This window comes from Pongo pygmaeus, chromosome 22, assembly GCF_028885625.2.
Source record: "Pongo pygmaeus isolate AG05252 chromosome 22, NHGRI_mPonPyg2-v2.0_pri, whole genome shotgun sequence".
Lineage (NCBI taxonomy): Eukaryota > Metazoa > Chordata > Mammalia > Primates > Hominidae > Pongo > Pongo pygmaeus.
The window spans coordinates 864168-998845 of record NC_072395.2 but is presented as its reverse complement, the minus strand read 5'-3'; the positions used below and the strand labels follow the sequence as shown (position 1 = coordinate 998845).

At 41.8% G+C, this 134678-nt stretch overlaps 1 long non-coding RNA gene and 1 pseudogene across 1 annotated transcript; one reads left to right on the top strand and one right to left on the bottom strand.

Moving 5' to 3' along the window:
- Window positions 1-30728: 30728 nt before the first annotated feature.
- On the top strand, window positions 30729-44001 carry LOC134738981 (uncharacterized). The gene is made up of 3 exons (XR_010125311.1): window positions 30729-30771; window positions 34537-34654; window positions 43739-44001. It is a non-coding gene; the product is annotated as an uncharacterized LOC134738981 (long non-coding RNA).
- Window positions 44002-47183: 3182 nt separating this feature from the next.
- LOC134737559 (zinc finger protein 285-like) lies at window positions 47184-78672 on the bottom strand (annotated as a pseudogene).
- Window positions 78673-134678: the final 56006 nt, after the last annotated feature.

The window sequence follows — 134678 nt, the reverse complement described above, 5'->3', positions numbered from 1 at the left end:
TCTGGATGATGTCAAAAGTCCACGTTGTGTGTTGGCCTAGCCTGAAAGACCCTATCTAGTTCTAGCCTTTAAATTCCTTCTGTCACCAAATTTAGAGTTACATGGCATCTGTACAAGCTAGGTAGCTGAGGCATGGGATCAGCCCTATAAAGGAGCTTTTGGAGCTTTTGTTGTAGGTCTAGCTTCAACTTGGCACTCCAGTTCCAATAGCTGGACTTTCTCTCATCGTGTGTTCTGATCCTTGGCTTGGGAACAAAGTAACCACTCTGATCCCACAAAGCAGAGGTTCCGGTTCCCAACTGGTGACTATTTTGCCTCCCAGGGGACACTTTTTGTTTTCACAACTGGAATACGGTGTTAGAGGGTAGAGGCTAGGGATGCTGCAAAGCATGTGGCATAATCCTGTTCCTCCCAGAATGCTAACAGTGCCAAGGTTATGGAGCCTTCCCACCCAAGGGCTTGGTCTATTCCTTGCTTCTATCAGCTCCCTAACCCTTAGGCACAACAGTTCAAATATATATGCATAAGCATCTCCTAGGGACCTGCACGTTTCCAATATCGACTACTGAGATCCATCCGTAGAGATGCAGGCTTAGGAGGTCTAGGATTGGGCTCAAAATTTGCATTTTAACAAGTACTCCAGGTCATTCTGAAGCAAGTGATACAAAGCACACAATGAGGAACACTGCATTCAAGAGACTGAATCTTGCTTCCCAACACTAGCTTGGTATCTGAGACCATCTGCCTGCTGACTGGCTTTCCTGTCACAAACATTCTGCATGTAGGCACAGTGTGTTCCTAGAGGCCATGTTAACTCGTTCACCCTCATGTTCCCTTGGTTCCTGTCCCCAGTCCAGCGAGCAGAACTGATTACAGATCTTGACAACAGGAGATACAGATTTAAAATAACTTGCCTGTTCCCGTGGACTTTATCCACTAGTGAAGGAGGACAAGTGGACCAGGGGAGAGGGTAGGTGGGGACTCCTTCGCTATTCCTCCCATTCCACTTTATACAAACCCCAGCTAGACCACTGGGAGAGCAACGGAAGTTAAGAATGACTGCATCTAAATATTGTCATCTGGTCCACTATTCTTCCATCTTGTACACAAGGATATGAGTTTTGTTTAAAGCACTACTGAAACCAAGATAAACTCTGGCTTAGCAAGCCCCTGACGGATCAGTCTAGTAATCTTATCAAAACCAAGATTACCTAAAAGCACTAACCAAAGGAAAATCTCCCTCACCCCAACCTATGACTACTCACATTTTTCAGATTGAATCATTTCAATTGTATTTTAAGGTTCATTGACCCTTTACCACCTCCAAGCTGCTCCTCAACACAACTGATTATTATTTTTTAATTTTGTAAACTTTCTCACTTCTAGAAATTCCACCTGAGCCTTTGTTATTATTGTAGTTTCTTCTACTCTGCTGTGATTTCCTATCCATTTATTTTAAGGGTTTTTGGGGTTTTGATTTTAATAAGAATTACAATAACTACTTTAAAAATCCACACTAATTCCAACATCTAGGTCATCTCGAGGTCAGTCGCTATTGATTGCCTTTTCTTTGAATATGTTTCTTTATATGTTTGATATAATGGGATTGAATTCTGAAGATTGTAAAACTAGATTTTGTTTTGTTCCTGTGAAAATTTTGATAATTTTTTGTTGTGTTTGTTGTATTTTGTTTGATTTTTTTCTATTGTATACTTTACAATATATTTTCCTCCAATGATTTTGACATTTCTATTTCTCAAAATATTTGTGTTTATGTTAACAATTATACAAAGTAGCTTGGTGCAGTGCCTCCCATCTGTAATTCCAGAATTTTAGAGGCCAAGGCAGGAGGGTCACTGGAGCCCAGGAGTTGGAAACCAGCCTAGACAACAGCACAAGACACTGTCTCCACAAAAAATTATTAGGGTGGTGCAAAAAGTAATTGCAGGTTTTGCCATTACTTTCAATGGCAAAACTCAAAATTACTCTTGCACCAACCTGATAAAAAATAAGCTGGGAATGGTGGTGGCGTGTGCCTGTGGTCTCCGCTATTTGGGAAGTGAAGGCAGAGGTGGGAGGATTGCTTGAGCCCAGGAGTTCCAGACCAGCCTGAGACACTGTCACTATGAGAAAAAAAAAATTAGCTGGGCCCACGTACCTGTGGTACTAGCTACTTCGGAGGCAAAGGCAGAGGTGCCAGAATCACTGGAGAACAGAAGCTCAAGGCTACAGGGCACTGTGATTGTGCCACTGCACTCCAGCCTGGGTGATGGAGCACGACCCTGACTCTGAATAATAATAATAATTACAAAAAGGAAAGACTTAGAACACCAGGTTAGGGTTAAGTATTATAAAATTTAGCTGACTTACTCTGTTCTCTATAAAACAGGTTGCCACAGAAAATATATCATGCCCAGTTAATTTTAAATTTCAGATAAACAAATACTTTTTTCAGTGTAAGTATATCCCATGCAGTATTTGGGACATGCTTATACTAAAATATTATTCTCTGTTATCTGAAATTGAAATTTAACTGGGTATTACATAATTATAGCAGCCTGACTATAAAAGGTATGTATGCTGAGCAAAATTCTACTTTAAACAACTTCAAGCTTTATAATAAATGCATTATTAATCAAGAATTATTATTTACTGAGACCTGTGTAGATCCCCATATTTATCTTTTTAAATGTGGAACTAGGAAAGCTACATGAAGAACATTTATAGAAATAAATGACTGTTCTATAGAGCTGAAAAGAAAACTCTAGCTTTTATTTGTCTCCCCAAACTTAAGCTTTATTCTACATTTGAATAAACAATAAAATTACAGCTCAACTTTGGAAGCACAGATCATAATATAAAAATAAAATAAAGATCCCAGAAACATTTAACAGGCAGCAAATCTTTCATATCATCTTACTATAGCAACTAAACATATAATAACTTAGAATGATCCATTAATTATAAGTAAAGAATAAATCTGTTACAAAGCATAACTATTCATATTATTGACCATCATAAGAGTAAATATTTTAAGTAAAACGCCATGAAAACTTTACAGAAAGGAGTGAGTTGCAGACACAGTCATTGTTGGATTTCTTTCAACACCAGGCTTTCTTCCCTTTTGACCTGAACTGGGAGTTGAATATTTCCTCTCTTTGCCCTCTGACCCTCTAGTCTCTGAAGCATCTTTTGTACTAGGGGTGTGTGCAAAGACTTCCTGGAAATTTGGTTTTGTAAATTGTCCTGTTGTATCTTCTAGGCACTGCAGTGATACAGATGTAGAGCTGTTGCTCTTGCTTGTATAAGTGTAACATTTTGATTCAAAAAAGGAAGTAAAAAGAAGAGAGTTGATTACATTTGGCTACTGACATTAATAATAATAAATAATAATTGTACTTGTAATATAAACATATGAATGTTTTAGTTCTAAGAATGGCTGTCCACATAAGAAAAGTATGTAAAAATAATTAATGTCTATTATAATTACTTTAACCAAAGAAAAAGTATAATTTAAAGATGGCTGTTTAAGGATCAAATTGCAGCAACTGGTGAAAGTAGATATTAGTCATATTTATTAAGTGACACACAGTGATACTGAAGGCACTTATTTCTCAAGAAACATCATTTTTTTCCCAACAAGAACATACTACATCCTAGACATGAAATGAAAATAAGCTTTAATTTTCACCACAGGAGGGTGACACTCAGAGAACTGAGGTGGTACAGATCTATTAGAGGACCATATCCATGAGTCTATCAGTCTGTACTCTAGCACAGGGCAAGAATTTTTAAAGAAACTCGGTGAACTTTCCTTTTCAAAGAAATACAAAGACTAAAGCCTTTGAAACGTAAATTATTTTTCCAGTTATTACATTGAGGACAAAGTTACAGTTGCAAAGTTAAGATTTTTATAACTATCCCTAAAACTGATTCTCAGTGACTCCCTTGATCTACATATGTTAAGGAAAAAGGCAAGATGAAGATGTGTTAAGTATTTTCCACTTTTTAAAAATCAGTTTTAATAAAAGGTATACCCAAATAATGGTTAATTAAATGACCATGAAAGTATGTTATAGCAGATGGCCACTCATCAACATGCCTTGAAATTAAAGGTTTATAAGATGTATAAGGGCAAAGATTTTGATGTTGCCATTACATTCACAAAAGTATCTGAGGCACGTACAGCAAGAAGTTCACTAAGTGCTTGCAACATAACCAGCACAAAATTTTGTTGAATAAATAAATAAATACTTTTGTATAGCATCTGTTCAAAATCTCTGATGTAAAAATGAAAATAATTTGAAAATATGCAAAACTGAAATTTCCCTCATATGGCTGCCAATTCGTACAAACAACAAGATGAATTTCAAAACGAAAACATGACAATAAAATCAAAGTTTCAAAATGGCTGGCCTTTTTTAGCAAAACCCATGTTCAAATAAAGGAATAAGACATCAAATGTTTTGAGAACCAAATTTTACTGCTGCTTTTCTAACACCCTGTTGTTAACCTGAGCCCCCATCCTCTTACTGTCAATAACAGATTTTCATTATAAAATACAAGAAACAGGCCAGGTGCCTGTCAATAACAGATTTTCATCATCAAATACAAGAAAGAGGCAGGGCACAGTGGCTCACAACTGTAATCCCAGCATTTTGGGAGGCTGAGGCGGGTGGATCACTTGAGGTCAGGAGTTTGAGACAAGCCTGGCCAACATGGTGAAACCTCATCTCTACTAAAAATACAAAAATTAGCTGGGTGTGGGAGCAGGCGCCTGTAATTCCAGCTAATCCGGAGGCTGAGGCAGGAGAATCACTTGAACCAGGGAGGTGGAGGTTGCAGTGAACTGAGATCGAGCCACTGTACTCAAGCCTGGGCAACAGAGCAAGACTCTGCCTTAAAAAAAATAAATACACAACATAACAGAATCTCTCGGACACATTCAAAGCAGTGTGTAGAGGGAAATTTATAGCATTAAATGCCTACAAGAAAAAGCAAGAAAGATCCAAAATTGACACCCTAACATCACAATAAAAAGAACTAGAAAAGCAAGAGCAAACACATTCAAAAGCCAGCAGAAGGCAAAAAATAACTAAAATCAGAGCAGAACTGAAGGAAATAGAGACACAAAAAACCATTCAAAAAATTAATGAATCCTGGAGGTGGTTTTTTGAAAGGATCAACAAAATTGATAGACTGCTAGCAAGACTAAAAAAGAAGAAAACAGAGAAGAATCAAATAGACGCAATAAAAAATGATAAAGGGGATATCACCACCAATCCCACAGAAATACAAACTACCAACAGAGAATAATACAAACAGCTCTATGCAAATAAACTAGAAAATCTAGAAAAAGTGGATAAATTCCTCGACACATACACTCTGCCAAGACAAAACCAGGAAGAAGTTGTATCTCTGAATAGACCAATAACAGGCTTTGGAATTGTGGCAATAATCAATTCCTTACCAATGAAAAAGAGTACAGGACCAGATGGATTCAGAGCAGAATTCTACCAGAGGTACAAGGAGGAACTGGTACCCTTCCTTGTGAAATTATTCCAATCAATAGAAAAAGAGTGAATCCTCTCTAATTCATTTTATGAGGCCAGCATCATCCTGATACCAAAGCCAGACAGAGACACAACCAAAAAAGAGAATTTTAGACTAATATCTTTGATGAACATTGATGCAAAAATCCTCAATAAAATACTGGCAAACCAAATCCAGCAGCACATCAAAAAGCTTATCCACCAGGATCAAGTACGCTTCATTCCTGGGATGCAAGGATGGTTCAATATACGCAAATCAATAAATGTAATACAGCATAAAAACAGAACCAAACACAAAAACCACATGATTATTTCAACTGATGCAGAAAAGACCTTTGACAAAATTCAACAATGCTTCATGCTAAAATTCTCAATAAGTTAGGTATTGATGGGACGTATCTCAAATTAATAAGAGCTATCTATGCCAAACCCACAGCCAATATCATACTGAATGGGCAAAAACTGGAAGCATTCCCTTTGAAAACTGGCACAAGACAGGGATGCCCTCTCTCACCACTCCTATTCAACATAGCATTGGAAATTCTGGCCAGGGCAATGAGGCAGGAGAAGGAAATAAAGGGTATTCAACTAGGAAAAGAGGAAGTCAAATTGTCCCTGTTTGCAGAGGACATGATTGTATATCTAGAAAAACCACGGTCTCAGCCCAAAATCTCCTTAATCTGATAAGCAACTTCAGCAAGGTCTCAGGATACAAAATCAGTGTACAAAAATCACAAGTATTCTTATACACCAATATCAGACAAACAGAGAGCCAAATCATGAGTGAACTCCCATTCACAATTGCTTCAAAGAGTATAAAATACCTAGGAATCCAACTTACAAGGGATGTGAAGGACCTCTTCAAGAAGAACTATAAACCACTGTTCAATGAAATAAAAGAGGATACAAAGAAATAGAAGAACATTCCATGCTCGTGGGTAGGAAGAATCAGTATCATGAAAATGGCCATACTGCCCAAGGTAATTTAGAGATTCAATGCCTTCCCCATCAAGCTACGAATGACTTTCTTCACAGAATTGGAAAAAACTACTTTCAAGTTCATATGGAACCAAAAAAGAGCCTGCATTGCCAAGTCAATCCTAAGCCAAAAGAGCAAAACTGGAGGCATCACGCTACCTGACTTCAAACTATACTACAAGGCTACAGTAACCAAAACAGCGTGGTACTGGTACCAAAACAGAGATATAGATCAATGGAACAGAACAGAGCCCTCAGAAATAATGCCACATATCTACAACTATTTGATCTTTGACAAACCTGAGAAAAACAAGCAATGGGGAAAGGATTCCCTATTCAATAAATGGTGCTGGGAACACCTACTAGCCATATGTAGAAAGCTGAAACTGGATCCCTTCCTTACACCTTATACAAAAATTAATTCAAGATGGATTAAAGACCTAAACGTTAGACCTAAAACCATAAAAACCCTAGAAGAAAACCTAGGCATTACCATTCAGGACATAGGCATGGGCAAGGACTTCATGTCTAAAACACAAAAAGCAATGACAACAAAAGCCAAAATTGACAAATGGGATCTCATTAAACTAAAGAGCTTCTGCACAGCAAAAGAAAGTACCATCAGAGTGAACAGGCAACCTACAAAATGGGAGAAAATTTTCGCAACCTACTCATCTGACAAAGGGCCAATATCAAGAATCTACAATGAACTCCAACAAATTTACAAGAAAAAAACAAACAACCCCATCAAAAAGTGAGCAAAGGACATGAACAGACACTTCTCAAAAGAAGACATTTATGTAGCCAAAAAAACATGTAAAAATGCTCATCATCACTGGCCATCAGAGAAATGAAAATCAAAACCACAATGAGATATCATCTCACACCAGTTAGAATGGTGATCATTAAAATATCTGGAAACAACAGGTGCTGGAGAGGATGTGGAGAAATAGGAACACTTTTACACTGTTGGTGGGACTGTAAACTAGTTCAACCATTGTGAAAGTCAGTGTGGCGATTCCTCAGGGATCTAGAACTAGAAACACCATTTGACCCAGCTGTCCCATTACTGGGTATATACCCAAAGGACTATAAATCATGCTGCTATAAAGACACATGCACACGTATATTTATTGTGGCACTATCCACAATAGCAAAGACTTGGAACCAACCCAAATGTCCAACAATGATAGACTGGATTAAGAAAATGTGACACATATATGCCATGGAATACTATGTGATGAGTTCATGTCTTTTATAGGGACATGGGTGAAGTTGGAAATCATCATTCTCAGTAAACTATCGCAAGATCAAAAAACCAAACACCGTATATTCTCATTTATAGGTGGGAATTGAAAAAAGAACACATGGACACAGGAAGGGGAACATCACACTCTGTGGCCTGCTGTGGGGTGGGGATAGGCGGGAGTTTTAGCTTTAGGAGATATACCTAATGCTAAATGGCACATGTACAGATATGTAACTATCCTGCACAATGTGCACATGTACCCTAAAACTTAAAGTATAATAATAATAAAATTTAAAAAGACCTGTGTATGTTGATTATTTATCAGTGTGTATGTTACTATGCAAAATTATATTATTTTTAGTAACTTAGATTATGTAAATATGTATTATATTTTAGGCAGTAGCAAATATTAACACATTTTTTAATGTACAGCTTAGATAATAGTTGATGATTACAATTAATTAATATTAGCTACTTACAACACTTATGCAAACAGAAATTCTAAAACTAAACTTGTATTAACTTTGAAAATTTTAAACTATTTTCTACAAAGTTTTTAAATTACAAACAATAAAATAGAAAGTTTATAAAAAAAGAAATGCTATGAGAAATAGTTATATTTTGATTCCTTAATTTTCCTGAATATTTGTACTTGGAGCTTCACCGTTAGTAATTCCAATAGGCTACACAAATTTTCTCTTCAGTAAAATGTCCAAACAGAAGGCATTCAATTTTTAAATATATGATGCAATTTTATTACCTTTTTTTCTGTATAAATGACACAAAATTTAGACCAATAAAAACAGAATTTCTTCCTTGAAATTTCAAGAGTTGAGCTGAGCTGGGAAGAGCTAAACTGCTTGATTTCAGAGTTGGAAATTAAAGCAAGTGGCCCACATCAAAGTAATAGTTAAGCCTTTTTGACTTCCATTCTGTGATTGTGGTAAGCAACAGGCAAAATCAGATGAAGCACCGACTCCTCATTGTTCCATTTTTTCCTCATGGAAAAGCACCAGGAAAGGGTCAGATGGATCAGCACAAACATGGCACTGTCTCACGGCCGAGGTGGCCCCCTCTTTAAAAACAGGCCTGCAATTTTGTACAAAAGGGGGCAGGAGAGCGTAGAGGAGAATGTATGATATGAGCAAGAGTAAAAAGCATGGAGTATTAATAAGAATGTATAAAATTCATTATCAAAGCTCCATTTCTTCTCCAGAAACAGGGATCTGAACAAAAGTTTCTGAAGAAGGCCTCGACCAAAAGCCCCTCAGCAAGGTGCCCCTGAATCTAGATGCCTGGACTGGCAATGAAAAGCTACATGCGAGCCTCAGTGGCCAATATGGCCGGTATTGTTTATTTCAACCCCTCAGAGACTGCAAAGCACTGACATTTATATAGTTCTCCTAAATGCACATGTCAGCAGGAGTGTGACAACCAATGATTTCAAAGATATAATGTGGGTATCAGAATTTCTGGCAAAAAAATAGATAATCTTATCTTTTCAAACTCAAATAACCATATATGCAGAGAAACTTCAAAGGCAGGTACCTCCACAAATAATTTTTCAGAAAAGAATAAAGAAGCACAGCTGAAAAAAAAAAATTAGACTAGAAGTTGATGCTACCTTTCGGAATTGCTAATAATGGAAGCACAGGTTGTTAGAATGGAACATGTCTGATTGGTGAATATAATGTCACAGCAGCATAGATGCAGGAGTATTTGGATCTGACTATGCTATCTAAAGGTAGAATCATTACATTTTCAAAAGTTTAGAAAAAATAGGTTAGAGTAGTTAGTGGAGGTGGTATTTCTCCTCTTTGGTTGATTTGGGAATTAACACCAATCCTCATATTAGTTTCTGGTTCATATGTACACCCTGTGTTTTAATCAGGACAATTTACATAAATACATTGACTCAATCATTTCAGGTGTCTGCAAAGGGAATATTGTTCACATTACAGATATCTTTTCACTGGAATAAAATACCTCGACCAAGAGTCTTCAATGACCCCATCACTTGAGGTCAGTCATTTATAATAAAATGAAATCTACTATTCTTTTTAAAATATACCAAGTAAAAGTCATCAGGACCAAAGTTATTCAGAAACAAAATACTAATCAAAACACGGCTCTACAATTAGCTCTTAATAAATCCCCAAACTGCGTATATAGTGTAGAAATAATATAAGTAGTTATAATGATTAAATATAGTAGAGGAAAAGTTTAAAAGTAAGAAAAAAATAAAGTATATTATGAAAATAATTAGGTAAAAATGTTAGATGTAAAAAAATTTTCAATGTAAAGGATAGAATAAATAGAAAAATTGCATGAATGAAAAAAGGAATTATGAATTAGAATGTAGGGTGAAGTGAATATTTAGAAGTCTGAATAGGGTTAAAACAAATAAACAATATGAAAAATTGAAATATATAAAAATCTAGAATAAGTCATGTAGTTTAAGTCCCAGTTTAAATAAATAAAATGGAGTGAATGTCAAATAGGGAATAAAAATATATAATTATTAAAATAATTAATTATAAAAGCTTAAAGGCATAACTATTAAAAGAAATACAATAGTTAAAAGCATAATACCAAAATAGAGAAAATTACATAAATCCATCTAAGATAAAATTCGAATTAATTATAAAGCAATGAAAACAAACCTATTTCTCAATATGTGAATAAGATCAAGAATCCAGTAGATTATGGTCTTCAAAATTCTGAGGGAAAGACATGTAAATTTAAAATTACATATATTTCAAAAGTTATTTTCAGGATTGAGGAAAAATGTTTCTTAATACAAAAAAGCAATGTAAACTGAGTATATTTACCTCAGTAAAATGCATTTAAAATTTGCTGAAAATTTAGATTATGAAGAAAAAAATACTCTTCCTGAGAAAAAATATTGAGATAAAATAAGTGTACAGACATCCAAATAGATCGAAACTATATTAACACTGTGTCAAACTATACACAATGTGTGATATATCCATATGAAGCACATTTATGGAAGAATAAAAGAAAATGTTATCCCAAGTGTTACGTTAAATAAAAGAGTAAATTTGGTAATAAATGAGTAAATAAGAAACATAATTCTTGCCCAGGTTACATTAGATTTAGCTTTAGTGGGGTAGAGCCAGTCACTACTAATACAGAAGTTGAGAATCCATGAGAGGAAGACAACACATAGTGTATAACTAAAATGAGTGATTTTGAAATTCACCAACCAGTACATTCTGGGATTAATGGCAATGGCTTGTAGTATGCTCAAAGAGCAGGTGGTGCATGGGAAGAAGCTGCTCATTATCATGTTAAGATAGACAGTAGGCTTCTATTTGAGGCCACTCTAGAGACCATCTTGCCAATCTATGTCTGTAGAGAACAAGTTTGTCATGGTAGGAGCATCACTATGTAGATGAAGGCCTAGTTACTGATGCTCTGGTCACAGGACCTGGGCCTGCAACCCAAAAAGCAGGCAAAAATCCAGAAGACAGGAAGGAACATGACAGAGATTCCAATTCTATGGAATAAAAAGCACTTTTATGGCACTATTATTTGAAGATGTGTCCTTTATCAGATAAGTAAATGCATATCTGGAAAAACAAACAGGACAACAAAGTCTCTTCTTAGAAAATCTCTGTGATTATGTCAACCAAGACCACCACTCTTCTCATTGCCGACCATCATGGTTACCTCAATCAAAAAGTCCTGAGTCATCCCTAGCAACCCCATGTGAACCATCCTCCTAGCCTGCCCTTTCCGTCACTTCCCATAAACATCAAATATGCAATGATGCCGCTGAAGCCCCCTCCTTTTGTGCTTTTATTATCTTCACATTTCCTGAACAGTTATAAGTGCCATGTGTCCTGGAAGTTTTTAGTTTATTTTTATATCTTCTGTTAAATTACACAAGATCATGGACAATGACATATGAACATTTGTATCTGCACACTTGTTACAGTGTTAGGTTAAGTTTTATAAAAAGGTGAATGACTGGAGATAAGTAGACAATCCATGGGTCATTTTTTTTTCACTCTATGAATTAATATGAGGTGGAGAGAATTTGTAATGTGTAATTGACCAAAGTTTCTTCATCAAGCGTTTTAATAAGAGCAGTAATCTATTTATGAGGATAGAGCACTCCTGACCTAAACACATCCCAAAAGACCACACCTCCCAATACTGCTGCTTTGGGGATTAATTTTAAACATAAAGTTTTAAGGGAAACAAAAACATGAAAACCATGCCTCATGTCCCCAATTCATTTTTAATTCCACACAAAATACAATCATTCCATCTACTAGACTCTATAATTCTAAACTCACTCCAGAATCAACTTTAAAATCTAACTTCAAAGTTTTGTCCAAACCTCATATGGGTGAAAGTCAAGGTATAATTCATTCTAATGCAAGATTTTCTTTAGCTGTGGATCTATGAAATCTAACACGTTATGTGTTTTTGAAATACAAAGGTGGGAAAGGCAAAGGACAGACATTGCTGTTTCAAAAGGGAGAAAGAGGCAAGAAGAAATAAATAACAAGTCCAAGTGTGTTATTAAAAAAAAAAAAAGACAGGCCATGCACCGTATCTCATACCTGTAATCCCAGCAGTTTGGGAGGCCAAGGCAGGTGGATCACTTGAGGTCAAGAGTTCAAATCCACCAGGCAATATAGTGAAACCCCGTCTCTACTAAAAAAAATACAAAAATACAAAAATTAGCCAAGCCTGGTAGCATTCACTTTTGGTCCCAGCTACTTGTGAGGCTGAGGCAAGAGAATCACTCTAGCCTGGGTGGCAGAGGTTGCAATGAGCTGAGAACACACCACTGAACTCTAGTCTGGGCAACAGACTGAGAATCCATCTCAAAATAAATAAATAAACAAAATTAACGGACAAAAACTGCTCAAATTTGAAAAAAGAAATGGACAAACACACTCAAGAACTTTAGTGGACTTTGACCAGCATAAATTTAAAGAAAACCAAAGTGAGACACAGTATAAAACTGTTAAATATCTCATAGAAAAAACTTCAAAAATTTCAAGAGAAAAAATATTAAACACATACAATTTAGGCCTGCTAATACTATCAACAGATGTATTTAAAGATATTTTGCAGTTCAGAGTGTGGGATGACATATTCAAGTTCAAAAAAAAAGAGAAAAATTACCAACCAAGAACATTATATATGGGAAAACTCTCATTGAAACATGAAGGTGAAATTAAGATGTTTTCAGATAAACAAAAGCCGGAGGAGTTTATGACCACTAGGATTGTTCTTCAAGAAATGCCAGAAAGTCCTTTGAAATTAAAGAATGAGAATACCAAAAAGCCATACAATAGTATAAAACTCTACTGTAAAACAAATATATAGAGAAATATAGCATGCTGTATTATTGTGATGTTGGTAAGTAATTTTAATTCCCTTATGGAATTTGACGCAAAATACACAAAAATATTTTATATGTATGTTAAAGAATACATCATATAAAAAGGCCTAATTTGTGACATCAAGAACAATGTGTGTGTTGGGAAAGACAGTCATGTGAAAGACTGGAGTTTTTATATGCTACTGGAGATAACATCAGATTAAACTAGATTGTTATAACTTTGAGACGTTTCATGTAATCTGTATAGTAATCACAAAGATAATACCTGTAGAATGTATACAAAAGAAAAATAAATAAAAACATATTAGTACAAAAATTAATTAGACAAAAAGGAAGACAGCAAGAAATAAAATAAATAAATAAAAGAACTACAAAAGAAACACAATACAATTAACAAAATGGCGGTAGTAACTCCTTAACTGCAAATAATAACCTTATAGGTAACAATGTTAAATTCTTCAATAACAGACACAAGGTCACTGAAAAAATAAAAATATAAAATCAAATAAATTCTGTTTATAAACTGTTTGTAAAACTAAAAATATGAAATCAAATAAATTCTGTTTAGTTAAACATAAACATGGATTGGTTTGAAAATGCAGGGATGGAAAATTATATTCTATATGGTAACCAAATCATCCTAAATAGCAACCAAAGTATAAAAAAGTTGGTCACACTTACATTAGACGATTAGACTTTAAGCAAAAAACTGTCATAAAGACAAACAAGGACATTATATAATAAAAATAAATCTCCAAGAAGATATCATAATTAAAATGTGCACATGTATCAGCAACTATTCCATACACATAACACAAATAATTACAGAATTAAAAGGAGAAATAGCCTGAGTACAGTGGATCACGCATGCTTGTAATCCCTGCCTCTTGGCGGGGGCTGAGGCAGGAGGATGGCTTGAGCCCAGGAGTTGAGACTAACCTGGACAAGATAGCAACACTTCGTCTGTGTAAAAAACAAAATTATAAATAAAAATAAAGGGAGGAATAGAGACCACCATCAAAATGATAGGAGATTTTAATAACGGAGAGGACAACCTGGTAGACCAAATGAAGACAGAGGATTGAGCAGGGAGTGATTCAACCAAATCTAGCAGACATTTAGAAAGGGTCTTCTCAACAACAGAATGAACGTGCTTCTGCTGCGCACATGGAACATTCTTGAGACTATATCACAAATCGGACCACAAAGAAATCAATTCAAGAAAATTAAAATCATACAAAATATCATTTACAACTAAAATGGAATTGAACTAGAAGTGAATACCAGAAGAAAAATTTAAAAATTTGCAAATACATAAAAATCAAGTAACATGCTCCTAAACAACATTATGGGTTAAAGAAGAAATCACAGTGAAAATTTCAACGTAACTGGAGACAAAGCATAACACAATTATTGAATGCATCTAAAGCTTGTATTCAATTGTAGTAGTAAATGTGCACATTAAAAAAATCTATCTAAATCAACCAGTAAATGTAACCAAACATAAGTAAAGAATAAAAATTTCAGCAGTTATAAATAAATAACAATTAAAAGCCATAGAAAAATCAATTAAAGTTTGGTTTTATTGAAAAGATTAAGAAAACTGACAAACAGTTAGATTAAAAGAAAAAAGAAGATATCTCAAACAATTAAATTCAGAAATAAAAGAGGAGCTATTACTACTGATGCCACAAAAGTAGGAAAAGAAGAGATTATAACAGTTTAATTCCAAGTATACGCCAAAAAAATGTGATAAGCTAAGAGATATAGACAAATGTCTAGAAATATAGATTATACTAAAAATAAACCATAAAAAGATCTGAATAGGCATATAAGTAGTAACAACAACCTCCCCTCAAAAAGCCCAGGCACGGATCACTTCATTAAATTATTTTTTTCAAAATGTTAAAGCAGGGTTAACACCAACCCTTCTTAAACTACTTCAGAAAAATGAAAAAGAGAAAACAATTTCCAACTTATTTTATGAGCCCAACATTAACACAACACCGAAACCCACAAAGACACTAAGGAAAAAAAAATACAACTACAAATCAATTTTCCTTTTGACTATTGATGTAAAAATTCTCCTCAGAACATTAGAACACCAAATTCAATAACATATTGTAAGGATTATACACCGTAACGAAGAAGGAGTTATCTCTCCAATGTAAGTATTGTTCAACACATGTAAATCAATCTAATTGTTTTTTATTTTTTTATTATACTTTAAGTTCTAGGGTACACGTGGACAACGTGCGCGTTTGTTACATAGGTTTACATGTGCCATGTTGTTTTGCTGCACCCATCCACTCATCATTTATATTAGATATTTCTCCTACTGCTATCTCTCCTCTAGCCCTTCCAGCCCCTGACAGGCCCCGTTGTGTGATGTTACCTGCCTTGTGTCCAAGTGTTCTCATTGGTAAATTCCCACCTATGAGTGAGAACATGTGGTGTTTGGTTATCTGTCCTTGTGATAGTTTGCTGAAAATGATGGTTTCCGGCTTCATCCAAGTCCCCGCAAAGGACAAAAACTCATCCGTTTTTATGGCTGTGTACTATTCCATGGTAGATACTTGCTGAATTTTCTTAATCAGTTCTATCATTGATGGACATTTGGGTTGGTTCCAAGTCTTTGCTATTGTGAATAGTGCTGCAATAAACATACGTGTGCATGTCTTTATAGTGGCATGATTTATAATCCTTTGGGTATATACCCAGTGATGAGATCGCTGGGTCAGATGGTATTTCTAGTTCTAGATCCTGGAGGAATGGCCACACTGTCTTCCACAATGGTGGAACGAATTTAAAATCCCACCAACAGTGTAAAAGCCTTAATATTTTTCCACATCCTCTCCAGCATCTGTTGTTTCCTGACTTTCAAATAATCGCCATTCTAACTGGCATGAGATTGTATCTCATTGTGGTTTTGATTTGCATTTCTCTGATGACCAATGATGATGAGCATTTTCTCATGTGTCTGTTGGCTGCATAGATGTCTTCTTTTGAGAATTGTCTGTCCATATCCTTTGCCCACTTTTTGATGGTGTTTTTTCTTGTAAATTTGTTTAAGTTTTTTGAAGATTCTGGATATTAGCCTTTTGTCAGATGGATAGATTGCCAACAATTTTCTCCCATTCTGTAGGTTGTCTGTTCACGCTGTTGGTAGTTTCTCTTGCTGTGCAGAAGCACTTTAGTTTAATTAGATCTGATTTGTCTATTCTGCCTTTGTTGCCTTTGCTTTTGGTGTTTTAGTCATGAAACCTTTGCCCATGCCTATATCCTGAATGGTGTAGCTTAGAATTTCTTCTAGGGTTTTTATGGTTTTAGGCCTAACATTTAAGTCTTTAATCCCTGTTGAATTAATTTGTGTATAAGGTGTAAGGAAGGAATCCAGTTTCAGCTTTCTACATATGGCTAGCCAGTTTTCCCAGCACCATTTATTAAATAGGGAATCCTTTCTCCATTGTTTGTTTTTGTCAGGTTTGTCAAAGATCAGATGGTTGTAGATGTGTGGTGTTATTTCTGAGGCCTCTGTTCTGTTCCATTGGTCTATAGATCTGTTTTGATATCAGTACCATGCTATTTGGTTACTGTAGCCTTGAAGTGTAGATTGAAGTCAGGTAGTATGATGCCTCCAGCTTTGTTCTTTTTGCTTAGATTGTCTTGGCGATATGGGCTCTTTTTTGGTTCCATATGAACTTTAAAGTAGTATTTTCCAATTCTGTGAAGAAAGTCATTGGTAGCTTGATGGGGATGGCATTGAATCTGTAAATTACCTAGGGCAGTATGACCATTTTCACAATATTGATTCTTTCTATCCATGAGCATGGAATGTTCTTCCGTTTGTTTGTGTCCTCTTTTATTTCGTTGAGCAGTGATTTGTAGCTTTCCTTGAAGAGGTCCTTCACATCCCTTGTAAGATATATTCCAAGGTATTTTATTCTCTTTGTAGCAATCGTGAATGGGAGTTGACTCATGATTTGCCTCTCTGTTTGTCTGTTATTGGTGTATAGAAACGCTTGTGATTTTTGCATATTGATTTCTTATCTTGAGACTTTGCTAAAGTTGCTTATCAGCTTAAGGAGATTTTGGGCTGAGACGATGAGGTTTTCTAAATATACAATCATGTCATCTGCAAACGAGATAATTTGACTTCCTAATTGAATACCTCTGTTTCTTTCTCTTGCCTGATTGCCCTGGCCAGAATTTGCAACACTATTTTGAATAGGAGAGATGAAAGAAATCATTCTTTTCTTGTGTCATTTTTGAAAGAGAATGGTTCCAGTGTTACTGATTTAGTATGATATTGGCTGTGGGTTTGTCATAAATAGCTCTTATTATTTTGAGATACGTTTCATCAATATGTAGTTTCTTGAGAGTTTTCAGCAGGAAAGATGGTTGAATTTTGTCAAAGGCCTTTTCTATATCTATAGAGATAGTCATGTGGTTTTTGTCATTGATTCTGTCTGTGTGATGGATTAAATTTATTAATTTGTGTATGTTGCACCAGCTTTGCATTCCAGGGATGAAGACTACTTGATCATGGTGGATAAGCTTTTAGATGTGGTGCTGGATTCCATTTGCCAGTATTTTTTTGAGGATTTTTACATTGATGTTCATCAAGGATATTGGTCTAAAATTCTCTTTTTTTTTTGTTTTGTCTCTGCCAGGGTTTGGTATCAGGATGATACTGGTCCCATAAAATGAATTAGGGAGGATTTCCTCTTTTTCTAATGATTGGAATAGTTTCAGAAGGAATGGTATGGTACCAGCTCCTTTTTGTACCTCTGGTAGGATTCAGCTGTGAATCCATCTGGTCCTGGATATTTTTTTGTTGGTATGCTATTAATTATTGCCTCAATTTCAGAGCCTGTTATTGGTCTATTCAGAGATTCAACTTCTTCCTGGTTTAATCTTGGGAGGGTGTATGTGTCCAGGAATTTATCCATTTCTTCTAGATTTTCTAGTTTGTGTAGAGGAGTTTATAGTATTCTCTGATGGTAGTTTGTATTTCTGTGGGATCAGTGATGATATACCATTTATCTTTTTTTATTGTGTCTATTTGATTCTTGTCTTTTTTCCTCTTTATTAGTCTTGCTAGTGGTCTATCAATTTTGTTGATAGTTTCAAAAAATCATCTCCTAAATTCATTGATTTTTTTAAGGGTTTTTTGTGTCTCTGTCTCCTTTAGTTCTGCTCTGATCTTTCTTGCCTTTTGCTTACTTTTGAGTGTGTTTGCTCTTGTTTCTCTAGTTCTTTTAATTGTGATGTGGGGCTGTCGATTTTAGATCTTTCCTCCTTTCTCTTGTGGGCATTTAGTGCTATAAATTTCCCTCTACACACTGCTTTAGATGTGTCCCAGAGATTCTGGTGTTTTTCTCTTTGTTCTCACTGGTTTCAAAGAACATCTTTATTTTTGCCTTCATTTCCTTATTTCCCCAGTAGCCATTCAGGAGCAGGTTGTTCTGTTTCCATGTGTTTGTGCTGTTTTGAGTGAGTTTCTTAATCCTAAGTTCTAATTTCATTGCACTGTGATCTGAGAGACAGTTTGTTGTGACATCTATTATTTTACATTTGATGAGGAGTGCTTACTTCCAATTATGTGAACAATTTTAGAATAAGTGCGATGTGGTGCTGAAAAGAATGTTTATTCTGTTGATATGGGGTGGAGAGTTCTGTAGATTTCTATTAGGTCGGCTTGTTGCAGAGCTGAGTTCAAGTCCTGGATATCCTTGTTATCCTTCTGTCTTATTGATCTATCTAATATTGACAGTGGAGTGTTAAATCTCCCATTATTATTGTGTGGGAGTCTAAGTCTGTTTGTAGGTATCTGAGGATTTACTTTATGAATCTGGGTGCTCCTATACTGGGTGCATATATATTTAGGGTAGTTAGCTCTTCTTGCTGAATTGATCCTTTTACCATTATGTGATGGCCTTCTTTGCGTCTTTTGATCTTTATTGGTTTAAATTCTGTTTTATCAGAGACTAGGATTGCAATCCCTGCTTTTTTAAAGTTTTTAATTTGTTTTGCTTTCCATTTGCTTGGTCGATCTTCCTTCATCCCTTTATTTTGAGCCTATGTGTGTCTCTGCATGTGAGATTGGTCTCCTGAATACAGCACTCTGATGGGTCTTGACTCTTTATCCAATTTGACAGTCTATGTCTTTTTATTGAGGCATTTAGACCATTTACATTTAAGGTCAATAATGTTATGTGTGAATTTGATCCTGTCATTGTTATGTTAACTCACTGTTTTTCCCGTTAATTGATGCAGCTTCTTCATAGTATCGATGGTCTTTACAATTTGGCATATTTTTTGCAGTGGCTGGTACCAGTAGTTCCTTTCCATGCTTAGTGCTTCCTTCAGGAGCGCTCTTAAGGCAGGCCAGGTGATGTCAAAATTTCTCAGAACTTGCTTGTCTGTAAAGGATTTTATTTCTCCTTCAATTATGAAGCTTAGTTTAGCTGGATATGAAATTCTGGGCTGAAAATTCTTTTCTTTAAGAATGTTGAATATTGGTCCCCACTCTCTTCTGGCTTCTAGGGTTTCTGCTGAGAGATCTGCTGTTAGTCTGATGGGTTTCCACTTGTGGGTAACCCGACCTTTCTCTCTGGCTGCCCTTAACATTTTTTCCTTCATTTCAACCCTGGTGAATCTATCAATTAATATCTTGGGGTTGCTCTTATCCAGAAGTATCTTTGTGGTGTTCTCTGTATTTCCTGAATTTGAAGGTTGGCCTGCCTTGCTACGTTCGGAAAATTCTCCTGAATAATATCCTAAGGAATGCTTTGCAACTTGGTTCCATTCTCTCTGTCACATTTAGGTACACCAAGCAAACTTATATTTGGTGTTTTCACATAGTCCCATTTTTCCTGGAGGCTTTGTTCATTTCTTTTCACTCTTTTTACTCTAAACTTTTCCTCTCACTTTATTTTATTAATTTGATCTTCAATCACTGATATCCTTTCTTCCACTGGATTGAATCAGCTATTGAAGATTGTGCATGTGTCACACAGATCTTGTGCCATGGTTATCAGCTCCATAAAGTCATTTAAGGTATTCTCTACACTGCTTATTCTAGTCAGCCATTCTCTGACCTTTTTTCAAGGTGTTTAGCTTCCTTACGATGTGTTCGAACATGCTCCTTTAGCTCGGAGAAGTTTGTTATTACCAGCCTTCTGAAGCCTCCTTCTGTCAACTCGTCAAAGTCATTCTCCCTCCAGCTTTGTTCCATTGCTGGTGAGGAGCTGCAATCCTTTGGAGGAAAAGAAGTGCTCTGGTTTTTAGGATTTTCCGCTTTTCTGCTCTGGTTTCTTCCCATCTTTGTGGTTTTATCTACCTTTGGTCTTTGATGTTGGTAACCTACAGATGGGGTTGTGATGTGGAAGTCCTTTTTGTTTATGCTGATGCTATTCCTTTCTGTTTGTTAGTTTTCCTCCTAACAGTCAGGTCCCTCAGCTGCAGATCTGTTGGTGTTTGCTGGAGGTCCACTCCAGACACTGTTTGCCTGGGTGTCAACAGAGGAGGCTGCAGAACAGCAAATATTGCTGCTTGATCCTTCCCTGGAAGTTTCGTTGAAGAGGGTCTCCCACCTGTATGAGGTGTCTGTTGGCCCTTACTAGAAGGTGTCTCCAAATTAGGCTACATGGGGTTCAGGGACCCACTTGAGTAGGCAGTTTGTCCATTCTCAGAGCTCAAACACCATGCCAGGAGAACCACTGCTCTCTTCAGTGCTGTCAGATGGGATGTTTAAGTCTGCAGAAGTTTCTGCTGCCTTTTATTCAGCTATGCCCCGCCCACAGAGGTGGAGTTTATAAAAGCAGTAGGCTTTGCTGAGCTGTGAGTGGCTCTACCCTGTTCAAGCTTCCTGGCCACTTTGTTTACCTACTGAAACCTCAAAAATTGTGGATTCATCTCCACATGCTCAGCTGCAGCATGAAGGTTAATCTCAGACTGCTGCACTAGCAGTGAGCAAGGCTCTATGGGTGTGGGACCCAATGAACCAGGCACAGGAGAGAATCTGCTGGTCTGCCAGGTGCTAACACTGTGTGAAAAATGCTGTATTTGGGTGAGAGTGTCCTGTTTTTCCAGGTACTGTCTGTCATGCCTTCCCTTGGCTAGGAAAGGAAAATCCCCCAAACCCCTTGCACTTCCTGGGTGAGTTGATGCCCTCCCCTGCTTCAGCTCACCCTCCATGGGATGAACTCACTGTCCAACCAGTCCCAATGAGATGAATCAGGTACCTCAGTTGGAAATGCAGAAATCACCCATCTTCCATTGATCACACTGGGAGCTGCAGACCAGACCTCTTCTTATTTGGCCATATTGGAATGAGAGTTTAAATCAATCAATTTAATATATCATATTAACAGAGTCAAAGATATAAACCACACAATCATCTCAAATAATGCATAAAAGTCAATTGACAATATTAATCATCTTTTCAAGATAAAAAAACACCCAATAAACTAGAAATAAAAGGAAACTAACATAACAAAAGATATGTAAATAACTCATCACCAACTGAGTTCAACAGCTCATGCCTATAGTCCCAACAGTTTGGGTGGCTGAGGTGGGTGGATGATTTTAGGTCAGGAGTTCCAGACCAGCCTGACCAACATGGTGAATCCCTGTCTCTACAAAAAATGTTAACATTAGCTGGACGTTGTGGTGTATGCCTGCAGTCCCAGCTATCAGGGAGGCTGAGGCATGAGAACAGCTTGAACTTGGGAGGTGGAGGTTGCAGTGAGCCCAGATCATGCCACTGCACTCCAGCCTGGATGAGAGAGCAAGATCCTATCTCAAAAAAACAAAAACAACAACAACAACAAAAAAACCAAAAACAATCATCACTAATATTATACTGAATTCTGAAGTGTGGAAATTTTATCCTCTAAGATTAATAATAAGGCAAGATATTCACTGTTGCCACATCTATTCAAAACTAGCAGTGAAGGTTCTGGCAAAACAACTAGGCAACGAAAGAAAGAAAAGATCCACATTATAAAGGAAGAAGTAAAATTACCTTTTACTTATGATATGATGTTAGATACAAAAAATCCTATATGCTGAAAACAGTACCTGTTAGAACTAATAGTTGCATTTAGCAAAATTGCAGAATACAAAATTAAGTGTGTTTCTCTTCATTACAATGTACAATCCAAGTTTTTAAAATTCCATTGAAAACAGCATTAAGAAGAATATACTTTGGAATAAACAAGCAAAGAGATGTAAGACTTAAGTATACTAAGTCTTAAGTATACTAGAAGTTGCAAGATGTTGCTGAAGAAAAGTCACAAACAATGGGGAAGATATTCTATATTTATAGATTAGACAATTGAAAAGATATCCCATATTCATAAATTAGAAACCAATTTTCTTTAGTCTATACTAATGAAATCAACAGATTAAATGCAATAACTATATAAATCATAACAATATTTACTTGCAGAAATACAAAATTCTAAAACCTGTGAAATTTCAAGACTGAAAATAGCCAATTAAACTTGTAAAAGAATGTCAAGTGGGGAGCCCTCACAATTTTTAAATCAAAAACTAATTGTAGTGCTGTTGAACTCTTTTCAAATGTGGCATTTTGAGGCCAGGTTCTATGGCTTATACATGTAACCTCAGCACTTTGTGAGGTTGAGGTAGGAGGATTCCTTGAACCCAGGAGTTCAAACCACACTGGGTATCATAGTGAGAACACACATCGCTACAAAAAAAATGAAAATTAAAATTAACCTGGCAATGTGACATGAAACTGTAGTCTCAGCTATTCCAGAGGGTGAGGTGAGAGGATTGTTTAAGACTGGGAGAGCAAGGCTGCAGTGAGCTATGGTCGCACCAGTGCACCCCAGCCTGGATGACAGAGAACCTGTCTCAAAAAGTAAAAAGGAGAAAATGTAAAAGGAAATGTATTAAATCAAGACATGTGGACATAGTAAATAATAGAGACACCCGTCTCCATATAAGCCTTGTATGTATAGTCAAAATGATCTTCAACAAGGGTGCAAAGGCCAACCTATGGAGAGGGAATAGCCCCCTTTAACAAAAAACGGTATGAAGACCTGCTAACAACATGTGAAATATAGAAGTCAGAATTGTACTTTATACTATATTTTTTTAAAAACTCAAAATGTATAAGTCTGAAAGCCTTACACAAAAATTTAAGGGAAAAATATCCAAAATTATGCCATGGAATTTGGCATTGGGTTCTTGGCTGGCAGCAGCCCCACATCCCTGGAGCATCCATCCGCTCACCGCTGCCTGGTGCTGGGTCCTTCCACACCTGTCACACTGCTTTGTGAGGGGCTCTGAGGGGCACGAGCCAGGACAGCACGCCGAGCACAGGGCACAGGCCGGGCGTTCTTGGGCTATTCGAGGGCAGGCTGTCCCCATGACCGCCTCAGGCGTCAGAGGGAGGACAGCTTGATCCGAGTCTGCGGAAGGAGGAAGAAGCTCGTTTCCTCAGCCAGCAGGGACACAGAGGCAGATGCGGGACACAGGGACACAGGGGTGGTTGCCATAAAAATATACGGCATATATTTTGAAGCATGGCCGCAATTTGAATAATTAGAATATCTAAAAACTCCAAAGATTGTTATGCTGAAACTGCACCAAAATTCATCATTCCAGTGACTACAGGGAATTTTTAATAGTTGTTATTTTTATAATAAAATTAAACTTTAATGAAATAACTGACTTTCAAACTTCAGCAAGAGGACAAATATTCAGCCAGAGGTATCAGTTCCCGGTTTTTGCTCTGGGTCCTCTCTGCTCTTCCACAGCCCCTCCTGCATCACCCAGGTCTAAGGGGCCACCTGGCCTGGCCTGCGTCCCCTCATCCCTCCCCTTCCCCACCCAGCTCCTGCAGCGCCCTCCTGAGGCAGAGGCGGTGAACCGTCCAGAGCGGGAGGCTCCCTCACCCAGGGCAGCACACCTCCGCCCCTCTCCGCACCTGCCCAGCCCCTGGCAAAGGAATCGCCTGGTCCTGGCCCGCTGCCCGCCCCCCAATGCCTGCCCTGTGCCTGCAACGGCGACGCTGCCAACAAGAGGTGCCAGAGGCTGCGGCGCAACCCGCCCAGAGCGCAGGGTCCCACTCACCTGGGAGCGAGGGCACGTCCCTCCCGGTAGGCGATGGAAATAAGATTGTTTCCTTATTTATTTTACTTAAAACTGGTAGAATGTTACTATTATATGAAGAACCCTTGACTCTGTCAGTAAATTTGAGCAAACGTTTATTAGTTTTTGTCAGTTTAACTAGTTCTTTTGTTTCTATTATTAACGTGAAATTTAACTTTATCTGAAATCAGTAAGATACAGAGAGATTTTAATGACAAGTGAATATTTTTTTTCTCAGGGGGAACTGAATTTTGAATTGAATGGATGAATTGTGAATTAAATGAATGAATTCATTACCAAGGTAGAGAGGACACTAACCAATCGACAGTTTTAATCAGTCTATATTCCCTCCCTCCTCCCTCTTTGTTTTTTGTTTCTTTGTTGGTTTCTTTGTTGGTTTTTGAGACAGAGTTTTGCTCCGTCTCCCAGGCTGGAGTGATGTGGCGCGATCTTGGTTCACTACAACCTCCGTCCCCCGGGTTCAAGCGACTCTCCGCCTCAGACCCCCGAGTAGCTGGGATTACAGGCGCCAGCCACCATGCCCAGTTAATTTTTGTGTTTTCATCAGAGGCGGGGTTTCACCACATTGGTCAAGCTGGTCTCAAACTCCTGACCTCGGGTGATCCACTCACCTTGGCCTCCCAAAGTGTTGGGATTACAGGCGTGAGCCACCAGTCCCGGCCCCTCCTGCCAATCTGTATTATGACCATCTGTACCCAGCATTTAGCTCCCACTTATGAGAGAGAACATGCGGTATTTTGTTTTTGCTTTTGCATTAGCTTGCTGGAAACAATGCATCCATGTTGCTTCAAATGGCATAATTTTTTTTATGGCTGTATAGTATTCCATGAGTCTTTATCCAGATCACCACAGCTGGACGCCTGGGTTAAGTCTATGTCTTTGTGATTGTGAATACTGCTGTGATAAAAATACGGCTACATGTGTCTTTTTGGTAGATATTTATTTTCTTTCGGATATATACCCAGTAATGGGGTTACTGGGTTGAATGGTAGTTCAACTCTCAGTTCTTTAAGAAATTCCAAACTTGCTTTCCACAGTGGCTGAACTAATTTACAGTCCTTCAGAAAGTGTATAAGTGTTCTCTATTCTCTAAATCTTCACCGATATGTCTTTTTCTTTTGACTTTTCAAAAAAAGCCATTCTGACTTGTGTGAAATGGTATTTCATTTCGGTTTTGATTTGCATTTATTTAATAAATAATGATGATGAGCACTTTTACATATGTTTGTTGGGTGCTTGTGTGTACGTCTTCTTTTGAGAAGTGTCTGTTCATGTCCTGTTGCCTACTTTTTAATGTAGTTACTTGCTGCTTGCTTGTTGATTTGTTAAGTTCCTTATAGGTTTTGAATAATAGACCTCTGTTAGATGCGTAGTTTGTGAATATTTTCTTTCATTCTGTGGGTTATCTCTTTACTACCTTGATAGTTTCTCTTGTTGTGGAAAAGTTTTTCAGTTTAATTAAATCCCACTTGTAATTTTTGTTTTAGTTGCAATTGCCTTTGAGGACTTAGCCATAAATTATTTGCCAAGGCCATTATCAAGAAAAGTATTTCCTAGGAGTCTTATAGCTTGAGATTTTACATTTAACTCTTTAATCCATCTTAAGTTAATTTTTGTATTTGGTGAAATATGGGGGTCTAGTTTTATTCTTCTGCATATGGCTAGCCAGTTATCCCCGCATTATTTATTAAATAAAACGTCTTTTTCCCGTTGCTTGCTTTTATCAACTTTGTTAAACATGTGATGGTGGCAGGCATGTGGACTTAGTTTCTAGTACTCTAGTCTGTTCCATTGGTCTATGTGTCTGTTTTTCTACCAGTACCATGTTGTTTTGATTACTATAGTCTTCTAGGATAATTTGAAGTCATGTAATATGATGTCTCTAGCCTTAGTATCGCTTTGGCTTGGCTATTCAGACTCCTTTTAGGTTCTATATAAATTTTAGATGTTTTCTATTTTGTGAAAAATGACATTAGTAGTTGGATAGGAAAAGCATTGAATCTGTAAATCGCTTTGAGCAGTATACTCATCTACACGCAGATGATACTCCAGTATATGTTCTGTGGTTGATGAGTGAAGTGTATTGTAATTCCAAATGGTCAAGCATTGAATTTAAATGCAGAATTTCTTTATTTGTTTTGTGCATCAATGATCAGTCTAACACTGTCATTGGGGTGTGTTCCAATCTGTGTGCTCCAATGTTGGCTGCATTTCTATTTAGAATATATATATATTGCATATATATTTAGAATATATTAAAATATATTTTACTTACTGGTACTTCACTCACTTTTATTAGTTGGATGCCATCATGGGGGCAGTTTGCCTCCATTCTCCTTCCCGCGATCTGGTGTCTCCTTCATGATTCTGGTGGATTCCTATTCTTCTCCTTAAATTAAAGCTCAGAGAGTTGACATTTAGGCACTATTGTGCTATGTCCATGTGGCTGAAGCATGCTTAAAGTCTCTAATCCATCACCTTGAAAAAAAAATTTAATCTAAATTTGAGTTTAGAAAAGGAAAATTGTATATTTTATTAAGTGGTTGTTATTCTCGAGCTAAAAGATTAATCTCATAAATACACATATTTATCTTCAGTGCCAGAACAAAATAATTAATAGGTGCCACCAACATGTATCAGCACAGTCATATTGTTTGTGTTTTACTATCATTTTGGATACAAGAATAGTAAGAAAAAAATTGACTTTAAGACACAATGGTATCCACATTATAAGAATTGTAGTAGTTGGCTCAAAAACTGGTGTCTTTCTCCAATGGATCCCTGGAGGTATTTGGAGCTAATCTTGGACAGAAGAACACCATGGTTCCCATGGACTGGAGTTGAGAGATAACAAAAGATACAGTTAAATTTGAACTTCAGATAAATAATAGATAAAATTTAGTGTATTTACATTTAAAGTATTGCACACACATATTGCATGCAAGTATGCAGATATCATAATACAAAATTATTACTTTTTTCACAATCTTGAACTTAAGTATATTCTATATGATTATTTGCTGAATCTTGTAGCTCCACCATGAAAATAATCATGGGTTTTGGAAAATAAGATATGTACCTGGAGAAGTCATATAGAATTAAAATTTATAGAATTCATATAATTTGGTCAGAGTGTAAAAGAGTGTAATCAGCTCTTAATAAATACATTCGAAATGTAAAATCTGAATACAAACCTCAGCAGTCACTGTAAGAAGTGACAATTAAGCTAAAGTGAATCCCCTGACCACTCTCAGAAGACACAAAATGCATTCGAGACCAGCCTGGCCAACATGCAAAACCACGTCTCTACTAAAAATATAAAAATTAGCCAGGTATGGTGGTGTGCACCTGCAATCCCAGGTGCTTGATAGGCTGAGGCAGGAGAATCACTTTAACACCAGAGGCAGAGGTTACAGTGAGCTGAGATCACACCATTGCACTCCAGCCTGGGCAACAAGAGCAAGACTCCGTCTCAAAAAAAAAAAAAAAAAAAGGAGAGAACAGATAATGCATATCAGTGTGATCATTATTATGACTTCACTTTAGGCTATTCTCCATAGAATAATTTCCAAAGTATGTGATCATCATGGATAATGGTGGAGAAGATGACATAATTAATGAATCTTTATGTTATAGGTTATCTCTTAGGTATTAAATCTATGTTGGATAAAGAACATCTGAAGTGAGATTGCTATTATTTTGAAGATAATATGAAATTATTTTCTGCAAGTTGCATTTGGTCACTGTGAGACAACTTACTGATGCGTGGAAAAATGCCAACCACCATGATTTACATATAATTTACATTACAAAATTTTAGAAGAGAAACCAAACTCTTTGAGGGATTTTAAAGAGGATCATTTTGAGCTTATATGAATGACTGTGGCCCAGGGAATCGCAGGTTTAAGGAGTCCTGAGAAACTGCATGCAAAGCAGTGGAATTACAGTTGATTTTCCATTTTATAGAGGGAGAAATTATAGGGGAATACATAAATGAATACACAGAAGGTATACATTCATTTGTCCCAAAAAAGATTCTTTGAAAGATCAAGCCTTTCACTATATTGACTGAGCAAAATATGGAAGACTAATTATTAAAATAATAAATGAAAGCTGAGCCATTACTACCAACTTTACAGAAATACAAAAGGATTACAGGAGTATACTGTGAACAACTGTCTAACAACAAATTAGGTGCCCTGGATGAAATGGAAGAATGGCTAGAAAGACACAAACTACCAAAGTGGCTCAAGAAGAAAGAGAAAATCTGAATAGACCTATAACCTAGGAGATTGAATTCGTACTTGGAAGCGATTAACAAAGAAACATTTATCACCAAATAGCCGCATTAACTACTGAGTCAACCTAACATTTAAAGAAGAATTAATACCATTTCTTCTCAAACTCCTCTGACAAAATATATGAAGAAGGAATACTTGCTAATTCATTTTTTGATAAAAGCATTATCCTTATACCAAAGCCAAAGAGAGCACAAAAGAGAGAACTACAGCACTATATCCCTTATGAATATATAAGCAAAAATCTCAGCAAAATACTAGCAATACTAGCAAAATACTAGCACCAATATTGTATAATGAAAGGATTGTAAACTATCACCCTGTGAGATTTATCCCCAAAATGCAAGGGTGGCTCAACATATAAAAAATCAATCAGTGTAATACACTGTCACAGTAAAATGAATAAGCGCGTGATTATTTCAATTGATGTAGAGAAAATGTTGATGAAATATAACACCTTTCTATAATGAAAATACTAAATAAACTAGGCATAGAAGGGAACTTCTGCAACATGACAATGGGATGTATAAAAAACCAACACTTAATATCATGATCAATGATGAAACACTGAAAGCTGTTTTCCTAACATCTAGAACAAGACAAGGATGGTGTATTTGCCACTTGTATTCAACGTAACACTGGCAGTTCTAGCCAGAGCAATTAGGCAAGACAAAGAAATAAAAAGCATCTAAATTAGAAATAAAAAATAGGAGTAAAATTATATCTACACATGATCATATGTGTATAAAGCTCCAAACAAAACACCAAACCATTTGTAACTAATAAAAGAGGCAGGATCCAAAACAAACATACGCAAATGAGCTATATTTCTATATAGTTGTAAAGAACTATGAAAACATTTTAAAAATTCCATTTATAATAGCATCAAAGAATAAGTTATTCAGGCAGAAATCTAACCATGATGGTATACACAAAACTTTGCTGAAAAAAACTAAAGAGAGTGGAAATAACTGGAAAGACATTCTGCGTTCACGGGTTGTAAGACAATATTGTTAAGATGACAATACCATCTAAAGTAATCTACAGATTCAATGCAATACCACAAAAATTCCAAAGGCATTTTTGCAGAAACATAGAAACTTATTCTAAAATCATGCAAAAACTCAAAGGATCTGACAGACAAAACAGTCTTGAAAAAGAATATTGGAAAACTCACATTTTTCAGTTTCACAGCCTACTACAAATCTACAGTAGTTAAGAGAGTGTGGTACTGGCATAAGACCAATAGACTTTTAGACCAATAGAATAGAACAGATTTGAGATCCTACAAATTAGTGTTCACATATACGGTCAATGACTGTTCAACAAGGTGGCCAAGTCTAGTCAAGGGAGGAAAGAACAGTCTCTTCAACAGCTGGATGTCAGTGCACAAGAGAGAAGTTAGACCCCTACCTTGCAGTATACACAAAAATTAATTTTAAATTAATAAAAGACTTAAATGTAAGGACTAAAAATATGTAACTCTTAGAAGAAACCACAAGGTAAACCTTTATGACCTTTGAGTTTTAAGTGTATTTTGAAATATGACAGAAAAGCACAGATAACAAAATAAAATACACGTAAATTAGATTTAATCAAAATCTAATTTTGATCGAAAGCGCGCCCAGCCTGAGGGCCCCCACGCCGTGCCTCCCGCCCACTCCTCCACCTGAGGGAGATCGGGGCCGCTGGCACGGGCACCGCGCAGTCACCCCATGCGGAGTTGAGCGGCGGGTTCTCAGTTCTCGCTCCTGTGCAGTTGCTGCCGCCGGGCAGAATGCCTGGTTTGGCCACAGCCACTGGGACACCTGGCCCTGGTTCTGCAATGCTGGGAGCGCGAGGGGGCTCGGGGGTTGTCAGGCAGCTGCTGCCTGCACACAGAGAGCGACTGCAGCTTGGGCGCCCAGGTGGCGGGGAATGGTCTGGGTGGCCTCTGGAATGAGTACGCGCCAGGCCTGAGGACCCCCCTGGTGGTGCCACCTGCCCCGCTGCTGGGCGCCTCCCTGCGCCTGCGCCGGCGCTGGGCCTTTGCGAGGGCGGAGCTGCGTTCTCCTCAGCACAGACCTGAAGAGCATCGTGAGGGCGGAGCTGAGTTCTGCTCAGCACAGACTTTGGGGGCACTGCCTCGCTTTGGGACAACTCGGGGCCGCATCGACGGTGAATAAAATCCTTCCTGTTTGTAGCCCTGAATAATCAGGGTCAGAGACCAGTTAGAAGGGTTCAGTATGGAAAACGGGAAACCAAAAGCCCCTCTGAATCCTGCCCACCGAGGTTCTCCCCAGCCAAGGCGAGGCGGCCGCAGTGCGAGATCCACACCACGGCCTCGGAAGACAAATGCAGCATTCCTAATGCAGACATGACACCCAAAATATGACACCCCCATTGCTCATGTAACAAGCACCTGTAAAGCTAATGCACTGCCTCAATACAAAAATATTAACATAAGATCCGCAATCCCCTCGCTGCCGTGCAGTCCTAAGACAGCAGTCATAATAATCAACATTGACATAGTCAATACAAACGTAGTAACGAACCTAGGGTTAAGGTTGGTGTTAGGGTTAGGGGTTAGGGGTTAAGTTTAGGGTTGGGGTTGGAGATAGGGGTTGGGGTCAGAGTTAGGGGTTAGGAGTCAACGTTTAGAGTTAGGGGTTAAGAGAGGTTAGGGGTTAGGGATTAGGAGTTAGGGTTGGGTTAGGGTGAGGGTAAGGGTTGTGGTTAGGGGTTAGGGTTAAGGGTTAGGGTTGGGGTAACGGTTAGTGTCAGGGATTAGGGGTCATGGTTAGGGGTCAGGGGTCAGGGCTCAGGGCTCAGGGTCAGGGTCAGGGGTCCCACTCTGTGGGTTGGCTGTTTACTCTGCTGACTGTTCCCTTTGCCATGCAAGAGCTCTTTAGTTTTATTAAGTCCCAGCTATTTATCTTTGTTTTTATTACATTTGCATTTGGGTTCTTGGTCTTGAAATCCTTGCCTATGCCAATGTCTAGAAGGGTTTATCCCGTGTTATCTTCTAGAATTTTTATAGTTCAGGAATTGGGTTTAAGTTCTTAATCTACCTGGAGTAGATTTTTGTATAAGGTGAGAGATGAGAATGCAGTTTTATGCCCCTACATGTGGCTCGCCAATTATCCCGACATCATGTGTTGAAAAGGGTGTCCTTTCCCCACTTTACGTTTTTGTTTACTTTGTCGAAGATCAGTTGGCTGATTATACTTAGGCATATGTCTAAACAAGACATGTATAAATCTGTATGCAGAAAATCATGAAACACTATTGCAGGAAAATACAGAACACTTAAATGAAGGGACTTGTTATATTAATGAACTGGAAAACTCAATGAGATAAAGACAGATCTACTGATTTAACATAATGTCAATGAAAATGCCAGCTGAATTTTTGGTAGATATAAATAAGCCGATTCTAAAATGCATATGGAAAGGCAAAGGAACCAGAATAGCTAAAAACAATTTTGGAAAAAAAGAATAAATTTGGAGGAATCAAACTATCCTGTCTTAAGATTTACTATCAAGCTACAGTAAAAATGTTATCTTGGTACTGGTGAAGAGAGACACACATAGATCAATTTAGCAGAACTTGGTGCAAAAATAAACCCAAATAAGTAGTGTTGGGATGGTTGGTCATTCATATGTAAAGAAATAAACCCCAACTTAGCCATCGCATATTGTTAAAATGTTAACTCACAATGGATCACAGATTTAAGTGTAAAACCATAAAACTTCTAGAACAAGAGAAAATCTTCATGACCTGGGGCTAGGCAGACTTCTTAGATATGACATCAAAAGCACAATTCAAAAAAGATAACATTGATAAATCAGATGTCACTAAAATTAGAAATTTTGTTCTGCAAAAGACACTATTAAGAGAATGAAAAGAAAAGCTGCAGGCTGAGAAGAAACATTTGCAAATCACTCATCCAACAAAGGACTTATAGTCAGAATATATAAATAGCTCTCAAAAATCAACAATAGGAAAAATATTACCCATTGTAAAACTGGGCAAAGCATGCATACAGACACTTCCGCAAAGAAGATATAAGGATGGCAAAGAAACAACAACAAAAAAGTAATATCTGCTGACCACCATTAGCCACTAGGGAAATGTAAATTAAACTCACAAAGCTTAGAATGGCTAAAATAAAAAAATAAGGAAAATACTAAGTGCTGATGAAGATGTAAATAAACTGGAACTTTCTACATCATTGGTGAGAATGCAAAATGGTACAGTTACTACAGTTTGGCAGTTTCTTATAAAGTTAAACATGCATTTCCCATATGACCCAGTAACCCTACTCCTGGCTTCGTATCCTACAGAAATAAGCACAAAAAAACTTACATGAATGTTTATATCAGCTGTATTCAGAAATGCCAAAAAGTGGGGGAAAATGTCGATCAACCAGTGAATAGATGAACTATGATATATCCATAAACTGGATACTTCTGTTAACCGGAAGTAAACAGAAATGAAGTATTGATACGTATAACAACTTGGATGAATGTCAAGAGCAATTTGCTATGTAAAAGAATCCGGTCTCAATCTTACATATAGCGTCAGTCCATTTATATGACATTCTCGAAAAGACAAAGCTATAGAGTTTTAGTGCTTATGGTAGTTGCCAGTGGTTACAGGTATGGTGAGGGGTAATTATGAGGGAAGACATGAGCAGAGTTTTTGGGGTAATGGAAATGTTCTTTTTCTGACTATGATAGTCGTTACACAAACTATGCCTGTGTTGTAAAGAATTGTACCCCCAAAATAACAAAATAGTCAATTTTACTGTGGAAACAATTTTTAAAAACCTGTTTTAAAAACCTGGAATCACAATCTCAGTTATAAGGCATGGTCTATCAATGTTGCTATCATTTCTAACAACTTGTTTCTTAGGAATTTTTTTAGATTATCAAAACATAACCAATCATTGCTCTTCAACTCTTCAATACTCTGAAATAGTTGGTGGATTATATAACCTACCAATATTAAGTGAGATTAAGGAATCTATCCAGGGGTTATTTCTATTCTATTTTGATACCTAGTTCCAATTCTACACTGCAAATCCTTGATGCCAGCTGTCTGTTGAGTAGCTACTCTAACCATAAACACTTATCAACTTTGTACGATGTGCTGGACACATAGAGAAAAATATGACATGGTCCCAGAAATAGAAGAACTTTCAGAGTATGGATTTAGATAAAGAGAAATAAGAAACAAGGAGCTATAAAACTTAAGCAAGGCAAACTCTACACTGGAACAAAAAATTCATCACCATCCTTCTCCAAGGTACAACTCTCTTGCGTCCCCTAGCGTCCTCAAGTAAGGACCATTCTGTAAGCTGCAACGAATGAAAACCTTAGAGTAGCTGTTGGCATTTCCCTTTCACGGTCTTGGATACAAGCAATTTATGATCATCAATGTTTGACAATTATGACAATCAATCAAACAATATTATTCTAAGTCAATGTTAGAGATTTGGTTTAAAATACTGAAACAAAAAAAGGGGCAGGGAGTTGATCAGAGACTGGCAAATATTAACAAAGCTTGAAGCTGGGAGATGCTTCCACAGAATTATTTTAGTCGTATTACATTTGGCTATGCTTATACATTTCCATAGTAAAAACTTAAGGGAAAAATAAAAGCTATGAAGCCTATTTGGTTAAACACGGGTAAAAATCCAAAAAGAAGTCTACTGGAAGAGGAAAACATTGAATTAATATTGTTATTGTTATATCTTGTGGTTAGCATAATTAAATTTTTTCTTTTAATCTTTCTATACTTTCTTAATCTTTTACAATATGCAATCATTTATATAATCAGAATATGAACTGTAAATATTTCAAATAAAATTAAATTACAGATAACTACAAAAAAATAAAAAATTCAAAGCTCATTAACCTCGCTTTTACTGTCCTCTAGAAAAATCCAAACATGTCTTCTGAAGCTGACACTAAACACATCAAGAACTAAGGCAATGGATGGAAACTATCTGAATTCAAATCCCAGCTCAGGCTCTTACCACCTGGGTGACCTAAAGGTAAACCACCTATGCTGTGTGACTGTTTGATTATCTTTTTTTTTTTCTTTTTTTTCTTTTATTGTAATTATTATTATTATTATTATTATTATTATACTTTAGGTTTTATGGTACATGTGCCCAATGTGCAGGTAAGTTACATATGTATACATGTGCCATGCTGGTGCACTGCACCCACCAACTCGTCATCTAGCATTAGGTATATCTCCCAATGTTATCCCTCCCCCCTCCCCCCAACCCACAACAGTCCCTGAAGTGTGATGTTCCCCTTCCTGTGTCCATGTGTTCTCATTGTTCAATTCCCACCTATGAGTGAGAATATGCGGTGTTTGGTTTTTTGTTCTTGCGATAGTTTACTGAGAATGATGATTTCCAATTTCATCCATGTCCCTACAAAGGACATGAACTCATCATTTCTTATGGCTGCATAGTATTCCATGGTGTAGATGTGCCACATTTTCTTTTGATTATCTTTAAGATGGGAATGGTGGCACCCAACCCAGCCTCAAAAGGCTCTTGTGAGGATTAAATATGTTAATTAATATCAAACACTTAGAATGAACAGCACTCAATGTTTAAATACTATCTTTATTACTCATGCCCAAGTACTCCCTCATCCATTTCTGCATTTATTGAACAAATATCAGGGTATGTTCGAGCAGAATTTGCTAATGAATGAAGGAAATATCGTCTCCCCTGGGAAGAAAGGATGTTAAGTACTACTCAAGTGAGACTCCACTGCCAAGTGCCAAAGGGTCATTCCCTCCTTCTCCCTGCAGCCTTTTACAAGAAGTCAAGGCTAAAGAAGGAAAGGAGGATGGAAGAAATCAGAACTCCTGCATGAATTACAGTGGACTGCCCAGACAGCCCGGAGTGATCCTCTCCTAAAGAAAAATCTCTCAGTGATCAGAAAAGGGCCAGGGATACTCTCCAGCTGGAGCTCTGACCCCATCCTGGGTTCACAGAAGCTTTCAGGGAACTGAGTCCTTCTCAGAAAATTAAAAAGTGCTAAAAACAAGAGGTCCATCTTCTACCACCTGTCAGGCTCTGTTCCAAATCTTTTCATTTAACTCTCAAAAGAACTCCATTAGATAGATACTAGCACCATTTTAAAGAAAAAGAAACATAGGCAGAGAGATTAAGATACTCGCTTTTTATTATACTGCTAGGAACTCGCAGAGCTGGCTGATGGTCGGGGGAAAGGGTTGGGGGTGTACAGAACCCAGGAGATCCCCAGTCCCTGCGATGTAGGATCCTGGAACCCTGGCTCTAAGTGGTGATGGGCCAGCTGCCCCACACTGCAGAAGGCTCATTCAAAGAAAACAAATCCCACCCTTCGCCGCAAGTGGATTCTCCTCCCCTAGAGCTACTGCCCAGTTGCTACTGGCCCCCAGCAAAACGAATATCAGTATGGACGGAAGGAGCAGGACGCAGAGCGGGGAGGGTCACCTTTGTGGGAGGAAAGAAGGCCGTGGCCTAGCGTATCTTGGGTGGAAGTGGCTCTGCCTACAGAGACCTCCTGGACTACGCTTCCCAGAATTCCCGACGGGATCAGGGAGACGGCCTCAGCCTCCTAGAGCGGAAGTTACCCGACTACATGGGGCTCCCAAACTACACTTCCCAGAATTCCTAGGAAAACTCTCCACTTCTCTGCCTGCCTAGGACGCAAGTTCCTGGTGCCAAGCTGAGAGCCTGGATCATATTTCACACGTGCCGGTCCCAAAGGAATTCCTTAACTCCCCCTTCCTGGAACCGAAATGCTTCCAAAGACAGAGAGCCCCTATATATATTTCTCTGTTTTCCCCAGAGGATCGTTCATGAAATGCGCCTTTCCTGGCGCGTGTGTCTCTGACCCTCTAGATCTTCTGGACAATTCCCGGAATTTCTTGCAGGGCAGCACTTCCCCTTAAGTCGTCTCTTTCTCGTTTGGATAGTCAGTATTTGTATAGTCACTATTCTCTTTTGGTTAGCCCTCTAATTTTATACTGCTAGTCCAGCTCTACTACCTTCTCCCTAGAGTTTGAATTTATTTTTCTTCAAACGCTACACAAACCCAAATAAACTCAACCAAAGCGGACTTTACCTAACTTCCTACCTACCTACCAAGAAAATATCCCATAAAGGAGAGAACGGAGAAGCTTGCAATACAGGAAGAAAAAAAAAAAAGAATTACAGAACGGAAGCGATGTGTGTGCTAAAAATGCAGGCACTTAAAGGAAATTGGGCTGATTTGTACTGGACACCGAATTTGAGGAATACAGGACCTCAACCTTTCTTTGACTGGATTGCTTTTTTATTCCATTTTGGTGTGGACGCGTCTGAAACTGATAGTGCTGCTGCTACCTACCATAATGTGTGTGTTGCAAGATCCACAAGAACGTGGATGCCAAGAATCCACAAAAAAACAGATGCAACCATTGATGAGACCATAAGCAGAAACAGCAAGTGTTTCCCACGTTTTCTCTGCTTTAATAAGGCAAATAGTAGGGCAGTACTGATATAGACAAAATGTTATTATTATGGGAAGTGATAAGTCCCTTGTAAAACCTTGAATTTTTTTTCTTCTTTGAGAAAAATCTATCACCTATCTTCACCCTGCTCTTGATATAGCAAATATTGTACGTTGTCTTATGGAGGATGATTCAGGGAGGACGGTGAACGGGTTGACTCAATCCAGAAAAGGAAGAGGAAAATAAAAAGACATAACGACCAATCTGTGAAAATGCTCAGTGGCTTAAGGCAGTATTAAGAGATGACACTATTTGATTCTTTATTTAACTCCTTTCCAAGGAAATGTTTTTGAAAATCCATACGGTTTACATATTAAAGAGGATCAATCTGATAATAGGTGATTTTTTTGATAAAATGAAAGGAAAATTGGAAAATAAAAGTGACAGAATAATACTTTGTATACTTCCACTTCCAGTAATAATAAAATGAGTGATTTGGAACAAACATCTAGCAGAGGAAAGGTGAGCAAACTTTTTAAATGTCAAAAGTCATCAAAAGACAAGATAATGGAGAAATGGTGGGCCAAAATTCAGAAAAGGTTGAAAGAGTCATGCATTTGGGGCTACTTTTCTCCTGGGGATGATGGTCTAGTCTAGGATCTGAAAAGCCTAGAAGTTCTGCAGCGCTTTTGACACCTATATGAAGCTGGGGGAACAAAAGATTCTAGCAAAAACTAAAATGAACATCTTTTCAAGCGCACATAAGATTTGTACAAATGAGTAAAATGATATGGGATTTCAAAATACTGAAATACTATGTTTTTGAATACAGTGAAATTTGGCTAGAAATCAATAAAAATACAACTAAATGATTCATGTGTGCATTTAATAAATATTATCTCATCTCCAAACCCACCATTCTTCACTCTGCTTCATGGGGCTGGAATGGGGGAATCTGCAGCCAATCTTTCCCGACCTCCACACCCCCAATCTGGTTCTGTGTTCGGCAACTATTAGCTGAAGAATATAGGGGTGGTGGGGGCAGGGAGATATACTATATCCTGTGCCTGCCAGCCAGCAGTACTTTTTCTTGTAGCAACTGCCTAATTTTCAGTTTTTCTAACACTTAAATACCTATTTCATCATGGCCCTTTATAAACATTTTTAAACAACTTCCCAAAGACTGACCCTTAGATGTCTAAGTCCTAAAACTACAGGGCCCTGTTTCTGAGCTCAGAGACAGCTGAACCAGCTGAACACTGGCCTCTCCTTAGAGATCTGAGCTTCAGGTGAGCATGACCTTCCTCCAAGCTTCTAAGTTTTAGTAATTCCTGTCTCTTCACTTTGTTTCCTCAGACCTCAGGTGGTTGCTGCTTGCTGCAGTTGCTACTTCCTGCAGTTGTTACTTCCATCATATATTAGAGATTTTTTTTTTTTTTTTGACAGGGGGTCGCTCAGTTCCCCAGGCTGAAGTGCAGTGGTGCCTTCTCGGCTCACTGCAACCCCTGCATCTCAGCTCCAAGCAATTCTCCTGCCTCAGCCTCCCAAGTAGCTGGGATTACAGACATGCACATCCACGCCCAACTAATTTTTGTATTATCAGTAGAGATGAGGTTTCACCATGTTGGCCAGGCTGCTCTTGAACTCCTGACCTCGTGATCCACCTACCTCAGCCTCCGAAAGTGCTGGGATTACAGGTGTGAGCCACTGCATCTGGACTAGAGTTCTTTTTCTGCTCTTTCAGAAATCTAGCTACCAACTCTACAATATGCTAATTTTTCTTTTCAAATAATTGGTAAGGTTTCAGTGGATCCTAAATTATAAACGTGTTTGGAAATTAATCAAACCACTTTTAAGTAATCCATAGATAAAAAGTATGGCATTGAAATCTGGTGTCATCAGTGAATTCTACCAAATATTTAAAGAAGAAATCATGTTAGTCTCAAAATTATTCCTGAGAATAACAAAGTAGGAAGCACTTTCCAACTAACTTCATGAGGCCACTATAATAACACTGACAAAATTTGTGAGAGGCTTCATTAGAATAGAAAATGACAGGTCTGGCTGGGCATGGTGGCTCATGCCTGTAATCCCAGCACTTTGGGGAGCTAAGGCGAGCAGATCATGAGATCAGGAGATCCAGACCATTCTGGCTAACACAGTGAAACCCCGTTTCTACTAAAAATACAAAAAAAAAAAAAAAAAGCCAGGTGTGGAGGCACGCGCCTGTATTCCCAGCTACTTGGGAGGCTGAGGCAGGAGAATCGCTTGAACCTGTGAGATGGAGATTGCAGTGAGCTGAGATCGTGCCTCTGCTCTCCAGCCTGGGTGACAGAGTGCGACTCCATCTCAAGAAAATAAAAGAAAAGAAAAAAGAAAGGAAAAGAAAATGACAGGTCTATCTCATCATAAATATACTTTCAAAAATCCTAAACAAAATGTTGCCAATGATATATAAAAGGGCAACACATCATGATCTAGGTATCAGAAACAGAAAAAGAAAGTTTACTTAATCACCCATTTGTCATAAGAAAATTTAGGCAACTAAGCAATAGTAAAGATCTACAAAAATGGCAACAAATATCAAAAGGAATAGTGAAATATTGAAAACATTTCCTCTACGATGGGTAACAAAATAATGATGTCCACTCCAACCATTTCTACTAAACACCACATTTGCTCCTTTATCCTGCAATCTTGCCAACTAATCTAATTAATTTTTATATTTTATGTGTAGATCTTTTGAATTTTATATGCATGCTCATGTTGACTTCAGATCTGCAACAAATGTGGCACTGCAGCACCATGGGAACAGGGAAAATATTCAATACATGTTGCTGTTAAATTGAGTATTGTGAAATAAAACTGAAATTGACCTATACCTCCCACTATATGCAACAATCTAAGGCTGGTGGATTGTAGAGCCCAATTTGAAAAGCATTTCTTATGACACTTAAATCTACTCAGTGTATAAACCCATAAGAAATGTGTACGAAAATACACATATAAGAATGTTCATAGCAGGATCATTCATCACAATGACATGCTGAGAATACTCCAGATGTCTATCGATGATAGTATGGATAAATATTTTTTGTTATTTACACAAGGTAAGGGCAAGGACATTGAACAAACTTTAGCTGTACATGCAATACCATGATGACTCCCATAAATATGTTGAGCAAAATAACTAGACAAACCCAGTAGATGCAGTGTGATTCCACTTGTGCGAAGTTCACTAGACATGCAAAATTCATCAGTAGCATGATTTTGGACACTTAAATAGTAAAAATATAAAGAAAAGCAAGGGAACCTTAAGACTTAGGGTAGTGGTTTCTTTTCATGGGGAAGAAAGCATCATGATGCTGTGAGAGTGGGGTGTGTGCAATTCTACCATGCTCCATTTTTGGTTGTGGGTGGTGATTATACAGCTGTTCATTTTATGTTCATACTTTCACATGTATATTTATGATTTGGACACTTTTCTGAATGTAAGTGATATTTCAATCTGTAAAAATCAATGATATATGAACAACAAACTGTGGTACATCAATACAATAGAGTATTATTCAGCCATAAAAAGAAATGAGATATGAAGTTATGAAAACACATAGAATAACCTTAAATTCATATTGTTAATGGAAAGAAGCCAGTCTGTCAAAGCTACATACTGTAATTCAACTATATGATAATCTGGAAAAGGCAAAACTAAAGGTCAGTAAAGTGATCAGTGGTTGTTAGAGGTTCAGGGAGATTAATTGGTAGAGCACAGGGTATTTTTAAGCAGTGACACTATTCTGTATGATATGGTATGGTGGATAAAGGACGTTATGCTTTGTCAAAACCCATGGAATGTACAACACAAAGAGTAAGCCCTAATGTCAACCACAGACTTTAGTTAATAATAATGTATCGATATTGGTTCATTAGTTGTAACAAATATGCCACACACATGCAAGATGCAAACAATAGGAGAAACTGGGCCGGGGAAAGGAGAGTATACAGGAAATATTAATAGTTTGTCTGCAATTTTTTCTGTAACCCTAAAACAGCTCTTAAAATAAAGTCTATTTTAAAAAATCAATGATATATTTCAAAGGAAACTGAATATATGGCATAGAACTTTATTCAGAACTTAGAGGGAAGGGCTAAAAATAATAAGGAACTCTAAAATGAATATGAACATATTGATCAGGTGTATCTTATAAGCTAATGAGAAAAAATAAGGATTAGCGAAAGAAGCAGATTGTAATAAATAAATCATTAAGAGAGAATAAACAATTTATCCAAATGGGCAAAATCGCATATTGGAAGGAGGAGAAGAAGATGGAGGAGACGTGGGTGGAAGGCCAGGGTGTGTAGGAGGAGAAGTAGGAGGAGGAAGAGTAAGAGAAAAAGGAGGAAGAGACTCCTAGAGATGCACTTGTAGACATTGAGAAATTTTTTTAATGGTAAGGCCGAAGACTAAAGAATTGAGTCAATTTCAAAGGAATGAAAAAATAAGCTTTTCATTTTAATTATTGTCTGCAACATCAAAAGCAGTAATAAAATATAAAAATAATCTATAGGATTTTGAGATGAAAAGATTGATCCTTCTATGGTCAGAGAATATTTTGTTCATGTCTACTATTCTTGGCATACAAGATTCAGTTGCAAATCACTTCTAAATTCTTTCTAGAAAATATTCTTCAAGACATATTACAGGCCTTTGGCAACAACACAGATAAAGCTTCCACAGACCATCTTCCTAGTTTATTTACATAGAAATACTGAATAAAATGTGAATATAAAAATATTTATTTGAATAGGGGAATGTTTGAGGGCATACATATTAATAAGAAAAAAACAAATTTATTATTTATTTGTTCCATTATATCCCCCACTACCCACTCTCATTTTCTCTCCTGTAGAATCAGTAGCCAGGTCGATCTGTTTAATGTGTGCCTGTTGTTGGTATGTCTTTTTAGCAAAATGTGTGGAATTTGGAATATTTATAACACATATGTCTTGTGTTATAAAACTGTTAAATTTGTCACTCAAAACAATGTTTTTCTCAATATTTTACGAAAAAATATTTTTCTGAAACAGGGTCTTACCTTGTCACCTAGGCTAGAGTGCAATGTCATGACCACAGTTCACTGCAGCCTTGACCACCTGGGCTCAAGCCATCTTCCCACCTCAGCCTCCAAAGTAGCTGGGACTATTGGTGTGCCCAACCACACCTGGCTATTTTTTTTTTTGCTAAGATGGGGTCCCACTATGTTGCCCACGCTGGTCTCAAACTCCGGCCTCAAGTGATCCTCCCACCTTGGCCTCCAAATGTGCTGGCATTATAGGCAGGAGCCACTGTACTTAGCTCTGAAATTTTATGACATAAAGAAGAGTTGGAAGAATTATACAGTAGTCACCCATATATTCTCAGCTTAGATGCTAAAATTAGCAACATTTATGTCTTAGTCATCCATCTAGCTATCTTACTTATTACTTATCCATCAGAACATTAGCATTACCCAACAGATTCCCTCATGACACTTACCAGTCAGTCTCTAACCCCTTCCCCCAGTGGTAACCACTGTTCCACTTTTTCACCATAAATTTTACTAATTTTAGAATATGAAATATATGGAACCATATGGTAAGAACTCTTCTGCATTACAATTCTTTGAATATAGTGTTTTTCTGATCCATCCATGTTGATGCACATATCAGTCATTTGATCCTTTTTATTACTGAGTGATGTTCTATTGCATGAATATATGTCTTTGGAAACTTGCTTACATTTTAATTGTCTAAATATTTTTATGAATAAAGATCCTGCAGCATACTTATAAAAGTCTTTTTGTGGGCATATGCTTTCTTTTCTCTGGAATAAATATCTATGATTTGAATTGCTTCGTGTGTTTAACTGCTTAATAAAACACCAGATAATCTCCCAAAAGATTAATTTTACACTGTCTTCCAAAATATATGCAATTTCTGATTGTTTTGAATCCTAATAAGCATTTGCTATTATTAGTATTTCTTTTATGAGACGGAGTTTCACTCTTGTCATGCAGGCTGGAGGGCAGTGGCGTGATCTTGACTCACTGCAACCTCTGCCTCCTGGGTTCAAACGATCCTCCTGCCTCAGCCTCCTGAGTAGCTGGGATTACAGGCACCTGACACCATGCCTGGCTAATTTTTGTATTTTTAGTAGAGATAGGGTTTCTCCATGTTGGCCAGGCTGGTCTCAAAGTCCTGATCTTGGATAATCCGCCCACCTCGGCCTCCCAAAATACTGGGATTATAACTGTCAGCCACGGCGCCTGGCCTATTACCAGTATTCTTAATATCTGCCATTCTGGTGGTTGTGTAGTTGTGTCTGTCTGCAGTTTTCATTTGCTTTTTCCTGATGAGCAATAATGTGACACTTCTTCACGGGCTATATTAACAATTTGTATGTCTTCCTTTGTAAAGTAACTGTTCAAGTTTTGCCCATTATAATTGAGATGCTGGGCTCTTTAATATTGTATTGTACAAGTCTTTATATAATCCGGGTGTCAGTCAGTCTGAAATTTGGGCAGAGTTTAATGTAGAATAAGGGGCAATTCTTTGCTTGACATATTTTCCTAGGATTTCTTCCCTCACTTTCCAGGTCCTGTGGTCACCTCAATCTCTGTCATCTAGATCTTCATGCCAGTGGATACTACAGAAGCATCCACAGATTCAATGAAACAGGGATCAAAAATATTCAGAAAAAAATACAAATTAGCAACACAACAATAAAAATAACACAAATAAAAATGCAATACATTATGACAACTATATGAAAAGGTTACATGAGAATATTAAGGCCATTTTACATAACAGACTTGAGCTTCCACAGATTTTGATTTCCATAAGGGTCCCTGAATCAATTCCCCGCCAATACCAAGGGACTACTGTATTCAGGATTTTTTCACCTAGTTCATAAAGGATATTAATCGGTAGTTTTCTTTCCTAATAATTTCTTTGTCTTGTTTGGTATTATTAGATTAATGCTGGCCTCATGAGACAAGCTGGGGGTGGGTGGGTGTTCCCTTCTCTTTTTGCTTCTGGGTTTATTTAAAATTCACATCTTTACTCTTTAAATGTTGGAATCCACCAATGAAGTAATCTCAATATTGGTTTTTTTATTGCTGTTGTTGGAAGGCTTTATCTATTAAATAAGTTTTGAAATATATATCAGGCCAGACAGGTGCAGTGTCTCTAGCCTGTAATCCCAGCACTTTGGGAGGCCAAGGTGGGCAGAGCACTTGAGCCCAAGAGTTCAAGAACAGCCCAGGCAACATGGTAAAAGCCCATCTCTACAAAAGAGAAAAAATTAACTGCGCATATATATATATGTGTGTGTGTAAAAATTGTATGTACACACACACATACATACATGCAACTATCTAGGTTATCCGTTCTTTCTGAGTGAACTTTGGTAATTTGTGCCTTTCAAGTAATATTCCATGTCATGTAAATTGATGAATTTATGGACAAAGAGTTGTTTGTAATGTTCCCTTATAATCCTTTTAATATCTGCAAAATCTGTAATAATGTTCCCTCCCTCCTGATTTTTGTTTTCTTTTTTTTCCCTGTGGGTGAGTCAGTTGAAAGGTTTATAACCTATATTGAACTTCTCAAAGAATAAGGTTATGATTGTGTTGATTTTTAAAGGTTTTTTTTCTGTTTCCAATTTCATTGACTTATGTAGCTGCCACAAAACTTCACTCTATCCTCTCCAGGACCCAGTACCCAGCTGGGCTCAAGAATTAAATTAACATAACACAGATTAACAGGAGAACAGGAGGCAAATTTATTTAATACAAGATTTACATATGACCAGAGCCTTCATTACAAAATGAAGCTCCAAAGAAACCGTCAGTTATGTATACATTGTAGTGAACAAAGAATAGTAAGTGGTTAAGAAGCAATTAGGCCGGGCCTGGTGGCTCACACTTGTAATCCCAGCACTTTGGGAGACAGAGGCAGGAGGATAGCCTGTAGCCAGGAGTTTGAGACCATCCTGGGCAACACAGTAAGACTGCAACTCTACAAAATAAAAATAAATTAATTTTTTTTAAAGAAGCAACTAAATCATGTGGAAAGGCTTGAAAGATGTTATTTTAAGGTTGTCTGTACAGAATTCTTTTGGGCTTGACTTCTCATTTTGAGGAAAAGTATATTGCTCCTTTTTTCTAGTATAAGGAGTGGATCTTCTTTCCTCCTTCCCACCCTCCCTCCTTCCTTCCTACCTTTTCCCACAAATGTGGCAGCAGAATGTGCTAATTAGTAAATATCTTCTGCCCTGAGAAGAGAGATGACACGGCAAGAAGAAGGATGCTAAGTCATACTCAGTTAAGGTTCTGCTGCTAGGAGCTGAAGAGTCCTTCTTTCCTCATTCATGTGACCATCTGCAAGAAATCAGAACTGTGTCTCCCTCCTGCATGAATCACAGAGGACATCCCCATACAATAGCCTGGAGTGATTCCCGCCCCACCCCCGCACCCCCATCCCCACCACCACTTTTTTTAAAAAGGGAATCCAGGAATCATCCTGCTTCCTGTACGGATCAGAAAAAAGGGGCAAAATAGCACTGCAGGTGGAATTGTGATCCCTTCCCAGGCTCACAGAAGCTTTCAGGTAACTGAGGCTTCTTGGGAAATTAAAAAAAATTAATAAAATGAACCACACTTACCACCTTTTACTTGTGACTGTCTCATTTAATTCTCCACTGAACTGCATTGGTTTGATAATTTTATTCCCCTCATGTTACATAAAAGGAATGCTAGGCACATACAGTTTGAATTACTTCCCAATTTCACACCCCTAGAAGATGGCAGAACTTCCTGGTCAGTCCTGGAGTAGGAAGAGAGCGCACAAAATACAAGAGATCCTCAACCCACCAAGACCAAATGCTGCAAACTCGACAAAGGCTCACTCACCTGGGGCCCAACCCCATCTTCCACTGCTAGCCGCAGACGCTCTTCTTGAAGACAAGGAGGGCCACCGCCAGGCTAAACAAAACATTGCTGTCTCAGGCCTCACTCAACTTCCTGAAAGAAATGATGACATCACTTTCATGGAGCAGAAGTGACTGTAGTTACCCACAATTCCTTGATTATAACCTCAGAATTCCCAATGAGATAATCGTCACAGCCACGCCCTCCTGTAGAGGAAGCCCGGCCGCCTTCACAGAGCTCGAAGGTTACTGCTCCCAGAATCCTCGCAAAGAATTGGCAATGTCGTTGCCTTTCTCTGGCGGAAGGCTGGCTACTACCCTTTGAATTTGGAATGTATGTCATACAATTCTAGAGCAGAATGCAAAGTCAGCACTGTCCTCTTTGAACCAAAATGTCTCCAAAAACAGGATTCTAATTTTTACATAATATTTCCCCCAGAAGCCCAACCATTAAAGCTACTTTTCCTGGAACAAAAGTGTTTTTGACGCCGTGAATCCTTTGGACCAGTTTCCAGAATCCTCTTCAGGTAGAGCTTCTCACCAGCGTTTCCGTTTTTATTTTGGATAACCGGGTTCAGTCCGAATCATTCTATCTCACTGGTCAAGCTCAGCATTCTTTTCCCTTATTCTCATTTTTATTCTTTCACATGTGACAAAACAAATGTATTTGAATGCCCCTCCCACCCTGTCCCCCACCCATTTCCCTTTAGTAGAGAATGCAGTTTGAAATGAAAAGGAGGCATAAATTATAAAAGGGAAGATATGTGTGAGCTAGAAATGCAGAAGTTAGAAACTGGGCACGAATGTAAGGAACACAAGATCTCAAACCTACTTTGACTGGATTTTCTACTTTAATCCATGCGTGTTGGATGCATCTAGAACTCTTGGCGGTGTTATCTGATATCAGCCATTCATTCCATGATACAAGAACCCACAAGAAGGTCATGCAAAGTTTTTTAAAGTATAAAGCAGAGGCAGCAAAAGCTTTTGGGTGTTCCCTGAGTTTAATTGTTCATTGTAAAAAGTGGCTCATGAGGCGAATGAAACGAGGTGTGTTCATGTGGAGGAATTATTATAATATGAAAAGAGATAAATATATAAAAATTTAAAATTTCTTTTTGTTCAAGTTCAAATATCACATCACCCACTTCCACCCTATTCTTATTATCATAAATACAATAATAACTGTATTTCATTCAAGTGAGTCGATTGAGAGTTGGACGCAAATCCAGAAAATCCAACAAATAAAAATACCCGAAGGTTCTGCTTACCACTTTTCTTCTGGACCAGAACTAAACATTTTCATACCTTTATATTATGAAAAATTTCAAACATTGATAGAAGTAAAGAGTGAAGTATTCCATCACCTCGTCACCCAGATTCAGCAATTTTCAACATCTGCCACACTTCCTTTATCTATCAATATTGTCTTTCTGCCCTTTTTGCTATTGTAATTTTAAAACAAAATCATGACACTGTATTATTTTCCCCCTAAACACTCCCATGCATACTTCAAAGAATTACATTTTCTAATATAACAAAAATACAACTATCACACTGAAGAAAGTTTATAATTCCTTAATATTATTTTATACCGTACAAAACAAAACTTCAAAATTTCCATTCATCTCAAAAATACCCATTCTTTGCATGTGGTTGTTTTCTCTCTTGAGTCTCTTTCAATCTGGAAGAGTATCCCCCCTTTGATCCTCTTTAAATTCATGCTTTTGGCCTATAGAAGACATCAGGTCAGTTGTCAAGTAAGATGTCCCACATTCTGGATTTTTAAAAATGTTTCATTATGCTGCCAGTTAACATGTTCTTGAATATCTCCTGTGGCTCTGGTAAACTACAATTTAGATTTAGAGAGAAGAAGAGATTAAGGTTCATCGTTTTCAGCAAGAATACTTCCCCATAGGTAGGTTTATTCTGGCCTTGTTCAGTAGCATCACCTTCTCCTTAGTGCAGATCACAGCACATTCTTCAATATTACTGTTTCCTACAGCACCTAAGATACTACACCTCAATCATGCACACAAATGTCCATTACAAGAAGAACAAGGTTCAAAGACTTTGAGAGAAAAGGTGAAGATTTTAAGAATCAAAATTTTTTCTCTTCCAATTGCTAATCTCATCCTATTAAGCATCCATAGTCTTGCAAAGTATGAAAGAAAAATAAATCTCAGAACCCCCAAGTCACTAAGCCAGAGGGAAAAGTCAAGCTGGGAACTGTGTCAGGAAAACCTCCCATTTTATTACTTAATAAGAAAGCTATAAAGAAGAAAAAGCTACATACCTCCTTCACGATTTGTCGACAAGGAAATTCCTTGTGGGCCTGAACATCTTTATCCAAAAGTATTTCTGTTGAATTTCACCCTGGTAATGTAAATTGATAGCTTATATTCACAGGTGTGGGACAAAGGACAGACAGAACTCAAAGTCATTCCTCTGTTCACCTGAAACAAATGCATATCTGATTGCTTCCTCTTCCCTGTTGTTTCTGTAATAATGCATATTCACTAAGCAAAATTAAGACCTAAGTCACTATTCGTCTACCCTCCTCTCACGTGTGAGTTTTGTATTCAGTAAAAGGCTAATCAGAGCCTCAAAATAATGCCACTGTTTGTCTCTTATCTACCTATGATGTAGAAGCTCCCACTCCCATTCCAGATTGTCCTGCCTTTCTAGACTTAAGCAATGTATAACTTGCACATACTGTTTGATGCCTGATTTCTCCTAAAATATATAAAATCAAGCTGTGCCCTGACCACTTTTGGCACATGTCGTCAGGACCTCCTAAGGCTGTGTCACAGGTGCGTACTTAAACTTGGCAAACTAAATGTTCTAAATTGATTGAGACCTGTCTCACATACTTTAGAGTTCACAAAAGTATGCTTTAGTGAACACTCACATCCATTTGTTCTTGATCTTTAAATGAGTGTTACCATAATATAAATTCCTTGAATGGGGACCCTTGAATCTAAGAGTGTGCATAGTGCATAGAGTCATATTACCAACCTTATCCCCAAACAAGTGATCTGATTGACTGAGCCAATAGTATTTGGGAATCTTTTCCCCAAAAATAGATGGTATGAATTGAAATATTCCCTTGCATGGCATGTTTAAAATACTTCTACCGTTACACATACCGACTTATCAAAATTATCTGATCTCTGTACCTATAAAGCAATGCTTCCCAGCCAAGTTCACATACACTGAGAAAGTGTCTCACAAATAACTTTTAAGTAATAACTGATACGAAATCTGATGTTATTTAAAAACAAAAACAGAGGAAAGTCAATATTCCTCACATAATAGCATCACTGGTGCCTGAACTGAAGTTTGCTGTCTAGAGTAGGAGACCAAAAGATGATTTTAAAGCCGCTGGGCCAGGTAATATATTTAATCTGTAGCCTTTGGGACATATTCTATTGACTGGCAAACAGAGCATCCATTCATAATCCCTTTGACCCTGCATGTCTCTTCTATAAAATCATGGGGGAAAATCAAAATACTTTCTTAATGTTCCTTAAGTCTACGGTTGTCATGGGACAATATTTTGAACAATTAGATGTAAGTGTAAGACTTCTGTTTATACTAGAAAGAAGAGAAAAGATTTGGTTGGTATTGAGGATATGAGATGAATAAGGGATATTGAAAATGCAATAGGATCAATGAATTGTAGAAATTGATGACGTCAATATCACAGTAAACCATAGGAAGATCTGGCAAGAGAATATGTAGAGCAGAGTGTAATGCCTTAAATGGAGACTATGGAGGGATTGCAGCTATTGCTAATTTAAGGCCTATATTATGACCATGGAAATGAGTACCCAAAGTAGGATAGACAAAAAAGATGACCAGAGGCATGGAAGTCAGCATATATCTCTTAAATTGTAAAACATTTCATATATACTTAAAACTATGAGAATAATTTTTGAACACATCCCAGATGCCCAGGTTTAACAAGTGCACATTCACTCAATAGAATACAACACAATCATTAAAGATGAATTTTATGAAGAATGTGGGGAACAGCAAAATTAACTTATGGTATATTACTAACTGAAATACTAATTTAAAATTTACACATTATTTAATAAAAAGCAAATACCTACATAAGTATAAAATAAACCAAAATGAAAATGTTTACATGAGGGTGGTGCTAGTAGGATTATAGTAAGTCCTAACTTAGTTCTGAACTTACTTGTAATGAGGTCCTGCCACTTAAAAAAATAAAGTTCCAGACACTTTTAAAAAGTCACATTTATTGTAGTGCAATGTACATACATTATAGTCTACTACTGTTAAGTATATAGTTCAATGACTTTTAACAAATATGTACAGACAGGTAACTAACAACACAATCAAGTTACAGAATATTTCCAACGTCTCAAAAACTTCCCTAGGAAGCGGCAATGATGGTTAGTGTGTCCAACACAAGGGCTACGGGAGTACAGGACCCAAGAAACTATCAAACCCAATGATGAAAACCCTGCCTCATTCCCCAACCCGGGACTCAGGAAACTCCCCTAACACTAGAAAGCTCTACTTAGTTGAGGGAAACACAAACACTTTCAATCCTAATCCTCCGCCGGATGCCACCTTTCCTCCTCAAGACAGAGGGCCTTGACCATCTTTGGTCCCTCACCCAGGGTGAGGAGGCGCAGAAGCCTTGCTGGGGCTCAAGTCTCGCATGCAGCATGATGGCTGCAACTTTCCCTGGAGCGCAAGTTCCTGCGACTCACGTCCCAGAGTCCGGAGTCACACGACAGGGCCACACCCTGTACTCCCGAAGAGGAAGTGTTGTGGACTCTATGAAACGTCTGACCCACACTTCCCAGAATGTTTAAGCGGAACGACGACAAGGACTCCACCAGCCTGGGCGAAAATACTTCCGACTACAGTTCCCAGAACACCCAGCACGCTAGTGCTTCTGCCTTCCTACAGCTCATTCTGTTGGTTAAGTGCGTTCAAACTGAAGGTCACTTCTGTATCGCGATTAGCGCTTGGGCTTTTTATTTTTGTAATTTTTTTTCCTCAAGAAAAAACGAATATGTGAAAATATAAAGAAAATATAACTATTTGGGGATAAAAGTGAAGGTTTTAGTATGAAAAGAAACACACTTTAGCGGAAAAGTGATGAGTATGAGAAAAAAACAAGATTCTAAAATGGAGTTGGGCTGTCCACTGGACATAACCTTAAGGAATACGGAATCTCAGACGTGTTTTACCTCTCTTACCTCTTTATATGTGCCTGTAGTCATCTAGACCTCTGCTTATGCTATCTGGCATGGACAATTTATTTCAAGATGCCAAGAATCCACAATAAATTCCGAGGACAAATCAGTCATGAAATCAAGCACAGAAAGAGCAAGTTGTATCTGAAAAATGAAGGAAGCTGTACTGGCAGGAAATTTAGAAAATATGATATGGAAAATGGCTCCTGTCTTGAAATTTTTCGCGTTCAAATCAGGCTTGGAATTGGCTGTTCCTCTGTTGCCAGTTGACCTCATATATTTAACATGAACGTATCTTTTCTACAAATCTGTTTAAGCCATGTGAATTTATTGTTATTCAGGAAGAGGTGGGTAGGTTGAGATGGGAGACGGACTCCAGATAACTATAACAAGTCAACCTACAGGAAGTATGTACTTACCACTTTCCTTCTGGGCAGGAAAAAAATTTTTTTAACGAAACTTTCGATATTAACACAAAAAGGCAGAGCTTGCAGTGAACTGAGATTGCGCCACTGCACTTCAGCCTGGGTGACAGAGGAGACTCCATCTCAAAAACAAAAAGAAAAAGAAAAAAAAGAAAATGATAACATGAAACACCAAATGCTCCTACCCTAATTTCAACACTTCCCAATATTTTGCCATACAGGCAATATCTATGACTATTGAATTTCGTTACTGAAATATTTTAAAGCAGATCCCTGGCCTTGTCCCTTCCCAATACTACCTGTATCACTTAAAAATAATGATGTTTTAACATAACCATGAAATCGTTACCTTATGAAATAAAATTAGCAATTCTTAGTATTATCTAATATGCATCCCAATTTGAATCCTGTTTTTTTGGGGAAGAAATACTTTTACAGCTGGTTTATTCCAGTCATTATCCGAATATTTTGATTCATTGTATTTGATTTTTATCTCACCAGGAATTCATTTACTCTAAAATTATGCCTCCACCCCAACCCTCCCACACACAGCACCATCACCACCATTTTTTGTTTCCTTGAACTGTTGGGGAAACAAAAATGTCAAATTAGGTGTCTAAATTCTGGATTTGTCTAAAGGCATCCCCATATTTTTTCCTCTGCTCTTTTAAATGTTCTATAAAGTAGAAATTTGATGTAAAGTCTACATTAAATACAAGTTATTGGTTTTTGCAATACTTCATAGAAGGGACTGGAAATATTTGAAACAGAAATCATATTCTCTTCCACTAAAGTCAATGAAAATCCTCAGCAAGTTTCCCTCTGAAGAGAAAGACAAAAATAAATAACAACAAATATGCAAAAAGAGACAGATTAGAATATGGAAACCATCATAACAAATCAGATTCTAGACTGAGTACAATTTCTCATACCCATAATCTCCAGCACTTTGGGAGGCTGAGGTGGGAGGATTGCTTGAGCCAAGGAGTTTGAGATCAGCCTGGGCAATACTGTGAGACCTTGTCTCTGCAAAAAATCCATTAAGGTAAGCTAGGTATTTGAGACTACTTTTATCTCAAAACAAGTTTGAGGTGAAATTTGCCAATTCCTTAAGGTAGAAACCTGAGAAGCTGATAGTTGGATTCTAGGAGCTGCCAAAGATGGGGTGGATAACTATGGTTTAAAAAATCACTTGGGGCACGGTGGCTCATGCCTGTAATCCCAGAACTTTGGGAGGCCAAGTTGGGCAGATCACGAGGTCAGAAGATTGAGACAATGCTGGCTAACACGGTGAAACCCTGTCTCTACTAAAAATACAAAAATTAGCCGATTGTGTTGGCACACACCTGTATTCCCAGTAACTCAGGAGGCTGAGGCAGGAGAATCACTTGAACCCGGGAAGCAGAGGTTGCAGTGAGCTGAGATCGTACTACTGCACTCCAGACTGGGCTACAGAGGGAGACTCCGTCTCAAAAAAAAAAAAAAAAAATCACTTGGGTTTTGTGTATAGAACACCGAAGGGCTGCATCCTAGGAGTAAAGTTGAATGGGAAGTAGGTCCAACCTGGCAGGTATTCAAATCCAAATCCAAGTCAACTCCATCCCTGACCCTGTATTGCTTGTAAATCTGGCATAAATAAATAAAATCCTCTATAGAGATCCTAGCCATCCAATTATTTTTTTAACTTTTTATTTTAAAATAATCACAGATTCATATGAAATTGAAAAGATAGTAAAAAGAGGTCCCACGTACCTTTCACCCAGTTTCACCCAATGATTATACTGTCCCTAATTAAAATACAACATCAAAACCAGGGAATTATTTTGATACCATGAATATGTGTAGTTGTATGTTATCACTTGTAGACTGATATAGCTACTACCACAATCAAGATAAATAACTATTCCATCACTGCAAAGCCCTCCTTCTTGCTACATCTTGATAGTCACACCCATTCTCCACCCTTCCACCATTCCTGATATCTAGAATCAACTAATCTGCTTTCTATCTCTATAATTTGGTCATTTCAAGAGAGTTGTACAACTAGAACCATAAAATAGAATCACATTTTTCACTTAGCATAATTATCTTAAGATCCCTCTAAGTTGTGTGTGTATCAATAGTCCATTCCTTTTTATTGCTGAGTAGTATTCCACGATATGGATGTACCACGATTTGTTTAACATTTACATAGTAAGGAACATTTTGGTTGTTTCCAGTTTTTTGCCATTATGAATAAAGCTACTATGAACTTTCATGTGCAGGTTTGTGTACATTTGTTTGTGTATGTAAGTTTTCATTTCTCTGGAGTACATGTCCAGGATTGAAGTTATGGGGTGGTATGGTAAGAATATGTTTAATTTTTTAAGGAACTCTGAACTGTTTTCTGGAGTGACTCTACTACTTTACATTCCCAACAGAAACTTATGAGACTTCCAGTCTCTTTACGTCCTTGCCAGAGTTTGACATTGTTGCTATTTTTAATTTTAGCTGTTCTAATAGATGTGTAGTGATATTTCATTGTGGTCTTGATTTATATTTCCCTAATGACTAATGATGTTGATTACCTTTGCATGTGCCCCTTTGTCATACGTATATCTTTTTCAGTGAAGTGTTTGTTTAAATCTTTTAGCTTAAAAAATTGGATTGTTTTCTTATTGAGTTTTGAGAGTTCTTTATATGTTCTCTATACAAGACTTTTACACATATATGATTTGCAAATAGTCTATCACTCCCTAGGTGGTCTTTTCATACCTGTATAAGAGTTATGATTTTATTTTTTGAAAATTATTTTGTTAACAGTTTTGGGGGTCCCACAGAGATGCCAAATAGATTGATGTAACAAATCCAGGTGATGTTTGTCACCAGAAAAATACACCTCAGTGATGGTCTTAAGCCCAGTTGCATTGTCTCTTGGCTCTCAGAGGTAAAAACAAAGTGGCAATAGAAATTTGTTGATCCTCTGTTTTTCTCATTTTAATTTTCTTCTAATTTTGTCTTTCATTTTTGTTTTGTTTTGTGTTCACTTATGGCTGATAAATTTTCACCACTGGCAATAATAATTGGGAATTTTTTATGATCTTCTTTTTAAAGTGACTATCAGTGTTGCTCCCAATGTTCTCAACTTTTTCAGAAATTATCCTTGTCAAAAGGCTTATAGTCTTAGACAAATTTATATGCTACATTTATTCAGCTGCTGCAAAATATGATTCAACTAACTCATCATCAGTAAATAACTTTTCTTGCTTAACAGATTAGCCACTCTAAAATTTACTTTGGTTATAGCCTCATTTTCATTTGTTATTTTATAAAAGTAATTCTGCTTTCATAAGATATTCCATTTTAAATTTTTTATTTTTGGTCATAATTATCTGTGATTTGGAAATATTGGGATAAAGTTTTAATCTGGCAGTAATAATGTTATAATTTTTCTTCTTGTGCAGCTGTCACTGCATAACAAACACAATAGTCAGCTGTCTGATTCTATAACAAAATAATCTACACTTTACTATACCTTAAAAGCATAACATTCAAAATTTGATTTTCTCTTCTTGTTTTGACATGATGGATATGCAAAATAAATAAAATATCATAGTAGAGTGATACATATGGCACTCAAAAATCTGTTAACTTGTAATAACTGTGTGACTGTGATTTATGATACACTGAGTAGCAGTAGGAAGTGATGAGAGCATTATATATTGTCTCTATCATAAGTACACAACTGTACCAGTATAATATGAAAATAGCCACAGACAATATGTAAACAAATAAGCATGACTGTTTCAACCAAAATTTATGAATGCTGAAATTTGAATTTTATATACTTATCATATGTCATAAAATATTCTTCTTTTGATTTTTTTGACTATTTAAAAATGTAGGCTGGGTGTGGTAGCTCACACCTGTAATCCCAGCACTTTGGCAGGCCGAGGAGGGCAGAATGCTTGAGCTCAGGAGTTTGAGACCAGCCTAAGCAACATGGTAAAACCCCATCGCTACAAAAATGCAAAAAATTAGCTGGACATGGTGGTGCATGCTTATAGTCCCAGCTACTCAGGAAGTTAAGATAAGAGGATTTTTTGATCCCGGGAAGTTGATGCTGCAGTGAGCCAAGATCATGCCACTGCACTCCAGCCTGGGCGATGGAGTGAGACTCTGTCTCAATAAAAAATGCAAAAGCCATTATTACTTCATGGGGGTATACAAAAACAGTCAGTACACCATATTTAGCCATTAGGCCAGAATTTTCCAGCCACTGGCTTACCCCATCTTACCCAGAACCAGAATTCAAAACTGATCTATAAAGTCAACACAATGTTTATCAAATTTACAGCAGATTTTTGCAGAAACTAATAATAAGATTTACATTGAAATGCAAAAAACAGCCAACTAAAAAAACTAGAATAGTCAAAATTGTTTTGAAAAGGAAGAACATCATTAGAGGAATAACAGTATCAGATTTCAAAACTTATTCTAAAACTCCAGTAGTCAAAACATAGTAATAGCTTAATAATATTTATATAAATCAGTGGAACAGAAGTGATTCCAGAAAATAGAGCCAAGTACATATGATCAGTTTATTTTCGGTGCAGCCACAAAAATAATACGATGGACGAAAGTTGTTTCAACCAATAGCACAGAACATCTGGATATCTATTCGAAAATTATGAACGTCAACACTTACCTCACATCATACACAAAAAGAACTCACAATAGGTAACAGACCTAAATGAAAAGCTAAAACTACAAATGTTATACAAGAAAATATAAGAGAAAATTTTCAAAACCTTGGGATAGGCAAAAAAAGATTTCATAGGTAGGTAAAAAAAAGCACAAAATCTAATTTAAAAAGATAAACCAGAACTTCATCAAATTGACTTCCCCTCTTAAAGACATAATTAACAAAATGAAGAGGCAACCCAAGACTAGGAAAAATATTCATAATGTATTTTTCTGAGAAAGAATTGGTATCTAGGCTATATTAAGAAATCTTACAACCCAACAATAAGGAAACAAACCAACAAAAAACAAGCAAAACTTTCAAAAGTTCTTTTCCAAAGAAGATATAAAATGACCAATCAGCACATGATAAAATGACTGATAACCACATCATTACTTATCAGAGAAATGCTAATTAAACCACAGTGAGATAACACTACAAATAATCCCAATGACTAAAAATCCCAAGTGTTGGTTAGCATGTAGAACAAGTGACCTTGCATTGATTGCTAATGGAAGTATAAAGTGGTATAGTCATTTTTAGAAATGGTAAAGTTAAACAGACACTTAGCATATTCACTGTTACTTGCCTTGTACCAAAAGTATAATTCTTAAAGATGTGAGATAGTGGTTTGAGTACAAACAAAAATGGGCTGGGTATGGTGGCTCATGCCTGTAATCCCAGCACTTTGGGATGCCGAGGTGGGTGGATCATGAGGTCAGGAGAACATCTTGGCCAACATGATGAAACCTCCTCTCTACTAAAAATACAAAAATTAGCTGGGCATGGTGGCGGGCGCCTGTAATGCCAGCTACTCAGGAGGCTGAGGCAGGAGAATCACTTGAACCCAGGAAGCGGAAGTTGCAGTGAGCCAAGATCATGCCACTGCATTCCATCCTGGTGACAGAGCAAGACTCTATCTCAAAAAAAAAAAAAAAAAAAAAGGTCAGAGATTTCAGTAATAAACATGGAAGATAGGAGAATCTGGGAATGGATATACCTAGTGTAGTATAAATGTGACCTTTAAGATCAGTAAATAAAAAAGGGACTTCTCAATAAATGTTGAAAGCCATGACTATCCAATTGGAAAAAATTAAAATTAGACTTGTGCCTGACGCCATTTAAAACATATTCTTCATGTTTTGAAAATAATTAGTGCCTGGGAGTATGGGAAAGTTTTCTTTTACAAAATCATTATACAAAAATTTCATAAACATATTGAAATTTTAACCACATAAATTTTTTTAGCTAAGTTGCCCAGGCTAGAGTGCAGTGGCTATTCACAGGTATGATTGTAGCACCCAATAGCCTCAAACTCCTGCTCTCAAGTCATCCTTCTGCCTCCCCAGTAGTTGAGACTACAGGTATGTTACAGGTATATGCCAGCCCACACAGCCCAACCACATAAAGAATTTAAGTGAACAGTAAAGTACCTCATTCTTTAAGTTAATAGACAAGGACCGGCAATTCTTCATAAAAATAACATACACTTAGCCTATGACAGCAATTCAACTCTTAGGTATTTATCCAAGAGAAATCAAAGCATATGTCTGCAAAAACGCAAATACAAGTATATTCTTAGTAGCTTAATTCAAAATTTCCAAAACCTGGAAACAAATGTTCACCAACGTGAGAATGGGCAAACTGGTAATTTCCTGATTACTCTGAACGTAAAAAGAAGATGACAAGCATAATAATATAAATGAAGTTAAAATCATTATGTTAAATGGTGGCAGCTTCTATCGAAAACAGAATGGCAGATCCTGAAAAAATTGAAAATACATTTATCATATGATCCAGTAATTCCACTTCGGGGTATGTGTTCAAAAGAATTGAAAGCAAGGTCCTGAAGAGATATTTGTACTCCTATGTTCATAACAGCATTATTCACAGTACCCAAAAAGTGGAAGAAACCCAAGTGTACAAAGGAAGAAAATTCTGACATATTCTACAACACAAATAAACCTTAAGGACATTATGGTAAGTTAAATAAGCCAGTAACAAAAAGGCAAATACTGGGCCGGGTGTGGTGTCTCACGCCTGTAAAATCCCAGCACTTTTGGGGGCCGAGGTGGGTGGATCACAAGGTCAGGAGATCGAGACCATCCTGACAAACATGGGGAAACCCCATCTTTACTAGAAATACAAAAAATTAGCCGAGCGTGGCGGAATGTGCCTGTAGTCCCAGATACTCAGGAGGCTGAGGCAGGAAGATGGCATGCGTGAACCCTGTAGGCGGAGCTTGCAGTGAGCCAAGATGGAACCACTGCACTCCAGCCTGGGCGACAGAGCGAGACTCCATTTCAAAAGAAAAAAAAAAATGTCAAATACTGTATGATTCCATTTATGTGACTCAGAGAAGTCAAATGCATAGAGACACAAAGTATAGTGGTTGCCAGTGGCTGGGAGCAGGGGAAAATTGAGGGTTGCTCTTGAATGGGATAGAGTTTTAGTTTTGCAAGATAAAATGAGTTTTGGAGACTGGTCTTACAACAATGTAAATGTACTTAACATTACTAAGCTATACACTTAAAAATGGTGAAGATGGTAAATTTCATGTTATGTATATTTCACCAGTAAAAAATTGTAAAAAGCTGAAAGCATTCCAGGTAGCTCTAGTTTGCATCTAAGATTAAGAGACATTTATTTCCATCAAAAACCAAGGATCTGAAAGTAACCAATTTATGAGCTCAAAAGTTAGCCTGACAGTCTCACAGATGCTGGCACAAGACAAGAGACTCCTGGCTCTGAGACAAAGGACTTTATTAGTCACAACCACAGCAGTAGCCAGAGTGTCATTCTTTGCAATGATTTTTGGCATTCTAATCCCGTAGAGTGACTTGGAAGGCCAGGTGCTGCAGGCCTAGCAGGCTGCGTTGTAAGAATAGAACCCTAAGCTTAGGAAACCTGAATCTTTTATCATAGCCCATGGGAACAAAACCACTGCCCTTCGCCCTAGAGGGAGACACTGTCTTCACTAGAGTGGGCCATAAACAAATCTACTGCTCTAGAGGGAAACACTATATTTTTGTTTCCTAAAATGCACCTTTGAAAAGACAGTGGGGAACAAAGGTGACCAGTGTCTCCACTCAAAGACATGCAGAAAAAGAAAAGTAGATACTTAAGTAACCATAGTGTCTGCAGAAAAATAAAAGAAAAAAATAAGGGAAGTAGATACAGAGAATGAGTGGGGAATGAGGAATAATAACTAATGCTACATTCTAATTCAAAGCCAGTTGACTTCAGAAGAAAAAGGCCAATTCTGGGGTTACATCTCCTCTGTTGGTGGTATGCTAATAAATGTTTAATAAATGGCTCTCCAGAAAGAAAAGTATGTACATTATAGAAGTTTACTATAAATTTTACTAACATAGAATGTTTTTAGAACAGAATTTATAAACAATAATAAAAAATGCAATACGCTTTATTATAAATTACTAATTTAGAAAACCATGTTGAATGAAAAAAAAGCCAAATACAAGAGTATATTACAGTATGACTTAATTTATATAAAGTTCAAGAATAGGCAAAACCAACATATGGTGATAGAAACCAAAACAGTGATTATATCCTTTTTTGGAAAGAAATGAAGGGAAAGGGGCACAAGGGAACTTTTTGGGGTAAAGAAAATGTTTAAACTGTTGAATGGGCATTATTCACAAGGATATGTACATTTTTAAAACAAATGTTGTTAAAATCTGCACTTTATGTAAATTATACCTGAACAAAATGAGTTAAAAAAATGACAAGACAGATCAGACACCTTTGGTAGCTGTTACTATGTGCTTCTGTGGGCAGTCTAGTGGAGGCGCAGCCACTGATCCCAGTCTTCCAGGTGCATGTTATTTGTATTTATTACCTGCAGTTTTATGAAGAACTAGTGTTAAGTAGCCAGTGAATCCAGCATCAGTTATTAAAATGACTATTATTTCTCCAACATATTTCAAGGCTGATAAACTGACTCACTGTATACATGTGGATCTCTTTTTGGACTCCCTATTCTTTTCCATTGATCTATTTTTTCTCTCCTGAGCTAAAACTACACTGTATTAATTATAGAAAATTTATAATAAATGCTGATCTCTGGTAGTGTAAGTCCACAAATGTTGCTCTTCATCAAATTTTATCATCACACATAAGGGACTTTTTTTTTTTTGAGACAGAGTCTCTCACTGTCGCCTGGGCTGGAGTGGAGTAGTGCGATCTCGGCTCATTGCAACCGCCACCTCCTGGGTTCAAGCCTCAGCCTCCTGAGTAGCTGGGATTACAGGTGCCTGCCACTATGCCCAGCTAATTTTTTGTATTTTTAGTAGAGACGGGGTTTCACTATGTTGGCCAGGCTGGTCTCAACCTCCTGATCTCGTGATTCACCCACCTCGGCCTCCCAAAGTGCTGGGATTAGGATGAGGTTTTATAGGGAAAACACATAAGCTAGGGGTCTGGAAGAGAACGCACAGGACCACAATTTCTCTCACCACTTGAAGAATCACCAAGGCCTGGGTGAAGCAGGGGATAGACCACACCTCACCCCTATGCTTTTATCCTTCTTAAAGAGCAATTGTGAAGGCATCCATGTTGGTGGGGGAACAAATTGACTATGAAGGTAATCTGGACTACTAAATTAAGGCAGAAAATCTGGCTTTAGTTGTCAGATCAAATGACTAACTGATCCGACAGATTGACTAAAACAGACAATCTGGCTTTAGTTGTCAGAGCTTCACAGAAGTTGCATGAGATAGCCAGGTTCTAACACCTCCCATCAGAAAGAGAAAGCCGCTGGGAAGTTGAGCTCATGTAAAGCCCTTCCCACTGAAGAATGTGGGAGTCTGAGGCTCCAGATAGCTCCTCACCTAGGCATCCCAAAGGGAACTCCCAGAATTACCTTTGGACAATTCTGGTTTTCACACAATTGTTATTGTCAATGAAACATTTTGGCTACATTTTATAAAAGACACTTACATAGTGATGCTATGAATTTTCATGTGCCAATTTTGTGTGAAACCAATGTTTTGACCTGATAATTTTAAAACAGACTTCAACTGGTCAAATTTTACAGGTGAATTTGAATTTTATGAGTAAATAACATTATTCTCTAACATAAAAATAGTTCCTTCGTTTTCCTTCCAATGATTATGTCTCAACATTTTTTATCTTGTCTTAATCCCACTGCATGAATCTAGGCCAGTGTTGTGACTTGCTTTAATCATTAGAATGTGGTGGAAGTATTATTGAGCCTGTTCTCTGATGAGGCCTTAAGAGATCACAGTTTTTGCTCTTGAAACCCTGGCACTATGGGACCAACCCTAGATTGGTCTTCTGGAGGATGAGAGACCATGATGACAGAGAGAACTTCATTGTCTCATCTATGACCATCATAAAACAGCCAGGCCCAGATGAGCCATCAGCTGAATTCAGATGCATGCACAAAGCCCAGTTAAGGTAATCTAGCATGTCCCACAACAGAACTGCTCAGCTAAGGCCAACTGAACTTGCCAGCTCACACTTCATGAGCTAAATAAATTTGTATTTAGAGCTACTCAGTTCTTGTGTGTGTTATGAGGCAGAAGCTAATAAGCATATTTAGGATAAATTATACATGAGCAGAGTCTGTTATGCTTTTATCAAACCATTGGATTTGACATGCTCATATTTATTTAGGATCTCTGCATCTACATTTGTAAATGAGATTGGCTCCCACTGATTGGGTGCTAGACTAATTTCTGCTTTTTCCATGCTACTTTGTTACAAGAGGAAAAGCAAACAATGTTATGAAGTAGGGAGACAATCCTGTTAGCATCATATATTTAAAAACCTTAATGTGATATGCAAGGGCTGCTCCTGACCAAACTGGAGTATTGCCTGGGACACCTCCACCAAGGCTGAGGGCTGAGTCTGTCATGAGGGAATGTAGCACCCATTGTAAACCCCAAAAGCTTCCTGGGATAATGTGTATCCCAGATTTTTTCTCTAACCTACTGTTTGCGTAGGAAGACTGGAGTATGTAGTGGACATGGACAATAATATGTGGACATGTTTATAGATCTAGATCATTGTTGATAGAGTCATGTTATTCCATTATATGGGATGCCTTAATTTACTTAATCTCTTACACATGAAGCTTCAGGTTGTTTACGGTCTTCTCATTGCAAAATTCTTAGAATATATTTCTTTCTGAACCCATATTTTTCCACTCATGTAATTACATCCTAAAAATACATTCTGAGAAGGAGGATCATTGGCTCAAAGACAATGCAAATTGTACATCTGATATATATAGACAAGATCCTCTCCAGCAACTTTGTACCCGTTTTTTTTCCCCACCAACTTATGTAAGAACACTCATTTCCTCATTTCTACTGACATAGAATTTTTAAAATACTTCACTCTTATCCACCTGATCAGTAAGAAAATGACACTTCAGGGACGGTTTTATTTGCACTTGACTGGCTATTCTATTTACAAACTATAACTGGCAGGAAAATGTAATGAAGGAAAAACTAGGAATAAACCATGATCCAAATGAAGAAACCTATAAGTCAATTAAAACAAAAAAGGACATTGTTTTTGAAGAAAAAATAAAAGACATTGTGGGCTGAGTACAGTGGCCCACACTTGTAATCCCTGCACTTTGGGAAGCTGAGTTAGGAGGATCACTTGAAACCAGAATGAGACTAACCTGGGAAATAAAGCAAGACCCCATCTCTACAAGTAAATTTTTTAAAGAAAACATTAGCTGAACATGGTGGTATATGCCTGTAGTCCCAGCTACTCAGGAGGCTGAGGGAGGAGGATCACTTGAGCCCAGGAGTTCAAGGCTTCAGCAGTGAGCCATGATCAGGCCACTGCACTCCAGCCACCTGGGTGACAGAGCAATACCCTGTTTCCAAAAAAAAAAAAAAAAAAAAAGAGCAAAGAGATCGCCTCTCGAATTCATCTGTTATCCCCAATTAAATGACAATTTTGGGAGGAAGCTGACAGAAAGAGCACCCTTTAAAAACCCATTATTATACAAGTCTGCTGAGAAGAAAACTGCATCAGTCTGAAATGAACACTGTTGGTTTTTTACATGTTATTGCTCACTTTAGTAAATGTTAGCTTTATTCAATTAATTTTATTAAGACTAACCACAGAACACCTATTCTAGTTAATTTTTAATCGTATTTAATGTGTGCGCTGACAAATTTATTCAGCTCCCACACTACAGAGTTTCTCTATTGTATGAGATTTCTTACGTCTGTGGGTTGTACTTTTCAGTAAAGTTTTACCACAGCTATATCATCTTGAACATTTCTTTTTGGTGTACACACCAAAGAATGAAGGTTATCACTGGAGAAGTCCCATCCATACCATTTTAGATGGTTGCACTGCCACATCAAGCCTTAAAGACTTAAAAGCTTTGAACTCTGAATTACAATGTTGCTTCCGTATGTGGACTCCAATGACAATGAAACATATTGCTATAAAATCCCTCCATGCTAGTCAGGATGGCCTAGGCAATGCTGCAGTAAAAATTAAACCACTAAAAATCTCAGTGGTGAGACACAATGAATTTTTATTTCTTACTCTAAAAAGAAATCCAACACAGATCAGATAGCGACCTTCTATCGACACAGTCTGGTATAAGCAGCCTCCAAGGTCACCTTGGCAGGGATAGAGAAGCCTGAGGATGTTTATAAAGGCTAGACCTGAAAGTGGCTTGTATCACTTTTGCTCACACTCCATTGGCTAGAACTCAAACATGGGCACACTCTTAACTGCAAGAGTTACTGAGGAATAGAGTCTTCTTATTTGCAAGGAAATGGAACCAGTGTGATTAATACAGCACTGCCTTTGCCGCATCCTTCAAATGTCACTTCTGCAGAGCTTCTTGCCTGTGCAGAGAATCTCATAGAAAACCTGAGTACTAATATTCTTTCATAGTAAGAGCATTGGTTTCATTTCTGAGCACACTTTTGAATGTTCTTCATACAGAGAATATTTTTCCGTTGGGGACTAAAAAAAATCTAGGGACTTTGGCTAAACTGAAGACCTTACCATAATCATCCCAATTAGAATTTTTTTCCTGGATACACCCTTTAATGGAAATTTGACCTCTAACTACAAACACTACCACAAACCACCCATTTGTCAAGAGTAACCTACTTTGCCATTGTAGCATACAGAAGTTCTTGAAATCCACAATACTTGCCTGGCACACCCCAGTGCAGCGGGCTGACATTGTCGATGGCATTGTCCCTGTCTTTTGCTCCCCCAGCCCTCCCACAGGCTGAGTAAGCTTCTATTATCTGGAATACAGTGTGGCTTCTGTTTTCCTAATTTAACCCTGACTTACTACGTTTATAATGTTTCTCTCTGCTCATGTAGTCTTTGGTGAGTCAGAAGGTCTTTGCCATGCTCACAATGTGTGTACTGTGTCTCACATATATGCACTCTCTGTTGTGCAAGGAGGTGTGAATTACGACTGAAGCCCTTACCACATGCCTTACACTTATAGGGTCTCTGTCCTGTGTGGACTCTGAGATGAACATGAAGATCTGAATTCCGGCTGAAGCCTTTACCACACTCATCACATTTATATAGTTTCTCTCTGGTGTGATCACTCTGATGGAAGTGAAAATATGAACAGTAACTAAAGCACTTTCCACACACTTCACATTTATATGGTTTTTCTCCAATGTGAACTCTCTGATGAGTGTGAAGTACAGAGCTATAAGCAAAATCCTTTCCACACACATTGCATTTGTATGGTTTCTCCCCTGTGTGGACTCTCTGGTGAATGTGAAGCTGTGTACTTTGGCTGAAGCCCTTTCCACACTCACCACACTTATAAGGTTTCCCCCCTGTGTGAAACCTCCAGTGGACTTGAAGAACGGAGCTTGAACTAAAACACTTGCCACACTCACTGGATTTGTAGGGCTTCTCTCCAGTGTGGACTCTCTGATGCATAAGAAGGTTGGAGTACTGTTCAAAGCCCTTCCCACACTCTTCACCAATTGTAGGGCTTTTTCCCTGTGTGTACTCCCTGATGAATACAAAGAAGTGACCTAAATCCAAACGCTTTCCCACATAAGTCGCATTTGTAGGGCATCTCCCCTTTGTGGACTCGATGATGGTTGTGAAGGGAGGAGTTGCACCTGAAGCCCTTGCCACATTCTTTACATTTGTAGGGATTGTCTCCTGAGGGGACTTTCTGACATCTGGGAAAGTCTGAGCTCTGTTAGCAGCCTGTAGGCCATTCATGGAATTCATAGGGAGTCTCTTCTGAGTGGCTTTTACAATGAATGATAAGATATTGGCTCCGACTTAAGTTCTTTCCATACTGGTCACATTTATAAGATTTTTCTCCTAGGTGAGTGCTGTGATGGACACGAGGATCTGTATCATCTGCAAAGGCCACCCCACAGTTATTACATGTGAAAGGCTGTGGTAAAGCATGGGCCGCATCATGTTGTTCAACTGTTGATTTCATACTCAAGTTTTTCCCACAGTTGGGGTGTCTACCAGGGTCCTCTCCTTTACATTCTTGGGACTCATGATGATCACGTGAGGTCCAATTGAGGCTGTCATCATGCCAAGCACGTCTGTACAATTTCTTTTCCACGTAAATTCCTTTATATCTTCCCTGAGATTTCTGGGGCTCGGTCATTATGTTGGCTTTCTTCCAAGATTCTGGGGTAAGAACCTGTGTCAGGCTTTGCCATGCTGTAATATCTCGATTTTTGATAATGGCATTTACTCCATAGTTTTTGTTTTCAGAAATCTGAAGAGACATGCCTGCCCACTCTTCACAGAGGTAAACATCTTCTAAATGTGGGGAACACTGTTCTTGAAGGTTCATGATATAATCCTGACTCACACTTAAATCCCGGATCCTTTGTTTCCAAATCTGCCAGCAATGAAGCACTTCTTGAGAAAGGCAATTTAACCCCTTTTCCTGAAGATTCAAAATGTTTTTTTAATCCCGTCTCCCATGAGAAGAAAGAGAATTTGTGAATCACCTGTCCAGAGGTTTTGAGAAAATGAAATATTATGATGGGGTGGGAAGTTGTCCCTGGCTCCCATTGACATGTGAAACAGTTAGAGCAACAATAATTCTAACCTGTGAGCTTCCAATTAGAAATCAAGTATTGTAGGGAAATTAAGAGAAATCTTGGCCAGGTGCAGTGGCTTATGCTTGTCATAGCAACACTTTCAGAGGCTGAGGTGGGAGGGTCACTCAAGTTCAGGAGGTTAAGACCAGGCTGGGCAGTACGGTGAGATCGCATCTCTACAAAAAAATTAAAAATTGTCTCGGTTTTGCCTATGATCCCAGCTACTTGGAAATCTGAGGTTGGAAGATTGCTTAATCCTGTGATGCAGAGGCTGCAGTGATCCAAGATTGTGCCACCTTATTCCAGCCTGGGTGAAACGGCAAGACCTTTCAACCCCCACACAGCAAAAAAGAATAAAAGACAATCTTAGGAAAAATTTATGAAGGAAGAAATTCACCTCCCCGCTATAAGAGTAGTCAATAAAAAGACTTTAATAATCTTGCTACAAAAAGTATGGGAAAGGCTCCGATTTTATGTAGTATATGTGTGTATAGAAATAATACATATTGATGGAGTGTTTTTCATATGTTGGGCAGAGTAAGGGACACAAAGGGTCACAAGAGGTTTCAGAAACAAACAGGTTCTATCTCCTGATGGCTTCCCTTCCTTCACATCACTGTCATATGGAGGACTATCATGTATGTTTGTGTACAAATTGCACAACTCTACATGGTGAGCCTTAAGGGGAAGGGGATAAAAAGGCAATGGGGATTGAAATAGGGATAAACACTGTGAAACATGGTCCTGGCATTGTGCGGGGATGCATATGTAAACCTCTGAGACAAGCTCTAAGAGACAGTCTTTTTATGTTCCCCGAGGTTCTTTGTCTTCATGAAAAGATAGAGACCACTCAGATCCTATATTCCATTTCCTTAAGTTCTGACCTTTTAAGTTATTGCAGAATCTCAAACAGCCATGACTATGAGAATGGGGAACAGATACTGTGGATTGTCAATGGCCTGGCACCCAGGGAAGCAAGATTGTGGTATATAACAAACCGGGGGCTGAGGCAGAAGAGGATGATCATATTTTTGGGACCCTACGATGGGTTTCAAAATGGCATGAATATCATGATCAAGTCCCACTGGATACTGCTTCTGGTTTAAGGTCCTTTCTGGGTTGTTTGATTGAAAGTGACTTTAGTTTATAAGATAGTATCAGGGAAAGGGAGACCATGAGCAGCCCCAAGTGGGCTTTAAGCAGTGGTTTCCCAATTGTTCTGATTGTAACCCCCAATAAAATCAGCACTGTGATTCAGTAGGAATAGGTACGAACATCAACACACACTGCTCACTAAAACAGAAGTTTTATCAGCTGATACTTACATAAAATGTGCAATGAACTTTGATAAATTCTTTTGTTTTCTGTTCTATTAATCTATTTTGCTTTTTAAAAATTGCTAGTTATGACACAGTAATTTGATTTCAGGACTCACCAAGAGGGTTTTATCCTGCAGCCTGAGAAACAACTGCAGGGATATGCAGATTTATGTAGAAGGTCCTGTGTTTACAGATTACGCTTTGGTTTCACGAGGTTATTTATTAAAAACACAGGACCTAGGGCAAGATTAGGAGGGCTCAAATCCTAGTTCTTCTTATAAGCTGTGTGATTATGGGCAAGTTATTAATTCTGTGACTCAGTTGTTTCATCCATTGATATGGTTTGGCTGTGTCCCCACCCAAATCTCTTCTTGAATTGTAACTCCCATAATTCCCAGCTGTCATGTCCCATAATTCCCACATGTCACAGCCCCCACACAGAGTCCCTACCAGGGCACTACCTAGTGGAGCTGTGAGATGAGGGCCACTGTCCTTCAGACAACAGAATGCTAGATCCGACAGCTTGCACCGTGTGCCTGGAAAAGCCACAAACACTCAACACCAGCCCACAAAAGCAGCCGGAAGGGAGACTATACTCTGCAGAGCCACAGGGATGGAGCTGCCCAAGACCATGGAAACCCATCTCTTACATCAGCGTGACCAGGATGCAAGACATGGAGTCAAAGGAGATCACTATCGAGCTTTAAGATTTGACTGCCCCGTTGGATTTCAGACTTGCATGGGGCCTGTAGCCCCTTTGTTTTGGCCAAGTTCTCCCATTTGGAACAGCTGCATTTACACAATGCCTGTACCTGCACTGTATCTAGGAAGTAAATACATTGTTTTTTTATTTTACAGGCTCATAGATGGAAGAGACTTGGCTTGTCTCAGATGAGACACTGGACTGTGGACTTTTGAGTTAATGCTGAAATGAGTTAAGACTTTGTGGGACTGTTGGGAGGCACGATTGGTTTGAAATGTAAGGACATAAGATTTGGGAGGGTCTGGGGTGGGATAATATGGTTTGGCTGTGTCCCCACTCAAATCTCATCTTGAATTGTAACTCCCACAATTCCCATGTGTCATGGGAGGAACCCGGTAGGGGGCGATTGAATTATGGGGGTGGGTCTTTCCTGTGTTATTCTCATGATAGTGAATGAGTCTCATGAGATCTGATGGTTTTTAAAAGGGAGATTCTGAATGGGCGCAGTGGCTCACACCTGTAATCCCAGCACTTTGGGAGGCCAAAGTGGGTTGATCAGGAGGTCAAGAGATTGAGACAATCCTGGCCAACATGGTGAAACCCCGTCTCTACTAAAAAATACAAAAATTAGCTGGGCATGGTGGCGCATGCCTGTATTCCCAGATACTGGGTTGGTTAAGGCAGGAGAATTGCCTGAACTTGGTAGTTGGAGGTTGCAGTGAGCCAAGATAGCACCACTGTACTGCAGCCTGGCTACAGAGCCAGACTCAAAAAAAAAAAGGGGGGGGGTAGTTTCCCTGCACAAACTCTCTTCTCTTGTCTACCACCATGTGAGACGTGCCTTTCACCTTGCACCATGACTATGAGGCCTCCCCAGGGATGTGGAACTGTAAGTCCAATACATCTCTATCTATTGTAAATTGCCCAGTCTCGTGTATGTCTTTATCAGCAGTGTGAAAACAGAGTAATACGTCCATAAAAGGGGGATAATAACAGTAACTATCTGTATTAGTCCATTCTCATGTTGCTAATAAAGACATACCCAAGACTGGGTAATATATAAAGGAAAGAGGTTTAATTGACTCATAGTTCCATGTGGCTGTGGAGGCCTCACAATCATGGCAGAAGGTGAAGGAAGAGCAAAGGGACATCCTACATGGCGGCAGGCAAAGAGAAAGCCTGTGCAGGGGAACACCAATTTATAAAACCATCAAATCCCATGAGACGTAGTCACTCTCATAAGAACAGCACGAGAAAGACCCCTGCCCCATGATTCAGTTACCTCCCACCAGGCCCCTCCTACAACATGTGGGAATTATGGGAGCTACAATTCAAGATGAGACTTGGGTAGGGATATAGCCAAACCATATCTCTATCTCATAAACTAAACTTAGGTAACACATAACTGTATATGAACCTCTGAGAAATGAAAACGAGGTTAGATATTTATCAAAAAGTAATCAAATAAGCCAACACTTAGATTACACTTACTACGTACAAGTAAGTGTTGGCTATTGTAACTGCCAACCAAACCAAAGTTCTCCCTTTGTTCATTTAACACTGGTTTATCCAAAACATTGGATAAACATGGATTTTTCTGCAGAAGCAACCCATAGATCAAGGCTCTTGGTGATGTGTGAATTTTATAAGTCTCATTCTGAGAAATACAAGGAAAGAATGAGAGCCTACATGTGTGATTAGGGGAGGGAGTGATTACTAACTGCATTGAATGCCCACAGGCCAGGGGTATGAGATTTGGGGAGAGCTCCCTCACAAACCCATCACAATGGGCTAGATACTCACACTGATCTGTAAAAACTCATTAACTGCAGGGTTCTAACCTGCACATGCATCTCTTAGGAGTTTTCTTTCCAGTGGTCAAAGTTTCTGTTTGTGATCTAACTGGAGTTTTCTATCTGGTATGAAACGACGATTTCAGGACACAGGTCCAGTGGTCTGATGCTCAGTTACTCACCCACTGAGATGAGGTTCCTGAAGTTTTCCAGCATCGCATCTTGGTACAGGTTTATCTGGGTTTTATCCAATAGAGCAAGCTCTTCCTTGGTGAAGACAACAGCCATGTCCTTGAATGTCACCCTTTCCTAAAACATCAACCACATGCCACGTCAATCATCCACGCAAATGACTGGTGTTAGTCTGTTTGGGCTGCCTTAATAAAATACCACAGTCTGATTAGGTTAAACAAAATAAAATAACTTCTTACTGTTCTGGAGTTTGGAAAGTCTAAGATCAAGTATCACCAAGATAGATTTCATTCAGGTTTCTTCTCTTGGCTTGTAGACAGCTGTCCTCTCACTGTGTCCTTACATGGCAGAGGGAGAATGAGAGCAAGCTCTGTTGAGGATCTCTCACTAGGATATTAATCCTATTGGATCAGGGATTCCCAAAGGACAATATTAATCAAATTATAAAATACAGCCCAGGAAATAGGCACAGATAAATCTATACTAAGGTGTTGTGCTGATACACAAGTCTAGTACTGTTCCATGAGTTCATTTCTCATCACACACCAAGATTTTGTATTTTCACTTTTTCATGGCAGATTAATCTATTTTTATCATGTTAAAAGGAACTAAGAAGACAGGGTAACTAAAAGCCTGGCTCCTAGATTCAAAAAACACAATAGAGAAAAGGGAGATTATTAGGATAATTAAGAACACTTGGATATCAACTTGGTATTAAAAAATATTGGTATCAATGTGAAATTTCTTGAGTATGTTAGCAGTAATGTGGAAATGTAGGAAAATGCTCTTACTCTTAGGAGATACAAGCTGAAATATTTAGGGATGAATTATAATAATGCCTGCAATTTATCCCTAACTGGGTCATCAAAATACAATATAGATATGTGTGTATATATGTATATTATGCATATGTTTGTGGGTGATTGTCAACAATTGGTGAATCTAGGTGAATATTACACATTATGCTATTCTTTCATTTTCCTCATAAATTGAAATTTCTCAAAATAAAAGGATGTGGGGAATAATCTGATATTAATAACCATCTGCTAATCAAGAAACCAATTTTTACATAAAATATTCCTATCGCTGCATATATCACACTGCTGAGAGTTAAGTATTTACAGATATGTTCTCTCAATAGACTCCGCATCTCTAAATAATGCAGAGCTTTCAAAGGAAAGTTGTAAGCGGTTACAAAGGACGTCACAAAGAATATGTTCCTAACAATTGTCCAATTACCCAAATCTGACAATGATTAAAATCAAAATCTAGGGGAGTCAGCACGGCTGTCCTAATAGCATCACTCTCTCAGTAACACTACTGTATACCTTCTTCTGTGGGAGGCAATAAAATCGAATTTGAGTTAATCATTCAGGAAATACAGATACCCTGAAGTCTACTTGGGGTGTTCAAATGTAGGGAGAAGGGGTTAGGGATAGAGGTTCACCCAGCCTATGCCCCATTCTCCCTTCTCTGCCTCAACTATAGAGCCTGGGAAAACAAAACACTCATTTCTCCACCACCCTTGTAGCTGGATGGATGCCTTGTAGGAAGCCTAAGCAGCGATTGTCATAGGATGCAGATACAAGGAGAGCCCCAAAATATTAAGAAACCAAATTTATCAACGAATAAACACTTGCAAAAATCTATAAATCTTTTCCTGTCTTAAGTATTCTTGTATAACCATCTATGAAGTATTCTTGTAAAACCTTGAACCTGAATCTATTCAAGCATCTGGCGCTTCCACTTACAAGAAATACTGTGGATAGATAACACATTGAAAGATAAGAAAAGGAAGCAAACAAATGCATTCCAAACATAGGAAAGAACACAGGACACCAAACTTGGTTTCTACAACAAGTCAATAGCAGGAGAGAATAAAGTATAGGGGCAAATTTCTCTAGATTAAAAGAGATTATGAGACACAACAGCCAACTATATGATAGTATAGATCTTGGTAAGATCCCATTTGAACAAACCAACGGTTAAAAAGAATTTTGAGATAATCAGGGAAATTTGGTTATTGTCTGGGTATTAGATAATACCAAATAATTATTGATTATCTCATTAGTCAATATTTTAGGAAATATATACTGAAATACATAGAGAATGTGGTAAATTAGATTGCTGTTTAGAAATATCCTCTTCCATACTCACTAATCCCACTAAAGGACCAGAGTGTGTTTTCTTACCCCTTTAGTTTTGACTTGGCAATGTAACTTACTCTGGCTATCAAAATGAAGCAGAAGTGAGAATGTGCCAGTTCTAACCTGGGCCTTGACAGATCTCACGCGTTCACTTGCTCTCTTGTCCGTCTTTCTTCACTATGAGGGCACACCCAAACTAACCAAAACCAGCAGAGTGCTACCAAATATTCATGGCATCGGCTTTAGGTCCAGGCCGTAACCATTGAGGACACTGTTATAGGAGGTTGGAAAAATGGTGACCTGGATGTAGCGGTGAACATTTGGTAAACTGTTGCTGAAATTTAGAAGATAGAAAATTTACCTAATGAATCTTGGACTTGGGCAAGATGGTTTTCAGGCAGAAGGATAAAAGTATGAGCTCATTCATTTTAGTTGCATATATAATAAAGTACTATACAAAAGTGATGTGCTCAGAGAAAAACCAATACAGTGTAAAATAACATGCCTCTTTAAAATACTCTGGGAAAGAAAAAAATGAAAAAGAGATTAAGCAAATCTCTTTGGCAAAAAGTTAATCATTGAAACTGCATGATGGGTACTGCAAATGGAGGCTCATAATACCATTTGTTCTTTTTGTGTACTTTCATAATTAATTTTTTTCATGATTAAAAGAAAATCCTTCCTCCACACTGTGATGGTGTTTTCAATGTGACAACTTGGCTAAGCTACAGTCCTCAGTTATTGAATCAAACACTAATCTAGGTATTGCTATGAAGATAATTTGTAGATGTGATTTAAGTCCATAATCAGTTTACTTTAAGGGAGATTATTCTAACTAATCTAAGTATGTCTGATTCAAAAAACTAAAAGGTCTTATGAGCAGAGCTGAGGATTCCCTGAGAGGTGGAGAAATTCCACCCATAGACAGTGGCTTCAGTCAGTGTCTAAGAGTTCTAGCCATCCTTCCTGAGGGACTGCCATGTGGATTTTGGACTTGCCTAGTTAGCCTCCATAATCATATAAGTCAATTCCTTAAGATAAATCTCTTAATATATATCTCTTACTGGTTCTGCCTTGCTGGTTGAACTCTGACCAATAGATACCCATTCAAATCTTGTTACTTATCGAACAAGACCAGTGACATTTAGAGTATAGTCATGTATATGCTGCCCATGCACTCAGATGCTGCAGCAACACCAAATTGCTATAAAAGTTTCTGAACTTACTCTTGATTCTTTTTCCCTCATGGGGCAGTGATAAGCAGTTCATGGACTGGTACTGGTACATGAACCACACTTAGAGTAGCACCAAAGTAGACATCTTGAAATCTGTGAGTTTGTTTCTTCACTTCTATAAAGGGAGTCAAACCATCTGCCTCACAAAGTCATTATGAGCAAGATGAAGTACCTAATACATAGTAGTCATTCAAAAAATGCTGACCTCCTTTCAGAAAGCAGAAGTGTCTGGTTCCTCAGAATGAACAGTATATTTAAAGACAAAGAAACCCTTAACTTACCTGGAACTTAATCATACCATCTTCCTTTTGGAAAGGGCAGGATTCTGAAAAAGCAGAACTGCAAAGAAGAAAGAATCCATGAGATCATGGATTCAACAAGTTATAAATGAACATTGGTTCCTTCCTTATCTGTACAAATTTCTCACAGTTCCTTCTTTCCCTAGATATCGTCTCTTCTCATTCTGAACAGATTGAACTCCCACCTCCTCAAGACTTCCCTAGATTTGTCCCCAGTCCCTCAATCTCAGACCACTGTGTAACTCCTATCTCTCTCCCCAAGCTTTTGGGTCAAAACCTGCACATTCTTTTCCTTTTCTTAGATTTGTGAATGAACTGACATAATCTACATCTGTATTATGCTGGAAAAAAGGCTCCAGAATTGCTGAATAAGGGAGCAATCTCAGGGCTGGGCACAGTGGCTCACGCCTGTAATCCCCAGCAATTTGGGAACCTGAGACAGGTAGATCACTTGATGCCAGGAGTTCGAGACCAGCCTGGCCAACATGGTGAAATCCTGTCTCTACTAAAAATACAAAATTAGCTGGGATTGGTGGCGGGCACCTGTAGTCCCAGCTACTCAGGAGGCTGAGGCAGGACAATCACTTGAACCTGGGAGGCAGAGGCTGCAGTGAGCTGTGCTTGCACCACTGCACTCCAGCCTGTGCAACAGAGACAGACTTTGTCTCAAAAAAAAAAAAAAGAAAAAAAGAGAGAAATCTCAGGATGACAGGGGCCTTCTGCTATTTCCACTTTTACATGCAAGACTTGACATTGTATGGCCAGGCCTGTGGTCTAAAGAACTTGCAATTAGCCAAGATATACAAATTAAATCCCAATTTTTATTATCATATTAATCAATAATGCAAATTTTTAAACATCTACACCTTGACTCTTGGCTTCCTAAACTATCTCTCCAGCAGCCATTCTATCCACTGCTTTTGCAAATATTGATGACACACCTATGACATATAAGACACATCCTCTGCTCTGGAAATGCTCATGGTATACTGAACTATACATGCTCTCAGACAGCAAATAGCAAAGTAGATAGACAGACCTTCTAAGCTTGCCACTTCATATACACTAAAGCCCCTTCCTGTACTGCTTATATCAGTGGATTCCCTTGCCAATTAGATTCCAGTTGGGTTCAGCCAATGGGGAAAGTCAGCAAGAGATCCAGGGAAGGGACAAGAGTGAAGTCAGAATATTTATTCCCCCAGGTTTTTCCCTAAAGGTTGCTGTGGAATGGCTATGTTCCATATCCATTGACCAAAGCTCATGGCCACCATCAGGCAGCTGTCATCCAATGAATCTTTCTTCAGGTTTTAGCGACTGCCTCCTCCCTTAGCCCTTCAGTCCTAAAGGCAGTAAGTTACCCTGCTATCACTAGCTCTTAAATATTGCCATACCCTTTGTTGATTACCACAGCCTGCCTACAACTTTATAGATTGTCCCTTTAATAAGCTCTTCTCAAATTACCCCATTTGAGTGTTCTGTCTATTTTTTATTGGTATTCCATCAGATAAACCCTGTAAACACAATTGCCTATCGCCTTTGTGGAGAAACTTACTGTATAAAATTGCCACTTTAAGCACTGTGGAAACTCCAAAGATTAAAAAATAAAAGCCAAAAACCAGGTTTCTGCCTTCTAAGATAGTGCTTCTCACACTATCTGTGATAAAAGACTAGTTTTTTTATTATTATTACTGTTACTTTCAGTCTGTCACAGACTGATATTTTGGTAAGATACAGTAAAAAGAAATTACTGGAAAAAGGAAATTAAGAAGGTATGCAAATTAAAGCCCAATTGTTATTATTATGTTAATCAATAAGACAAAATTTTAAACATCTACACTCAAGTTCTCAAATTATCTGGTCACAGACCAATATCATTTATTGGCAGTGGTCTGTTGGCTACCCTTTGAATTGCAGCTCACAGGGTTATAGAATCAGGTTAATAGAATATGAAATGTCTTTAGGGTAAATCCTTGGACTCCTTTTCTCTCTTTTACTACCTTTAAGAGACATCATTAATCACTTCTTATTTTGGGCTCCAACAAAGGCCAAAATAAGGAATGTTCAAGTCATTAATACAGCATGAATTACATCATTTTAAAATAGTTAAAACCTACCAAGGAAACACTCCTCCTTTCCCCTGTCAAAAAACTACAAATCCTAAAAAACAAACAAACAAACAAACAAAAAAAACCAAGCCGTAGTCTTTTATCCACTGTACTTGCTAAGGATCTTATCATTTAACAAGCACTCAATCAGTGTTTCTTAATATTAACAAATGCACAAATAGAATTGGCTTGGATATTATACATTAGACGCATGTGCAAAGACATTAACTCACCCTCTACTTCCAGTACCTGTTCTCACTTAAGAGCCAATAATGGGACAGGTTTATTTTCAAGCACACATCCCCACACAAGCAGTCACACATATATGGTTGAGGGTTTGGTCTGCTGAATTTCTGGCTTCAGACACTCCCTGCCTGTGTGAACTATGGGCCGTGGCAGGAACCAGATGGCACATTCAAATTTGAGGGGAGTTTAATAAACAGACGGCTTACAATGGTGTTGGCTGGGGGTAAGGAAATCAGAGTGGATAAGGCTCTATCCTGGGAAGTGACAGGGAGGTGCCATTATACTACCTGGGCCTTAAGAGGTAAGGGGAGGGAGCAGTCCCTGGAGCCTGGAACTGAGAGGACTGTGTGGCCAGGACCACCAAAACCATGACCTGTTGTTTAGAAGGGCAGCTAATCTGTGACAATCCTGCAGAGAGAGAACTCGGGGACAAGATCCTCCAACTCACACTTCTTCCTCTCTCCAAACTTTCCTGTTGAGACTTCCCATTGGCCAAAGACAAGCAAGGCCAGAAGGCAATGGCGGCCTTTCAGGGCAGACAGCAGGGTGGAAAAGGTGGGGAGCCAAAGGCATGGGACACATGGCACCTCAGGACTCTTGTTTTTTCCCTATCTGCCAAAGTCCACACAGCTCTCTCACACAAATGCCTTTCTCATCCCTCAACCTGACAACTACTCTGATCTGAGGAATACATCACGAATGAGACCAGATGTCCATATCAACCTCTTCAGCGAATGAAGACCTAGAGGAATAGTGCAGCTGAATCTGGAACTGCAATTGTTCAGAAACACGATCAGAAATGTAATAAAAGCTGCTATTACACCTAAAATAATTAACACTAAATCTCTAACTTTATCAAATATACAGAGAGCATTCAAATTTCAAATTTGTTGAGTGTAATTTAACACTTACATTTGCTCATGTGCTTTATAATACTTAAATTCCATACTCCCTGGCTCACAGCATGTGAGGTGAGAATGGAGTTAATAATTTGGGGTAGTTCTTTTCTTTTCTTTTCTTTTCTTTTTTTTTTTTTTTTTTGAGACAGAGTCTCGCTCTGTTGCCCAGGCTGGAGTGCAGTGGCGCCATCTCAGCTCACTGCAAGCTCCGCCTCCCGGGTTCACACCATTCTCCAACCTCAGCCTCCGGAGTAGCTGGGACTACAGGCTCCCGCCACCATGCCCGGGAAATTTTTTGTAATTTTTTTTTTTTTTTTTTTTTTTTTTTTTTTTTTTTTTTTTAGTAGAGACGGGGTTTCACCGTGTTAGCCAGGATGGTCTCGATCTCCTGACCTCGTGATCCACCTAAAGTCCTGGGATTACAGGAGGGAGCCACCACGCTAGGCCTGGGACCGTTCTTTTCAAAATGTATGCGGTGATATTAAACTCCTGAGTTATTACAGTCTGAGTTGTTTCTTTATTGCCAGAAGCCGGAACCTCTGCCCTGAAGTCAGAAATGCCCCAATGGAGTCAGAGCTGCTAAAATCCAGAGTTCAGACCCAAGACAATTCCCCATCCAAGAACCTAGGGGTGCTGAGCCAGAATCGCCCGCGCCAAACTGAGCGAGAATAGCCCAAGCCATCCTCTATCTCCAGAGAAAAGCTGCTTAAGCAAATCCTTCATCCCATTCAGGGAGGCACAGTCCCAGCCATTACTCCCAAACTCTGAGCCAGCGCCCCTCTGCCCTCATCCACAGATGCACATTCCAAGACTGGACCCTAAGCCTCGACCCAAGGTGGCACAGCGCAAGTCGCTGTCACGAAACGTGAAGATGCACGTTTTGTCAAACCCAGGGCTGCTCCCCAAACCGAGCCCACGCGCTTCCCATCCCACCCCGGGTAGGTAGCGGCCGCTGAACTTCCCTAGCCTACCCCACCCACGAGGCCTTATCATTGGTCACCAGTCCCCTCTTCCACTCCTCCTACTTCAGTCCACAGGTACAGGTCACAGCTGCACATCCTGCAGCCCTACTCCTGGCTACGCTTCCGAGAGGGGCGCGGTCCACGCGGGACTCACCTCAGCATCCCAAACAATGTCGCCCGCAGCTAGCGTCTGGTACCACGGAGCATGCGCAAGGAGGCCTATGGACTACAATCCCCAGAAAGCCCCGCGCGCAGCAGTGGACATTCGCAAGGCTACCAGGGTGAAGGTAGCCTTTGACTTCCGTGCATTTGGAAGTCCTTTGACTTCCGTGCATTCGTCTAAAATAATGACAATCATAATAACGATAAAGTATTGAAATGTTAAATAAATCACTATCAACGATGAAAAGAAAAAGTTTCAATATTCTACTACTTGGAAATGAGCACTTTACCATTTTAGTGAAGACTTTTATAGGTTCTTATTTTATAGGCATGTCTTTTAATGTTGAAACCACGAAGCTTTTCAATTAAAATTCACTTAAATATTTCTATCCCCGCCCCCCGTCATGTTTTCTTTCTGTTGATGAAGACTGCATAATCTACACTTGCAATATAACATACCCTGTAATTTGTTTCCTAGTCTCAGAAGAAGCAGAATGAATTAACCACCATTGTCTGAATCCTTAATAGGGGAATTACAGGAGTAATCGTTACAACATAACAAGAAAACGCGGGAAGTTTTCAGATTCTTTCTGAAAATTTCCCCTTGTTGGGACTTAGGCTTTATTTTACTTTATGTTATTGCATTTAAGATTTAAGATCATTAAAAAGTCAGGAAACAACATGTGCTGGAGAGGATATGGAGAAATAGGAACACTTTTACACTGTTGGTGGGACTGTAAACTAGTTCAACCATTGTGGAAGTCAGTGTGGCGATTCCTCAGGGATCTAGAACTAGAAATACCATTTGACCCAGCAATTCCATTACTGGGTATATACCCAAAGGATTATAAATCATGCTGCTATAAAGACACATGCACACGTATGTTCATTGCGGCAGTATTCACAATGGCAAAGACTTGGAAGCAACCCAAATGTCCAACAATGATAGACTGGATTAAGAAAATGTGGCACATATGCACCATGGAATACTATGCAGCCATAATAAATGATGAGTTCATCTCCCTTTTTAGGGGCATGGATGAAGCTGTAAACCATCATTCTCAGCAAACTATAGCAAGGACAAAAAACCAAACACCACATGTTCTCACTCATATGTGGGAATTGAACAATGAGAACACATGGACACAGGAAGGGGAACATAACACAGCGGGGTCTATTGTGGGGTGGGGGGAAGGGGGAGGGATAGCTTTAGGAGATATACTTAATGCTAAATGTGTGCAGCACACCAACATGGCACATGTATACATATGTAACAAACCTGCACGTTGCGCACATGTACCCTACAACTTAAAGGATAATAATACTAAAATTTTAAAAATTTAAGATTTCTATTAAAGAAAATTTTGGGTACCCTAATGGGGTAAGAAAATTGAATAAGAATTCCATTAGAGATCCACAGTTTTAGCCTGGAGGAAAGCCTTGATAATGGGTGAGAACAATCTCTGTCCTAGGAATGGTCGCCTGGTCCTGCTGGCAGAGGCTCTGCTTGGAATATCTGGCTGGCATTCCGTTTTCCACTCATCCTCAAGCTGTAGGGGTCGTGAGGCAGTTCCAGTCCTAGAATAGACAGGGAAGTGAAGACCCCCACTTCTAGGCAATGGGCAGGAAATGGTTGAATAATATCCAACTAAAGCTTGACATTGCAACTTAGGGCACATAAAGGGACAGTGCAATTCTTTTGGCTTATCTCTGTCTTTTGATGTTTACATGTTTGATGTTCTTATATATTGCTCTAAGTTGAAGGATTACTTGATTTAATTTGACATACTTGAATTTTAAAAAACGAGTTCAGGAACATTTTTATTTTTGACCTAATACAAGGTTAATTTTTGTGACATCTGTGTCTATTGGAAAACAATGTGTGTTCTCTATCAGAGGGATATGCATACATTTATATTTTCACCAGACTTGTTAATTGTTTCTATTTAAATTTCCTACGTGCTTATTTGTGCTTACTTAGATTTTGTCATTATGCATCTGTCAATGATTGAGAAGTTCATGTCAAAAGGGCACCCAGGCTGGGCATGGTGGCTCAAGCCTGTAATCCCAGTACTTTGGGAGGCCGAAGTGGGTAAACCATGCGGTGAGGAGTTCAAGACTACCCTGGCCAGGATGGTGAAACCCCGTCTCTACTCAAAGTACAAAAATTAGCCAGGCATGGTGGCAAGCACATGTAGTCTCAGCTTCTTGGGAGGCTGAGACAAGAGAATCGCGTGAACCCAGGAGGCGGAGGTTTCAGTGAGCCGAGATGATGCCACTGCACTCCAGCCTCGGCGACAGAGCGAGACTCTGTCTCAAAAAAAAAAAAAAAAGGAATAAAGAAAAAGAAAAAGAAAAAAAGTCTATAATGGTAAATTTGTCATTTTCCTCTCTATAGAATTTGCTTTATTTATTTGTTTAATTTATTTTTTGAGACTGAGTCTCGCTCTGTTACCCAGGCTGGAGTGTAGTGGCGCCATCTCAACTCACTGCAAGCTCCACCTCCCAGGTTCACGCCATTCTCCTGCCTCAGCCTCACGAGTAGCTGGGACTACAGGCGCCCGCCACCATGCCCGGCTAATTTTTTGTATTTTTAGTAGGTGCAGGGTTTCACTGTGTTAGTCAGGATGGTCTCCATCTCCTTGTGATCTGCCCGCCTCTGCCTCCCAAAGTGCTGGGATTACAGGCGTGAGCCACCGCACCCAGCCTACTTCATTTTTCAAAAGTCGTGTTATTAGGTTTACAAGCAGCTTTACTTTTCAAAAGTCGTGTTATTAGGTATGGAAGTGGCCTGTTCCTTATCTGCAACACTTGGGACCAGAAGAGTTTCAGATTTTTTATGTTTTTCAGATTTTGCAATATTTGCATATGCACAATGAGATATCTAGAGGATGAGACCCAAGTCTAAAGCAAAATTCATTTGTGTTTCCTATACACCTTATACACTTTCCCTGAAATTAATTTTATAGAATTATTTGATTAATTTAGTTCACAAGGTTTGTATACAATGTTTGTGTGCATTGAACCATCAGAAGCAAAGATTGCCTTCATCGTATGATCGAAGAAAAATCAATTAATGAAAAGAAGAGGAAGAAAGCAAATATTTCAGGTGTGGAAATTTCCTCTTTTGGTGTCATGTTCACATTTCAAAAGTTTCAGATTGTGGAATATTTTGGATTTTTAAATTTAGTGATGCTGACCCTGTGTAAGTTTCATAATGGTCATATCTTCTTGATGGACCAAAAATTTTCTTAAAATTTTAAGTACTTTTTATTTTCACCTTGAGTTTACTTTTCATTGCCGACTGTACATGCTTTCTTTTCATTAGATTTCATCTAGTATTTATTTTTCACTTAGTCCTAAAATTAGCATTTTTTACCTTGTTATTTATATACTCTTTATTATTATAGTTATTTTTAAATGTTACTTTTCCCTAATCTAAGAGCTTGTCTTTAGTCTGAAAATACACACTTAAATGGGTGTGTTAGGAACAAAAGAGAAAGTGCTTGTGTAATTGATCTAGGAGCTTCTCCTGTTTCCCAACTATAGAACAGTGACTCTGGCCTGTAATCCTAGTTGATCAAGCAGCTGAGGTGGGAGGATGGCTTGAGTCTGGAAGGTTCAGGGTGCAGTGGGCTATGATGGTGCCACTGTACTCCAGCTGGGTGACAGCATGAGATTTTATGTCTAAAAAAAGAAAAAGAAAATGAAAAAGTAGGACAGTGACCCTCAAAGAGGAAGGAAATAGCCTCCCTAAGACTCCTTTGAATTGTGTGAGTGATCTTTGCTTGCTCCAGTGACTGGGATATGAGTTTAGTATGCAGAGGTAAGGAATGCTAAACATATTGCATCTGTAAATTAATTATTTCAACAAAGAAGTCATCCATTCAGAACACCCAACAGTAACCACTTGAAAATCATTGCTCTAAAGGAAAGAAAATGAAAAACAACAACCTCAATCAAATAAAAGGAGGGAAAGAAACGATAGAATCAGTAAAGAGAAAGTCAAACTGCTGCTGTTTGCTGATGATATGATCATATACCTAGAAAACCCTAAAGACTCCTTCAAAAAGCTTCTAGAACTCATAAATGAATTCAGCAAAGTTTCAGGATACAAAATTAATGTACACAAATCATACCTCTGCTGTACACCAACAGCAACCAAGCTAAGAATGAAATCAAGAACTCAATGCCTTTTACAATAGCTGCAAAAAAAAAAAAATACTTAGGAATATTTCTAACCGAGGAGGTGAAAGGCCTCTACAAGGAAAACCATAAAACACTGTTGAAAGAAATCATAGATGACACAAACAAATGGAAACACATCCCATGTTCATGAATGGGTAAATCAACGTTGTAAAAATGACCATACTGCCAAAAGCTGTTTACAAATTCAATGCAAGTTCCATCAAAATAACACCATCACTGTTCCCAGAACTAGAAAAGACAATTCTAAAATTCGTATGGAACCAAAGAAAAGCCCACAGAGCCAAAGCAAGACTAAGCAAAAAGAACAAATCTGGAGGCATCCCATTACCTGACTTCAAACTATACCATAAGGCTATAGTCACATGAACAGCATGGTATTGGCATAAAAATAGGCACAAAGACCAATGGAACAGAATACAAAACCAGGAAATAAATTCAAATACAGTCAACTGACATTTGACAAAACAAGCAAAAACATAAAGTAAGGAAAAGACCCCCTATTCAGGCCAGGTGCAGTAGCTCACGCCTGTAATCTCAGCACTTTGGAAGGCCGAGGCGGGTGGATCACAAGGTCAGGAGATGGAGACCATCCTGGCTAACACGGTGAAACCCCGTCTCTACTAAAATTACAAAAAATTAGACTGGCGTGGTGGCGTGGGACTGTAGTCCCAGCTACTCGGGAGGCTGAGGCAGGAGAATGGATTGAACTAAGGAGGCAGAGCCTGCAGTGAGCCGAGATCCCACCACTGAACTCCAGCCTGGGTGACAGAGCGAGACTCCATCTCAAAAAAAAAAAAAAAAAAGGCCCCCTATTCAAACAAATGTTGCTGGTGTAATTGGCAAGCCACATGTAGAAGAATGTGAATGGATCCTCATCTCTCACCTTATACAAAAATCAACTCAAGATGGAACAAAAACTTAAAACTTAAAACCATAAAAATTCTAGAAGATAACATCAGAAAAACCCTTCAAAACATTAGCTTAGGCAAAGACTTGTTGACCAATAACCTAAAAGCAAATTCAATAGAAAAAATGATAAATAGGTGAGACTTAATTTAAGTAAAAAGTTTCTTCACAGCAAAAGAAACACTGAGCATATTAAACTGACAACCCACAAAGGGGGAGAAAATCTTCACAATCCATACCTCTGAAAAGGATGAATATCCAGAATCTAGAAGGAACTCAAACAAATTAGCAAGAAAAATATGAAGAATCCCATCAAAAAATGGTCTAAGGACATGAATAGACAATTCTACAAAGAAAATATACAAATGCCTACAAACAGATGAAAAAAATGCTCAACATCACGAATGATCAAGGAAATGCAAATGAGAAACACAATGCAATACCACCTTACAGCTGGAAGAATGGCCATAATAAAAAATTTAAAAAATAATAGATGTTAGTTGGGATGTGCTGAAAAGGGATCACTTTTACATTTCTGCTGGGAATGTAAACTACTGCAACCACTATGGAAAACAGTGTGGTAATTCCTTAACGAACTAAAAGTAGAACTACCATTTGATTCTACAATCCCACTACTGGGTATCTACCCAGAGGAAAAGAAGTCATTATATGAAAAAGATAGCTGCACACACGTTTATAGCAACATAATATGATGTTTTATAAATATAAGTGATAAAATTCCTCAATTAAAAGTTTATTAGATTTCATCAGTGTTGATATCATCTTTCCAAATTAAAAAAAAAATGTTTTCTGTTCGTTGTTTTGGTTTTTGTTTGTTTGTTTTGATGCATGGTCTTGCTCTTTTGCTTACTGCAGCCTCAGCTTCCTGGGCATGAGTAATCCTCTCACCTCAGTGACCCAGGTAACTGGAACTACAGGTGTGCACCACCATGCCTAATTCATTTTTAAAAATTTTCTTACAGAGTCTCACTGTGTTGCCTAGGCTGGTCTGAAACATCTGTGTTCAAACTATCCTCCCACCTTGGACTGAAAAAATGTTGACATTACAGGCACAAGCCATCCTGTCTGGCCAGAAATGTTTTTCCTTATTTTTTTCTTTCTTTTTTTTTTTTTTTTTTTTTTTTGAGACAGAGTCTCTTGCTCTTTTGCCCAGGCTGGAGTGCAATTGCACGATCTTGGCTCACTGCAAGCTCCGACTCCCAGGATCACGTCATTCTCCTGTCTCAGCCTCCCGAGTAGCTGGGACTACAGGTGCCTGCCACCACGCCTGGCTAATTTTTTGTATTTTTAGTAGAGATGGGTTTTCACCGTGTTAGCTAGGATGGTCTCAATCTCCTGACCCCGTGATAAGCCCACCTTCTCCTCAGAAAGTGCTGCGATTACAGGTGTGAGCCACCAGGCCTGGCCCAGAAAATTATTTTTAATAAGGTTTCTTCCTTTCTTCCCCTCTCATCTCCCATATTTATGTCTCCTAGAATCTTAACACTAAATTTTCTTTTTTCCTCACATATAACAATTATTTAGATTTAACCTTAAGATTTACTGTGTATTCTTGCTTGTTGTACATACTGTACATCTTCCTCTAACTTGAATTTATTTATTTTTCTGGACAGTATTATTAAGAAGTTTTTTCAGACAGTTTGAATTTGGTAAGTTCATTGCGTCCTTTTGTCTTATGTCTTCATTCTTCCCTCACAGCAAATGTTGGCTTGCCTGGGCATATAATACTTAGACACAAGTTACAGTTCTTCATAACTTTGAAACATTATCTCTCTCTCTTTTAGTTTTTATTACTGATGAATACTATGATACCAAATTAATTCTTCAATCTCTAATAGGTAATATTTGGGTTTTACTTTTTTTCTTGAGGCATTTAGGATTTTTTTCTTTATCAGCTGAAATTTTACCATAATTTAATTTGATGAGGTTTTTGCTTCTTCCTGTTAAGCACTCAGCACGAAATTTCAATAAGAATCTCAAATCTCTCCTCCAGCTATGGGATATTTTATTTTATTTTTTCTTTTGAGGTTTTCCTCCCCATTATTGTATATTCGCTACCTTTGTGATAATCTAATTATCAATATGTTGGTTCCTTTTTTCATGTCTCCTTATATCCATCGTATACCCATCATATATACTAATGTGCCATCTTCTTGCATTACTCTCTGGAATAATCCCTTGCCTAATCTTCCAGCTCACTAATTTGCACCTTCAGCATTATGCATCCATTATTCTGCCCATCAATTCATATTTTTGTTTAAAATTCTGAAATAAAATGATTGTCAACTTAGACCCAGTAATAGTTATGCAAACTATAAATTGCCTAAATGGAAAAATACTAGGATTCAGAAAATGTACTTCCTATGTACTCTTTATGTACTCTTAGGAGAAGTAACCCTCATGCTGTTACTTGATTATGTGCTGCAGCAAATGAGGTAATAATTTAATAAAGAGGAAGACTTAGCATCTAGGGAGTGGGAAATTCGACCCTGGATTTTTTGCTGGATCACAGCGAAAGGAAGTCCCAGGAGACTGAACCAGACAGTAATCAGGCCAAGATGGTAATCAGCCCTCAAGGAAGGATAAAGATGGGGGGATCCAGGAAGGTGGAATCTGGAAAAAGTAGACTCCGTACATTATAGAGCATATTTGAAACACTGAAAACTTGGAGAAATAATCACTATATATACTGTACCAAAAAAGCATTTAGAAACACCAGGAAAACAAAAACTGTATGAGTGGTAGTAGAATCATAACCTCCCACATGGCTTTATAGTGAATAATATTAATAGAATTTATATTAATGCATATTAATATAATTATACTAATTGAGACAATGTTGCATTATACTAATGAAGACAATCATCCACACTAATGATACAAGTGGTGTCATATGCTATTGGTAGGTGAAGTAAGATGAGAGACTCTGAAAACTGACTGCTGGATTTGGCGATGTAATCTTAACTAGAGCAGCTATGGAGAAATGTGTGTGCCAGACAAGATGATGTGGAGGTTGTGGAAAGCATGAATGGAGTGAGTTTTAAAAGAATTGAAGGAGAGAAACTGAGGTAGTGTCTTGAAAAATTGTGGTCAAGGACAGCAGTGAAATGAGGGGGGGTAGCTAGGAAGGCTAATGGAATCAAATACCATAACATGCCTACCAAGACTGGAGTGTTAACCAAGTTCCTAAGTTGATGGAAATGCACTGAAAGAGAGTGATGCTGTTGATGTTGGAGAATTGAAAGGGCAGCAGCAAGAACAGAGTACTTGACTAGGCAAGAAGAGATAGAATCTTGGGCACAAGCTGAGGGGATTACAGTTAGAAGGATGCACAGCCCAGCCATGGGGACATGAAGGCATATGGGGATTCAGTGCAAGAAATTTGCTAGATTTCATGGTAGAAGGTGAAATATTTTTCCTGATTGATTTTATTTTCTCAGTGAAAGGAGAAGCAAGGTCATGAGCTAGTAGGGAGATTGCCTGGAAGCAGTGAGCACTGGATCATTTTCTGTGGCCTGAAATTTAGAGGAAGACCAGGTAGCACAATTGTGTGTTTTTTTCTCTGGCCACTGCTCAGGTAAGCTTGACATACATTTTCTTGCTGTCGTTGTTTATTTTGATTTTTTGAGACACAGTTTTGCTCTTGTTGCCCACGCTGGAGTGCAGTGATGCGATCTCGGCTCACTGCAAGCTCTGCCTCCTGGGTTAAAGTGATTCTCCTGTCTCAGCCTCCTGAGGAGCTGGGGTTACAGGTGCCCACCACCATGCCCCGCTAATTTTTGTATTTTTAGTAGAGATGGGATTTCACCATGTTGGCCAGGCTGTTCTCGAACTCCTGATCTCAGGAGATCCGCCCACCTCAGCCTCCAGAAGTGCTGGGATTACAGGCATGAGCCACCATGCCCAACAAGTTTGTGATAAAAATTTGCATTTCATAAGGATAAGAGTTTTGCCACAAAAGAAATGGAGATCATGGAATGAGAACTCAGGATATATAAAAGGTTGTGGTTATAATGCACTGTGGATTGGGTATGGAGAAAAAAATGTGAACATGAGGTGTGTGATAAAGTCACAGAAATTCATGAGTTTATGAATTGAAGTTTCCCTCAGGAAATGGTATTGCTGGAGTTGGGATACTAGAGGGAAGGATGCATAAACTTCAGGGATGGGGTTGCAGATTGATCATCGAAACTGAGATATTGATTTTTTTTAAATAAGGACTAGTGAATGGCCGTGGAGGAGGATGAATGCGATAGGATGAAGAACATCATTTGCTTTCCAAAAGTGACAGAGACATTGACATAAAATGAAAAGATAGAAAGGTTTTGAAATACAAAATGCTGTAAATATTCATGTATATGTAATTTTTATATCACAAAGACCAGAAAAAAATGCATGGCTTTTGCTGTGGGTTGAATCGTGTGCCCGCTCATCCCAAAAATATGTTCACATCCTGACACCCAGTACCTATGAACATGACTTTATTGACCAACAGGATCTTTGCAGATATAATCAAGTTAAGATGAGACCACATTAGCTTAGGGTGGACCTTAATGTAATGATTTCTGTCCTAAAAAACAGAAGAAACTTTGGACACAGACACACCCAGAGGGAAAACTGCCATGTTAAGATGGAGGCAAAAACTGGAGTGATACAAGCCAGGGGATGCCAAAGATTGCTGGAAACTGAGGCTAGGAAGAGACAGGGAAGAATTCTTCTCTAGAGATTTTAGGGAGAGCATGGCCCTGCTGACACCTTGATTTCAGATTTCTATTCTCCAGAACTGTGAGAGAATTAATCTCTGTTGTTTGAAGCCACCCAGTTTCTGGTACTTTGTTACAGCAGCCTGAGGAAACTAATATAGTTTTTAAACATGCATTAAAAAGCACTGAGAAACTAAGATGAAGAACAAAATATAGACTACATATGACAGCTCAAGAATTATTTTCTGTGGGAGATTGCAGAAGTGACCAAATCCTTCACTCTTGACAATGTGACATTGTAGCCCCTTATTTCTTCAAGAGCTGAAGTCTATTCCCCCATCCCTTGAAAGCTGGCATTGTGACTTGTTTTATCTGACAGAATGCACACCTCTGTTCAGTCTCTTGAGCCATTGTGACTGCTATGACTTCATGAGCATGTGACCTGCTGGAGAATAAGACCAAGTGGGTCAGAGATCCCAGTTGAGGGCCCCACCCCACCCCAGGGCCCAGCTGGTGCAGTTGACAATGATGAGTGAGTTCTATTATATGCAGTGTTAACTTAGAAGTTGACTCAGATGCATGGGTGAGCCTGGTTGAGGCACACTCAAACTACTGATTTATAGAATCATGAGTTAAACACATAGTAGGTTTTGTTTTGTTTTGTTTGTTTGTTTGTTTTTGAGATAAGGAATCTCCTGTTTCAGCCTACTAAGTGGCTGGGATTACAGGTGCATGCCACCATACGCAGCTAATTTTTGTATTTTTTGTAGAGACAGGGTTTTGCCATGTTTCCCAGACCGGTCTCGGACTCCACTGCCTAAGCTTCCCAAACTGCTAGGATTAAAGTCCTGAGCCAACTCGCCTGGCTCAAATGGCAGTTTTTGAATGCAATAGTTAACATATGTTCCAGAACAGAAACCATGTAGGTCACATTCATTGATCATAATGCAATCAAATTCACAAAAGGACATAAAGAGTGTTCTGTAAGTTATTTATTCACCTCAAGATTGAAAGGAACCTGAGGACACTCTTTAAATGCAGGCTTGGATTAAAGAGGAAATCAAAATAATAGTCACATACTATTTGAAAATAAATAAAAACAAAAGAAGTACATATCCAAAACAGTGGAAAATAGCTTAAAATCATACTCGGAGGAAAACTTGTAACATTGGTTAAATTTATGAAACACAACAGTGAAAATAAATTAACTTAACTTCCATTTCTAGAAAGTGGTAATAACAGTGGTAGCTGATATGCATTGAGGGTTTGTGTGTTCTAAGTCTTTCATGTGTATTACTTCATTTAATTCTCATGTCACGCTATAAAATGGGCACTTTTATATGGCTATGTTATGGATGAGGACACTGAGGTACAGAGAACAGCATGTCTAGTAAAAGGCAGACCAATTACTAAACAATCTAGTACAACAAACTGAGAGGAAGTTTCCAGAGCTCAAGCTTTTTTTTTTTTTTTGACAGAGTTTTGATCTTTTTCCCCAGGCTGGAGTGCAATGGCACTATCTCAGCTCACTGCAACCTTTGCCTCCCGGGTTCAAGTGATTTTCCTTCCTCAGACTCCCAATTAGCTGTGATTATAGGCCTGAGCCACCACGCCCCGCTAATTTTTTGATTTTAGTAGAGACGGGGTTTCACAAAGGTCGTCAGGCTGGTCTTGAACTCCTGACCTCACGCGATCCACCCGCCTCAGCCTCCCAAAGTGCTGGGATTAGAGGCATGAGCCACTGGGCCTGGCCCCATGCTCTTAACACTGAACTATCTATGTCTCAGATATACAGCAGCAAAACAAAACCAGAGAAAGTGGAAATCAGATAATACAGAAGAAACAGAGGTGAAATGAAGAATATAATACTCAGGGAATATATAGAGAACACAAATATATTTAACAAGCAGTATAAATGCTAAATAAAACAACAACCTCAGAAGAAACCTAAGGTTCATCCCCAAATAGGAAATCCATTCTGAAGGCTCTAAGAGATAAATAACACAAACCTACAATGAGATGATTATTAGAATAAACTTTTCCAGAGAGCAGAACGTGTTAGGAGCTTCTTAACTTATTATATTACTTCCACAAATCCTAGTATAATCTTGATAACCAAATTATACCCTAACAGAGCAACAACAAAACAACAATAACAACAACAACAAAAAAAACAAAAAAACCAGAAAACTAAAGGAAAATGTCTCAATGAATAGAACTGAAAAATTTTATGAAAAGCAGTAAACAAAATCCATCAATATATTAAAATTATTACAGTACAACAGTAATGCATGGAAATTCATCATTACTTCATTTAGCAATATAATTCATCTTTTTAAGAAATATTACTTTCTAAAACATATCACCATGAAAACAAATGTCAATCAACAGGTTAAAAGTAAATTTCTTGTTAATACATATAACAGAAGAAAAAAGATCAAAACCTAGAAAAAAATACACACAAAGAGTTCATAAATAAGATGAATACCTAAACAGAAAGAAACAAGGAGTAAATAGCAAGGGGAATAAAAAGGAATAAGCTTACAAGAGGATGAAGAGGCAGGGAGAGATGGCTCACACCTGTAATACCAGCACTTTGAAAGGTCAAGGCAGGAGGAGAGCTTGAGCCCAGGAGTTTGAGACAAGCCTGGGCAACATAGTGAGACCTCGACTCTACAAAAAATTTAAAAGAAAGTAATCAGGTGCAGTGGTGCACACCTGTAGTTCTAGTTACTCAAGAGACTGAGGATCGCCTGAGGCTCTAATTGTATCATTGCAGTCAAGCCTGGGAGACAGGGTGAGATCCTGTCTCAAAAAATAAGAGGATGGCCAATATCTCCTACATGGAAAAATTAACATAATGTAATGCCATAATTGTTCGCCTGATGGAAAAAGACTAAAAGGATTAATAAGAGCCAGGTTTTTTTGTTTGTTTGTTTTTGTTTTGAGATGGAGTCTTGCTGTGTCACCCAGGCTGGAGTGCATTGGCATGTGATCTTGGCTCACTGCAAGTTCAACCTCCCAGGTTGAGGCAATTGTAGTGCCCCAGTCTCCCAAGTAGCTGGGATGACAGGCGTCCACCACTTAAGCCAAAACAAACACACAAACCCCAAACTCTATTCCTAACTATACACAAATATGTGTGTAAATATATAGAAACCGATCGGAAACAACTAAGTTGAAATTATTAATAACGGTGATTTTGGGAGGAAAATGAAAGTAACAAGATAGAGGAGGGTGATATAGCAATGAGGACATTCATTTTAACTTAAAAAAATTAAAACATAAGCAAATATTATCTTAAACATGCATGTAATTTGCATTAGCTAAAAGAGAAATGAAGTCCCAGAAATATGCCGACCTTTAAGAAAACACTAGTGATGTGAAGTCATTGTCCTCAGCAAACTAATCCAGGAACAGACAACCAAACACCACATTCTCACTTATAGTGGGAGCTTAAAAATGAGAACACATGGACACAGGAAGGGGAACAACACACATTGGGGCCTGTCATGGGGTGGGGTTGCGGGAGGGAGAGCATTAAGAAAAATAGCTCATGCATGCTGGGCTTAATACCTAGGTGATGGGTTGACAGGTGCAGCAAACCACCATGGCACACGTTTACCTATGTAACAAATCTGCACATCCTGCCCATATACCCCAGAACTCAAAAATAAAACAAAACGCTAGCGGTAAAATAAAGTCTCAAAATGAAAAAAATGACAGACAAATTTTTGGTTCAAATAATGGTTTTCAACCCAGGTGTCATAAAGTAAAGACAAAGAATTTGATTACAAATTGCAATTAAGACATATAGCAAATGACTAGAAAAATTATTCTCAACACATTTAACGGTTAGTAGCTAATTTCCTTAAGGGGAAATGTTCACAAAACAATGAAGGGGGGAAAACGAACATTTGAAAATGGATGAAAAGCTAGGCCTGGTGGTGTTTGCCTGTGGTCCCAGCTACTCAAGAGGCTGTTGCAGGGGAATTGTTTGAGCCCAGGGATTGGAGGCTGTAGTAAGCTGTGATTGGACCACTACAGTTCAGCGTGGATGACACAGCAAGACGTTGTCTCTAATTTTTTTTTAATTTTTGAGACGGAGTCTAGCTTTGTAGCCAGGCTGGAGTGCAATACCGCCATTTCGGCTCCCTCCAACCTCTGCCTACCAGGTTCAAGCGATTCTTCTGCCTCAGCCACTTGAGTACCTGGGACAACAGGCGCCAGCTACCACGCAGGTAATTTTTGAATTTTTAGTAGAGACGGGGTTTCGCAGTGTTGGCCAGGATGGTCTCGATATCTTGACCTCGTGATCTGCCTCTCTCGGCCTCCCAAAGTGCTGGGATTGCAGGTGCGAGCCAGTGCTCCCGGCATAAAAGATTTTTTTAAATTAAAAATTAAATAATTAAAAAGTGGGTGAAAGACACGACAAGGCAGTGAAAAGAAAAATGAGTAAAAGACATCAACTATGACCACCTTGATTGTTAGCAATAAAATGAAAACCAACATCCTTTTTATATATCAAAGATTAAACATTTTTATTGTAAATCAAGTGAACCTCAATAGTGTGAGAAAATAGACCCGTTTACATTTTAGGCTGAGTGAAGAAAACAAAAACTGTATTTCCTCCACTCTCATATCACAACAATTAACAAAGAAGATTTCTGTGTCAACAGGTCCAGGGATTTCTCTCGGTCAGTCAAGCACACAATGCATTCTGCTCTCGACATCAGTTGGGTGTCTTCTAATTCAATTATGAGGCTATCTACCTGGACATAGCGTTAGATTTCACAGGGCTTTGTTCCACAAGACAGGCCTCCCACTCTAATACAAATGGCAAGTCCTAGGTTGTTTTACCTGTGCTTCTGACCAAGAGGCTATAAATCAGGTTTCCACCACTCCTGATTTAGCTGCATTAATTTCCTAGAACACCTGACAGCAAGCAGGAAAACACTTACATTTACCATTTTATTATAGCGGATATGGCAAAAAATTCAGAAAAAAGATTCATGGGGCTCGGCATGGGGGAAGGGGCGCACTACATTCCAGGAAGTTTTACCTAGAAGCTCTCTAAAGCCAGTCCTTTTCAGTTATTATGGAGACTTCATTATACAGGCATCATGAGTTAAACCATAGGCTATTGGTGAACAACTCACCCTGAGGCTCTCAAGCCTCCCTGGAAATTGGGGGTGAGGCGTTGCCATTCTCAGTCTGAGTAAAAGAATTTACAAAAACTGAAATTTAAAACAAATTACCATAACTGAAAACTTAATTAGATGATTGAATTATCTGGAGCCACACTTTGATATTCCTAACCCGAGCACACTCATCCAATGAATGCTCCACCCAACTGGCACCGGAGTCTCTACAGGGTTCCAGAGTAGAAGAATGTTTATACAATGTATATCTCCAATTTTTCTTCAAAGCCTTTTCAATTACAAGGGTAATTCTTAAGCTGCCATGCATCAGGGTTAGGGGGAGGGCTTGTTACAACACAGATCTGAGATCTCCGGGGTTTGTGGGTTGCAAGGACGCTGCTGGTCTCAAAACCACAATGAGGGAACCACAGAACCACTAGATGGTTTTCAGTGTTTCAGTGCATTTAATTCATAATGTAGTTGACGAAAAAAGCTTGTAAGTTCTTAGATTATCCCAAATGTGTCACAAGACATCAAATCAGGAGAGCAGTTTCCAACGAGGTGTAGCCTGGGAAAGTGGGGATGACTCAAGGAAAGGAGGAGAGAAGGTCCGCCCTTTCCGACATCAGGCTGAGCCCAAGGCTATTTAAACCCACCCTGGCGGGCCTGTACTCAGATCTTCCAAGAGCGGAGCAGGCGCCGGAGCGTTATGCTGGTTCTGCGTGGACTTCGAGCTTACAACGTCTTGCGACTTGGAAGCGGATTCAGAGGACAGAACAGAATACTTGGGTAATTGCATCTCTGTCTGTCTATCTGTCTCATAGTTTGGTTTATTTCCATTTTCTTGAGGAGCACATACCTCACAATACACACATACACACACCACACAAACACACAAGCACTCCTTCATTCTGTGGGTTAGAAAACTGGTAGGGGTCCCTGGGAGCTACAGGTTTCCGAATTATGTCTGCACCTAAGAACAGTAGGGTCTTGTCTGGCTCTTCTTATGAACGGTGCCCCAGGCCGGATTCCCCAAGATCCATGCTAGCCTCACCCAGCTTCTCCCTCTCCCCTCTCAGAAACTCAGACTTAAGAGGAAGCTCCTCACCAGGGATCAGGAGCTACAATTCACCATCCCCTAGGGCTTCACCACACTCACCTCTGTCATCACCAGAATCCCACAAGCTCCCATTTCCCTTTCCTCACCGTGATGGGCAATCAATGAAGCCTTTGGGCTCTCCCGTGTCCTCCTCTGGGGATTCTTTAGAGTCACCAGGTTCATCAATAATATACCATATGTTCTTAGTGCCATCATCTAGCAGCTCAACCCCAGCTCTCGGGGAGTCTCCTGGGTCTCCCAGCTACTCTCCAAACAACCCAGGATTTCAGCAGGAGTCAGACCCCACACCCAGGAATGACCTACAAACTCATGAGCATCACGGTGCTCCTCTGGTATGTCTTTCATCTCTTCACCCCCAGGCCTCAAGGACTCTGCCGTGTCTCCCAATTACATTCCAGCCATCCCCAGGTTTCTGCGGGAGTCAGCCCCATGCACTCAGGAGTCCCCCAGAGACTCACAGGTCTTGGGAGATTATGAGGGGTCCCCCAGCGCAGACTCCTCAAGATTCATGCCCGACTCACCAAGCTTCTCCCTCTCCCCTCCCAGAAACTCAGACCCAAGGGGCAACTCCTTAATAGGCATGTGGAAGTACTCTACATCATCCCGCAGGGTTTCACCACTCTCACATCCATCATCAACAGAATTTCACAAATTTACATTTCCCTTTCCTCACCAAGAAAGACAATCACTCATGCCACTGTGCTCTCCCATGTCCTCCTCTGGAGATTCTTCATGGTCACCTCATTCATCAATAATATGCCATATGTTCTTACTGCCATCATCCAACAGCTCACCCCCAGGCAAAAATGACTCTCCTGTCTCTCCAAGCTACTCTCCAACTATGCCCAGATTTCAGCGGGAGTCGGTCTCCCATACACCAGAAACAAGTGCAAACCCAGAGACCTCAGTGAGATCCACGCCAGTCTCTCTCACGACTTCACCCCCAGCCCTATCGGACCCTCCTGTCTGTCCCAGCTACTCTCCAACTACGCCCACATTTCAGCGGGAGTCACTTCCAGGCACCCCGGAATCACCACCAAACTCACCAATTTCACTCAATTACTCCCCAGTCTCCCTCATGTCTTCACCAGCCCTCAGGGACTCTCCTGTGGGTCCCAACTACTCTCAAACCACGCCCACATTTCAGCGGGAGTCAGTTCCAGGCACCCCGGAATCACCACCAAACTCACCAGTTTCACTCAATTACTCTCCAGTCTCCTTCATGTCTTCACCACCCCTCAGGGACTCTCCTGCCTGTCCCAGCTACTCTCCAGCCACGCCCAGATGTCAGCCGGAATCAGTTCCAGGCACCCCGGAGTCACCACCAAACTCACCAGTTTCACTGAGTTACTCCCCGGTCTCTCTCATGTCTTCACCCCTAGCCCTCAGGGACTCTCCTGTGTGTCCCCGCTACTCTCCAACCACGCCCAGATTTCAGCGGGAGTCAGTTCCAGGCACCCAGGGATCACCTACACACTCCCCAGTTTCACTGAGTTACTCCCCGGTCTCTCTCATGTCTTCACCCTCAGCCCCCTGGGACTCCCCTGTCTGTCCCAGCTACTCTCCTGCCACGCCCAGATTCCAGCGGGAGTCAGCCTCCCGCATTCCGGAGTCACCTACAGACTCACAGACCTCACTGAGATCCTCCCTGGTCTCTCTCAGGTCTTTGCCCTTAGCCCAGAGGGACTCTTGTGTCTCTTTCAGCTACTCTCAAAAGTTCTCTGGATTCCAGCTGGAGTCGGTTCCAGGCACCCAGGACACAACACCAAACTCACCAATTTCACTGACTTACTCCCCATTCTCGCTCATGTTGTCACCTCCAGCCCTCAGGGACTCTTCTGTCTCTCTCAGCTACTCTCCAACCATCTCCCGATTTCCCCTGGAGTCACCTTCCCACACCCAGGAATCACCTGCAGACTCACGGACCTTACTGCATCCCTCCCCCATTTCCTTCACCTCTTCACTCCCAGCCTTCAGGGACTCTCCTGCGTCTCCCAGCTTCTCTCCAGCCTTCCCCAGATTTCTGCCGCAGTCAGCCCCAGGCACCCAGGAGAACCCTAGACACTCACAGGCCTCACGAGACGATCTCCCTATGACCTGTATCTATACAGGGATGGCTCCCACCTATCCCTCAGTGACCCCAAACCCATCTCCACTTACACTCAGACACTCCCAGGGCCTGACAGCTACTCCCCGTTATTGTCCTTCAGTTCGAAGCCCTGGCCAATCTACTAGCAAACATGACGCAGTTACCTGGCCATTTCTCCACATTTCTGGTGCGGGCCCCACACCCAGCCGCAGAAGAGCCTCTCCTGCATTCCGTCCTCACACACAGGCCTGTCCATCTACTTGCTACTGTCACACTCTTGCCAGCAGAAGAGGCCCCTGTATTGGCCGATATCACCACCCAGGCTATCCTCACCCCACAGCTGTGCAGCGGGACCCTCCTGCTGGCCCACGTGGCTGCCAGAGCCCATGCGGACACGAACCTCCAGCATGTCGGCGTCCCTGCGGGCGACACTACCGGTGACATGGCTAGCATGACCCTCCTCCCTGGCAGTGACACTGTTGATGTGAGCCCCACTTGCAGATCTGTCATTTGTACATAAGGCCATTTCCCCTTTTCTCTCTCTCTTCCGTTCACAGGGCTATTCATTCTCTCTGTTTCTGCCTCCGTTTCAGATATTTACTCACCTTTTTCCTCTTTCACTCTGTCTGCCGTGGTCTCGATGAGAGTGTGCCACATAAGATTCCCCCATTAAAAGTCATGAATTGAGTGGCTTATACTGTATTTCTGGTTGTGCACATTCCATTTTAATTCGCAATCCATTTTAGAACATTTTATCACCACCGACCAGAGAAAAACCCTGTAAACATTGGTCACTCCTCATTCTCTCTCAAACCCTCTCCCTGACCCTCAGCCCTAGGTAACAACTACATAGAGCGATCAACCCCATATCCATAGATTTCCATATTGTGGGCATTTCATATAAACACAATTGCACAATATGTGAGCTTTTGTGACTGACTTTACACTTAGCACAATATTTTCAACATTCATCCACATTGTAGCCATACCCACAGTGGGAAACCATTTTCTTTCTTTTTGGTTTTAGTAACACCGGGTGTTTTCTCCTTCCTTCCTTCTCTCCTTCCTTCCTTCCTTCCTTCCTTCCTTCTTTCCTTCCTCCTATTTCTCTCTTACACCTTCTGCCCTCTCTGCTTCCTAGGCCTTAGCTGCATCCTACATTCTGCGTTTTTTTGGGGAAATCCTCGGCAGTTTCCGGAAAATTGTGTTATTGTTACTATTTACCGCTGTCTCTCATTGATGATTCTCCATCAATTGTAAACCTCTATTGGTTTTTCCCAAGTCACTAAGTATATTTTAATTAGGTACGCCTGTTTTTCTTTATACAGCCATTTCTGGAGTACAGGGTCACATACTCAAAATCACTGTGTAACTCAAAAACTCATCTAATATCCCAATATACCCATCACAAAGTTGAAAAATCATATATCAAACCATCATAAGTCACGGTTTGTCCGTGGATATGGGCTTCATCAATTCCATTGTATTCAATAATGCTGTACACCATTAACAGTGGCAGACTGTTGGGGAGTGGATTTTGATAGCATTTTAAAAAACAGTTATTAGAGGGATACTTTAAAATGACTGAATATCTGATCTAATTGTATTAGCACGGTGAATGATTATGTGAAATGTTTTGAGACAGACTAGTACATTTGTGAATGAAATTTTATGGCTTTTTTCACTTAGTAGGAACCTTTGTGTGCGGAAAGCTGAGAAAATTACTTTCTGCTGTAGAGTCTGGCATTCATTGTAGATTAAAGCTTATTTTTCTGCGAATAAATCTTATTCAATAAAATACGATTTTCTAAAATAAAAAAGAAGCACTTGTGATGTGAAGTCATTATCCTCAGCAAAGTAATCCGGAAAAGAAAACCAAACACCATATTCTCACTTATCATGGGAGCTGAAAAATGAGATCACATGGACACAGGAAGGGGAACAACACACACTGGGGCCTGTCGGGAGGCAGAGCATTAGGAAAAACAGCTAATGCATGCCGGGCTTAATAACTAGGTGATGGGTTGACAGGTGCAGCAAACCACCATGGCACACGTTTACCTTTGTAACAAATCTGCACATCCTGCACATATACCCCAGAACTTAGAAACGAAACGAAACGAAACGGAAAAACAATAACAAAAGGCTAGCGGCAAACTAAAGTTTCAAACTCAGAATGTGACGGACCCACTTTGGTTCAAATCATGGTTCTCAACCCAGGTGCCATAAGGTCAGGATAAAGAATTTGGTTACATATTGTAAATAAGACATACAGCAAATGACTAGAAAAGTTATTCTCAACCTATGTGTGTCTTGTAATTCAAGGATGACGCTATCTACCGGGACACAGCATTAGATTCCAAAGGGCTCAGTCCCGCAAGACTGGCCTCCCACTCTAATAACAATGGGAAGCCCAGCGTTGTTTTACCTCTGCTTCTTAGCAACTGGCTATAAATCGGGTTTCCACCACTCGCAGCTTTAGTTGCATTAATTTGCTGGAAGAGTTCACAGCACGCAGGGAAACACTTACATTTACCATGTTATTATAGCGGATGTTGCCAAAAATTCAGAAAAAAGACTTTGGGCCCGGCATGTGGGGAGGGGCGCACTACCTTCCTGGAAGTGTTATCCAGAAGCCCTCTAAACCCAGTCCTTTCGGGTTTTTATGGAGACCTCATTCTATAGGCACGATGGGTTAAACCATAGGCTATTGGTGAGCAACTCAACCTGAGGCTCTCAACCCTCCCTGGAAATTGGGGTTGAGGCTTTCCCATTCTCAGTCTGAGTAAGGGAATTTACATGAACGGAATTTTAAAAGAGATTAGCATAGCTGGAAACTTAATTAGGTGATTGAATTATCCGGAGCCACACCTTGATGTTCCTAACCCGAGCACCCTCATCCAACGAATGCTCCACCCAACTGGCTCCCAAGTCTCTACGTGGTTCCAGAGCAAAGGAATGTTTATACAAGGGATATCTCCACGTTTTCTTCAAAGTTTTTTCGCTTCCACGGGTAATTCTTCAACTGCCATGCATCAGGGTCAGGGGGAGGGCTTGTTACAACACAGATCTGTGGATCTCCGGGGTTTGAGGGTTGAAAGGACGCTGCTGGTGTCAAAACCACAAGGTGAGAACCACAGAACCACTTGTTGGTTTTCAGTGTTTCAGTGCATTTAATTCCTAATATATTTGGCCAAGAAAACTTGTAAGTTCTTAGATTGTCCCAAATGTGGCGCGTGAAATCAAATCAGGAGAAGAGTTTCCTAGGAGGTGTAGCCTGGGAAAGTTGGGGGTGACTGATGGCAAGGAGGAGCGAAGCTCCGCCCTTTCCGCTGCTAGGCTGCGCCCGAGGCTATTTAAACCCACCCTGGCGGGCCTGTACTCAGATCTTCGCAGAGCGGAGCAGCGGCCGGAGCGTTTTGCGGGCTCTGCGTGGACTTGGAGCTTACAGCGTCTTGCGACTTGGAAGCAGATTCAGAGGACAGGACAGAACACTTGGGTAAGTGTATCTCTGCCTGTCTGTCTGTCTGTCTGTCTGTCTGTCTCATTGGTTGGTTTATTTCCATTTTCTTGAGGAGCACATACCTCACAACACACACACACACACACACACACACACACACACACACACACACTCGTTCATTCTGCGGGTTAGAAAATTGGTAGGGGTCCCTGGGAGCTACAGGTTTCCTAGTCATGTCTGCACCTAAGAACAGTAGGGTCTTGTCTGGCTCTTCTTATGAACGGTCCCCCAGCCCGGACTCCCCAAGATCCATGCTAGCCTCACCCAGCTTCTCCCTCTCCCCTCTCAGAAACTCAGACTTAAGAGGAAGCTCCTCACCAGGGATCCGGAGCTACCATTCACCATCCCCTAGGGCTTCACCACACTCACCTCTGTCATCACCAGAATCCCACAAGCTCCCATTTCCCTTTCCTCACCGTGATGGGCAATCAATGAAGCCTTTGGGCTCTCCCGTGTCCTCCTCTGGGGATTCTTTAGCGTCACCAGGTTCATCAATAATATACCACATGTTCTTACTGCCATCACCCAGCAGCTCACAACCAGCTCTCGGGGAGACTCTTGTGTCTCCCAGCTACTCTCCAAACAACCCCAGATTTCAGCTGGAGTCAGCCCCCCACACCCAGGAATCACCTACAAACTCACGGGCCTCACGGTGCTCCTCCCCTATGTCTTTCATCTCTTCAACCCCAGGCCTCAGGGACTCCCCCGTGTCTCCCACTTGCTCTCCAGCCATCCCCAGGTTTCTGCGGGAGTCAGCCCCATGCACCCAGGAGTCCCCCAGAGACTCACAGGTTTCGGGAGATTGTGAGCGGTCCCCCATCCCTGACGCCTCAGGATTCATGCCCGCCTCACCCAGCTTCTCCCTCTCCCCTCCCAGAAACTCAGACCCACGGGTCAGCTCCCCACCAGGGATGTGGAAGTACTCTACATCATCCCGCAGGGCTTCACCACTCTCACATCCATCATCAACAGAATTTCACAACGTTACATTTCCCTTTCCTAACCAAGCAGGACAGTCACTCTTGTCATTGTGCTCTCCCGTGTCCTCCTCCGGAGATTCTTCACAGTCACCTCATTCATCAATAATATACCATATGTTCCTACTGCCATCATCCAGCAGCTCACCCCCAGCCGTCAATGACTCTCCTGTCTGTCCCAGCTACTCTCCAACTACGCCCAGATTTCAGCGGGAGTCGGTCTCCCACACCCCAGAAGCACCTACAAACTCACAGACTTCAGTGAGATCCTCGCCAGTCTCTCTCACGTCTTCACCCCCAGCCCTTACGGACCCTCCTGTCTCTCTCAACTACTATCCAACCACGCCCACATTTCAGCGGGAGTCAGTTCCAGCAACCCAGGGATCACCAGCAAGCTCACCACTTTCACTGAGTTACTCCCCAGTCTCTAGCACGTCTTTATCCCCAACCCTCAGGGACTATCCTGTCTGTCCCAGCTACTCTCCAACCACGCCCACATTTCAGCGAGAGTCAGTTGCAGGCACCCAGAAATCACCACCAAACTCACCCATTTCACTGCGTTACTCCCCAGTCTCTCTCATGTCTTCACCATCCCTCAGGGACTCTCCTGCCTGTCCCAGCTACTCTCCAACCACGCCCACATTTCAGCGGGAGTCACTTCCAGGCACCCCGGAATCACCACCAAACTCACCAATTTCACTCAATTACTCCCCAGTCTCCCTCATGTCTTCACCAGCCCTAGGGGACTCTCCTGTGGGTCCCAACTACTCTCAAACCACGCCCACATTTCAGCGGGAGTCAGTTCCAGGCACCCCGGAATCACCACCAAACTCACCAGTTTCACTCAATTACTCTCCAGTCTCTCTCATGTCTTCACCACCCCTCAGGGACTCTCCTGCCTGTCCCAGCTACTCTCCAGCCACGCCCAGATGTCAGCCGGAATCAGTTCCAGGCACCCCGGAGTCATCACCAAACTCACCAGTTTCACTGAGTTACTCCCCGGTCTCTCTCATGTCTTCACCCCCAGCCCTCAGGGACTCTCCTGTGTGTCCCCGCTACTCTCCAGCCACGCCCAGATTTCAGCGGGAGTCAGTTCCAGGCACCCAGGGATCACCTACACACTCCCCAGTTTCACTGAGTTACTCCCCGGTCTCTCTCATGTCTTCACTCCCAGCCCCCTGGGACTCCCCTGTCTGTCCCAGCTACTCTCCTGCCACGCCCAGATTCCAGCGGGAGTCAGCCTCCTGCATTCCGGAGTCACCTACAGACTCACAGACCTCACTGAGATCCTCCCTGGTCTCTCTCAGGTCTTTGCCCTCAGCCCACAGGGACTCTTGTGTCTCTTTCAGCTACTCTCAAAAGTTCTCTGGATTCCAGCTGGAGTCGGTTCCAGGCACCCAGGACACAACACCAAACTCACCAATTTCACTGACTTACTCCCCATTCTCGCTCATGTTGTCACCTCCAGCCCTCAGGGACTCTTCTGTCTCTCTCAGCTACTCTCCAACCATCTCCCGATTTCACCTGGAGTCACCTTCCCACACCCAGGAATCACCTGCAGACTCACGGACCTTACTGCATCCCTCCCCCATTTCCTTCACCTCTTCACTCCCAGCCTTCAGGGACTCTCCTGCGTCTCCCAGCTTCTCTCCAGCCTTCCCCAGATTTCTGCCGCAGTCAGCCCCAGGCACCCAGGAGAACCCTAGACACTCACAGGCCTCACGAGACGATCTCCCTATTACCTGTATCTATACAGGGATGGCTCCCACCTATCCCGCAGTGACCCCAAACCCATCTCCACTTACACTCAGACACTCCCAGGGCCTGACAGCTACTCCCCGTTATTGTCCTTCACTTCGAAGCCCTGGCCAATCTACTAGCCAACATGACGCAGTTACCTGGCCATTTCTCCACATTTCTGGTGCGGGCCCCACACCCAGCCGCAGAAGAGCCTCTCCTGCATTCCGTCCTCACACACAGGCCTGTCCATCTACTTGCTACTGTCACACTCTTGCCAGCAGAAGAGGCCCCTGTATTGGCCGATATCACCACCCAGGCTATCCTCACCCCACAGCTGTGCAGCGGGACCCTCCTGCTGGCCCACGTGGCTGCCAGAGCCCATGCGGACACGAACCTCCAGCATGTCGGCGTCCCTGCGGGCGACACTACCGGTGACATGGCTAGCATGACCCTCCTCCCTGGCAGTGACACTGTTGATGTGAGCCCCACTTGCAGATCTGTCATTTGTACATAAGGCCATTTCCCCTTTTCTCTCTCTCTTCCGTTCACAGGGCTATTCATTCTCTCTGTTTCTGCCTCCGTTTCAGATATTTACTCACCTTTTTCCTCTTTCACTCTGTCTGCCGTGGTCTCGATGAGAGTGTGCCACATAAGATTCCCCCATTAAAAGTCATGAATTGAGTGGCTTATACTGTATTTCTGGTTGTGCACATTCCATTTTAATTCGCAATCCATTTTAGAACATTTTATCACCACCGACCAGAGAAAAACCCTGTAAACATTGGTCACTCCTCATTCTCTCTCAAACCCTCTCCCTGACCCTCAGCCCTAGGTAACAACTACATAGAGCGATCAACCCCATATCCATAGATTTCCATATTGTGGGCATTTCATATAAACACAATTGCACAATATGTGAGCTTTTGTGACTGACTTTACACTTAGCACAATATTTTCAACATTCATCCACATTGTAGCCATACCCACAGTGGGAAACCATTTTCTTTCTTTTTGGTTTTAGTAACACCGGGTGTTTTCTCCTTCCTTCCTTCTCTCCTTCCTTCCTCCCTTCCTTCCTTCCTTCCTTCCTTCCTTCCTTCCTCCCTCCTATTTCTCTCTTACACCTACTGCCCTCTCTGCTTCCTAGGCCTTAGCTGCATCCTACATTCTGCGTTTTTTTGGGGAAATCCTCGGCAGTTTCCGGAAAATTGTGTTATTGTTACTATTTACCGCTGTCTGTCATTGATGATTCTCCATCAATTGTAAACCTCTATTGGTTTTTCCCAAGTCACTAAGTATATTTTAATTAGGTACGCCTGTTTTTCTTTATACAGCCATTTCTGGAGTACAGGGTCACATACTCAAAATCACTGTGTAACTCAAAAACTCAACTAATATCCCAATATACCCATCAAAAACTTGAAAAATCATATATCAAACCATCATAAGTCACGGTTTGTCCGTGGATATGGGCTTCATCAATTCCATTGTATTCAATAATGCTGTACACCATTAACAGTGGCAGACTGTTGGGGAGTGGATTTTGATAGCATTTTAAAAAACAGTTATTAGAGGGATACTTTAACCTGACTGAATATCTGATCTAATTGTATTAGCACGGTGAATGATTATGTGAAATGTTTTGAGACAGACTAGTACATTTGTGAATGAAATTTTATGGCTTTTTTCACTTAGTAGGAACCTTTGTGTGCGGAAAGCTGAGAAAATTACTTTCTGCTGTAGAGTCTGGCATTCATTGTAGATTAAAGCTTATTTTTCTGCGAATAAATCTTATTCAATAAAATACGATTTTCTAAAATAAAAAAGAAGCACTTGTGATGTGAAGTCATTATCCTCAGCAAAGTAATCCGGAAAAGAAAACCAAACACCATATTCTCACTGATCATGGGAGCTGAAAAATGAGATCACATGGACACAGGAAGGGGAACAACACACACCGGGGCCTGTCGGGAGGCAGAGCATTAGGAAAAACAGCTAATGCATGCCGGGCTTAATAACTAGGTGATGGGTTGACAGGTGCAGCAAACCACCATGGCACACGTTTACCTTTGTAACAAATCTGCACATCCTGCACATATACCCCAGAACTTAGAAACGAAACGAAACGAAACGGAAAAACAATAACAAAAGGCTAGCGGCAAACTAAAGTTTCAAACTCAGAATGTGACGGACCCACTTTGGTTCAAATCATGGTTCTCAACCCAGGTGCCATAAGGTCAGGATAAAGAATTTGGTTACATATTGTAAATAAGACATACAGCAAATGACTAGAAAAGTTATTCTCAACCTATGTGTGTCTTGTAATTCAAGGATGACGCTATCTACCGGGACACAGCATTAGATTCCAAAGGGCTCAGTCCCGCAAGACTGGCCTCCCACTCTAATAACAATGGGAAGCCCAGCGTTGTTTTACCTCTGCTTCTTAGCAACTGGCTATAAATCGGGTTTCCACCACTCGCAGTTTTAGTTGCATTAATTTGCTGGAAGAGTTCACAGCACGCAGGGAAACACTTACATTTACCATGTTATTATAGCGGATGTTGCCAAAAATTCAGAAAAAAGACTTTGGGCCCGGCATGTGGGGAGGGGCGCACTACCTTCCTGGAAGTGTTATCCAGAAGCCCTCTAAACCCAGTCCTTTCGGGTTTTTATGGAGACCTCATTCTATAGGCACGATGGGTTAAACCATAGGCTATTGGTGAGCAACTCAACCTGAGGCTCTCAACCCTCCCTGGAAATTGGGGTTGAGGCTTTCCCATTCTCAGTCTGAGTAAGGGAATTTACATGAACGGAATTTTAAAAGAGATTAGCATAGCTGGAAACTTAATTAGGTGATTGAATTATCCGGAGCCACACCTTGATGTTCCTAACCCGAGCACCCTCATCCAACGAATGCTCCACCCAACTGGCTCCCAAGTCTCTACGTGGTTCCAGAGCAAAGGAATGTTTATACAAGGGATATCTCCACGTTTTCTTCAAAGTCTTTTCGCTTCCACGGGTAATTCTTCAACTGCCATGCATCAGGGTCACGGGGAGGGCTTGTTACAACACAGATCTGTGGATCTCCGGGGTTTGAGGGTTGAAAGGACGCTGCTGGTGTCAAAACCACAAGGTGAGAACCACAGAACCACTTGTTGGTTTTCAGTGTTTCAGTGCATTTAATTCCTAATATATTTGGCCAAGAAAACTTGTAAGTTCTTAGATTGTCCCAAATGTGGCGCGTGAAATCAAATCAGGAGAAGAGTTTCCTAGGAGGTGTAGCCTGGGAAAGTTGGGGGTGACTGATGGCAAGGAGGAGCGAAGCTCCGCCCTTTCCGCTGCTAGGCTGCGCCCGAGGCTATTTAAACCCACCCTGGCGGGCCTGTACTCAGATCTTCGCAGAGCGGAGCAGCGGCCGGAGCGTTTTGCGGGCTCTGCGTGGACTTGGAGCTTACAGCGTCTTGCGACTTGGAAGCGGATTCAGAGGACAGGACAGAACACTTGGGTAAGTGTATCTCTGCCTGTCTGTGTGTCTGTCTGTCTGTCTCATTGGTTGGTTTATTTCCATTTTCTTGAGGAGCACATACCTCACAACACACACACACACACACACCCACACACACACACTCGTTCATTCTGCGGGTTAGAAATTTGGTAGGGGTCCCTGGGAGCTACAGGTTTCCTAGTCATGTCTGCACCTAAGAACAGTAGGGTCTTGTCTGCCTCTTCTTATGAAAGGTCCCCCAGCCCGGACTCCCCAAGATCCATGCTAGCCTCACCCAGCTTCTCCCTCTCCCCTCTCAGAAACTCAGACTTAAGAGGAAGCTCCTCACCAGGGATCCGGAGCTACCATTCACCATCCCCTAGGGCTTCTCCACACTCACCTCTGTCATCACCAGAATCCCACAAGCTCCCATTTCCCTTTCCTCACCGTGATGGGCAATCAATGAAGCCTTTGGGCTCTCCCGTGTCCTCCTCTGGGGATTCTTTAGAGTCACCAGGTTCATCAATAATATACCACATGTTCTTACTGCCATCACCCAGCAGCTCACAACCAGCTCTCGGGGAGACTCTTGTGTCTCCCAGCTACTCTCCAAACAACCCCAGATTTCAGCTGGAGTCAGCCCCCCACACCCAGGAATCACCTACAAACTCACGGGCCTCACGGTGCTCCTCCCCTATGTCTTTCATCTCTTCAACCCCAGGCCTCAGGGACTCTCCCGTGTCTCCCACTTACTCTCCAGCCATCCCCAGGTTTCTGCGGGAGTCAGCCCCATGCACCCAGGAGTCCCCCAGAGACTCACAGGTTTCGGGAGATTCTGAGCGGTCCCCCGTCCCTGACGCCTCAGGATTCATGCCCGCCTCACCCAGCTTCTCCCTCTCCCCTCCCAGAAACTCAGACCCAAGGGTCAGCTCCCCACCAGGGATGTGGAAGTACTCTACATCATCCCGCAGGGCTTCACCACTCTCACATCCATCACCAACAGAATTTCACAACGTTACATTTCCCTTTCCTAACCAAGCAGGACAATCACTCATGTCATTGTGCTCTCCCGTGTCCTCCTCCGGAGATTCTTCACAGTCACCTCATTCATCAATAATATACCATATGTTCCTACTGCCATCATCCAGCAGCTCACCCCCAGCCGTCAATGACTCTCCTGTCTGTCCCAGCTACTCTCCAACTACGCCCAGATTTCAGCGGGAGTCGGTCTCCCACACCCCAGAAGCACCTACAAACTCACAGACTTCAGTGAGATCCTCGCCAGTCTCTCTCACGTCTTCACCCCCAGCCCTTACGGACCCTCCTGTCTCTCTCAACTACTATCCAACCACGCCCACATTTCAGCGGGAGTCAGTTCCAGCAACCCAGGGATCACCAGCAAGCTCACCACTTTCACTGAGTTACTCCCCAGTCTCTAGCACGTCTTTATCCCCAACCCTCAGGGACTCTCCTGTCTGTCCCAGCTACTCTCCAACCACGCCCACATTTCAGCGAGAGTCAGTTGCAGGCACCCAGAAATCACCACCAAACTCACCCATTTCACTGCGTTACTCCCCAGTCTCTCTCATGTCTTCACCATCCCTCAGGGACTCTCCTGTCTGTCCCAGCTACTCTCCAACCACGCCCACATTTCAGCGAGAGTCAGTTGCAGGCACCCAGAAATCACCACCAAACTCACCAATTTCACTGCGTTACTCCCCAGTCTCTCTCATGTCTTCACCATCCCTCAGGGACTCTCCTGCCTGTCCCAGCTACTCTCCAACCACGCCCACATTTCAGCGGGAGTCACTTCCAGGCACCCCGGAATCACCACCAAACTCACCAATTTCACTCAATTACTCCCCAGTCTCCCTCATGTCTTCACCAGCCCTCAGGGACTCTCCTGTGGGTCCCAACTACTCTCAAACCACGCCCACATTTCAGCGGGAGTCAGTTCCAGGCACCCCGGAATCACCACCAAACTCACCAGTTTCACTCAATTACTCTCCAGTCTCTCTCATGTCTTCACCAGCCCTCAGGGACTCTCCTGCCTGTCCCAGCTACTCTCCAGCCACGCCCAGATGTCAGCTGGAGTCAGTTCCAGGCACCCCGGAATCACCACCAAACTCACCAGTTTCACTGAGTTACTCCCCGGTCTCTCTCATGTCTTCACCCCCAGCCCTCAGGGACTCTCCTGTGTGTCCCCGCTACTCCCCAACCACGCCCAGATTTCAGCGGGAGTCAGTTCCAGGCACCCAGGGATCACCTACAAACTCACCAGTTTCACTGAGTTACTCCCCGGTCTCTCTCATGTCTTCACCCCCAGCCCCCTGGGACTCCCCTGTCTGTCCCAGCTACTCTCCTGCCACGCCCAGATTCCAGCGGGAGTCAGCCTCCTGCATTCCGGAGTCACCTACAGACTCACAGACCTCACTGAGATCCTCCCTGGTCTCTCTCAGGTCTTTGCCCTCAGCCCACAGGGACTCTTGTGTCTCTTTCAGCTACTCTCAAAAGTTCTCTAGATTCCAGCTGGAGTCGGTTCCAGGCACCCAGGACACAACACCAAACTCACCAATTTCACTGACTTACTCCCCATTCTCGCTCATGTTGTCACCTCCAGCCCTCAGGGACTCTTCTGTCTCTCTCAGCTACTCTCCAACCATCTCCCGATTTCACCTGGAGTCAGCTTCCCACACCCAGGAATCACCTGCAGACTCACGGACCTTACTGCATCCCTCCCCCATTTCCTTCACCTCTTCACTCCCAGCCCTCAGGGACTCTCCTGCGTCTCCCAGCTTCTCTCCAGCCTTCCCCAGATTTCTGCCGCAGTCAGCCCCAGGCACCCAGGAGAACCCTAGACACTCACAGGCCTCACGAGACTATCTCCCTATGACCTGTATCTATACAGGGATGGCTCCCACCTATCCCTCAGTGACCCCAAACCCATCTCCACTTACACTCAGACACTCCCAGGGCCTGACAGCTACTCCCCCTTATCGTCCTTCAGTTCGAAGCCCTGGCCAATCTACTAGCCAACATGACGCAGTTACCTGGCCATTTCTCCACATTTCTGGTGCGGGCCCCACACCCAGCCGCAGAAGAGCCTCTCCTGCATTCCGTCCTCACACACAGGCCTGTCCATCTACTTGCTACTGTCACACTCTTGCCAGCAGAAGAGGCCCCTGTATTGGCCGATATCACCACCCAGGCTATCCTCACCCCACAGCTGTGCAGCGGGACCCTCCTGCTGGCCCACCTGGCTGCCAGAGCCCATGCGGACACGAGCCTCCAGCATGTCGGCGTCCCTGCGGGCGACACTACCGGTGACATGGCTAGCATGACCCTCCTCCCTGGCAGTGACACTGTTGATGTCAGCCCCACTCGCAGATCTGTCATTTGTACATAAGGCCGTTTCCCCTTTTCTCTCTCTCTTCCATTCACAGGGCTATTCATTCTCTCTGTTTCTGCCTCCGTTTCAGATATTTACTCACCTATTTCTCTTTCACTATGTCTGCCGTGGTCTCGATGAGAGTGTGCCACATAAGATTCCCCCATTAAAAGTCATGAATTGAGTGGCTTTTACTGTATTTCTGGTTGTGCACATTCCATTTTAATTCGCAATCCATTTTAGAACATTTTATCACCCCCGACCAGAGAAAAACCCTGTAAACATTGGTCACTCCTCATTCTCTCTCAAACCCTCTCCCTGACCCTCAGCCCTAGGTAACAACTACATAGAGCGATCAACCCCATATCCATAGATTTCCATATTGTGGGCATTTCATATAAACACAATTGCACAATATGTGAACTTTTGTGACTGACTTTACACTTAGTACAATATTTTCAAGATTCATCCACATTCTAGCCATACCCACAGTGGGAAACCATTTTCTTTCTTTTTGGTTTTAGTAACACCGGGTGTTTTCTCCTTCCTTCCTTCTCTCCTTCCTTCTCTCCTTCCTTCCTTCCTTCCTTCCTTCCTTCCTTCCTTCCTTCCTTCCTTCCTCCTATTTCTCTCTTACACCTTCTGCCCTCTCTGCTTCATAGGCCTTAGCTGCATCCTACGTTCTGCGTTTTTTTTGGGAAATCCTCGGCAGTTTCCGGAAAATTGTGTTATTGTTACTATTTACCGCTGTCTCTCATTCATGATTCTCCATCAATTGTAAACCTCTATTGGTTTTTCCCGAGTCACTAAGTATATTTTAATTAGGTACGCCTGTTTTTCTTTATACAGCCATTTCTGGAGTACAGGGTCACATACTCAAAAACACTGTGTAACTCAAAAACTCATCTAATATCCCAATATACCCATCACAAAATTGAAAAATCATAAATCAAACCATCATAAGTCACGGTTTGTCCGTGGATATGGGCTTCATCAATTCCATTGTATTCAATAATGCTGTACACCATTAACAGTGGCAGACTGTTGGGGAGTGGATTTTGATAGCATTTTAAAAAACAGTTATTAGAGGGATACTTTAACCTGACTGAATATCTGATCTAATTGTATTAGCACGGTGAATGATTACGTGAAATGTTTTGAGACAGAGTAGTACATTTGTGAATGAAATTTTATGGCTTTTTTCACTTAGTAGGAACCTTTGTGTGCGGAAAGCTGAGAAAATTACTTTCTGCTGTAGAGTCTGGCATTCATTGTAGATTAAAGCTTATTTTTCTGCGAATAAATCTTATTCAATAAAATACTATTTTTTAAAAGAAAAAGAAGAAAAACACTTGTGATGTGTAGTCATTATCCTCAGCAAAGTAATCCGGAAAAGAAAACCAAACACCATATTCTCACTTATCATGGGAGCTGAAAAACGAGATCACATGGACACAGGAAGGGGAACAACACACACTGGGGCCTGTCGGGAGGCAGAGCATTAGGAAAAACAGCTAATGCATGCCGGGCTTAATAACTAGGTGATGGGTTGACAGGTGCAGCAAACCACCATGGCACACGTTTACCTTTGTAACAAATCTGCACATCCTGCACATATAGCCCAGAACTTAGAAACGAAACGAAACGAAACGGAAACACAATAACAAAAGGCTAGCGGCAAACTAAAGTTTCAAACTCAGAATGTGACGGACCCACTTTGGTTCAAATCATGGTTCTCAACCCAGGTGCCATAAGGTCAGGATAAAGAATTTGGTTACATATTGTAAATAAGACATACAGCAAATGACTAGAAAAGTTATTCTCAACATATGTGTGTCTTCTAATTCAAGGATGACGCTATCTACCGGGACACAGCATTAGATTCCAAAGGGCTCAGTCCCGCAAGACTGGCCTCCCACTCTATTAACAATGGGAAGCCCAGCGTTGTTTTACCTCTGCTTCTTAGCAACTGGCTATAAATCGGGTTTCCACCACTCGCAGTTTTAGTTGCATTAATTTGCTGGAAGAGTTCACAGCACGCAGGGAAACACTTACATTTACCATTTTATTATAGCGGATGTTGCCAAAAATTCAGAAAAAAGACTTTGGGCCCGGCATGTGGGGAGGGGCGCACTACCTTCCAGGAAGTGTTATCCAGAAGCCCTCTAAACCCAGTCCTTTCGGGTTTTTATGGAGACCTCATTCTATAGGCATGATGGGTTAAACCATAGGCTATTGGTGAGCAACTCAACCTGAGGCTCTCAACCCTCCCTGGAAATTGGGGTTGAGGCTTTCCCATTCTCAGTCTGAGTAAGGGAATTTACATGAACGGAATTTTAAAAGAGATTAGCATAGCTGGAAACTTAATTAGGTGATTGAATTATCCGGAGCCACACCTTGATGTTCCTAACCCGAGCACCCTCATCCAACGAATGCTCCACCCAACTGGCTCCCAAGTCTCTACGTGGTTCCAGAGCAAAGGAATGTTTATACAGGGCATATCGCCACGTTTTCTTCAAAGTCTTTTCGCTTCCACGGGTAATTCTTAAACTGCCATGCATCAGGGTCAGGGGGAGGGCTTGTTACAACACAGATCTGTGGATCTCCGGGGTTTGAGGGTTGCCAGGACGCTGCTGGTGTCAGAACCACAAGGTGAGAACCACAGAACCACTAGTTGGTTTTCAGTGTTTCAGTGCATTTAATTCCTAATATATTTGGCCAAGAAAACTTGTAAGTTCTTAGATTGTCCCAAATGTGGCGCGTGAAATCAAATCAGGAGAAGAGTTTCCTAGGAGGTGTAGCCTGGGAAAGTTGGGGGTGACTGATGGAAAGGAGGAGCGAAGCTCCGCCCTTTCCGCTGCTAGGCTGCGCCCGAGGCTATTTAAACCCACCCTGGCGGGCCTGTACTCAGATCTTCGCAGAGCGGAGCAGCGGCCGGAGCGTTTTGCGGGCTCTGCGTGGACTTGGAGCTTACAGCGTCTTGCGACTTGGAAGCGGATTCAGAGGACAGGACAGAACACTTGGGTAAGTGTATCTCTGTCTGTCTGTCTGTCTGTCTGTCTCATTGGTTGGTTTATTTCCATTTTCTTGAGGAGCACATACCTCACAACACACACACACACACACACACACACACACACACACACACACTCGTTCATTCTGCGGGTTAGAAATTTGGTAGGGGTCCCTGGGAGCTACAGGTTTCCTAGTCATGTCTGCACCTAAGAACAGTAGGGTCTTGTCTGCCTCTTCTTATGAAAGGTCCCCCAGCCCGGACTCCCCAAGATCCATGCTAGCCTCACCCAGCTTCTCCCTCTCCCCTCTCAGAAACTCCGACTTAAGAGGAAGCTCCTCACCAGGGATCCGGAGCTACCATTCACCATCCCCTAGGGCTTCTCCACACTCACCTCTGTCATCACCAGAATCCCACAAGCTCCCATTTCCCTTTCCTCACCGTGATGGGCAATCAATGAAGCCTTTGGGCTCTCCCGTGTCCTCCTCTGGGGATTCTTTAGAGTCACCAGGTTCATCAATAATATACCACATGTTCTTACTGCCATCACCCAGCAGCTCACAACCAGCTCTCGGGGAGACTCTTGTGTCTCCCAGCTACTCTCCAAACAACCCCAGATTTCAGCTGGAGTCAGCCCCCCACACCCAGGAATCACCAACAAACTCACGGGCCTCACGGTGCTCCTCCCCTATGTCTTTCATCTCTTCAACCCCAGGCCTCAGGGACTCTCCCGTGTCTCCCACTTACTCTCCAGCCATCCCCAGGTTTCTGCGGGAGTCAGCCCCATGCACCCAGGAGTCCCCCAGAGACTCACAGGTTTCGGGAGATTCTGAGCGGTCCCCCGTCCCTGACGCCTCAGGATTCATGCCCGCCTCACCCAGCTTCTCCCTCTCCCCTCCCAGAAACTCAGACCCAAGGGTCAGCTCCCCACCAGGGATGTGGAAGTACTCTACATCATCCCGCAGGGCTTCACCACTCTCACATCCATCACCAACAGAATTTCACAACGTTACATTTCCCTTTCCTAACCAAGCAGGACAATCACTCATGTCATTGTGCTCTCCCGTGTCCTCCTCCGGAGATTCTTCACAGTCACCTCATTCATCAATAATATACCATATGTTCCTACTGCCATCATCCAGCAGCTCACCCCCAGCCGTCAATGACTCTCCTGTCTGTCCCAGCTACTCTCCAACTACGCCCAGATTTCAGCGGGAGTCGGTCTCCCACACCCCAGAAGCACCTACAAATTCACAGACTTCAGTGAGATCCTCGCCAGTCTCTCTCACGTCTTCACCCCCAGCCCTTACGGACCCTCCTGTCTCTCTCAACTACTATCCAACCACGCCCACATTTCAGCGGGAGTCAGTTCCAGCAACCCAGGGATCACCAGCAAGCTCACCACTTTCACTGAGTTACTCCCCAGTCTCTAGCACGTCTTTATCCCCAACCCTCAGGGACTCTCCTGTCTGTCCCAGCTACTCTCCAACCACGCCCACATTTCAGCGAGAGTCAGTTGCAGGCACCCAGAAATCACCACCAAACTCACCCATTTCACTGCGTTACTCCCCAGTCTCTCTCATGTCTTCACCATCCCTCAGGGACTCTCCTGTCTGTCCCAGCTACTCTCCAACCACGCCCACATTTCAGCGAGAGTCAGTTGCAGGCACCCAGAAATCACCACCAAACTCACCAATTTCACTGCGTTACTCCCCAGTCTCTCTCATGTCTTCACCATCCCTCAGGGACTCTCCTGCCTGTCCCAGCTACTCTCCAACCACGCCCACATTTCAGCGGGAGTCACTTCCAGGCACCCCGGAATCACCACCAAACTCACCAATTTCACTCAATTACTCCCCAGTCTCCCTCATGTCTTCACCAGCCCTCAGGGACTCTCCTGTGGGTCCCAACTACTCTCAAACCACGCCCACATTTCAGCGGGAGTCAGTTCCAGGCACCCCGGAATCACCACCAAACTCACCAGTTTCACTCAATTACTCTCCAGTCTCTCTCATGTCTTCACCAGCCCTCAGGGACTCTCCTGTGTGTCCCCGCTACTCCCCAACCACGCCCAGATTTCAGCGGGAGTCAGTTCCAGGCACCCAGGGATCACCTACAAACTCACCAGTTTCACTGAGTTACTCCCCGGTCTCTCTCATGTCTTCACCCCCAGCCCCCTGGGACTCCCCTGTCTGTCCCAGCTACTCTCCTGCCACGCCCAGATTCCAGCGGGAGTCAGCCTCCTGCATTCCGGAGTCACCTACAGACTCACAGACCTCACTGAGATCCTCCCTGGTCTCTCTCAGGTCTTTGCCCTCAGCCCACAGGGACTCTTGTGTCTCTTTCAGCTACTCTCAAAAGTTCTCTAGATTCGAGCTGGAGTCGGTTCCAGGCACCCAGGACACAACACCAAACTCACCAATTTCACTGACTTACTCCCCATTCTCGCTCATGTTGTCACCTCCAGCCCTCAGGGACTCTTCTGTCTCTCTCAGCTACTCTCCAACCATCTCCCGATTTCACCTGGAGTCAGCTTCCCACACCCAGGAATCACCTGCAGACTCACGGACCTTACTGCATCCCTCCCCCATTTCCTTCACCTCTTCACTCCCAGCCCTCAGGGACTCTCCTGCGTCTCCCAGCTTCTCTCCAGCCTTCCCCAGATTTCTGCCGCAGTCAGCCCCAGGCACCCAGGAGAACCCTAGACACTCACAGGCCTCACGAGACTATCTCCCTATGACCTGTATCTATACAGGGATGGCTCCCACCTATCCCTCAGTGACCCCAAACCCATCTCCACTTACACTCAGACACTCCCAGGGCCTGACAGCTACCCCCCCTTATCGTCCTTCAGTTCGAAGCCCTGGCCAATCTACTAGCCAACATGACGCAGTTACCTGGCCATTTCTCCACAATTCTGGTGCGGGCCCCACACCCAGCCGCAGAAGAGCCTCTCCTGCATTCCGTCCTCACACACAGGCCTGTCCATCTACTTGCTACTGTCACACTCTTGCCAGCAGAAGAGGCCCCTGTATTGGCCGATATCACCATCCAGGCTATCCTCACCCCACAGCTGTGCAGCGGGACCCTCCTGCTGGCCCACCTGGCTGCCAGAGCCCATGCGGACACGAGCCTCCAGCATGTCGGCGTCCCTGCGGGCGACACTACCGGTGACATGGCTAGCATGACCCTCCTCCCTGGCAGTGACACTGTTGATGTCAGCCCCACTCGCAGATCTGTCATTTGTACATAAGGCCGTTTCCCCTTTTCTCTCTCTCTTCCATTCACAGGGCTATTCATTCTCTCTGTTTCTGCCTCCGTTTCAGATATTTACTCACCTATTTCTCTTTCACTATGTCTGCCGTGGTCTCGATGAGAGTGTGCCCCATAAGATTCCCCCATTAAAAGTCATGAATTGAGTGGCTTTTACTGTATTTCTGGTTGTGAACATTCCATTTTAATTCGCAATCCATTTTAGAACATTTTATCACCCCCGACCAGAGAAAAACCCTGTAAACATTGGTCACTCCTCATTCTCCCTCAAACCCTCTCCCTGACCCTCAGCCCTAGGTAACAACTACATAGAGCGATCAACCCCATATCCATAGATTTCCATATTGTGGGCATTTCATATAAACACAATTGCACAATATGTGAACTTTTGTGACTGACTTTACACTTAGTACAATATTTTCAAGATTCATCCACATTCTAGCCATACCCACAGTGGGAAACCATTTTCTTTCTTTTTGGTTTTAGTAACACCGGGTGTTTTCTCCTTCCTTCCTTCTCTCCTTCCTTCTCTCCTTCCTTCCTTCCTTCCTTCCTTCCTTCCTTCCTTCCTTCCTTCCTTCCTCCTATTTCTCTCTTACACCTTCTGCCCTCTCTGCTTCATAGGCCTTAGCTGCATCCTACGTTCTGCGTTTTTTTTGGGAAATCCTCGGCAGTTTCCGGAAAATTGTGTTATTGTTACTATTTACCGCTGTCTCTCATTCATGATTCTCCATCAATTGTAAACCTCTATTGGTTTTTCCCGAGTCACTAAGTATATTTTAATTAGGTACGCCTGTTTTTCTTTATACAGCCATTTCTGGAGTACAGGGTCACATACTCAAAAACACTGTGTAACTCAAAAACTCATCTAATATCCCAATATACCCATCACAAAATTGAAAAATCATAAATCAAACCATCATAAGTCACGGTTTGTCCGTGGATATGGGCTTCATCAATTCCATTGTATTCAATAATGCTGTACACCATTAACAGTGGCAGACTGTTGGGGAGTGGATTTTGATAGCATTTTAAAAAACAGTTATTAGAGGGATACTTTAACCTGACTGAATATCTGATCTAATTGTATTAGCACGGTGAATGATTACGTGAAATGTTTTGAGACAGAGTAGTACATTTGTGAATGAAATTTTATGGCTTTTTTCACTTAGTAGGAACCTTTGTGTGCGGAAAGCTGAGAAAATTACTTTCTGCTGTAGAGTCTGGCATTCATTGTAGATTAAAGCTTATTTTTCTGCGAATAAATCTTATTCAATAAAATACTATTTTTTAAAAGAAAAAGAAGAAAAACACTTGTGATGTGTAGTCATTATCCTCAGCAAAGTAATCCGGAAAAGAAAACCAAACACCATATTCTCACTTATCATGGGAGCTGAAAAACGAGATCACATGGACACAGGAAGGGGAACAACACACACTGGGGCCTGTCGGGAGGCAGAGCATTAGGAAAAACAGCTAATGCATGCCGGGCTTAATAACTAGGTGATGGGTTGACAGGTGCAGCAAACCACCATGGCACACGTTTACCTTTGTAACAAATCTGCACATCCTGCACATATAGCCCAGAACTTAGAAACGAAACGAAACGAAACGGAAACACAATAACAAAAGGCTAGCGGCAAACTAAAGTTTCAAACTCAGAATGTGACGGACCCACTTTGGTTCAAATCATGGTTCTCAACCCAGGTGCCATAAGGTCAGGATAAAGAATTTGGTTACATATTGTAAATAAGACATACAGCAAATGACTAGAAAAGTTATTCTCAACATATGTGTGTCTTCTAATTCAAGGATGACGCTATCTACCGGGACACAGCATTAGATTCCAAAGGGCTCAGTCCCGCAAGACTGGCCTCCCACTCTATTAACAATGGGAAGCCCAGCGTTGTTTTACCTCTGCTTCTTAGCAACTGGCTATAAATCGGGTTTCCACCACTCGCAGTTTTAGTTGCATTAATTTGCTGGAAGAGTTCACAGCACGCAGGGAAACACTTACATTTACCATGTTATTATAGCGGATGTTGCCAAAAATTCAGAAAAAAGACTTTGGGCCCGGCATGTGGGGAGGGGCGCACTACCTTCCAGGAAGTGTTATCCAGAAGCCCTCTAAACCCAGTCCTTTCGGGTTTTTATGGAGACCTCATTCTATAGGCATGATGGGTTAAACCATAGGCTATTGGTGAGCAACTCAACCTGAGGCTCTCAACCCTCCCTGGAAATTGGGGTTGAGGCTTTCCCATTCTCAGTCTGAGTAAGGGAATTTACATGAACGGAATTTTAAAAGAGATTAGCATAGCTGGAAACTTAATTAGGTGATTGAATTATCCGGAGGCACACCTTGATGTTCCTAACCCGAGCACCCTCATCCAACGAATGCTCCACCCAACTGGCTCCCAAGTCTCTACGTGGTTCCAGAGCAAAGGAATGTTTATACAGGGCATATCTCCACGTTTTCTTCAAAGTCTTTTCGCTTCCACGGGTAATTCTTAAACTGCCATGCATCAGGGTCAGGGGGAGGGCTTGTTACAACACAGATCTGTGGATCTCCGGGGTTTGAGGGTTGCCAGGACGCTGCTGGTGTCAGAACCACAAGGTGAGAACCACAGAACCACTAGTTGGTTTTCAGTGTTTCAGTGCATTTAATTCCTAATATATTTGGCCAAGAAAACTTGTAAGTTCTTAGATTGTCCCAAATGTGGCGCATGAAATCAAATCAGGAGAAGAGTTTCCTAGGAGGTGTAGCCTGGGAAAGTTGGGGGTGACTGATGGAAAGGAGGAGCGAAGCTCCGCCCTTTCCGCTGCTAGGCTGCGCCCGAGGCTATTTAAACCCACCCTGGCGGGCCTGTACTCAGATCTTCGCAGAGCGGAGCAGCGGCCGGAGCGTTTTGCGGGCTCTGCGTGGACTTGGAGCTTACAGCGTCTTGCGACTTGGAAGCGGATTCAGAGGACAGGACAGAACACTTGGGTAAGTGTATCTCTGTCTGTCTGTCTGTCTGTCTGTCTGTCTGTCTCATTGGTTGGTTTATTTCCATTTTCTTGAGGAGCACATACCTCACAACACACACACACACACACACACACACACACACACACACACTCGTTCATTCTGCGGGTTAGAAATTTGGTAGGGGTCCCTGGGAGCTACAGGTTTCCTAGTCATGTCTGCACCTAAGAACAGTAGGGTCTTGTCTGCCTCTTCTTATGAAAGGTCCCCCAGCCCGGACTCCCCAAGATCCATGCTAGCCTCACCCAGCTTCTCCCTCTCCCCTCTCAGAAACTCCGACTTAAGAGGAAGCTCCTCACCAGGGATCCGGAGCTACCATTCACCATCCCCTAGGGCTTCTCCACACTCACCTCTGTCATCACCAGAATCCCACAAGCTCCCATTTCCCTTTCCTCACCGTGATGGGCAATCAATGAAGCCTTTGGGCTCTCCCGTGTCCTCCTCTGGGGATTCTTTAGAGTCACCAGGTTCATCAATAATATACCACATGTTCTTACTGCCATCACCCAGCAGCTCACAACCAGCTCTCGGGGAGACTCTTGTGTCTCCCAGCTACTCTCCAAACAACCCCAGATTTCAGCTGGAGTCAGCCCCCCACACCCAGGAATCACCTACAAACTCACGGGCCTCACGGTGCTCCTCCCCTATGTCTTTCATCTCTTCAACCCCAGGCCTCAGGGACTCCCCCGTGTCTCCCACTTACTCTCCAGCCATCCCCAGGTTTCTGCGGGAGTCAGCCCCATGCACCCAGGAGTCCCCCAGAGACTCACAGGTTTCGGGAGATTGTGAGCGGTCCCCCGTCCCTGACGCCTCAGGATTCATGCCCGCCTCACCCAGCTTTTCCCTCTCCCCTCCCAGAAACTCAGACCCAAGGGTCAGCTCCCCACCAGGGATGTGGAAGTACTCTACATCATCCCGCAGGGCTTCACCACTCTCACATCCATCATCAACAGAATTTCACAACGTTACATTTCCCTTTCCTAACCAAGCAGGACAATCACTCATGTCATTGTGCTCTCCCGTGTCCTCCTCCGGAGATTCTTCACAGTCACCTCATTCATCAATAATATACCATATGTTCCTACTGCCATCATCCAGCAGCTCACCCCCAGCCGTCAATGACTCTCCTGTCTGTCCCAGCTACTCTCCAACTACGCCCAGATTTCAGCGGGAGTCGGTCTCCCACACCCCAGAAGCACCTACAAACTCACAGACTTCAGTGAGATCCTCGCCAGTCTCTCTCACGTCTTCACCCCCAGCCCTTACGGACCCTCCTGTCTCTCTCAACTACTATCCAACCACGCCCACATTTCAGCGGGAGTCAGTTCCAGCAACCCAGGGATCACCAGCAAGCTCACCACTTTCACTGAGTTACTCCCCAGTCTCTAGCACGTCTTTATCCCCAACCCTCAGGGACTCTCCTGTCTGTCCCAGCTACTCTCCAACCACGCCCACATTTCAGCGAGAGTCAGTTGCAGGCACCCAGAAATCACCACCAAACTCACCCATTTCACTGCGTTACTCCCCAGTCTCTCTCATGTCTTCACCATCCCTCAGGGACTCTCCTGTCTGTCCCAGCTACTCTCCAACCACGCCCACATTTCAGCGAGAGTCAGTTGCAGGCACCCCGGAATCACCACCAAACTCACCAATTTCACTGCGTTACTCCCCAGTCTCTCTCATGTCTTCACCATCTCTCAGGAACTCTCCTGCCTGTCCCAGCTACTCTCCAACCACGCCCACATTTCAGCGGGAGTCAGTTCCAGGCACCCCGGAATCACCACCAAACTCACCAGTTTCACTCAATTACTCTCCAGTCTCTCTCATGTCTTCACCACCCCTCAGGGACTCTCCTGCCTGTCCCAGCTACTCTCCAGCCACGCCCAGATGTCAGCTGGAATCAGTTCCAGGCACCCCGGAGTCACCACCAAACTCACCAGTTTCACTGAGTTACTCCCCGGTCTCTCTCATGTCTTCACCCCCAGCCCTCAGGGACTCTCCTGTGTGTCCCCGCTACTCTCCAGCCACGCCCAGATTTCAGCGGGAGTCAGTTCCAGGCACCCAGGGATCACCTACACACTCCCCAGTTTCACTGAGTTACTCCCCGGTCTCTCTCATGTCTTCACCCCCAGCCCCCTGGGACTCCCCTGTCTGTCCCAGCTACTCTCCTGCCACGCCCAGATTCCAGCGGGAGTCAGCCTCCTGCATTCCGGAGTCACCTACAGACTCACAGACCTCACTGAGATCCTCCCTGGTCTCTCTCAGGTCTTTGCCCTCAGCCCACAGGGACTCTTGTGTCTCTTTCAGCTACTCTCAAAAGTTCTCTGGATTCCAGCTGGAGTCGGTTCCAGGCACCCAGGACACAACACCAAACTCACCAATTTCACTGACTTACTCCCCATTCTCGCTCATGTTGTCACCTCCAGCCCTCAGGGACTCTTCTGTCTCTCTCAGCTACTCTCCAACCATCTCCCGATTTCACCTGGAGTCAGCTTCCCACACCCAGGAATCACCTGCAGACTCACGGACCTTACTGCATCCCTCCCCCATTTCCTTCACCTCTTCACTCCCAGCCTTCAGGGACTCTCCTGCGTCTCCCAGCTTCTCTCCAGCCTTCCCCAGATTTCTGCCGCAGTCAGCCCCAGGCACCCAGGAGAACCCTAGACACTCACAGGCCTCACGAGACGATCTCCCTATGACCTGTATCTATACAGGGATGGCTCCCACCTATCCCTCAGTGACCCCAAACCCATCTCCACTTACACTCAGACACTCCCAGGGCCTGACAGCTACTCCCCGTTATTGTCCTTCAGTTCGAAGCCCTGGCCAATCTACTAGCCAACATGACGCAGTTACCTGGCCATTTCTCCACATTTCTGGTGCGGGCCCCACACCCAGCCGCAGAAGAGCCTCTCCTGCATTCCGTCCTCACACACAGGCCTGTCCATCTACTTGCTACTGTCACACTCTTGCCAGCAGAAGAGGCCCCTGTATTGGCCGATATCACCACCCAGGCTATCCTCACCCCACAGCTGTGCAGCGGGACCCTCCTGCTGGCCCACGTGGCTGCCAGAGCCCATGCGGACACGAACCTCCAGCATGTCGGCGTCCCTGCGGGCGACACTACCGGTGACATGGCTAGCATGACCCTCCTCCCTGGCAGTGACACTGTTGATGTGAGCCCCACTTGCAGATCTGTCATTTGTACATAAGGCCATTTCCCCTTTTCTCTCTCTCTTCCGTTCACAGGGCTATTCATTCTCTCTGTTTCTGCCTCCGTTTCAGATATTTACTCACCTTTTTCCTCTTTCACTCTGTCTGCCGTGGTCTCGATGAGAGTGTGCCACATAAGATTCCCCCATTAAAAGTCATGAATTGAGTGGCTTTTACTGTATTCCTGGTTGTGCACATTCCATTTTAATTCGCAATCCATTTTAGAACATTTTATCACCACCGACCGGAGAAAAACCCTGTAAACATTGGTCACTCCTCATTCTCTCTCAAACCCTCTCCCTGACCCTCAGCCCTAGGTAACAACTACATAGAGCGATCAACCTCATATCCATAGATTTCCATATTGTGGGCATTTCTTATAAACACAATTGCACAATATGTGAGCTTTTGTGACTGACTTTACACTTAGCACAATATTTTCAACATTCATCCACATTGTAGCCATACCCACAGTGGGAAACCATTTTCTTTCTTTTTGGTTTTAGTAACACCGGGTGTTTTCTCCTTCCTTCCTTCTCTCCTTCCTTCCTTCCTTCCTTCCTTCCTTCCTTCCTTCCTTCCTTCCTCCTATTTCTGTCTTACACCTTCTGCCCTCTCTGCTTCATAGGCCTTAGCTGCATCCTACATTCTGCGTTTTTTGGGGGAAATCCTCGGCAGTTTCCGGAAAATTGTGTTATTGTTACTATTTACCGCTGTCTCTCATTGATGATTCTCCATCAATTGTAAACCTGTATTGCTTTTTCCCAAGTCACTAAGTATATTTTAATTAGGTACGCCTGTTTTTCTTTATACAGCCATTTCTGGAGTACAGGGTCACATACTCAAAATCACTGTGTAACTCAAAAACTCATCTAATATCCCAATATACCCATCACAAAGTTGAAAAATCATAAATCAAACCATCATAAGTCACGGTTTGTCCGTGGATATGGGCTTCATCAATTCCATTGTATTCAATAATGCTGTACACCATTAACAGTGGCAGACTGTTGGGGAGTGGATTTTGATAGCATTTTAAAAAACAGTTATTACAGGGATACTTTAACCTGACTGAATATCTGATCTAATTGTATTAGCACGGTGAATGTTTATGTGAAATGTTTTGAGACAGAGTAGTACATTTGTGAATGAAATTTTATGGCTTTTTTCACTTAGTAGGAACCTTTGTGTGCGGAAAGCTGAGAAAATTACTTTCTGCTGTAGAGTCTGGCATTCATTGTAGATTAAAGCTGATTTTTCTGCGAATAAATCTTATTCAATAAAATACGATTTTCTAAAATAAAAAAGAAGCACTTGTGATGTGAAGTCATTATCCTCAGCAAAGTAATCCGGAAAAGAAAACCAAACAGCAAACTGTCACTTATCATGGGAGCTGAAACATGAGATCACATGGACACAGGAAGGGGAACAACACACACTGGGGCCTGTCGGGAGGCAGAGCATTAGGAAAAACAGCTGATGCATGCCGGGCTTAATAACTAGGTGATGGGTTGACAGGTGCAGCAAACCACCATGGCACACGTTTACCTTTGTAACAAATCTGCACATCCTGCACATATACCCCAGAACTTAGAAACGAAACGAAACGAAACGGAAACACAATAACAAAAGGCTAGCGGCAAACTAAAGTTTCAAACTCAGAATGTGACGGACCCACTTTGGTTCAAATCATGGTTCTCAACCCAGGTGCCATAAGGTCAGGATAAAGAATTTGGTTACATATTGTAAATAAGACATACAGCAAATGACTAGAAAAGTTATTCTCAACCTATGTGTGTCTTGTAATTCAAGGATGACGCTATCTACCGGGACACAGCATTAGATTCCAAAGGGCTCAGTCCCGCAAGACTGGCCTCCCACTCTAATAACAATGGGAAGCCCAGCGTTGTTTTACCTCTGCTTCTTCGCAACTGGCTATAAATCGGGTTTCCACCACTCGCAGTTTTAGTTGCATTAATTTGCTGGAAGAGTTCACAGCACGCAGGGAAACACTTACATTTACCATGTTATTATAGCGGATGTTGCCAAAAATTCAGAAAAAAGACTTTGGGCCCGGCATGTGGGGAGGGGCGCACTACCTTCCTGGAAGTGTTATCCAGAAGCCCTCTAAACCCAGTCCTTTCGGGTTTTTATGGAGACCTCATTCTATAGGCATGATGGGTTAAACCATAGGCTATTGGTGAGCAACTCAACCTGAGGCTCTCAACCCTCCCTGGAAATTGGGGTTGAGGCTTTGCCATTCTCAGTCTGAGTAAAGGAATTTACATGAACGGAATTTTGAAAGAGATTAGCATAGCTGGAAACTTAATTAGGTGATTGAATTATCCGGAGCCACACCTTGATGTTCCTAACCCGAGCACCCTCATCCAACGAATGCTCCACCCAACTGGCTCCCAAGTCTCTACGTGGTTCCAGAGCAAAGGAATGTTTATACAAGGCATATCTCCACGTTTTCTTCAAAGTCTTTTCGCTTCCACGGGTAATTCTTCAACTGCCATGCATCAGGGTCAGGGGGAGGGCTTGTTACAACACAGATCTGTGGATCTCCGGGGTTTGAGGGTTGAAAGGACGCTGCTGGTGTCAAAACCACAAGGTGAGAACCACAGAACCACTAGTTGGTTTTCAGTGTTTCAGTGCATTTAATTCCTATTATATTGGGCCAAGAAAACTTGTAAGTTCTTAGATGGTCCCAAATGTGGCGCGTGAAATCAAATCAGGAGAAGAGTTTCCTAGGAGGTGTAGCCTGGGAAAGTTGGGGGTGACTGATGGCAAGGAGGAGCGAAGCTCCGCCCTTTCCGCTGCTAGGCTGCGCCCGAGGCTATTTAAACCCACCCTGGCGGGCCTGTACTCAGATCTTCGCAGAGCGGAGCAGCGGCCGGAGCGTTTTGCGGGCTCTGCGTGGACTTGGAGCTTACAGCGTCTTGCGACTTGGAAGCGGATTCAGAGGACAGGACAGAACACTTGGGTAAGTGTATCTCTGCCTGTCTGTCTGTCTGTCTGTCTCATTGGTTGGCTTATTTCCATTTTCTTGAGGAGCACATACCTCACAACACACACACACACACACACACACACACACACAAACACACACACACACACACACACACTCGTTCATTCTGCGGGTTAGAAAATTGGTAGGGGTCCCTGGGAGCTACAGGTTTCCTAGTCATGTCTGCACCTAAGAACAGTAGGGTCTTGTCTGGCTCTTCTTATGAACGGTCCCCCAGCCCGGACTCCCCAAGATCCATGCTAGCCTCACCCAGCTTCTCCCTCTCCCCTCTCAGAAACTCCGACTTAAGAGGAAGCTCCTCACCAGGGATCCGGAGCTACCATTCACCATCCCCTAGGGCTTCACCGCACTCACCTCTGTCATCACCAGAATCCCACAAGCTCCCATTTCCCTTTCCTCACCGTGATGGGCAATCAATGAAGCCTTTGGGCTCTCCCGTGTCCTCCTCTGGGGATTCTTTAGAGTCACCAGGTTCATCAATAATATACCACATGTTCTTACTGCCATCACCCAGCAGCTCACAACCAGCTCTCGGGGAGACTCTTGTGTCTCCCAGCTACTCTCCAAACAACCCCAGATTTCAGCTGGAGTCAGCCCCCCACACCCAGGAATCACCTACAAACTCACGGGCCTCACGGTGCTCCTCCCCTATGTCTTTCATCTCTTCAACCCCAGGCCTCAGGGACTCCCCCGTGTCTCCCACTTACTCTCCAGCCATCCCCAGGTTTCTGCGGGAGTCAGCCCCATGCACCCAGGAGTCCCCCAGAGACTCACAGGTTTCGGGAGATTGTGAGCGGTCCCCCATCCCTGACGCCTCAGGATTCATGCCCGCCTCACCCAGCTTCTCCCTCTCCCCTCCCAGAAACTCAGACCCACGGGTCAGCTCCCCACCAGGGATGTGGAAGTACTCTACATCATCCCGCAGGGCTTCACCACTCTCACATCCATCATCAACAGAATTTCGCAACGTTACATTTCCCTTTCCTAACCAAGCAGGACAGTCACTCTTGTCATTGTGCTCTCCCGTGTCCTCCTCCGGAGATTCTTCACAGTCACCTCATTCATCAATAATATACCATATGTTCCTACTGCCATCATCCAGCAGCTCAGCCCCAGCCGTCAATGACTCTCCTGTCTGTCCCAGCTACTCTCCAACTACGCCCAGATTTCAGCGGGAGTCGGTCTGCCACACCCCAGAAGCACCTACAAACTCACAGACTTCAGTGAGATCCTCGCCAGTCTCTCTCACGTCTTCACCCCCAGCCCTTACGGACCCTCCTGTCTCTCTCAACTACTATCCAACCACGCCCACATTTCAGCGGGAGTCAGTTCCAGCAACCCAGGGATCACCAGCAAGCTCACCACTTTCACTGAGTTACTCCCCAGTCTCTAGCACGTCTTTATCCCCAACCCTCAGGGACTCTCCTGTCTGTCCCAGCTACTCTCCAACCACGCCCACATTTCAGCGAGAGTCAGTTGCAGGCACCCAGAAATCACCACCAAACTCACCCATTTCACTGCGTTACTCCCCAGTCTCTCTCATGTCTTCACCATCCCTCAGGGACTCTCCTGCCTGTCCCAGCTACTCTCCAACCACGCCCACATTTCAGCGGGAGTCACTTCCAGGCACCCCGGAATCACCACCAAACTCACCAATTTCACTCAATTACTCCCCAGTCTCCCTCATGTCTTCACCAGCCCTCAGGGACTCTCCTGTGGGTCCCAACTACTCTCAAACCACGCCCACATTTCAGCGGGAGTCAGTTCCAGGCACCCCGGAATCACCACCAAACTCACCAGTTTCACTCAATTACTCTCCAGTCTCTCTCATGTCTTCACCACCCCTCAGGGACTCTCCTGCCTGTCCCAGCTACTCTCCAGCCACGCCCAGATGTCAGCTGGAATCAGTTCCAGGCACCCCGGAATCACCACCAAACTCACCAGTTTCACTGAGTTACTCCCCGGTCTCTCTCATGTCTTCACCCCCAGCCCTCAGGGACTCTCCTGTGTGTCCCCGCTACTCTCCAGCCACGCCCAGATTTCAGCGGGAGTCAGTTCCAGGCACCCAGGGATCACCTACACACTCCCCAGTTTCACTGAGTTACTCCCCGGTCTCTCTCATGTCTTCACCCCCAGCCCCCTGGGACTCCCCTGTCTGTCCCAGCTACTCTCCTGCCACGCCCAGATTCCAGCGGGAGTCAGCCTCCTGCTTTCCGGAGTCACCTACAGACTCACAGACCTCACTGAGATCCTCCCTGGTCTCTCTCAGGTCTTTGCCCTCAGCCCACAGGGACTCTTGTGTCTCTTTCAGCTACTCTCAAAAGTTCTCTGGATTCCAGCTGGAGGCGGTTCCAGGCACCCAGGACACAACACCAAACTCACCAATTTCACTGACTTACTCCCCATTCTCGCTCATGTTGTCACCTCCATCCCTCAGGGACTCTTCTGTCTCTCTCAGCTACTCTCCAACCATCTCCCGATTTCACCTGGAGTCACCTTCCCACACCCAGGAATCACCTGCAGACTCACGGACCTTACTGCATCCCTCCCCCATTTCCTTCACCTCTTCACTCCCAGCCCTCAGGGACTCTCCTGCGTCTCCCAGCTTCTCTCCAGCCTTCCCCAGATTTCTGCCGCAGTCAGCCCCAGGCACCCAGGAGAACCCTAGACACTCACAGGCCTCACGAGACGATCTCCCTATGACCTGTATCTATACAGGGATGGCTCCCACCTATCCCGCAGTGACCCCAAACCCATCTCCACTTACACTCAGACACTCCCAGGGCCTGACAGCTACTCCCCGTTATTGTCCTTCACTTCGAAGCCCTGGCCAATCTACTAGCCAACATGACGCAGTTACCTGGCCATTTCTCCACATTTCTGGTGCGGGCCCCACACCCAGCCGCAGAAGAGCCTCTCCTGCATTCCGTCCTCACACACAGGCCTGTCCATCTACTTGCTACTGTCACACTCTTGCCAGCAGAAGAGGCCCCTGTATTGGCCGATATCACCACCCAGGCTATCCTCACCCCACAGCTGTGCAGCGGGACACTCCTGCTGGCCCACGTGGCTGCCAGAGCCCATGCGGACACGAACCTCCAGCATGTCGGCGTCCCTGCGGGCGACACTACCGGTGACATGGCTAGCATGACCCTCCTCCCTGGCAGTGACACTGTTGATGTGAGCCCCACTTGCAGATCTGTCATTTGTACATAAGGCCATTTCCCCTTTTCTCTCTCTCTTCCGTTCACAGGGCTATTCATTCTCTCTGTTTCTGCCTCCGTTTCAGATATTTACTCACCTTTTTCCTCTTTCACTCTGTCTGCCGTGGTCTCGATGAGAGTGTGCCACATAAGATTCCCCCATTAAAAGTCATGAATTGAGTGGCTTATACTGTATTTCTGGTTGTGCACATTCCATTTTAATTCGCAATCCATTTTAGAACATTTTATCACCACCGACCAGAGAAAAACCCTGTAAACATTGGTCACTCCTCATTCTCTCTCAAACCCTCTCCCTGACCCTCAGCCCTAGGTAACAACTACATAGAGCGATCAACCCCATATCCATAGATTTCCATATTGTGGGCATTTCATATAAACACAATTGCACAATATGTGAGCTTTTGTGACTGACTTTACACTTAGCACAATATTTTCAACATTCATCCACATTGTAGCCATACCCACAGTGGGAAACCATTTTCTTTCTTTTTGGTTTTAGTAACACCGGGTGTTTTCTCCTTCCTTCCTTCTCTCCTTCTCTCCTTCCTTCCTTCCTTCCTTCCTTCCTTCCTTCCTCCTATTTCTCTCTTACACCTTCTGCCCTCTCTGCTTCCTAGGCCTTAGCTGCATCCTACATTCTGCGTTTTTTTGGGGAAATCCTCGGCAGTTTCCGGAAAATTGTGTTATTGTTACTATTTACCGCTGTCTCTCATTGATGATTCTCCATCAATTGTAAACCTCTATTGGTTTTTCCCAAGTCACTAAGTATATTTTATTTAGGTACGCCTGTTTTTCTTTATACAGCCATTTCTGGAGTACAGGGTCACATACTCAAAATCGCTGTGTAACTCAAAAACTCATCTAATATCCCAATATACCCATCACAAAGTTGAAAAATCATATATCAAACCATCATAAGTCACGGTTTGTCCGTGGATATGGGCTTCATCAATTCCATTGTATTCAATAATGCTGTACACCATTAACAGTGGCAGACTGTTGGGGAGTGGATTTTGATAGCATTTTAAAAAACAGTTATTAGAGGGATACTTTAAAATGACTGAATATCTGATTTAATTGTATTAGCACGGTGAATGATTATGTGAAATGTTTTGAGACAGACTAGTACATTTGTGAATGAAATTTTATGGCTTTTTTCACTTAGTAGGAACCTTTGTGTGTGGAAAGCTGAGAAAATTACTTTCTGCTGTAGAGTCTGGCATTCATTGTAGATTAAAGCTGATTTTTCTGCGAATAAATCTTATTCAATAAAATACGATTTTCTAAAATAAAAAGGAAGCACTTGTGATGTGAAGTCATTATCCTCAGCAAAGTAATCCGGAAAAGAAAACCAAACACCATATTCTCACTTATCATGGGAGCTGAAAAATGAGATCACATGGACACAGGAAGGGGAACAACACACACTGGGGCCTGTCGGGAGGCAGAGCATTAGGAAAAACAGCTAATGCATGCCGGGCTTAATAACTAGGTGATGGGTTGACAGGTGCAGCAAACCACCATGGCACACGTTTACCTTTGTAACAAATCTGCACATCCTGCACATATACCCCAGAACTTAGAAACGAAACGAAACGAAACGGAAAAACAATAACAAAAGGCTAGCGGCAAACTAAAGTTTCAAACTCAGAATGTGACGGACCCACTTTGGTTCAAATCATGGTTCTCAACCCAGGTGCCATAAGGTCAGGATAAAGAATTTGGTTACATATTGTAAATAAGACATACAGCAAATGACTAGAAAAGTTATTCTCAACCTATGTGTGTCTTGTAATTCAAGGATGACGCTATCTACCGGGACACAGCATTAGATTCCAAAGGGCTCAGTCCCGCAAGACTGGCCTCCCACTCTAATAACAATGGGAAGCCCAGCGTTGTTTTACCTCTGCTTCTTAGCAACTGGCTATAAATCGGGTTTCCACCACTCGCAGTTTTAGTTGCATTAATTTGCTGGAAGAGTTCACAGCACGCAGGGAAACACTTACATTTACCATGTTATTATAGCGGATGTTGCCAAAAATTCAGAAAAAAGACTTTGGGCCCGGCATGTGGGGAGGGGCGCACTACCTTCCTGGAAGTGTTATCCAGAAGCCCTCTAAACCCAGTCCTTTCGGGTTTTTATGGAGACCTCATTCTATAGGCACGATGGGTTAAACCATAGGCTATTGGTGAGCAACTCAACCTGAGGCTCTCAACCCTCCCTGGAAATTGGGGTTGAGGCTTTCCCATTCTCAGTCTGAGTAAGGGAATTTACATGAACGGAATTTTAAAAGAGATTAGCATAGCTGGAAACTTAATTAGGTGATTGAATTATCCAGAGCCACACCTTGATGTTCCTAACCCGAGCACCCTCATCCAACGAATGCTCCACCCAACTGGCTCCCAAGTCTCTACGTGGTTCCAGAGCAAAGGAATGTTTATACAAGGGATATCTCCACGTTTTCTTCAAAGTCTTTTCGCTTCCACGGGTAATTCTTCAACTGCCATGCATCAGGGTCACGGGGAGGGCTTGTTACAACACAGATCTGTGGATCTCCGGGGTTTGAGGGTTGAAAGGACGCTGCTGGTGTCAAAACCACAAGGTGAGAACCACAGAACCACTTGTTGGTTTTCAGTGTTTCAGTGCATTTAATTCCTGATATATTTGGCCAAGAAAACTTGTAAGTTCTTAGATTGTCCAAAATGTGGCGCGTGAAATCAAATCAGGAGAAGAGTTTCCTAGAAGGTGTAGCCTGGGAAAGTTGGGGGTGACTGATGGCAAAGAGGAGCGAAGCTCCGCCCTTTCCGCTGCTAGGCTGCGCCCGAGGCTATTTAAACCCACCCTGGCGGGCCTGTACTCAGATCTTCGCAGAGCGGAGCAGCGGCCGGAGCGTTTTGCGGGCTCTGCGTGGACTTGGAGCTTACAGCGTCTTGCGACTTGGAAGCGGATTCAGAGGACAGGACAGAACACTTGGGTAAGTGTATCTCTGCCTGTCTGTCTGTCTGTCTGTCTGTCTCATTGGTTGGTTTATTTCCATTTTCTTGAGGAGCACATACCTCACAACACACACACACACACACACACACACACACACACAAGCGCATGCACACACACACACTCCTTCATTCTGCGGGTTAGAAAATTGGTAGGGGTCCCTGGGAGCTGCAGGTTTCCTAATCATGTCTGCACCTAAGAACAGTAGGGTCTTGTCTGGCTCTTCTTATGAACGGTCCCCCAGCCCGGACTCCCCAAGATCCATGCTAGCCTCACCCAGCTTCTCCCTCTCCCCTCTCAGAAACTCCGACTTAAGAGGAAGCTCCCCACCAGGGATCCGGAGCTACCATTCACCATCCCCTAGGGCTTCACCACACTCACCTCTGTCATCACCAGAATCCCACAAGCTCCCATTTCCCTTTCCTCACGGTGATGGGCAATCAATGAAGCCATTGGGCTCTCCCGTGTCCTCCTCTGGGGATTCTTTAGAGTCACCACGTTCATCAATAATATGGCACGCGTTCTTACTGACATCACCCAGCAGCTCACATCCAGCTCCCGGGGAGTCTCCTGTGTCTCCCAGCTACTCTCCAAACAACCCTAGATTTCAGCTGGAGTCAGCCCCCACACCCAGGAATCACCTACAAACTCACGAGCCTCACGGTGCTCCTCCCCTGTGTCTTTCATCTCTTCAACCCCAGGCCTCAGGGACTCTCCCGTGCCTCCCAGTTACTCTGCAGCCATCCCCAGGTTTCTGCGGGAGTCAGCCCCATGCACTCAGGAGTCCCCCAGAGACTCACAGGTCTCAGGAGATTATGAGCGGTCCCCCGGGCCTGACTCCTGAAGATTCATGCCTGCCTCACCCAGCTTCCCCCTCTCCCCTCCCAGAAACTCAGACCCAAGGGGCAGCTCCTCACCAGGGATGTGGAAGTACTCTACATCCTCCCGCAGGGCTTCACCACTCTCACATCCATCATCAACAGAATTTCACAACTTTACATTTGCCTTTCCTAACCAAGCAGGGCAATCACTCATGTCACTGTGCTCTCCCGTGTCCTCCTCTGGAGATTCTTCACAGTCACCACATTCATCAATAATATACCATATGTTCTTACCGCCATCATCCAGCAGCTCACCCCGAGCCGTCAATGACTCTCCTGTCTGTCCCAGCTACTCTCCGACTACACCCAGATTTCAGCGGGCGTCGGTCTCCCACACCCCAGAAACACCTACAAACTCACAGACCTCAGTGAGATCCTCGCCAGTCTCTGTCACGTCTTCACCCCCAGTCATTGCGGACCCTCCTGTCTGCCCCAGCTACTCTCCAACCATGCCCACATTTCAGCGGGAGTCAGTTCCAGGAAGCCAGGGATCACCACCAAGCTCACCACATTCACTGAGTTACTCCCCAGTCTCTAGCACGTCTTTATCCCCAACCCTCAGGGACTCTCCTCTCTGTCCCAGCTGCTATCCAGCCACGCCCACATTTCAGCGGCAGTCAGTTGCAGGCACCCAGAAGTCACCACCAAACTCACCAACCTCACTGCGTGACTCCCCAGTCTCTCTCATGTCTTCACCATCCCTCAGGGACTCTTTTGTCTGTCCCAGCTACTCTCCAACCACGCCCAGATTTCAGCTGCAGCCAGTTCCAGCCACGCCGGAATCACCAGGAAACTCACCAATTTCACTCAATTACTCCCCAGTCTCTCTCATGTCTTCACCAGCCCCCAGGGACTCTCCTGTGTGTCCCAACTACTCTCAAACCACGCCCACATTTCAGTGGGAGTCACTTCCCGGCACCCAGAAATCACCACCAAACTCACCAATTTCACTCACTTACTCTCCAGTCTCTCTCATGTCTTCACCAGCAATCAGGGACTCTCCTGTGTGTCCCAGCTACTCTCCAACCACGCCCAGATTTCAGCTGCAGTCCGTTCCTGACACCCCGGAGTCACCACCAAACTCAGCAGGTTCACTGAGTTACTCCCCGGTCTCTCTCAGGTCTTCACCCCTGGCCCTCATGGACTCCCTTGTGTGTCCCAGCTACTCTCCAACCACGCCCAGATTTCAGCTGGAGTCAGTTCCAGACGCCCCGGAGTCACCACCAAACTCACCAATTTCACTCAGTTACTCCCCAGTCTCTCTCATGTCTTCACCATCCCTCTGGGACTCTCTTGTCTGTCCCAGCTACTCTCCAACCACGCCCAGATTTCAGCTGGAGTCAGTTCCAGCCACGCCGGAATCACCAGCAAACTCACCAATTTCACTCAATTACTCCCCAGTCTCTCTCATGTCTTCACCAGCCCTCAGGGACTCTCCTGTGTGTCCCAGCTACTCTCCAACCAGGCCCACATTTCAGCGGGGGTCAGTTCCACCCACCACGGAATCACCACCAAACTCACCAATTTCGCTCACTTGCTCTCCAGTCTCTCCCATGCCTTCACCCCTAGCCCTCAGGGACTCTCCTGTGTGTCCCAGCTACTCTCCATCCACGCCCAGATTTCTGCTACAGTCAGTTCCTGACACCCCGGAGTCACCACCAAACTCACCATGTTCACTCAGTTACTCCCCGGTCTCTCTCAGGTCTTCACCCCTGGCCCTCATGGACTCTCTTGTGTGTCCCAGCTACTCTCCAACCACGCCCAGATTTCAGCTGGAGTCAGTTCCAGCCACGCTGGAATCACCAGCAAACTCACCAATTTCACTCAATTACCCTCCAGTCTCTCTCGTGTCTTCACCAGCCCTCAGGGACTCTCCTGTCTGTCCCAGCTACTCTCCAAACTTCTCTAGATTCCAGCTGGAGTCAGTTCCTGGCACCCAGGGCACACCACCACACTCACCAATTTCACCGACTTACTCCCCATTCTCGCTCACGTTGTCACCCCCAGCCCTCAGGGACTCTTCTGTCTCTCTCTGCTACTCTTCAACCATCTCCAGATTTCACCTGGAGTCAGCTTCCCACACCCAGGAATCACCTACAAACTCACGGA